The sequence below is a fragment of the Uloborus diversus genome, chromosome 1 (genome assembly GCF_026930045.1).
Source record: "Uloborus diversus isolate 005 chromosome 1, Udiv.v.3.1, whole genome shotgun sequence".
Taxonomy (NCBI): domain Eukaryota; kingdom Metazoa; phylum Arthropoda; class Arachnida; order Araneae; family Uloboridae; genus Uloborus; species Uloborus diversus.
Window position 1 is genome coordinate 261,015,807 of NC_072731.1, and position 144,179 is coordinate 261,159,985.

General features: G+C 32.4%; 5 protein-coding genes across 5 annotated transcripts in view; 3 read left to right on the forward strand and 2 right to left on the reverse strand.

The window, feature by feature from the left end:
• Nucleotides 1-3,473: 3,473 nt before the first annotated feature.
• Nucleotides 3,474-69,939, reverse strand: LOC129234249 (glycogen debranching enzyme-like). Its single transcript, XM_054868229.1, has 28 exons — nt 69,860-69,939; nt 64,889-65,034; nt 61,727-61,949; nt 59,978-60,317; nt 58,302-58,520; nt 57,133-57,241; nt 56,834-56,954; nt 55,563-55,766; nt 52,927-53,251; nt 51,223-51,346; nt 49,714-49,877; nt 46,781-46,882; nt 44,121-44,273; nt 39,945-40,095; nt 37,631-37,874; nt 34,677-34,939; nt 31,972-32,105; nt 30,017-30,150; nt 24,654-24,832; nt 22,791-22,893; nt 20,097-20,322; nt 17,980-18,091; nt 17,059-17,194; nt 15,707-15,819; nt 13,692-13,912; nt 9,487-9,584; nt 5,211-5,298; nt 3,474-3,984 (listed from the first exon to the last, which is right to left on the reverse strand). The coding sequence occupies exons 2-28, from the start codon at nt 64,980-64,982 to the stop codon at nt 3,694-3,696; spliced, it is 4,671 nt and encodes a 1,556-aa protein (XP_054724204.1). The 5' UTR covers nt 64,983-65,034; nt 69,860-69,939; the 3' UTR covers nt 3,474-3,693.
• A 255-nt stretch (nt 69,940-70,194) lies between these two features.
• On the forward strand, nt 70,195-76,344 carry LOC129234253 (STE20-related kinase adapter protein alpha-like). The gene is made up of 2 exons (XM_054868234.1): nt 70,195-70,350; nt 74,707-76,344. Exon 2 carries the CDS (start codon nt 74,804-74,806, stop codon nt 75,983-75,985), a length of 1,182 nt encoding a protein of 393 aa, XP_054724209.1. The 5' UTR covers nt 70,195-70,350; nt 74,707-74,803; the 3' UTR covers nt 75,986-76,344.
• Nucleotides 76,345-84,351: 8,007 nt separating this feature from the next.
• Nucleotides 84,352-95,790, reverse strand: LOC129227275 (nucleoredoxin-like protein 2). The gene is made up of 3 exons (XM_054861802.1): nt 95,654-95,790; nt 89,050-89,342; nt 84,352-84,692 (listed from the first exon to the last, which is right to left on the reverse strand). The coding sequence occupies exons 2-3, from the start codon at nt 89,340-89,342 to the stop codon at nt 84,554-84,556; spliced, it is 432 nt and encodes a 143-aa protein (XP_054717777.1). The 5' UTR covers nt 95,654-95,790; the 3' UTR covers nt 84,352-84,553.
• A 9,309-nt stretch (nt 95,791-105,099) lies between these two features.
• Nucleotides 105,100-129,105, forward strand: LOC129227280 (DDB1- and CUL4-associated factor 7). The gene is made up of 7 exons (XM_054861817.1): nt 105,100-105,246; nt 108,331-108,531; nt 113,650-113,763; nt 117,503-117,635; nt 123,295-123,446; nt 126,604-126,721; nt 128,933-129,105. Exons 1-7 carry the CDS (start codon nt 105,100-105,102, stop codon nt 129,103-129,105), a joined length of 1,038 nt encoding a protein of 345 aa, XP_054717792.1.
• Nucleotides 129,106-139,006: 9,901 nt separating this feature from the next.
• Nucleotides 139,007-144,179, forward strand: part of LOC129227289 (DDB1- and CUL4-associated factor 7-like) — a 30,336-nt gene continuing 25,163 nt past the window's right edge. The window contains exons 1-3 of the mRNA XM_054861828.1: nt 139,007-139,100; nt 142,335-142,496; nt 144,109-144,179. The exon at nt 144,109-144,179 is cut by the window's right edge and continues 130 nt beyond it. Coding sequence (XP_054717803.1) covers nt 142,350-142,496; nt 144,109-144,179 — 218 coding nt within the window. The 5' untranslated portion in view covers nt 139,007-139,100; nt 142,335-142,349. The remainder of the gene's footprint in view (nt 139,101-142,334; nt 142,497-144,108) is intronic.

Sequence of the window (144,179 nt, forward strand, 5' to 3'; positions counted from 1 at the left end):
AATTAATTTAAATACTTTTACAATTTAAACTTTTTTATTTCTTCTTCACAATAGGCAATGGACATTGAACTTTAATAGTATTTCTTAACTTAAGGGCATTAAAAAATGCTTCAAAGATTTTAAATAAATATATTTAACTTCCTTCCTTCAACTGGTCAATAAGGAACTCAAATTATCTTGACTAAGTCCTGTCACGTCAGATTTTCTCAATATTTGCAGATTGTACAAAGGATACTACTTTAGCTAAAAGGCTCTCATGTGAATTATTTTCTTCAAACCAACACGTCACAAAACTCGAATAAACGAGGTATATTTTTTAGAAATTAACAGGTTTTACAAATGGTCGGACAGAAAACGGAATAGGATGTACAGTATTTTCATTATCTTACGAAAAAGTTTAATATTTCTTACTCTGTACACAGAAATAGAAAAACAGGCAACATAAAATTCAAAGAAATGTCTTGATTAAGCTGGAATTCAGTAAATAGGGATTTAAACTACTTGAGGTTTTACAGTAGTTTTGCTTAACAAAATGAAATACAATAAAGTAAAATACAAAAAAAAAAAAAAAAGTCGAAATTAAAAACAAATAAACAATAGATTTTATCACTCAAGAAGTAACTTTGCCTTAACTGTTGGTAATCATGGAAACTAAAAAAATCTGAAACTTCACCATTCTTGGGTTTCGTTGTCTTTTATACCTTTCTTCAGAAAACGCTGAATTTTCCAGCTTTTTTTATCAAGACAATTTTTGTGCTTTGTCCATATACTTATGCTACAATATGCTACGAGTACCCCACCTTTCCCCTAAAAAAAGACAAAAACACCCACATTTCTTTTAAAAAAACCCAGCTTTAGTTGGGTTTTTTTGGGTTTTATTTAAAAAAACCCAAAAAACCCTGGGTCCATAGGCTTTTTTAAAAAAACCCGGGTTTTTGCCAACCCTGATCCCTTTGCTTCACACTACCTCATATGGTCTAACAAATCATTGTTTACTTTCTTTCCCACGAGACATGTGTTTGTCAGGCGAGCACTGACAGAAGCATATCAGAAGACTGATTGGTTCTTACGGTGAAACATAGAAAGGGTTCTGTGATTGTGTGGGGTGCAATATATTCACGTAGATTGGAACCTCTTGTTGTCCCGAGGGGGAGAATCACAGATGAACGCTATCGAAGCTTTCTCGACGATCATCTCCCAATGGTTCCAGAGGTGTGATGGGTCAAAAATTAATGAACTGGTTACTAATTAATGTCAGACTTGCCAACCTTATGAAAAGAAAAAACGGGAGATCCAGTCAAAGCTTTAGGGGAGAAAAAAAGAGATTTTAAATGATGCTATAATAAGTAAAAAACACTGTTATAACACGTATTTATTTCATTTTTTCATGAAAAAGAACTCACTCGTATAATCCCTCTTATAAGTTTGCAGATATTTCTTTTTTTCAGACATAGCTAAAGATGAATGTTAAACCACAACGCACGCTGTAGATCAAGGAACAAGATGAAAACATGCGGCGCAGTTAGCATGCGTCCAAAAACTGAACGATACCGGGAAAACCATAGACTAATAATAAGAGTAGACCGAGCTATGGCAACCCTTTTGCTGCTCATAAACCAAACCATGTGACTGGTGGATATCCTAGCAACAGCGGGCGTTGATCGTAGCAGACGATCAACGCCAGCGCGAAATAAAATAAATAGAATTGATGGAACACGGAAGAATGATCTTTTATGGAGTCCGATTTGTAAATTTGTTATTCTAAGTTGTAAATAGTTTGTTAATATAGTGAGTTTTTCGTTTAGATAGTATTGTGCATTTTCTTTAGTCAATTTCAATAACTCTCTAAGCAATAAAAGATGCAAGCGACCGAGAAGAATCGGCAAACGGTAAGATTTTTACCTACAGTTTCAATTTAAGATGCCGATTAGTACATTTTTGCGTTAACGCAAAGCGTTTACGCCATTTCGTTCACGCCAACGCTGACAGCTCCAAATGAAATAAAAGTTAACGAAAACTGATCAAAAACTATTACTAATGTCAAAATAATGCATAACTAAAAGAAAAACAGTTCAATCTCAGCACCTGGAAGTTTTTTTTTAAATGAAAACGCATTGTCTTAAAATACATGTCGAGTGCCAAACTATAGATAATGCTGCCATCTAGCAACCATGCTGCCAAAGTCTTCGCCAAGCCCTTCCACTAGTCACATGATACATCTATGAACCAATTTTCTTCATCAGCAAGAATGAGAAAGCTCGGTCTACTCTTATTATTAGTCTATGGGGAAAACGGCAACGGCGCATGCTCGAGATAGAAGTGGAAGTGCGAACGTAGAGTTAAACCAAAACACCATCTCCAGAAGCATTTCGGTCGACACTCCGAATGCACAATAGACTAATAATAAGAGTAGACCGAGCTTTTTCATTCTTGCTGATGAAGAAAATTGGTTCATAGATGTATCATGTGACTAGTGGAAGGGGCTTGGCGAAGACTTTGGCAGCATGGTTGCTAGATGGCAGCATTATCTATAGTTTGGCACTCGACATGTATTTTACGGCAATGTGTTTTCATTAAAAAAAACTTCCAGGTGCAGAGATTGAACTGTTTTTTTTTTTTAGTTATGCATTATTTTGACATTAGTAATTAGTTTTTGATCACAGTTTTCAGTAACTTTTATTTCATTCGGAACTGCTACGTCAGCGTTGGCGTGAACGAAATGGCGTAAACGTTTTGCGTTAACGCAAAAATGTACTAATCTTAAATTGAAATTGTAGGTAAAAATCTTACCGTTTGCCGATTCTTTTTGGGCGCTTGCATCTTTAATTGCTTAGAGAGTTATTGAAATTGAATAAAGAAAATGCACAATACTTTCTAAACGAAAAACTCACTATATTAACAAAATATTTACAACTTAGAATAACAAATTTACAAATCGGACTCCATAAAAGATCATTCTTCCGTATTCCATCAATTTTTATTTATTTTATTTCGATCGTCTGCTACGATCAACGCCCGCTGTTGCTAGGATATCCACCAGTCACATGGTTTGGTTTATGAGCAGCAAAAGGGTTGCCATAGCTCGGTCCACTCTTATTATCAGTCTATGGAACGCACCCATCGGATGTTTGCCGCTCACTGAGCAGTGCGGGTCTGCTCTGCTAGCCACGCCATCTATTAGGGCTGTGAGTAACTATTTTAAGAAAGAGAATAAAGTTTAATTTAAAACAAAAAGAAAAAAACTCCGAAAAGAATAAAAAAACGGGAGAAATGGATACTCAAACGTACAACCGGGAGAATGGAGTAAAAAACGGGAGAGTTGGCAGGTCTGTAATGTGCAGGCGCAGGCAGGTTTCATTAGCTGCCTTAGGCAGCTGACATAGCCGCCCTGGCAGCTAGTATCGTTTATTTGTGGTGGGTTTTTTATGGTTCACAAAAATACAAATATCACACTACCCAAATAATAAAATTCACAATGTTTTATTGTGTTAATGTATAAGCTACTAACCAAGATGGAAAATTTTAAAATATGTTAAAATATTTAAGTAAAAAGAAAAATAAATAAAAGCACATAACAATAATACACAACTTCAAAGAATAACAATAAAAATACATTCAATGTCATATAAATCTCTTGTAAACTTAAACATTCAGGCATAAAAAATAGTAGTTTTTCACATTCTGGACATTTATTTAAGAGTTTTGTGGCACGTCTTCATCTGAACACATAGAATCCATCTCATGCAGGACTTCCAGTAGAGTTGCATGGCTCCATGCCTGTACCACGCAACTGTCTCTGCAAAGAGCACCATCTTTGTTGGTCAGTTCGGGCAGACCTCTCCATTTACCACTCTGAATCTCGGAGAAATGGCGGGACATGACACGTTTGACGAAATCGACAGTTCGGAGAAATTCTTGCCTTCCCATCTTACGGGCAAATATTAGCTTGGCTCGTAGGAAGTAGCCAGTAGGCCACAGCCACTCCTGATTTCCAAAAGAGGAACATTTGGAATAAAAACAGAAATTCAGGAAAAAATAAATGCATAGTGAAGACTTGGAATTAATTTAAAGTAAACCTAACCCGACACTGCTAGGTTATATTTGCCCCAACTATAGTCCTTAAGGCTTTAAAGGAATTTAATGAAAATAGATTGAAATTTTAGGATTTACTATTAATGTGAAATACAATATCTTGAATAATTTCTGTTATTTATATGTATATATATGTATATATATATATATATATATATATATATATATATATATATATATATATAATATATATATATATATATATATATGTATATATATATATATATATATATATATATATATATATATATATATATATATATATATATATATATATATATTTCTTTTTAGCCAGCAAAATAAGAGGAAAATGAAACCATTAACACTTAAGCACCTCAACTAGCGCAACTTTGCTCACACTAGTTTGTGGGACTAGACAAGCGTAATTGTAAGTTGAAAAAAAAAAATTGTAATCTCATCAGTTTCTAGTTTGAACTTATGTGATATTTTCCACACAACTAAATAAGATGTAACACGAAAACAAATTCAAAATAACGGGATGTCAACTTAGGTACAACATGATTTTTTTTCAGAGAATATAAAAGAAAATAACATTATGCTATGTTTAGTTTTCAAAATTATGACAAGACAACTCTCGAAAAATGACGATACAGCACAAAATATTCTGTCCTATGCCTGTTTTTTCAACAAACATTGTTGCATTTATCAATACGTAAAGCTGGTAAAAAAAACACATTTCAGTTAATTATCGATTAATTCATAAAAAATTTCACATCACCAAAACTTACATTTAGATTTTCTGATTAGCTTGGTAATAAGTCATAAATGTCAGGAATCATACCATATGAAATAATTGTAAATAAAAATTATTTGGTCAACCAACTCTCTCAATTTCTATTTAAATAAATACTTCAAAAAGAAACTAACAAGCACTACAGTCAGGGGCATAGTGAGGGGTTTCAACAAACACCCATAAATTTTTGTTTTAATACAAATTGCCAATCCTAATATGGTATTTTAGAAGCGAGCAAAGACAGTTATGACCCCCCCCCCCCACCCTAGAAGGTAAGTTCTGGCTTGCTAGTGAGCTCACTTAATTGTTTAACTCTTTAGAAACGTCTTAATAGTAAACGCAGAAAAAACCATTGTTTACTTACAGGACCCTGGTGATAATTCCACCCTCTGGCTCTTTTTTGGTCAGTAGAATCATCACTGTTATCATAAAAACCATCGTACGCCCAATCACTGAAAATACATGACAAACGAAAATAAACATTTTTGTTGCTTTAAAGATTAATGAAAATATTATCAAAAAAAAAAAAAATCAAAGCATAGTTTTGGTCATTTTATGTTGCGAATTTCCCCCCACTAATGATTTTAAAATAAAAAGTAATTAATATAAAATTTCTGAAAATATTCCAATAGTTTTTCTAACACAAAATAGTTTAGAAAATTATGATTAAGACTAAAAATGGATCATTTGCATCAACAGAAATTACATGCAGAAAATAATTGTAGACCGTCGAAAAACAAATTTGCATTGGTGAAATTAATGATTAGCATGTTGATATTATTCTATTTATGTAGCTAACCTATTGCTGGCCATATTATCTGATCCATTTTTTGAAAATAGTTTAGCAACATACAAATTTAAAACAAGTCAAATGAAAAATGAATAAGAAATATTTTGCGGGGAAAAAAGGAAGAAACAAGTTTATTTCATTATTTTATATCGCAGCAAACAATTACTGTACCAAGTTCCTTCAGTTACCTGTTTAAGCGTTCTTCCATTCTCATGCAATGAACAATCATAGTCAATGTCTTTTTCTCAAGTATGAAAATGCAGTGACAATAATCACAACAAGCAAATACCAAAACGGTCAGTATGACATGGATTGAAATATCCCGATGGATTGAAAACCTCTTTCTTTTTACTTTCTTCTATATCTAATATATAGAAGAAAGTATTGGATTCGTGCAAATTTTCGAATTTCGAATTTTGACGGATTCGAACGTTTTGAGGTGTGCTGAGTTCATTTCGACTATTTTTGGAAAATGTCTGTCTGTCTGTGTGTGTGTGTATGTATGTGTGTCACGTCTGTGTGTGACCAGTTTTTTGTGGCCGCTCTACAGCAAAAACTACCGCATGAAATCGAACGAAATTTGGTACACATATGTGCCCGTATGTGAACTTGTGCCCATTGGTTTTTGGCGCGAATTCCTCCAAGGGGGGTGGAGCAATGGGACGTTTTTTGAGTTACGCGTGCTTGCTATTCCTCAGGAAGTAACTGGCGGAATCAAACAAAATTTGGTCCATATGTTGGTATTAACAGGAACAGGTGCTGATTCAATTTTGGTGTCAATAACTCAAACGGGGGTTGAGCTATAGAACGTTTTTTGTCGTCAATTGTGACTGCTGTATCTCAAGAAATAACGAACGGAATGAAAGAAAAATTTATCGGCAAGTAGCCCTTAGTGGGTATAAGAGCTGATTTTATTTTGGTGTCAACAGCTAAAAGGGGGGCAGCGCAATCACCCGTTCTTTTTTTCCATTTTGAGTGCCCTATCTCAAGAAGTAATGCTGCGTTCTGGTTGAAATTTGGAATATATGTGAATCCATATGTAAACAGGCTTTGGTTCAATTTTGACGCCAATCGCTCCAAGAGGTGTTGATTTTTTTTTTAGCGAATAAAAATAGCTTTATTAATGCAACAATAAGAAAGATAAATCGTAATAGAGTGTCGTCTGCGTATTTCTCGTGATTTTAATTGTATGGAAATGATCGGAAATATTATCTCAATGATTTAAAATGTTTAACTGTTGCCATCTTATGTTTGTTAACAAATAAAATACTTGTAATTAATTCAAGCAAGGCTTTAAAAATAACTTTCAATTTTCGCTCTTTGCTTTGCTTTTGCAATAATTCAGACATTGGGATGGTCGTCAAGTTTTTGCATGTGTCATTTTGTTTTTGTTGGGATCATTGCATATTGTCAAGCATGGGGAGGATCAGAAAAAAAAAAATATAGAAGAAAGTTTCGTGATGGCCACAACATACTAGTTAGAAATCGGTTTGAAAAAAATCACTTTGTAAATCTGCTGCAGCAGGAAAGAATTTACACTTCTTGAAATCAAATGAAAGTTCGGAAATTAAGTGTGGGGGAAAAATGAAAATGTCTGATAGCTTAAAATCTTACCACTTTTTTCCCCTACCAATGCATCATACACTATTATATCACAGCAAGGTATACTAACAAGGGCGCCCATATGCAAAACTGTACGGGGGGGGGGGGGCTCTGATATTTTCCCCACTGTTTAGCTGAGTATTTTTCCCATGGAACAGATTTCAGGACAGATTATAGTCATTAAAATTTGAAATTTTTAATAACTTATTCATTAATGACTGGAGAAGAAATGTTTTTACATTTTTAAAAAGAAAAAAAGTACTAAAAGCAAGGAAGTTCTAATTTCTAAGGGGGCTCGAGCCCCCGCTTTCCCCCCTACTTCAGCTCTGGTATTAGGGTTAGTTTAGGTAAAAGGAGACAGAATTTCAATGCTTCAACATTAGATCCCTCCCTTTCATTTGGAGGAATTGAGACATAAAATCTTCTGAATTCATTTACATGAAAGTTTAACCTTCCAAAGTGCTAAGAAGAATAAAATTTAAATGTTTCCATTTACGCCAGAGCATAGTATTTATGGGGTAAGTGTAAACACCTAAATTGATCATCAAAAATATCTTTGAAGGTGAATTTCATAAATAAATGCTTTTAGTAACCTTCCACTTGACAAGTAAAACTATTTAAAGCCAGTTATTTCACATTCCTAGACCTCTGGAGGGGAAAATGTAAGACCGACAAACTTTAAAAATGAATTTTTCAGTGTCATCCTCCTATATATAATAGCAAATTCACTGACCGAGTAAAGCTCCTGACGTCATCAACAATGAAACTCGCGCCACATCATGATAATTTGATAATATTTTTTGGTAATGTTTGACATGGCAGGGAAATGCTTAATTTTGACGAGGCTGAACTGGATCCGATAACTTAACTCTTTTAGTGGTAAGACTCATTTCAGGAGAATGAAGAAATTAAAAAGTGGTCAACAAGGAATGCTATCTACTGGAGTTTAGGGTTCATCCACTGGAGTCGGGGTTAAAATTTCAACCATCAAAATATCCCCAAACAGGCAATGGCTTCGTTTGAATGTAGAAGAAATTTTCACCCGTCATACCGTGAAGTCGCGATTTTCTAGTAAACCTAGTCTTCACTCGCCAACAGTTCAGCTTCAAAAAGTACCAAAAGCATCATAAGAGCTTGTTTGCATTCACCCAATGTTTCCTACCACAACAGATCCTACATTAGCAGTTAATTAATAATCTTATATAATTAAAAACTGAGCGTATGTATCTATGTATGTACCTATGTATCTATGTCCAAGTTTCTTCTCCCGTACGACAATGAACTGACCATCGAACTAAGTATCGATGGATTCGTAATCTTCCCGTCTTCATGTTTGCCTATTTAACATAATCTTCTGATAATGATTAGCGGAAATATCAATTAAAAACTATTAATTATGACTCATAGATTTCAACATAAAATTCCTATCATTCAAAGGCTTTCCCTCATTGAAATTATTATTCAGTGCTTCATCTCAACTTTCCGCAACAATGCTTTCATTAAAATTTATAGCGTGAAGAAAATCACTGAGACGAAAGACCTGTTGCCATTTTTGGTCTCGAATATGAGCAAATAAAATTCTGGGTTTTGTTTTAAAAGTTTTTCCTGTAATCAAAGGAGTTAAAATGTTTCCTTTTTGGTAATTTTTTCAAAATCTACCGCAAATTTTAGTTTTTTTTTTCAAGCCTGATTGTTAAACATGCGTCACTTGCCATAACTTTTATTTTCGAGGTGGACCATGCAAAGCCCGGCGACGTAGCTAGTCTTTACTAATAATAAAGCTGAAAGTCTCTCTGGATGTCTGTGACGCGCATAGCACCTAGACCGTTCGGCCGATTTTCAGGAAATTTGGCATACTTTGTAGCATGGGGGTGTGCACCTCAAAGAGATTTTTCGAAAATTCAATTTTGTTCTTTTTATATTATAATTTTAAGAACATTTTCCCAAGCCAAATTATCATAAGATGGACGAGTAAATTACCAAGTTATCATAATTTGGAATCTTAACATGGGCAAGCCAACTGGCGAGAAATTCACCATACATTATTTGTAAATATACAGGCGAACCAAAAGACCTTTTAATTTTCAATTACGGGCAAAGCTGTGCGGGTACCTCTAGTCAGAAATAAAAGGGACTACTTAAAATGGTGTATGCTTTCAAAATAAAAAGTATTGATATATTTTACCATACAGCAAAGAACATAACAGATTGCTAGCTTCTAATATTGCAAGAGATAAATGGTGCTTACTCAGGATCCAGGGTCTTCATGCCCAAAGGTCCAAGGAGATGCTTTTCGGCATTCTCTAAAGCAACCCAAGCATTTTTTGGTGTAAATAATTCAGGAGCCTAAAAATATAATATCAATGTTGATATTAGTGGATTATATATACAATTGAGGTAGTGAGAAGCAAAGGGATGTAAGTGGCAAAATTCAAAATTTGGAGATAACCAGTACACATGGTAGGTGAACCTCTCCTCTGTTATGGGGCAAGAGGTGGTACAAGTAACCCTGGTAGGTGATGTTATACAGCATAATTTATAAAAATGTTTCAATGAAAGCTTACTTAGGACTGCAACTTTTAATGAGTTTTAATCAAAACTTGAAAATGTCCACTTACACCCCTTTGCTTCTCACAGTCTCCACTGATGCTTGATTTTATGAACTCTAACTTGTGAACACTTATGATTCTAAAATGTATTTTGTTGAAACAATGATTTTAAAATTATTCGATTTTATGAACACTTTCCATGTTCCCAAACAAGTTCCTACAATCGAACATCAACTGAAAATACAGTGGTGGCTAAAATTGTGGACACTTTTGAAGATTAATAAATGTTGCTTGCTCATAGAAAACTTAATGTTTCAGAAAATACAAACTTGTATTTATCATTTTAAGGAAAAATTATTACTGAATTCAATACAGAAAAAATATTTGCGACACAAAAAAAAGCAATAATAATTAAAATTTAATTACATCAGAAAAACTTCTTTCAACAGGACAAGTTATGCAGTGACTTGTTCCAACTGTAAACATGTCTAATTCTGCTGGCAGTTCATAACATTTGATTAGTTCTGAGAACAAGAACTGTGATTTGCCAGGAAAGTTAGATATTACAAAAAACTCTATAACTGTGTTTGTTTAAGTACACATAACTCTTTTTGTGTTGTAAAAATCCCAGTTTTTTTTTTTTTTTTTTTCACTTTAAAATGTTCAATACCAGTTTGCAGCTACAGAGTGGCGACAGGAACTGTGATAAAAAGTTCCCTGACTTTTCCCTGATTAAGTTTACTAAATTTCCCTGATTTACGTTACTAATGATAATGGTTTCCTTTCTTTGCTCTACTTGAAATCCATTGTATCTTTGTATAAAATGCAATATTTTAAACGCTTTAAGCTGTGTAAAGTTTGTGAACTAAAGATATATTTTAAAAAGATGCTACTTTTTTCAATAAAATGGTTAAAAAAAAAACATATAAAGTCAATTTTTTTGGAAAAAAGAAAAAACCTACAAAACAGTATTTTAAATTTTTCTACATGGAAAGATTATAGAAAAATTTAAAAAAAAAAAAAACTTTACTTCCAGAAACCACATAGCATAAGAATTTTAAGCAACTATTAAAATCACTCTTAAGAACATATGTGTATTTATGATAGAACTAAAAAGTAATTGAAATTATTTTGAACTAAGTTTTCAAACAGTATAATAATTGTTGCAAGAATAACAAGTAATAGTGAAAGAATAGAAGTAATGTAGTTATTCTTATAGAACTAATCGACATATTTATGCAAAACAGATGAAACCATTTGACATCCATTCATAGGGAGCTTTTCTCTAATCAAGAACTTAGGTTTTAATGAATGAATGTTTACTTAAGTACACACGTTAACTCTATTTCAAATGATTTCAGTATGTACCGAAAAAAAAGCTTAGATTGCTTTTGTAACAAACAACTTTGAAATGCAAGGGGAAAAAAACAATTAGTTAATTTCAAAATATATATAAGAAGAATACAACTTGGTTATAAAATAAAAGAATTATTTAAGTCTGAAGAAAAGAAAACCTTTATAATCTGTGGCGGCAACAAATAATATAACGGCAAAAAACAAAGTTTTTTTTTGATTGAAAGTTCAATTTTAGCAATTAAATTAAAAAGGCAAAGAAGTAATAACTTTTAAGTTTTTATCAGTATTAATTCAAAAATTAAAGATATTTTCTTGAAATCATGATTACAGTACGCTAATTACTTCGAGACAATGGAATAAAGGCGAAGGAGCTAAGGCATTAATGAAGGCTTCCTCTTTGCCTGTATGGTTGTTTATTTTACGTAGCATTGAAAGCGTGAAAGGAAATTTCAAGCTAGGTAAATAAACAACCTAACAGACACAGAAGCAATCTTAGGAAGTTCATCCTGTGGAATACTTTGACATTGAGGAAAAAAGATGCACAAGTATGCGGCAGTGTATAATGGCACCTCATTAATTTTACTTTTTTTTTTTGAACAGATAATTGGCAGAAAATATGCAGGGAATTAGAGTACTTAATTTTGTAAAGCAAAAAAAAAAAAAAAAAAAAAAAATAATAATAAAAATTTTTTCCTTCATCGAATCAATTTTCCCTGATTTTTTATTATTTTTTCGAAATTCCCTGATATTTCCCTGATTTTTCCCTGATTAATAAAGTTCCCTGACTTTTCCCTGATCTCCCTGATTTCCCTGATCTGTCGCCACCCTGAGCTACATGAGCTACTATGATGTCCTTTTTTCTTTTTCATGTTTTATTGCATTATTTGTTTATTCATTAATATAAATACATATTTACAGTTTAAAGAGTCATGAGCCAAAAAATATTTGCTATGCATTCTTAGAGCTACTACACAAAACATTTTTAGAGCCACTATCACTAAAAAAGTGATCATATTTCATAGTTGCAATAGCGAAATAGGTTGATAAGATTTTTAAACACTAAAAATATTCCTTCCATTTGAGTTACTCAAATTTTAAAGAGTTCTGTCGATTTTTCCCCCAAGTAAAGTCCCTTGGCTTTATAAATATATTGCTATCCTAAACATTTTCAATAATTAGATAAAAATAATTACAATAAACTCTTCATTAACTATACTTAGGTAAGTCTGGTAAGCATTAAGGCTTAAATTTTTGTGAATGGTGTTCGTTTGAACTAACTCGCATGGAAATGGATAGAAATTTTTGAATGGGTGTAGCAAAACGATGAGTGTACAAGTTTTCAGCAAAAAATAATACATAAGATGGGAAGAAAATAATTATCAACAGAAAGTTTTTAATACTTAAGGAGCACAATCACATAGACGACGAAAACGAACAAATGTAATGGAAGCGTTTTACAATTTGATTTCAAAATGAGTAAAAATCGAAATTAGGGTGAACAAGCTTAATAATTATTAAAATGCCTAAATTTTAAGGTGGCTAGTATAAAAACTGGTTGCTTAGCAGAAAAAGAGAGGTATTTGGGTGAAGGGTTCGAAAACATATTTTCGAAGATATCCGATATTTTGATATATATCGGGATATTTTGATATATATCCAATATTTTCAATTAGCACAAACTAAAGTCTTCAAAATAGTAAATGCATCCTCAAATTGCTCTTTATCTTCTTATATTATAATCACAATATGTAGACTTAAAATTAAGACCTTTCATTATCTATATCTAATATTTCATTTTACACGTCTATCAATTTTAATGGAGTTCATTTAGCATTAGCTGTTTTACTCTGTTTTTTATGTCAGCTACTTTTACAGTTATAGGATTCTGACATAAATAATATGCATTAGTCGGTGGACAGTCATAAGACATTTATCTCTCTCTGAGCAATGTTTAATATTTAATTAGGCAATTTTAAAATGAATTAAAATTGTTACATTACTAATAATTTTATGAATATAAAATACAAGTATAAAAGGGATATTATATTACTTTGTTATATTAATGATTTATTACACATCATAAAAATATAGTACATAACTTTTTGGTTATTTTTAAGAATAAATGAACAATATTGTTATACTTTTTATATTGAAAATATCATAGTTGAAAAAATAAACATCGTAAATATCATGATATTTCAAAATAAATATCGGATATATATCGTGATATTTATCATGATATATATCGACTGATATATATCTCCGAACCCTGTTTGGGTAACTGCTTGAAAATGCTCATTCAACAAATTTTGGCAAGAAATGCAGAAAAAAAAAACCTTTCTTGTGAAATATTAGTTTTTGACGAGAAACTCTGCAAAATGTGGAGCAGTTTACAGCCAGTGCAAAAAGTACACATTTCTCTTTAAAGTACACATTTTCAATATTCAAAAATCAAGCAAAAATATATATTAAAAAGTTAAATAGGAAAAGTTCAAAATTTAAACATACTTTTTTAAAAATCACACTAGTAAAGACAAGTTCGACTTACCACAGACATGGCAATTGGAAAGTTAGGCCGAAGTTGAAAATCAGTCCAAGGATGAGAGGCGTTGACACTGTCTTTATAAATACCTCTCTTGTGGATATACTTTGATTCTCCAATTTCAGGTTCAGTAGTTACAAAAAAGTGTTTCTCAAAGTTGGCTTGTATCAAATTACCCCAATCCGTAAAAGACATCTGGATGGTTTTACCGATGCCTGTTGTATCAGCTGAAATGAAATTCGAACTTATAATGACAGTTGCAGGTTAGATCATGGGATGGGGACGGTTGTGGTGGGGGGAAGGGGGGAGAGAGAAAAAATCATTTGGGGTAACTTTAAATCTTGTGAATTAAGTTTGCAATCTATTTTTTAGTGTATTTGTTTTCAAAAGAAATTGTAAAATGCTACACTCTGCTTGCAAGATTTTAATACAGTAGACCCTTGTTTTACGCAGGGGTTATGTTCCACGGAAATGCCACGTAAATTGAGATCTAATAATAGTGTTAAAATAGGGATTTGGTTCCGTAGATAACAAAATACTTCTTTCTAGTGATGAGTAATTGTGTAATAAGTTTAATGTGTACTTATATCGACTTTTATCCACAACATGCATAAAAAAAAAATTAATTTTGTTTTCTGTTTATAAAGAGGAGCTGGCTATGATAGTCTTTTGGCAGTCATAAGGAATTTTTCTCTGTAACTCTTTGCAGAGCATTAACGCATCCATGATCACTTGCGTCATTTCCATGATAGAATCTTCCTTCTTTAATAAATCCGAAAGATCATTTCTGTTGTATAGGAATGGTTCAACATTTTCAATGTGAACGTTTTTGGTTGTGTGTCATCGATGTCGGTATCCTCGCTGGTTTTTTTCATCCTTTGTCACTCCTAAAAGCTCTTCTTCTAGTGAGTTCTGAACTGTGTGAGTTTAATAACTTTACTTCTGGAAAGAGCTCTGGAACCAATCACATAAAATGTCTGCAGTGGCCCAAGCTCGATGATTAGCACGCCAAAATGCAGTTGATTACGCGTAATCTGTAATCTTTAGGAGTTTGGATTTTGAAAGAGGGGAAAATTTTATCTGTTTGCATTGCTGCATCCGCGTATAATCGAAACCGCGTAAAATAAACCCGCGTAAAACAAGGGTCTACTGTTGGCTACACTGTACACAGCTCGTTGAACCATCTAATCATTCTGAAATGACTGTTTGGAAGCTACAAACAAGTTTTGATTTAAAGCTGGCAAAATTTCGAATCCAATATTGTACTATTTTATGCCAGAGTTTCCTAAACTGGGCCTCTGGTTTCACAGTGCATTATCTCATCTCTCCTTCATCTGTTTACTTTGGACACCAGAATTAAACACCACTTTCAGATACTTTTCACTATAAAAGCAAAGCATTACTTGACCAAAATTATAGACATTAATCTTTAAAAAGCACAAACTTGCAAAACATTGCAGGCATTCTACGGGGCTAAAAAGTATCCTTTTTCAGTGAAAAAAAAGGGGGGGGGGGGAAGAGGCGGGTGCTTTTAAGTTCAACAAAAGCTTTACATCTATAAGCTCACATGCTTTACATTGAAAAAAAAAAGTTCCTTGTAACCCCAAAACATGTCTCTGAAACTTTTTTGTCAATTTGTGCTTTGTCAATGTCATTGCTAATATTTTTACTTTTTTTTGATGAAAGGTATTTCCTTATTAACCAACTAGTTAAACAAAATCATATTTGACAATCATCAGAAACTAAGACCATTACTCACTTACACTTTAATTAGGGAACACTTTTCAGTTCGAAAAAAAATATTTACAGTTCCAAAAAAAAAAAAAAACCTCAACTCAGCATTAAAAAACGGTTCAAAGAACTGATTTAGTTTAGAATATTTAGATTACATGTAAACATAATATCATGTATATACAGACAAATTTTCAAGGAAACTCCTGGAGAATTTTATAAAAGAACTGCCTCACAGAAAAAAAAAAAACTCACAATTTATCAAATTAAAATCAAACACACACACATACCAGTTAAGCAACGTTCTACCATACAGTAAGGATAGTGCCCAGCTTGAAACATTTCATCCAACCATCTCAAAGCTGATTTGCTTAAACCAACAATTTCGACAGCAGATCCATCTCTTGAAAGAAAAGAAATGCAAAGATTAATCTCTTCACAGTAGGCAAAGCACTCGAAAATTCTTTCAACCGTTTAACAAATCGAACTTGGAGTTTGCTATTTTCTACAATTTGAACTGGAACGGTAGTAACAGCCTCTTTAAAAGTTAAAAAGGACATTCACACTTTTTCAAAAAGAAAAATGTGAAAATGGGGAAGGAAACTTTTCGTAAAGTATTCTTGATCAAGAAATATGATTAACTAATGTTAATGTTTTTTTATGTGAGCTACAATATTCATACACATGAATCAGGACTTAAGTTTTCACATGTGCCAGTTTTATGCAGTTTGTAACCAGGGTTAATCCGTCATGTCAAAAACCAGCTCGTCAAAAATGTTAAAACTTATTAAATCAATGTTGTCTGCTATTGCAATAAAATTAGGTGACGGCAAGTCATTCACTTTTAAACATTAATTTTTGTTAAAATATTCAATCATTTTTCTAACAATAATTTTACGATGAGCAACTTATTATTTAACTATTAAATTACAGTATCACTAATCAATTACAATTCATAGGCAGTTCAATGTCATTGAGCATGTATTTTCATTTATAATCTAAAAACATACTTCACTGAAAAAAAATTATTTCCATGTTAATATTTAATTTCATTAACTGGTTTTGAATAATAAACAGACATGAAAACCCATATTTGTAATAAACTATTTCATATTCAAACTATAACGAAAAATCAATAGTTTTCCAAGGTACATTACTATCTTTTATTTTTTAAAATCCAATTATTCATTATTTTGAAAACAGTTAAAATAAATGATCATTATTTTTTATTGCATAGTATATAGTTACATTATTAACATAGAATACAATTAAAAGTAATTAATTACTTTTAATTGTATTTTGAGTTGAAACTAGTGAACTTAAGATTTTGGGTCTTATGACGGTTTAATCCAAAAAAAATTTAGCTTAAACAAATGTGACATAAAATATTGGTAATAACATCAAAAACCCAACCTTGATTGTTCTTTTAATTTGGTAATTTCAAAGAAATTTCTTACATATTAAATTAATTTTGGTAAAATACTTTAGTAAAACTCAAGATTTGAATTTATGAAAGGATTTAACAACAATTCAATGGATGAATAAATTTATAAAAATTAATTTTTAAGATAACTACAATAAAAGTTATAAGCATTTTCTTCGAGTTATAAGCATTTTCTTCATTACATAAAGTTAAAACTACCTAGGTGTAGCAGGCTTGCCTCTGTTTCCAGCCTTATCAGAACTGCCCATTTTGTCCATCCAGGTGCCACAGTTTGCTTTATTTCCTCCAAAAACAAAGCCAGTTTCCAAGTCAACACCAATTTCATTATTGAATCCTGGAAAAAGCAAGGTTTTTCTTGAGCAAATACTTGCAGATAAATTGAAACGTACCATATTACCACGCATTATGCGGCATGCCGCAAAATTCGGGGTTTACAAGATTTTCAATAACACTTCCCTGGTTCTTTCCGGCATGCCGGAAAAATCGAGGTTAGGAAAAAAACATAAATACTAGAAAAAATATATGCTCAGCTTAAAAATGAATAAAAGTTTTACATATACCTTATTAGTATTAATAAACAGTTTAATTTTGTAAAAATATTTACTAACAATGACATTTTTTATTTTAACAAGAAAAATACTGTTTAATAACTAATAGCTCTGTAATTTGATAAAAATTAAATTAAAACTAAGTAAGCAAACACTTAAGCAGTAGGTTACCGTCCCTAAACTAGTGCTGAAGAATTTACCACAGCTGTTCAATAAATAAAAATTAAACTTAACTCTCTAAAAGGAACCTAAAATAATTTATTTAAAAAAAAAAAACAAATCACAGTAACAATGATTGTTTCTGAATTGATTACTTTATTGGAATTTAATTAAATCCATTAACAATGACCTAGAATAAATAATAAGCACACATTATATGCAATACGTATTTTTTTTGAAAGAAGGTTACTTTCGGGATTTATTAGTTTTTTTCCTTACAGTGGTTTGCTTTCTGATTGGAACTGAACGAGGAAATTTACTTTTGTTTTGTTGTGAAATAAACCTCGAATTATCCGGCATGCTGGAAAATTTCGGGTAATATGGTAAGTGTATAACTTCAAATGCATAATACCTTCATCGGACATATGTTCATCTAACTGACGCCCAGCATTCCTCTCGCGAAATTTCAAACCTTGAAAATGAGTTTGCAAAGCTTCTTGAATAACATCGTGCAACGGTTGATCCTATTTTTAAAGAAAAATATGGAAAATTTGAAATTCAAATAAATTAAAAATAAAACAATGCACATCAAATCAAAATTAGGAGCAAGTGAAGAGTATTAATTTGTTGCACGTTTGGTCTATTTTCACATGAAAATGAGAAACAAAATGAAATAATAATGTAATTTAATTAGTGAAAATAAGCTGAATTTCCTTTAAAAATATCAGTTGCAAAAACAAGTAAAATAAATGAAAAAAAATTAAAAAGAAGAACAGTCAAAGTATGCATTTAAGATTGGAGAAAGTTGACTAATAAAATTTAGCAACTCCATTTCTTATTTTGATTTTCAAGCAATGTGTTTCCCATATACAATGAAATTCTGCAACCACAAATTTCAAGGGGCCACAATTTTTTTTTCTCATCCTAACAGGAATTTTGTAGTAATGACAAGTAATTCAGGACTAAAAATTTATTTCGTTGAAATCAATATTTTGTTGCATAGTATTCATTGTTACCAAAGAAATTAATTGAATGAATGAATACACAAGCAATGGTTAGATTTAATGCAAAATTCGTACAAAATTGATTGCATTTCTTTCTGTTAAAACAATAAAGTCATTTAGAGTAATAAAGTTTGCAATCAATGAGAGGATAAATTGCTCTCTCTATGTTTACAATACAAGCCTCCTCCTCTCCTTCGATACAGGGGGACTGCAGCTGAAAATTTTATTTACATTCCTTTTTGGGCCTCTGCCAGTTTTTCTTGAATAAAATCTGCCATCTATTATAAAAGCACAGTGCAGCGTCCAGTTGTTTTCTTTTGTTTCTTAAAGGCTATGAATACCTCCTATGTTTTAGAAATATTTTTAATAAGTACATCTGGCTCAATCAATTTCCTGAAAGATTTTCCCCCCTCTTTTCTTCACTGATTTTTTCTTTTTTTAAATTTGTTTGCAAGTGAAAAAAACACTAGTTCTCTGGAGAACTTAAAAAAAAAAAAAAAATGCTCCCATCATTGATTATGTAACTTTTTTTCTCATTTTTCATTTTTTTTTTGAGTTGTAAGTAATTCCTTTGTATAACAAGGTAAAATCCCATATCCATGTAAAAAATTAAATTTTGTATCAATAATGCTTGCTTCAAATTTTATTTTGCAGTGTTAGAAGTTTGAAGGACACCACTTTTATGATTATTAAACCTTTTCGCTTCTTCTTTGTATTTTCTTTTATTTTTAAATGTTTGAAGCTGTTATCATTTGCTCAACATTTTATCTACAAGAGCTCAAGTAAGTTGGAATTCTTTTTGCCAATACCGAATTCTTCTAAATTGAATAAAGTGAAACTTCGGCAACTCCAAACGCAGATAACTCAACTACCCTGGTAACTCAATATTTATTTTTCTTATGAGAGACCTAATGCTAATTTCAAAGGGGGAAATCACCTCTAAATTGATACACATTTGCAGAAACCCCTATAATTTGACATCCAATCGCTATAGTAGTCTATAATTTTTGCTACCAATATTTTTTCACTTTGACCTTGTCTAAGAATTTTACACTATGGTTTCCGGAAAGCTTATTTAGAGAATTCCATCATTCATCCAGAGGATTCAGCCACCACACTGTGCTGTTACTGCAATTCTAAAAGGCTAGGAAAGGTTAGGATAAATCCACCCATGGAAGTCCTTAGAGAAAGAAGCTTTTTCACCTATTTTATAAAATTATGGATTTATTTCTTATGAGATATTTAAAAAAAATATAGTGATTTTATTATGTACTTTTCAAAAAAAAGAAAGAAAAAGAAAACAAAAAGAAAATTTATTTACTGGAATTAATTTTCATGATGTGAATGCGAATAGGTGACACATAAACTCTTTAAGAATTAAAATAATGGAACCTCAGTAAGTTGGCATTCGTTTAGGTCTACATGTTTTCATGTTCCCTTGGGGTGTCGAGTTTTGGAGGTTCCACTGTATTTTCAAATCAATCAATATTAACACTAATGACATGTGAAGAATCTTTGCACTTACATGCTTTCCAGCAGGTTGAGCAGGAGAATCATCAGTGGGAAAAATCCTGGAGACTTGATCTTTTAAAATTGCGTGTCCATCAGGAACAATTTTGACATATTCCTGAATAGATTGCAGCCACCACCAAACGGCATCCCTGCAATTGAACCTTGCACATTCACCTCTATCCAGGAGGTTAGGCATTAGCCCGTGGCGCAAGCAGGCGGCAAAAGCCAAAATAATGTATCTGTGGAAGAAATAAGATGAGTATTGTTTAGTTTCATAACAGCTACATACATAACCAGGGGCGGATACAGACTACCATTTTAGGGGGGGGGGTCACGCTGAAGAATGACCCTGAAGAAGAATGACTTAGTGTATTTCTTACTCTTAGCAATTACTTCTCATATAGTTTATTGTATTCATGTTTGGTCAAAGTTATTTAGCAACTCAGGGCCGGGTTTAGGGGAGGGCAGGCAGGGTTACTGCCCTGGGGCCTCCACAGCAAAGGGGCCTCCACAATAAAATTTTATAAAATATCCTAACTTTCACGGGTTAGCAAATTTTAAGTTTTTTCTCCCAGACATTTTTTTGTGTATTTCTACGAAGAATACTTGCACAAAAATAATATTATTATCGATATAACAGAAAGCCCTGATTGCAAGTATCCATTTACTATCAATTTTTTATTTGATTGAGCATTTCAGTAGCAATATATATTTTTTTTATCCATTTAATTTGTAATTTGTACCTATGAGTTAAAGAGAAATAAAGTAAGTGAAACAAAATCCGAGAAAAATGGTTAACTTTGAGGGTTACCCTTACAACTTCTTACTTCTTGAGCTCAAAAGTTTAAAAATTATTTGACGAAATGACTTGAATGGACATTTTTTAAATCGAAAATATTGGATATATACATACATATCAAAATATTTGGATATATATCAAAGTATCGGATATTTTCGAAAATATGATGATCTTTTCGAACCCTGACTAGGGCCCCCCACTCTTTCTTTGCCCCGGGGCCTCCACACTTCCAAATCCGGCCCTGTAACAACTACTTGTTTGGCAATAACACACATTATTTTGTCTTTTAAGGGATTTTTCTTAACATAACAAGACATTGGGCACGAGTAAAAGTGGAATTAGTCCTTAAAATGAAAAATAATAAAGTTCAAAAAATAATATTCTTTTGACATAAAAAGTTCCATAGAAATAAGCTAAGAACAAAAACAACAGTATTAAGTTCCATTAAACTGAAAAGTACTCAAATAAACAAAACAATATTCCTTTCAAATGAAAAGTGTCATTAACATAATCTGACAACTAAAAAAAAAACGAAATTAAAAGCTCCTTTAAGATTAAATAATCATAGAAATATATGAACTCATTAAAAAAATTCATCAAAATGTAAAATGAGAGCATAAAGCACAAAGATGGCGGTGACACCAATGATATCTTTCTGTTTTTGCCAATTTAGAAAGTTTCGTGCTTAAAGAAATTTTAATTACCCAGAAAACTTACTCAGTATGTACAGTTACATATTGTTACGGATCCGGTGCGACTTCCACTTTCTTGAAATGAAGACACAGTTCTTGAGAACACACAGGAAATTTATTTACACTATGTACAGGAAAGATCGTTAACAACTGCTAAATTAATCATCAGCAATTAAGCAAATACTAGCTGCGTCGCCCGGCTTTGCACGGTCCACCTCGAAAATAAAAGTTATGTCAAGTGACGCGAGTTCAACACTCAGGCTTGAACCAAAAAAAAAAAAGTCAGTGAAATTTTGCGGCAGATTGCGGAACCCCCCCCCCCAAAAAAAGTAAACATTTTAAATCCCCTGATTACACGAAAAGCCTCAAAACAAAAACAAGAATTTTACCTGTTCATATTCGAGAAAAAAAAATGGCAACAGATCTTTTATCTCAATGATTTTCTTCACGCTATACATTTTAATAAAAGCGTTGTTGCAGAAAGTTGAGATGAAGCACTGAATAATAATTTGAATGGAGGAAAGCCTTCGAAAAATATGGATTTTATTTTGAAATCTAAGAGTCATAATTAATAATTTTTAATTGATATCTCCGCTAATTATTATCGGAGGATTATGTTAAATAGCCAAACATGAAGACGGGAGGATTACGAATCCATCGATACCTGGTTCGATGGTCAGTTCACTGTCGTTCGGGAGAAGAAGCTTGGACATAGATAGATAGATACTCAGATTTTATATGTATAAGAAGATCAATCAACACTGTAAACTCAACGGTTACACACGTATTTACATACAAATACGCAAAACAAAACAGCGAAATGCCTCGCAATAAACAGAGCTAATACACAGAGCAAAATAAATGCTCTCAGCCCAATGGCTCAGTCGAGACTGACTTTTTATCATGCGGTACGGCTATTTATAGACATCGAAAGAGAACTCTCAAATTTTCCACAAGATTCCCAAAAAACGTAGACCATTATTTTATTTCTTTCCATTCACAAATTTTATCATTCAGAAATGAGGGGACTTCGGCCGAATGTACGGGGGCTGTATATTCATTACAAGTAACTATTTACAGGTTACGTTACTACAATAATTTTAGATGAAAGATAATTTAATAAACGCCAAATTTAGCTAGATTACGACAAATTAATCACAAAAATAATTACTAATTACAAAAATTGTAACAATATAACACTTGAAAAATTACACACCTTGCATCTTCATATCTTCCTGTGACCAGCAGAAGTCCTTTCAATGAAATGAAGGTATCTCTACCCCAGTTGCGCATGTAGCCAGTCGAGAAATGAGGCAAGCCTGTAGTTAAAAGAATGTTTAAGATGAAAAAAAAATTGGTTTAAAAAATTTACAACTGAAGAAAAATCACAGCCGTACTTTCTAGATGCAGCCATTTTGTTTCAATAATTAAAAATATATTCTTTCAAAAAGGGTACAAGGAAATAATGCGATGTCTACACCAAAAAATGTTTTTAACCCTCTATTGCCCAAATTATTTCTTGTAGAAAATATACTTATATGTACAGAATGTTAAAGAATAATGTATTAAACATATAAGGTGGATTTTTGCTTTAAAATTTTTTCATATTTTAAAAATAGGTTAAAGAGTCTGACTGAAATTGTAACTTGAGCCAGTAGCGACAATCTAAACGAATAGCAGTCATATGGCATCACTCAAGTCACACTAGTCAATAAATAAATAACCCTATAGGAAAATATAATGATAAAATTTGATATGACCTCAAAGACACGGCAAACTAAGAGAGGGTTAAGTTTCAAAATATTTGTAACAAGTATTAAAAAGACTTAACACAGTGGTGCCCACCCCCTCTAAGGGCAAGGGCACAGCATCCTCCTCAATACCACAGAGACCCCCGAAAACACCCCCCTAAAAGTTTCTATGCCGCAGTCTGCACCATGACCCCCCCCCCAGGTGGGCACCCCTGCTTAAGGAAAAAGCATGCTAAATACAGTAAACATCGTTGGTATTTATTAGTTTCCATTTGGTAATGATTGACGATAATGGTAAGTGCTCAATAAATGCATATACAGGTAGCTCTTGTATAGCATGGTTAATTCGTTCTGCGTAGTATCGAAACCGTGTTATATGAAATTTTTTTATAAATAGGTTTTCTACTAAATTTTTAACCTACTTAATCATGTACATATCATAAATCAATGTCAATGTGTACTGTGTTGTATCGAAACCGTGTTCCATATTATATTGAAACCGTGTTATACGAGACCTTGAAATAACGTAAATCAAGGAATGTGTAACGTGTTATATCGAAACCAAGTCATAAGGAGCAAATTTTATAACAGCTGAAATTTCGGCTCAATAGAACACATAAACAAAAACTGGCAACCAGAACATACACAGACCCACCGATTTAAAAATAAGAGTTGTTAAAAACGATAAAACTTAATTCTTTTACATATCTCAAACTGTTATACACAACAAGAAAAAACTTTATCCGCTTTTCTTTCTGTATTAAGAACAAAAAGCATTCTATAAGAAAAAAAAAATCTGAGCTTTTCTGTAGCAATAAAGTTCGTCTGAGCAACAAAAACAAAGTTCAAAATAAATAGAATTATTCAATTTATTTTATTTCATATTTTGTTTCGACTACATTTTTCATTTATCGTTTGCCAAATTCAGCTTATGCTTAAAATCCTAATGTTATTTTCTTACAATGCATTGGAAACAAAATAATATTCACCTTTTTGCTTTTAGAACACTGATGAGAAAAATCAAGTACTTATGTATTTAAAAGTTGAAAATTAGTGTCATACGGTGAAACCAAACTTTTGAGCTCAAGACAGACAATTTTTCGTAAAAGTTTCATAAAAACAAGGTAAAAACTTATTACAGTTGTTACTATACATTTTTTAACAGTGTATTGAACAAAATTAAATCCCTTTTTTAAAAATTCATTTTACATCAAAACCGTGTAGTTATTGATTTAAGTTTCGTACTCATATCGAAACCGTGTTGTAGAAGTACCGTGTTATACGAGGGACACCAGTATACAGTACTGAAATATACGTTTTCAAAATACCTGCAGATATCGTAACGCAGTTCTGGAGAACCTTTCCATTAGCATCTTTTGTTTCACTGGGCACTGGTGGTTGCAAGTTAGGGGAAAGGAGGGGCAACGGAGCACTTCGTACAATTCCGCATAAAATGACAGAACCCATGGCCAGCGCTTTTACAAAGGTAGAGCCTTCAGAAATAAAGCTAAAACATATTTCAGTGAGAAAATAAAGACATACAAAATATATTTACATTCATGATAAGAAATTCCACTGAGTAATAAAAGTTCATACTAATAAGATATTTCATACAGGCATTTTGAAGGCTAAAAACTACATAAGTAACCAGGGTTCGCCGATATATATCATGATATACTTCCGATATTTATTTTGAAAACATCATATTTTCGATTTTTTCTCCAACTATGGTATTTTTAATATCAAAATTATATCAATCATAGTAACATTGTTCATTTATTATTAAAAATAGTTAAAAATGTATGTAATATATTTTTATGATGTATTAATGCATCATTGATATAACAAAGTAATCTAATATTTTTTATAATATATTTTTATAAAATTTTGAGGAAGGTAACAATTTTAATAGTTCATATTAAAAGGGCTGCCTAATTGAATATTAAACGTTAGTCGAAAAAAAGGAAATGTCTAATGACTGTGTCTAATTCATATTATTTATTTCTGAATCATATAACTGTAAAAGTAGTTAACAGAAGAAAAATGAGTAAAACAGCTAATGATAAATTAACTCTATTAAAATTGATAAAAATGTAAAACAAAATATTAGTTATAAATAATGAAAGAAACCGTAATTTTAAATCTACATTTTGTAATTATAATATAAGAAAACAAATAGTGATTTTAGGACTTGATATTTTGAAGACTAGTTTGTGCTAACTGAAAATATTGGATAGATACCAAAATATAGGATATTTTCGAAAATATCATGATATTTTCGAACCCTGTAAGTAACTGTATAACTAGATAAAATTTAAAACAGTCTGCAATCTCAAATTATTTTGAAAAAAGGTTTCTGCAGAAAAAGCTATGCATTTTTTCCAAATCCTCTACTGCTGCTAACAGCATTGACTGTAAATTTACATGTGAGTGCAGTGCTGTAATGTGACCAGCATGGTTTTTCAATTATAATTACTTCATTTTGAGTGCTATTAATTCATGGTACCACAAAATTGGTGCAAAAAGTTTTAATAATACAAAAATTTGAAAAAAAAAAAAGAAAGAAACACAACTGTCTACAAGCTCGAAAAGTTTTCCGAGAGCCGTGTTCTAGTGTTCCTCTGTATTATCTAGGTCTGTGCACATAAATAATTTCAATGAAATGTACCAATTAATGAAAAAATCAGTCGATACTTCAAAAGATAAAACAATTCTTAACAAGTCCATAGCACCAAATACCATAAAAAATTTATTCTAACTTTGTCATCGGAACACTGAGTAAAAAAATACTAATAAAAAATAACACCTAATTCTATAAAATAACTGGCTCATGTGAAGTATTTGCATGGTATATGGTTAGAAATACTGGACTCCGTAACTTACAAGCTGATTGAGACGATGATTTAAAAATGCATACTATGAGTGCTTAATAGGCAACTATTGAAATATGAGTGAGGCAGTTAAATGAAGAGAAATCACAGATAAAAGTTACTATGAATGATTGTACAAGGTTGTGCAAAAAGTAACGTCATGATTTGAATTGGCTGCCATTTTATTCTAAACTAGTGGTACCCGCACGGCTTTGCCCGTAGTAGAAAAATTAAAAGGTCTTTTGGTTTGCCTGTATATTTACAAATAATGTATGGTGAATTTTCTCGCCAATTGGCTTGTACCCATGTTACGGTTCCACGTTATGATCATTTCGTATCTCGCCATTTGGCTTGTACCCATGTTACGGTTCCACGTTATGATAATTTCGTAATTTACTCGTCCATCTTATGATAGTTTTTTTCTTAAAATTGGAATAGAAAAAGAACCACATCGAATTTTCGAAACATCGCTTCGAGGTGCACGCCCCCATGCTACATACTAACTTTGTGCCAAATTTCATGAAAATCGGCCGAACGGTTTAGGCGCTATGCGCGTCACAGACATCCTACAGACATCCAGACATCTAGACATCCTCCGGACAGAGAGACTTTCAGCTTTATTATTAGTAAAGACTAGTGGTACCCGCACGGCTTTGCCCGTAGTAGAAAATTAAAAGGTCTTTTGGTTTGCCTGTATATTTACAAATAATGTATGGTGAATTTCTTGCCAATTTTCTTGCCCATGTTACGGTTCCATGCTATGATAACTTGGTCATTTACTTGTTCATCTTATGATAATTTTGCTCGGGAAAATGTTCTTAAAATTGGAATAGAAAAAGAACAAAATCGAATTTTCGAAAAATTTCACTTTGAGGTGCACACTTCCATGCTACAAACTAACTTTGTGCCGAATTTCATGAATATTGGCCGAACGCTCTAGGCGCTATGCATGTCACAGACATCCAGACATCCTGACAGAGAGACTTTCAGCTTTATTATTAGTAAAGATGGGGGAAAAAAGAGCTCTGTTTTCATCAAAACTTTATTTGAAAGTGTAAAATTGGTGACATTACTTGGAAAAAATCATATTATTCAAATGGCTGCCTCCCAAGTTCATGCATAATTGCGCTCGTTTCTTGGCATTTTTAATTGTTGCTCGCAAAACATCTGGATCCAAATTGGCAATTTCTTCTTCAATGTCAGCTTTCAAGACATGGTTAGTTGTGGTAAACCCTTTAATTGTTCGAGTACATGGAAAAATATTTGTTGAAATTCATGCTGTGTTAAAACAGTACTTAAAATTTGTCAAAAAAGCAGTAACAATAAATCCATTCTTGAGGCGTGTATCGCTCCATGGCTTGTTCACAACTAATTCAGTATCTATCCACATTATAAATATCAAAGCACAGTGACATTTGGTGCCATTTGCAACAAAGGAGGTCAGTGGAGGTAGTGAGAAGCAAAGGGATGTAAGTGGCAGAATTAAAAATTTTGAGATAACCAGTACACATGGTAGGTGAACCTCTCCTCTGTCTTGGGGCAAGAGATGGTACTAGTAGCCCTGGTAGTTGCTGTGATGGTGCACATCCTCTCAACGCTACAGCACCCCCCCCCCTCCGCCAAATAAAATAAATCCTCAACCCCCCCTTTTATTTCAAGTAGAAGTATTATTTCATGCAAATCTAAAATGAATTAAATCAGGACTGTCCACCCCATAAGAACAGTAGCTCACCCCCCAAAACAAAATTATATACTAAAATATTATCCTTCCCCTTCCCACCCCCTCTGATGGTGCACATTCAATGGCCAGAAAAATTACGCTGAACTGTTTTTTGCTTTCAAATGATTTCTCCTAAGCTTGCAACAAAAAGTCTTCGTTATCAAAATGTTTTTTGGAATCTAGATTCTCAGCAAAATCGTTATTGTTGCAGTTATGTCTAGCACAGTTTGTGCATATAGTTGCACACTACAGTCCACTTTCAGACTTTTCAAACACTCACTATATCCACTGAGCCCCTCAGAGCAAGCATAAGATTTGAGGCGCAGAAAGTCTTCTAGAGCTTGGCTGTTGTAATAAGACGCAGATTATATTTCTGTGGTGCTTTCTTTGCACCCATCAAAAATGGCACTAGCTTTCCCATACTTACAAGTGACCTATACACTGCATTGCTGGAATATTTCCTTGAAGCTTACAGAACCAAAAATATGATCAAGCAGGTTTCTTCCTTCTATTACATATGAGGCAGTGAGAAGCGAAGGGATGTCAGCGGCAAAATTAAAAATTTGGAGATAACCAGTACAAATGGTTGGTGAACCTCTCCTCTATCTTGGGGCAAGAGATAGTACTAGTAGACCTAGTAGTTGCTTCTATACAGCATGATTTAGAAAAAAATTCAATGAAAGCCTACCTAGAATGTTATCTTTTAACGCATTTTACTGAAAACTTAAAATAGTCCACTTGCATTCCTTTGCTTCTCACTGCCTCAATTAAAATTATGACATTACTTTTGCAGCACCCTGTATTACTCGGAAACTCTCGGAAGCCCTCTCTATCACAGGAAAATAGTATCGGCTATTCTTCACACATTTTCATTTCAATGCAATAAACATTGCGATTTATTTATTATATATGTTCTGATAAAATGCAAGTACTTTTCAAAAAAATTACTTTAATGTCGTAAATCTTGAGCATTTGGTTAAAAAAAAAAGGTGCTTGGCTCCAGGTTTTTAAGGGTAAAAAATGATTGCAGGCAGTTTGAACATTTTGCAGCAGATATTTTTACCAAACACTAAATGTTTAACACCTTTAACGTAAGACTGCAGTAGAGTCCAGATAATCCCAGTGGATCAGGATTGACATCAGCTTGGATTACTAAAAAGTTAGATTATGGGTATTACATAATAAAATTAAAGAGAAAATATCAGTGTTATACACAACAAATAACAGATTTTTTTAAAAAAATACCAAGCACTTTTCACAATGCACTCAAAAAGACAAAATAACTTTTCTGGGTCAGAAAGGACAATTTAAGAATTCTTGTAGTTTTTTGAAAATTCCAAGAAAATGACACCACAAACGAAGAAAAGTGAGGCTCAAGTCATGAAGAGAATTTATTATCATTATTTAGTTTCCAATCATAAATTTGAGTGTTGAAACATGCATATTTTTTCTTATTGGGAAAGTTTGGTTTGAAATGACTAGAACCACACTTTTCTTTGTTTGTGGTATCATTTTCTTGAAAGTTTCAAAAACTACAGGAATTCTTAAATTGTCCTTTCTGACCCAGAAAAGTTATTTTGTCCTTTTGAGTGCATTATGGAAAGTTCTTGGTATTTTTTAAAAAAAAATCCATTATTTTATTCTTTTTAGTGCAAATGTATTTCAGAAATAGAATAATTTTACCCTCATGAAACTTCACCTTATCCTTTCATAATAAATGCTCCCCACTAAAAGGGAGAAAATCTACATACGTGTCCAAAACTTTAAGCAGTTGGCACTAAAATTTAATCTTTGTTCCTCTCTAGGATTTATGCTTGCTAATTTCATGCTTGCTTCAGCGAAGCCATGATTCAAAATTTTCATTATGATTGCTTTTAACATAACTGTTACAAGGTAACAAAATTTGTAACAATGGGTTTTGGAACAGGAAAAAAAGCACTAGAGAAAAGAAAAAAAAAACGTTTACATAGTCTCACATTAACAGGAGCTCAGATTAGCAAGACTCTTATCTCATTGGAGCAAACATTAAATAAATTACAATATTCTTCATTTTAATTCAGTGAAAACACTATGTGGACAAAATAAAAGATAATAGACGTACTCTGACATCTTTCTCCACACAGCATTCAGCAGACTACTGTAAGCTCCGGTGATAATGGCATCAAAATAACAAGGAATCAAGTATCGAGGAATCTTTTTTAAACTCTCAAATGCTACTTGAAACCAAAGGCCCAACTAAAAAGAAATTGAAATTGCTTGGTGGATTTGAGTTACACAAAAGATGGAATCTCATGTATAAAATTAAATCATAAAATGATGGAGAGCAATACTGAAAATATTTTTTAAATATGACAAGAGAATTTCACAATAATTGAATTATTTTTTTCTTCTAACTATTGCTACAAAATTTACATAGCCATTATTTCAATTATCTAATACAATGAAAATTTTCTTTAAAAATATAATATGTTTACAAAGAAAGATATTATAATTAAAAGTAAAAGCAAAATGTTTTAAACATCAAACCACAAAAATGCTACTTAAAATATTTAAAAAAAAAGGGGGGGGGGCATCATAAGCATATTTAATTAAAATAAACTTATATAGGTGCTAATATTTTGCAACATTTTTTTTTCTTTTATTTTTTAAATTGCTTTGGCACTTCCTTATACATCACTAGCTACTATGCATCAAGGATACAAGAAATTGAAATTATAAAAAGCTAAAAGCAATAGTAATTACATTGACTTGAAAGTAAAACCTTCAATTTGTAAGAAAACAAATATATTTCTTTCATGAAATTTACACGATACTTTGGTTTTGTTCATGAATGTAAAAAAATAAACCACCTTTGAAAATAAGTTTTTAAAGAAAAATAATCGATCAATAAGCTGTTAAAAATATATAATGAAAATTAATATTTACTACATGAGTACAACATCTCTAGAGTTTCCATCCAAAACTAGTAATCCTCACTACCTTTATCTAAAATGTAATGAATTTTACGAGTGTGAATTTATACCATTTTTAACAATTCACAAAGTCTCCCCTCCTCTCCTACTGGGGAAAAAAATACACACACTAAGAGTATGCAAGAGAAGGGGAATAGAAGAAAAAAAAAGACAAAAAGATCTGTTAAAATGTCACAATGAATTTTATTTAAACATCTAAAAATTAGATCTAAATTATTAATCATTAACAACTAAGAACTATTCTGTTACATGCTATTCACTATATTTATACATTCTGATAACTACAGTCGAGCCTCCATATATCAAACTTCCACATATCGAAATTTTCTATATATCGAAGTCAAAGCAAATTTCCATGTCCATTACATAGAAAAATTGTTTCTATATATTGAAAAAACAACTATATACCCAATTTTTTTTCGAGACATTCGTAGATTTTTTTTCCCACTTTAGACTGTTTGTCTCATAAAAAATGAAGGTTAGGGGAGAAAATTATGTTCACTAAATGTTGCTATGAAACTCAAAAGGAATCTGATGTTGAATGGTGTGTAGGAAGGTCATTGTTCCATTCTGGAGTTCTTAAATTCACTCAAGTTTATTTCAAATCTTAGTTGCAACCAGTAATACAGCAAAACCATTTTCAAGTTATCCCTATTGTCTGTTGATTATAGTTCCTAGTCGTTTTAGCTTCAGTGAAAATCATTCAAGCTTAAACAGATTGATTTTTTTACTTTTCTCTCTATTATTGTCAAAACGAAATTCCCCTAATGTTTGGTAAATGTCGTCTTTCCGCAAGCAGTGTTCTTGCTATTATGCAAAATTGGAAAGCTGCAAGAAAAATTCTGAAACTTACATAAACTTTCACTCAAAAACATGAAACGGCATTATAGTTGGCGAAAATTACCTTTAATTTTAATGTTTTAGGAGATTTTTATGATAAACTAAGATTGTTTCTATACATCGAATTTCCCCCCCCGCAATTTGCTACTTCGATACATGGAGGTCCAACTGTATTTTTCTTCCAAATTTTAATGAAATCTCCAGTCAAAGAGATAATTCTAAAGAACATTTCAAAAGTACATACATCTTTCGTAGAAGGATTGTCTACTAATCGGCCACATATGTAATCTGACAACCAATCTCCGTCCCTCAGATTTTGGCACAGGGGATGTCCCAAATCATCATTTACATGTATATTCATCAATTCACTCATTACACCTGAAGCAAAGAAAAATATTTGTATGAAAGTGTTGTTTGAAAAATAAGAAATAAATGTCGAAACATTTTTTAATGATACACAGCAAAATTTTGATCATCCAAAATTATTTTGACTGGAACCTTGTTTAACCAATGTCAGTTTCTTTGATGGGGGTGGGCATCACTTCAAGGTTATTAAAGGCAATCATTTCTCATGCAAATACCCAGTTATCATCTGTGCATTTCTATTTAATCTAACCACCTGTAAACTTTGGGAAGGCTATAATTATTTCAAGTTTATGATGATGTCAAAGTTAAAATGCTCTTGAATTTGAAAGTGACCAGATCTAAAAGTAAATTGTTTTACTTTGTAATTATTTTTTAACTATGTACCTATGTTTGAAATTAAAGGGGGAAAAAAAGTAAACTGCATGAAATACACCACCAGCTCAGTCATTCCAGCCGAGGACTACAGTTTCATGCTTATTAGCATTCATCAACCCGGCATAGGAAGTGACTGAGCTGGAGATGGAAAACCTTCCACCTTCAATTTTCCGGTTGAACCGAACTATTGCTTTGGTCACTCGTCTGGTCAGTGCTAATTCGTATATTAGCTACCAGTTTGCTTGTCACTCTTGGCTTCCTTAAGAGGTTTTCCACCTCCAGCTCAGTCACTCCTATGCCGGGCTGATGAGTGCTAATAAGCACGAAAGTGCAGTCCTCGGCTGGAATTGACTGAGCTGGAGGTGTATTTCATGTATTTCTGCCTTAGCCCTGGCTATAGGGCGGTAATCTTAATATATAAAAATCTTCTGTGCGGACGTTTGTCACAATAAGGCTTTTAAAAGGTTGGACCGATTTTGATCAAATTTTTTGTGCGAAATTAAGCTGTGGCAAGCATGGTTTCGAAGCGCGATGGATCGAATCGGAAACGTTTTTGTTAATTAATTAAACTTTGGATGGTTATATTTCCCAAATGATTAATATTTATTTCAACCTATTGTTGAGCGTGAACTGAAATAAATATTTAACCCATTGCCAAAGGACAACAAGAAAGCCAGCTCTGCTTTTTGTAATGAAATTTCCAACGATTTTAAGTCCCGTGATATATTTTAAAGTAAAATACTGGAAGAAATCGGATTTCTTTCACTAGGTTCACGCAAAACTTCCGTCGTCGTCGTTGAACCATGTGACCGGATCGGTGCTTTAAGTTTTCCTAACCCAAATGATCAGAAACAGCTGAACCTAGCAACATTTGTTTCTCTGCTCAAATCTTTCGTCATTCAAACCCATCTGAGTTTTATTGGCACCAATGGCAAGCATACTTTAAGAATTATCAGTACATTATTAAAGGAAAAGATGGTGGAATTTAAAGACAAAACAAATTTTATTTTAGTCCAGATAAATTACAACAGAGGGTAGCTTTGAAAAGATCAGTGCAGTGGAAGATTTTTATCTTTGGTGGAAAGAGCAATTTAGGCAATGTATGAAGATCATTCAAGTACGCAAGGAAAAATAGTAAGTGAGACAAATGCTCAGCGAGAGAGCGGGTTTTAAAAGTTTTCGTTTAAAAGATAGGACTGCTAATCGGTCGGAATTGGCTTCGCTCACTGATCGGCTTGATTACAGTAACGTGGTGGCTTGGCGACTTTGACCATAAACAATAGAGTTGCGTGATCATTTGTTTACATTTTAAAGTTACTGTTATTGTAATTTATTTTATTTTTTGTTTATTTGGCGAAATATTTTAAATTGCAAATAATTGTTTTTGGTTTCTAAAGAGTGCTTAGTCATTTTAGTTAAATAATGTGTTTATTTTACATAGGGAAGGGGAGGGGGAGTGATTTCGCTTATTCAGGGAACTATTTATAACTTTATCATTTTTCTAAACGATAGCATTTCGATTGTTTTATTCTTTTTCATGTGGGGGATGTTGCAGCGGGATTTCCCGTTTGTTCTACATGGGTAGTTATTTTTTTACACATAATATCTGAGGACGGTTTTTATCCTCTGAGTATGGCTGAAGGAACAAACCATATGAAGATCTTTCAAGTACGCGAGAATAAATAGTTAATAAAGCAATTGCTCTTTGGGCATTAGATAAATCAAATTGTAATAAGTATACGCATTCTGACACCAAGCAGCTTAAATCATTTTTTCAACAAAACGGTTCAAACACTTGATTTTCCTTTGAAATGTTTCAACTTTTCAATTTACAAAGTTTGAACAGAACAATGTCTGTCGGGTCCTCTAGTTTACTGTAAAAAGTAAACTGCATTATTAATGGCACAAACATTAAAGTCTAGCATATTGTGTTCTATTAAATTGATATTTTATGTCTGCCTTGGGTGATTTATCAAGCAAATGTATTTTCTTCTTATAGTAACCTGACTATAAACATAACATTTAGAAGTTCCCTTGCAAATGAGCACGTGTTTTAAAGTTTTTGCTGTCTCCAAACTAGCAATTTTTGAACACCTTTTATACCTGGAATTTTTGATTTATTTGAAGGTGGTCCAATTTACGCCATTTCAATTAACCAAGCTTCTGCTGTTCAAAATAAAAAATTAAAAAATTCTTTAAGCAAACTACCTTGTAAGCCACAATAGACTAGATCTCCATATCCGGGGATAGAATAGGTACCACGCCCTTTCATGTCATCTCTTTCTTCAGCATCACACTTGTATAGAATTCTATTCAAGTCGCTCAAGGTCAAGTGTGAGAGGATGGATTCGAAGTCTTGTGTGCCTCTTTTGAGTGGAGTACCACTGTAGGATCGCATCCTGTACCCAAACTGAGAAACACATGTCCTGATCTTCAGTATTGATGAACGTGACTCACTGTCGAGAGATATTCTAAAAAAATACGAATGAAACAGTTCTTTTATGAAACTAGCAAATCTTAAACAGAACATACAATTGAGGCAGTGAGAAGCAAAGGGATGTAAGCAGCAAAATTGAAAATTTGGAGATAACCAGTACAAATGGTAGGTGAACCTCTCTTCTATCTTGGGACAAGAGATGGTACTAGTAGCCCTGGTAGGTGCTGCTGCACAGCATGATTTGGAAAAAAAATTCAATGAAAGCCTACCTAGTATGTTATTTTTAAACACATTTTACTCAAAACTTGAAATAGTCCACTTGCATCCCTTTGCTTTTCAATGCCCCTTAAAATTATGACATTACTTTTACACCACCCTGTATTACTTGGAAACTCTCGAAAGCCCTCTCTATCACAGGAAAATAGTATAGGCTATTCTTCACACATTTTCATTTCAGTGCAATAAATATTATGATTTATTTACTATAAATGTTTTGAGGAAATGCAAGTACTTTTCAAAAAAATTACTTTAGTGTGGTAAATATTGAGCATTTGGTCAAAAAAAGGTGCTTGGCTCGAGTTTTTCACGTGTAAAAAATGATTGCAGGCAGTTTGAATATTTTGCAGCAGATATTTTTACCAAACACTAAGTGTTTAACAGCACTAATGTAAGACTACAGTCGAGACCAGGTAATCCAAGTGGATCAGGATTGACATTAGCTTGGATTACTAAAAAGTTGGATTATGAGGATTACATAATAAAATTAAAGTCCACTTGCATCCCTTTGCATCTCACTGCCTCAGCTGTGAATGGCCCAAAGTTGTAGATAAAAAATCTAAATATAGTAGAACCTCTCAATAAGGTACACTAAGAGTACCAGACATCTTGTTCCTTAAATAGAGGTGTACCTTTTTCGAAGGTAGATGAATTGATGCATACCATGTACTTAATTCAGTATAACTTTATAATAAATATAAATTAATAGCATTTAAGATAAAAATATTGAAAGTGTTTCATACATGCTGAATAAAATTCAAAATTATTCAAACTGAAAATAAATAAATAAAATTTTAAACAACATTTTGTAGTGTCAAAGTTTTGTAACCGATTTTCATTTATTGAAATTTTTTATAAATGCATTGCATGAATTTCTTTGATGTAATATTACTTGCAATGCAAAAAACAGTGTGAACACATTTCAAGTTTTCTATAGAAAGCTTGTCATGGGACTAAGCCATGACTATATGCCAGGGAAAAATCCATATAAAGAAATTTATGAGAGGGGTTACACGCAATTTGTAACAGAGTTTTCAGGGGGAGATATTGGACCACCCTCCTGGCAGCCCCACCATAGCACTAAATGATTTCCATCTTTTTGGACTTTGCTTCCACGACGGTTTTGATGGCTTGGTGTGCGCTGGAACAATCTTATATAATTAAAATATGAGCGTATGTATCTATGTATGTAACGATGCAGTCAGTTACTTCTATGTCCGAGTTTCTTCTCCCGAACGACAGTGAACTGACCATCAAACCATGTACTGATGGACTCATAATCTTCCTGTCTTAATGTTTGGCTATTTAACATAATCCTCCAATAATAATTAGCGGAGACATCAATTAAAAACTATTCATTATGACACTTAGATTTTGATATTAAATCCATATTTTTCGAAGGCTTTCCTATATTCAAATTATTCAGTTCTTCACCTCAACTTTCTGCAACAATGCTTTTATTAAAATTTATAGCGTGAAGAAAATCATTGAGACGAAAAATCCGCTGCCATTTTTGTTTCTTGAATATGAACAAGTAAAATTCTTGCTTTTGTTTCAAAGGCTTTTTCTTTAATTAGAAAATTTAAAGGGCTTCCTTTTTGGTTATTTTTCCGCAATCTGCCGCAAAATTTCACTGACTTTTTTTCTTCAAGCCTGAGTGCTGAACATGCGTCACCTGACGTAACTTTTATTTTCGAGGTAGACCGTGCAACGCAGCTAGTTGTCTCAATAAATATGGTGCCTATGTACAGAAATAAGAAGCCCAGTGGCTGAGTGGTAGTGCTTTGCACTCCCACACAGCAGGTCCGGGTTCTATTTCCGGGTCGACTCAGCTGATCATCTCTTCAGTGGGTCGATTTAATGAGAACCAAGCGTGCTTGGGAACTAAACCCTGGGGGCTCGCCGTTCCGCTGACCACCTAAACGGAACATCTGCCTAGCACTTCAGAGCACTTGGTCAGGAAGACTGAGATGGCCCCCATTGTCTGTCCTGCCACTGGGTTTGGTTTGGCTTTTTATGTACAGAAATGATCTGTACCTTTGCATCCCTGCATTGCATATATTTTAGTAATTTCTGAACAAATTTTTAAGCTCCAAGGTCTTGTTACCTCATTTTTTGAAAGCCCCCTCATACAAAAAATAACAAAAATAAAATAAAAAGTTGCTTAAGTTTATATTTTAAATTTTCTTTTTTTTGTAATGAGAAATATGGAAAATAAAGTAATTTTATACATCATTTCATACATTAGAATTATTAACAGCTATATATAATTAAAGGACAATCTGATTTCGTGCATTAAAAAATACATAAAGCATATTTCAGAATGAAAGTTTCAAATAAAATTTTCGGATTTTATCTGAAATATTAGTATTCCTAACTTACAATGGTAATAAACGAATAACAATAAAAATAACAACAACAGTTTAAAAACGTTACAGAAAAATCTTACCTTAAAACAATAACAGATCCTGGAGGAAAGTGAATAAAATCAATTTCATTGTAACCATCGTCAGAAATACCAGAGCTTTCTATCATGTCACTTTCGTAAATCTGGATGTTTCGCTTCAAATTAAGTTTGAAATCCGTCACACCGTTGATAAAATTTTCATCTCTGTGAACATTAGAACCTAATGTTGTTCCGCTATGGTTCACAGGGACAAGTCCGCCTTCCAAGATTATTTCATCAATGACACCTATAAAACAAAATGTTTGAGTTAGTAAGCTGATGATTAAGAAGAAAATCACTGAAAAGAAATACATTAATATAATTTTACATTCCTCCTCGCATTTAGGCATGCATATTACATTTGGAGCTTTCCGTTGTTTTGTGGCACAGCTGAAGGCTATGCATATAAACAGAAATGCTAAGAAATTTTGAGAAAAGTAAAAGTTTTCCCCTTCCTTTTTTTTTCTTAACTGCAGTAGATCCTCGTTTTAAGCGGGGGTTACGTTCCACGGAAATGCCGCTTAAACTTAAACCTAATAGTAGTGTTAAAATAGGGTTTCATCCCTATTCCCAGTCTATTCTCCAGTCCATCCCGATTTTCATCCCTCATTCCAATAAGTTATGAACTGTGCAAGCCAACTTTACTTCTGGAAAGAGCTCTGGAACCAATCGCATAAAATGTCTCCAGTGGCCCAAAGCTGGATTATTAACTCGCCAAAATGCAGTTTATTATGTGTAATCTGAAATCTTTAGGAGTTTGGATTTTGAAAAGAGGAAAAAATTTATCCGTTTGCATTGCCGCATCTGCGTAAAACCAATACTCATCCGCGTAAAATAAAGTAAAAGTGTCAAATCTTAAATCACGTATAATCGAAACTGCGTTAAATAAAACCGCGTAAAACGAGGGTCTACTGTACTTAACTGTTTTGCCTGCCCACCACTTGCTTCTACCGAAAGGTCCTACGCCACTTGTTGATCAGCCAACAGTTGTCTATATTGTTAGCTCACAGCATTTTTAATTGATGACTACACTTTTCCTGTCATTGATTGGAAGCTACTATATACTAGTTTCACAGTTAGATAAACGAGGTTGAAATATTTTTGACTGCAGATTTGAGTTTAAGTAATTGATTTGAACACAAAATTATTTTTCAAAAATGTGCTTATTTTGAAACAAAACAGTTAATTAGTTGTTGAAGGAGTGACATTGCCAAAAAAGGCAAATCATGAAATAAAAACAAATTCTCATACATTAATGGCTATTCACTATTACTAACAATTAAGAAACTAAAGACTCAATTGAAGTCAAATTTTAAAATGAAATTTAAATTTAAGCAATTCACCAGGATAATAACAAACATATTTGCAGTTACTTGTCTCACACCTAATTGGTAAACTTGCATGATTTTACTTTGTGAATTTAAATTTCTAGTTGTCTATGGTACAGTCATACCTCCATATATAAAAGTAGCAAATTGCGGGGGAAAAATTCGATATATAGAAATTGATATATAGAAACAATCTTAGTTTATCATAAAAATCTCTTAAAACATAAAAAATTAAAGGTAATTTTTGCCAACTGTAATGCGATTTCATGTTTTTGAATGAAAGTTTATGTAAGTTTCAATATTTTTCTTGCGGCTTTCCGATTTCTCATAACAGCATACTCTCTGCTTGTGAAAATACTAAATTTACAGGAAATGACATTTTTTGCGCCTTCATACATCATTATTCTTTGGAAATTCAACTTGATCTGCGCCATTAGGGAATTTTCGTTTTGACAATGCTATCGAGAGAAAAGTAAAAAATCAATCTACTTAACTTGAATGATTTTCACTGAAGCTAAAAAGACAAAGAATGATAATAATCAACAGACAATAGGGATAGATTGAAATGGATTTTAACTGTAAGGTTGCCAGTTTGAAATAAACTAAAGGGAATTTAAGAACTCCAGAACGGAACAACGACATATCTACACACTCCTCAACCCCAGATTCCTTGTGAGTTTTGCAACAATTTTTAGTACACATAATTTTCTCCCCTAACCTTCATTTTCATGAGAAAAACAAAGTAAAGTGCGGAGGGGAGGGGGGGGGGGGTTCTACAAATGTCTCAATTTTTTTTTGATACATAGAGATTTTTTTGATATATAAAAAAAAAATTTCTTTGTAATGGACATGAAAATTTGTTACATAGAAAATTCAATATAAAGAAAATTTTGATAAGTGGAAGTTCGATATATGGAGGCTAGACTGTATATTCTGACGTAACATAGACCTGAAAATATTTAATAACGCAATAAATTGTCTTCACAAACCTTGAATGCGTAATGGTTTTGTGTAACTGGTTTCGTTAGGCTTAGCAGGCATATTGAATGATGTCCTGGCAATCATTAAAACAGACTGATGTGTAGCTGGACAATGACGAGTTATAGCAACAGTATTTTCATCTCTTTGATCAACAAAGACCTGAAAACAAATAATAATAAATAAACAGACCAAAAATAGAAATGTGCATACAGTAGACCCTTGTTTTACGCGGGTTTATTTTAGGCAGTTTTGATTTTACACCTTTATTTTATTTTACACCGGCGAGTTTCGGTTTTAAGCGGATGCGGCAATGCTAACAGATAAAATTATCCCCTCTTTGAAAATCCAAACTCCTAAAGATTGCAGATTACGCGTAATCAACTGCATTTTGGCGTGCTAATCATCGAGCTTGGACCACTGGAGACATTTTATGCGATTGGTTCCAGAGCTCTTTCCAGAAGTATAGTTATTAAACTCACACAGTTCAGAGCTCACTGGAAGGAGAGCTTTTAGGAGTGACAAAGGAGGCCAAAACCAACGAGGATACCGACGTCGGTGAAACACAACCAAAAACGTTCACATTGAAAACTTTGAGCCATTTCTAGATAATAGAAATGATTTTTCTGATTAGTTAGTGAAGGAAGGTTCTATCATGGATGCGTTGATGCTCTGCAAAGAGTTACAGAGAAAAATTCTTAATGACTGCCAAAAGGACTATCATTGCCAGCTCCTCTTTATAAACAGAACACAAAATTAGTTTATGTTTTCTTTATGCATGTTGTGCATAGAAGTCGATATAAGTACACCTTAAACTTATTACACACTTAGTCATCACTAGAATGAAGTACTTTGTTCTCTACGGAACCAAACCCCTATTTTAACACTAGTATTAGTTCTCAATTTACAAGATTTTGATTTACGCGGCATTTCCGTGGAACATAACCCTCGTGTAAAACAAGGGTCCACTGCATTATATTCAGCCTTCTCCCTTCAAAAACAAAAATATGCATATATGGCAGGCGCGGATCCACGGGAGGGGAACTGGGGGAACGTTCCCCCTCCAAAATCCCAAGTGTACCTAAAAATTTTCAAAAGAGAGTACGGGAAAATAATTCCGTTTTTCAAAACTTGAACTATAAGAAAGGCGCCAGAAAAAGTAAGGAGAGAATTTCAAAAGCGGATCAAAAAAGAGGAACTGCTGGAATGTCCCCCCCCCCCCCACACACACACTTTAGAACGTGAACTAAGGCACCAGGAAAAGCAATTAGGCAACAACAGAAACGGATCCATGGAGGGAACTGGGGGAACCTTCTCCTCCCCTCAAAACCCCCATATATACCTAAAAATTTTCACAATAAAGTAGAAAAAATCTTCTGTTTTATAGAACTTAAACTCGAGGAAAAGCTCCAGAAAATTCGATCAAACAATAGCAGAGGCGGATCCCTGGAAGGGAACTGGGGGAACGTTCCCCTTCCTCTAAATTCTCATGTGTACTTAAAAATTTTCACAATGTATTACAGCGAAGTTCTCCAATTATATAGAACTTTAGCTTGAAGAAAGGCGCAAGAAAAAGATAGGAGAGAATTGCAAAAGCAGATCTAAAGAGGAGAACTGGGGAATGTTCCCCTCTTCCCTGCATAAAAATAAATAAATAAATAAAGACAAACCTGTTTAAACTGTTTTTTGCATTAATTTGGTGAAGGATTGATCATTATATTTAAAGCTACTGCAATTCAGTGGCGCTATTAGAGGTGGAGGCTGGAGGGGGGGGGGACACAGGGCGACAGGATCCGTGATCCCCCAGAAGGCCGAGTAGAATGTTTTTGTAAAACATTTCCTATAATTAAAGAGAACAATAGAACGTACCTTGGAAACAGTCGCCTTTTTTAGTCGGTCTAAAAATAAGAAAGTCTTCATAATGTCGGAAGTCCGCTTCCTCTGCCAATACCTTTAAAGCGCGTCTCAAATCTTGTTTTCAGGACTTCAATTTTGAAAATTTTAAAGGGGAGAACTACCTAACACCTCGCATTCTAATAACATCGAGAATCGTTTAAAATTGCTTTTTTGGAGCTTCAATTTTTAAAAATTGCCAAACCCCTGACGTTACCAAATATGGTCTACAGTCATTTTTTTAAGATGTCGATAACGAAAAATTTCCGGACAAGGGTCCGAATGCTCCTGTAGAAAATCTGAACATTAAAAAATTAAGGTTTTGAAAAATTTAATGGGGAAAGTGTTTAAATCCTTTATCACAGAATATTGCTCAAAAACTTCGTTTTCTAGGACTTCAATTTCGAAACATTTTTTGGGAAAAGCCCCAGAACCGTACTGCTCGAAGTATTGTCAAAGTTAGTCTGTAACTGCGTTTTTGGAAATTCAATTTCAGAAAATTTAGCGGTGGGATTTTCGATTTAAATCTATTTTACAAAAAAACGGATGCAGCCTCCCAAAAAAATCCCATCTCTGACCCTATTGTCAATAAATATCGCCTATAATTGTGTTTTTAAAACTTTAATTTCCGCAGGCGGCCCCCAAACCTTTCTTTTTCGTAACATCACCAGAGGCCGTCTAAAACTGCGTCCTTAAGACTAGAATTTCAACTTTTTTTTTTCAACAACCGCCCTATCAGATGGTGAAAATTTTAAAAGTGCACCCTCTATAAAACTTTTGTGGTTGAACCACTGGTGCAAATATTATTTCCTTTAAGCACATACAAATAGAAAAATGAACAAACTTTTTAAACTAATTATTTAAGAATTGTACTTTTAGAATTTGTAATGAATACATTTTTTTCATAAGAGGCATTAAGAAGCAGTAGATACGTTGTAAAACTCAATATTTATGGTTATTTTTTAATGAGTAATTTCATATAACTCCCCCACCCCCATAAACATACTTGCTAGAAAAGTTCCCCTCCCAAATCCATAGTCTGGATCCGCCCCTGATATATGGTACTCAAATACACAGATAAGAAGTTACTTCTTGAAATTCTAGTCTTTACAATGATTCTGATTGGCTAGTTCAAGAAGCAAACAGGGCAATCCATGTCAAGTGCTACCAATATGAGGATAGCAAACTTTCAACAAATAATTCTAGAAATTTTATTAAATGAGTAAATATTAAATTAAACATATTGTTGCAGATTATGATTTAAATTTAAAAACTTGATTGTTTAATATTTACCCATGAATGACAGTTAAGACTGCTTAATGGAAGTTAATTTGCCACAAAAAAAGTATTTCTAAAAATTATTCTATTAAGTGGTACATTCCATTCTCCGAGATCAATATTACATGAATCAATGGTTTGGGTTTAACATCGAAAATTGATTACATTAAGCTTACTTTTAACACATAGAACTACAATAAGCAGATTCAACTGTATAACATCTATGAAACACGAAATACCTCTGGCGTGCAATTTTTACAGTAAAACAGATAAAGAATAAATTTACAGAGATTAGAAATCTTGACAATGTTTTAGTATGGAGTCGCATGAATCTTCTCAATGATCATCAAAAACGGACACTGAATTTGGCAACTTATTTTTAGAACACAAAAGTTGGGTATTGCTAGGTTTTTTCTAAGTGGATACCCATTTGGATGCATTACTTCCATTTTTCGATGACATTTTATTTTCATCTTGTAAAAAGAAATAAACTAAGAAAAAATATCTCGATAAAGTTGAATGTTTATATATATACAGGAATTCCTCGTATAACACTGTACTTCTACAACACGGTTTTGATATTACACAGTACCAAATTTGGGATTATTATAACACAATTTTGATATTACACGGTACGAAACTTGAATTTAATGCTTCATGGTTTTGATACAACACGAATATTACATTTATAAAAGATGGAATTTCATTTCTGTTTAATACATTCTGTTAATTTTGGCTAATAACTGTAATATTTTACTTTGTTTTTATGAAACTTGGTTCCGATACAACACGGTACATATTCATTGATTTACATTACTTCTAAGTCTCATATAACACGGTTTCGATATAACACAATACACCTGATTTTTCTTATGCACATACATACTTAATATTAAAAATAAGTAAAAATGTTGTTTTTTAAAAAAAGTCTTGTATAACATGGTTTTGATACTACATGGAACAAATTAATTGTGTTATACGAGGGACACCCCTGTAATTCACAAATTCCTACTAACTTGGGTGAAGCCGGATGATCCAAGTTCTGAATGCAATTTATTTAATGCCTTTTTTCCTGCAATAATTCCAGTTTTTTCATTAATATACTCCTTTTTTGAAACTTCTTCATGAGTCCAAGATGTGTACAAACGCTCTTCTGTGACTACATGGATCTGAAATGAAACAAATTCAAAATATGCATTATTGGACACGTTCTGCTATTTTGATCCATTCCCTGTTATACTTATTTTTAAAGCAATTTCAGCAAGATCTTATTTTCTATAACACACGTGTATAAACATATAAATGCAAAGAAAAATCACTTATTTTTGAAGAGGTTACAAAACAGTTTTGGAAAACACCATCAGCAGAAACAATAACAGAAATTGTTTATACATATAACAAATTGTACACAAAAATAAACAGATACAGTTGACGCTCATTATAACGACCACACATTATAAAGACCGTCCCATTATAACGACTAGTGGTAGAAGTCCCAACTTTGTTCCCATAAACTCTATGTTAATTTGCTTTCGTTATAACGAATGTTCTGTATCGTCTAATCCAATACAGTGACCGAATCAGCGGTTTCTTGTGTTCTTTCCAATAAAACAAATTTGTAGCTTAAAATGACATTGATTATTGTTTACGGACATCTGCCTGAAGTTTTCAATGGGGGGGGGGGGTTACTATTCACCACAGGTAGCACAGAAAAAATAATGGGAGGAAAAATCGAGAAAATTCCTTAAGAAAAGGGAGTTGACAGATGTATTGGTAGTTTGGTGTTTGAATCTAGTATTTTTAAAGATTTGGGGTTCTCGAGGGACTTTTAAATGTTTCTTTGGAAAGCAAGAGAAACACAATTTATCACCTATATCTGAAACAGAAGATAATGTTTTGCAAAAATCACGTCTGCTAAAAAGGCAGACCTCTGTTTCTGGTTTTATCTTCAGAAATTGTTGTGGTAGTAGTAGTAGTAGCAGATCTGAAAGTGTGTAACATTTTCCTCCCTATATTTTCTACTTTAAAACTTGTTTAATATACTATCATAATATTTTGCACACTACTTTTCTAAAAAGTCCTATGATAAAAAACATTTGGGCATTTACTTGGCCATGCATGATGACGGTGTACATTTTTTAAATTTATACCTCTTATAACGACCACTCGTTATAAAGACCTTTTTCTCTGGGACGGAGATGGTCGTTATATCAAGCGTGTATTTTGCAATACAATATTGAATTTTTGTATTACAAAAATTCAAAATATGGACAAAATTTATAATTAAAAAAGCATTTGAAACATTTAATATTTGACTGCTTTTTAATTTTTGCAAAGTATGATGGTATAATATTGACAAACTTAGTTTCATGGATTGCATAGTGCAATATCACTTTTGTTATACTTTAATGGGGTTGTTTCCTTCAGTCAAAAGTACTACTTTCAGTCACTGAAATTGATAGAATGAGTAAAAAAGAATAACATGGACTCAGAAAATACCTTCATTTTCCCAACACTTACTTTTCAATTAATTTTTTAAAATGTCCGATTTTGAAAACAAGGCGTGGTACAGATGACATCACAAATGATGCACTTTGGCGCTTATGCTTATCACATTTCCACGTCATGATAATCAAGAAGGGAAATAAATATTGCGCTCTACCCTTGCTATCAACCCTGTCGTTGCCAATACACGTGAGTAAAGATGAGAATCAAATATTTTTCTAGATGAACCGCAACACTGAATGGCATTTCATCATTTGTGATGTCACACAACAGAAACGTAAACAATGAAAGCGCACCGATTTAAGTAATTTTTTAAAATATTAAACTTGAACAAATTATTTAAAAGATGGTCAGATCCTATATTTTTAAGCATGCTCTTTCCAAAAAAATTATTTTTAAAATTTTGGAAACGACCCCATTCTATGTTTGATATAGTTGGCTTGTACAAATGCTATGCTCCAGTTTTTTTTTTAACCATAGCGACCCCATCTAGTTTTGTTCCTTAACTATACACTATTACATGTAACATTGTAGAGCTATTATAATAAAACAAGTAATCATAGGAGCATCTTAATTGCTTCCTCCATACAGCACAATTTTGATGATTTATGATCCCAATATATGAGCAGATTCTTTCTCTGTTTTCTCCAAAACATAAATTATAATTTTCATATGTATTAATAGTTTTTAAATAACAAATATTTTAATAGTGTTTTGCTTTTAAAAATTATACTGCATACGCAATCCCAACAGGTAGGATATTTGCAATGTCTATTCACACTAACCAAGATTATTTTAAATATTGAGATGTTTTTTGCTTATTATTTACAAGAATAACAACACTAGTATTTTTCTTAGGAATATATCAATCATAGAAGTTTATGGGACAAGGACAAAAGTAAGAAACAGAAAAATAGCATAAGCACAAAAAATATATCTTAAGTATTTTTACGTAAATTGATTTTAGTGGAATTTGCTTTTCAGTGCCATCTAGTGGCAAAGTAATGAAATCTTCTATGATCATTTACCATGTCCAAAGAAATAGTTTGCATTTGAAAAAGTGAAGAGAGTCTTTGCCCTCTTATTTTTTTTTTATCTTGAAAACAAATAAGTTTTAACACTGCAAATGCTTTAATTTTTAAATAAACTGAAATGTTCTTCTGTTACTCACATGATGTGGAACAAGTTGGTCATATCCCCAAGTACTACCAGTCGCACAACATGCCATCGATACCATTGCAGCGGTCGGAAAATAATCGTAGATACTTCTTTTCTGAAACAAATTTTAGTTGATCACTGTTAGTTTTAGTACTTATTTTTGTTAAAATACTGGGAGGTTGAAGCAAATGTATTATACACAGAGTCCGACAAAATTGAAAAATCTTAGGCGCCAGGAAAAATGTTTAGGATCCACCCACATTTTTCAGAGTTTATAGAAAAATTTAGTGATACATGTTTTGCATACACATCATTTTGCAATGAATAAGTAAACTCTAAAATTGAAAAAAAAAAAATCAGATAGCTAAAACTTAAAAAGAAAATAAAAGAAACTAAAAAAGTATTTCGAAAATAAAAGTTGTCAAGCAATGCGTGTTCAACAACCAGGCTTCAATTATAGGGGGGGAAATACTAAATTTCCCGTCAAAATAATCATTCTCAAAGAAAGAAAACGGCAAATCAAAAGTTCCCGCAAAAATTAAAGGTGATCCTCCATAAATACAAATAAAGTCCTAAAAAAGGAAAGAAGATAAGCCAAATAAAAATCAAAAGGGGAAATTTTTACCTCAAAACGAAAACAAAATTTTATTTAGTCACAGCCGAGAAAAAAAAAGGCAACCTTCTGAACGCTAATTTAAAATGAGATCGCGCAAACGATAATTTTCTGATTTAAAATTTCTGTTCCATTAGGCTTAGCAGTGCTATAATTTTTTCCCGGTGATTTTACAGCCTTTTTTTTTAATTCAGAGAAAATGAAGGAACTCTATGGGTGTTTTTCATGCCCTTTTGAATGGCGCCAAAATCAAACTGATCAGATAATTATTTCCGGTAGAAAGCCATTTAATACCATTTTTGTGTCCTAAAATTAAAATTCGAACGGTTTGGTTCTTTTTTGACGTTTGAACCCCCCCCCCCCCCTACGTTGATTCTTGGGTGCCCAAGTACCTCCCAGCCAAATTTAGTCCAGATCCGACGAAAACTGTGGATTTGTATAGAGAACATACATATATATATATATATATATATATATATATATATATATATATATATATATATATATATATATATATAATATATATATTGATGTATGTATATATATTTTATTTATGCAGACAAATCAATAAAAAAAAAAACCTCTTTACTTTAAAACTTAAAATAAATTTTCGGTTTTTAATGCTTTAAAAGATATAGATATACAGCAAAATACATTTAGGAAAACGATTAACATGACCAAACGAATTGATCAAAATGACATAGCCTTCTGGCAGAATATTATACAGTTTAATACAATTATTTTAACATGAAATTCTTTCAACACAACAATTTATTTTGGTCCTGTCAGTTTTGTGAGAAGTACTGTGTTTCAGATGTGTGCAAATAGGCATCATTTTGTTTTCTGGTAAATTGACAATTTTCTGAACTTTGCGACTAAATAACTAAATTTTTTAATTATATTCTTTAGAATTAAAGAGTAAAGTTTTGGAAAGGGTTCAAAGAAGGGCTGCTAGGCAAGTGAGAGGGTTTTCAGATTTCGATTATGATACTAGACTTAAAAAGGCTTAATGTGTATAGCCTGGAGCGGAGGAGAGTCAGAGAGGACATGATTCAGTTGTTTAAATTTATCAAAATGAAATATATTAATGGGTTAAATGTTAACACGGAAAGTAGGACGAGGGGTCCTTGCTTTAAGCTATTCAAGTCTTACGCTAATCTGGAAATTAGGAAAAATTACTATTTTAGTAGGGTTTTGGACATTTGGAACAGTTTACCGGAAGAAGCGGTAATGAGCAAGGGAGTGGATGGATTTAAGTACCTTCATCTTCATTGGGGGCTAATAAACTGACTAGGAGAAGCCTAGATGGGCTCAATAGTCTATTGCTGGTGTTCACATTTGTATTTATTTGTATTTTTAAAACAAATTTGAAACTACTTACTTATTTAATTGTATCGGTTTACCCATACTTTGGGCGTTCATATGTCTTCTTTGGAAGAAAACTAGAAACTGTTGATGCTTCAACATTTTTAATAAGTCCCAATATTATTTTACTCATAAAATATAGCCTCGCAATTGTTGGCACACAGAAAACTACAAAAATCAATTATTTTATGTACATGCCTCTCCCAAAATTGTATACAAACAAAGACGGGTCACAAAGAAAACTTGTTGCAACAATCCTGGCTTGTAGTTTTTAATTGCTTTTGAAGTAAATTCGTGCAAAGAAGAATGACAACAATGGGGTTGTTTCCTTCAGTCAAAAGTACTATTTTTAGTCACTGAAATTGATAGAATAAGCAAATAAAAATAGCCTGGAGCAGAAAATACTTTCATTTTCCAAACAGTGTTTTTTTAATTGATTTTTTAAAATGTCCGATTTTTCAAACAAGACGTGGTCTTGATGACGTCACAAATGATGCACTTTGGTGCATCTTTCTATTCCATGTTATGATAATCAAGAAGCGAATTAAATAATTGCTCTATGCTTGCTATCTACCATATCGTTGCCAGTAGACGTGAGTAAAGATGCGAATTAAATATTGCAGTCTATGAATGGAACACTGAATGGCATATTTCATCATTTGTGATGTCATCGGCAGACGCGTCAACAATGAAAGCGCACCGATTAAAGTAATTTTTCAAAAATATTAAACTTAATCAAATAATTTAAAAAATGGTGAGATCCTATGTTTTTAAGTATGCTCTTTCAGAAAAAAATACTTTTAAAATTTTGGAAACGACCCCAATTGTGAGATGGATTTGAAAAAATTAGTCCCCAACGCATTTCTTTAGTTACCCCGGCATGCTGAATTTGTCGGACCATGGCCATACACATAAAAAAAAAATCTAACAGTTATAAAGTATAACTATAATTAAAATAAAACAGTAACCTGCATTGGGCATTCGTTGTCGTGTGTGACGTCCATGAAAACTGCATGCGCAATACCTTTTGTGAGGGGACGAGTTACGGGATGAATGAATGCTCCGACAGAAGAACCGCCGTATCTATACACGAGCCGACCCTGTTCGTGACTGTTGGGAGCTTGCAATGACTCTATAATGCAATTACCCAATTAATATCAAACTTGCACTTTAAGTACAGTTGAGGCAGTGGGAAGCAAAGGGATGTAAGTGGACATTTTCAAGTTTTGAGTAAAACGCGTTTAAAGATCCGATCCCAGGTAGGCTTTCATTGAAATTTTTTTCCTAAATCATGCTGCACAGCAGCACCTACCAGGGCTACTAGTACCATCTCTTGCCCCAAGACTGGGGAGAGGTCCACTTACCATGTGTACTGGTTATTTCCAATTGTTTTTAATTTTGCCACTTGCATCTCTTTGCATCTCACTGCCTCAATTCAAGATAAAGAATCAAAAATTATGATTAATAATTCATTAGGACTAGTTTCTCAGCTTACACAGGTTTCCCCACTCGCTTTAAGAAATGAAATTTGCAGACTTTTCCAGGCTTTGCAAAAAAATTCAATGAAATTCCAGGCTGCATTTTTGAATTCGCTGCTTTCTTTTACCACCTCATCTCCAAAAACAGGTGCTTCTCTTGAATTTTGTAATAAAGTTTGAACTCTTTCTCATGACCATCGATAGTTTCTTTGACCATATTATTTAAATTAAATGCTTTGCAGACAAATAACAGCATGCTTTGTGCAGATCAAGGTTAAACCTATACCTATTTATTTATTTTATTATTATTTATTAAAAGTATTGCAAACAGAAAAAATCCAGTTACAGTGGCAACAACAATATAAAAATAGCAATTAAAACCAATTATACATTTAAACCATTAAAACATAAAGAATTAAAATTGTAAAATGACAAGTTAAAAATGTCTAAATAACAACAATAAATGTTAAAAAGTTTGTAAAATTTAAAAAGACAAAAATTATCAATATAGTTTTGTCTGGTAAAAAATTTTTTTTAAACAAGAATGACTCCCAAGAGTCCTCACCCAAAATTATAGACTCCCTTTAATGATAGAACAACCTTTTCCCAACTCTATTTCCATGATCCATTCCTTATACAGGTAAACCAAATGACCTTTTAATTTTCTACTACGAGAAAAGCTGTGCGGGTACCACTAGTAAAATAAATAAAACCATGATGATTTGAAAACAATACCATAAAATGTTCATACTAAATAACTACGATTCAAAGCTTCACCAGAGGAGCTTAGATTATGTTGAACTTCTTATCAATAGGTAAACTACCTTGAGAAAACATAAATTTAGAAAATGTATACTGAAGCATTTAATTGCTACAGTTAATTTCTATACACTAAGTAACATTACACCTATGATCACATAAGCTTATATTAAGCTGTTAAATGCTATTTTATCATATGGCTGAAATATCAATTATTGAATAATATTTATCAAAAAGTACCTCGAATAAGAGCAGTGATTCCTAATCTATTTACAAAAATATTATCAACAGCTTCACTTGAAGTAAATAACTCGGCTTCAACAAATAAGTCTGAACGTACTTCTCGTGCCTTGTCGATCAAATACTAGAAAGAAAAATGTAAATTTGTTTCAAATTGCTAAAGATAATCAAAGCATTCAATGACTATAAGTACATCACATGTATGACACTTCATTGTTCTAAGAAGGGAAAGAAACATCAATTATTGCTCAACATCTTTGATCAAACTTGAAAATTTCATTTTAAATTCATCATATCAAATTTGACAAAACCTTTGAAAATTTCACCTTTTGCTTCTTTCCAGATTACTAAGAAGTTTCCAGCCTTCAACATACCAAAACTTTAGCACCCATTTATTTCAAATAAAGACATAACTTTTCTGAAAGATTGTCCCACATCAGTAACTCAAGCTCAGAGCAGAGTGTTGGTATACATGCTTATCCAAGAAGTAACTTCAGAATTATTAGATTATACATGGCCAACTCATTTTGTAAAACAAAGAGCAAAAAATGTTCCGGCATCAATTAAGTTGCTTGTCCCACCAACTTCCAACCCATAGTCTGCTGGTGTAACAAAGAAGAGGTGGGGTGGGGGGGTCAAAGGAGGTGTGGAAGGGGGAGGGTGCAAGTTAGTTGGGTGGCACCCCCGAAGCAGACTCCATTTGTAAAAATTGGTAATTGAATTTTAATGTCATTATTGATTAAATGACCTTCTCAAAACATTTGGGACACAGACTCAAAATTTAAGACAGAAGGTTGGAATCAATTCCCTTATTCCAATTTAAAGCTTCATTTAAATTTTTATCAAATAATTAACATGAGAAAGATATAAAACACAGTTATTAAGACAATTCTTCCTTCTTCAAACCCGTGAATTAATCAATTTTATCATTTTTCGATCATTCATTAATTTTGAGCTTGGAAAAGTGGAGGGGCAAAGTTCCTTTATTTTTGAAAATGAGGGGGCAGTTGCCCCCATTGCCCCTTCATACCAACTCTACCCAAGACAGAACAAGTACAATAAAAGCTTTCATTAAAAAAAAAAAAAAAGTAGTGCAAAGATAAACCCACACAAGGGCGGATTCAGGGGAGGGTCAAAGGGTCAGCTGCCCCCCCCCCATGACAAAAATTTTATTATAATTTTTCAAAACTTTAAATTTTTAAATAAAACAAATAGCAATGGAATCCCTGTTAACATTTTTTTTTGCTTAGAGTTTTGTCTAATATTTCAACTTTCAAAAATGCTTTTTCAGACCACTCTTCCATCTAAAATCACATGTCGAATCGAGACCAGTCAGTTTGCCTAAAGAAAATGATTTTTGATGAAAATTTGAGAGAATATGATCCATGGCGCATGTTCGGAAATTGAAAAATTTAGAATAGGAATGTAATTTGAAAGGGTTTTGAACTCATTCAAGGGGGGGGGGGTCGGTGCTTCGTAATACATAGGGGGTGCCATGGGAGGATGAGCACCCCAGCTTAATTGATTCCTTTTTACGTAGTAGGTATAATGCTGGCCATTGAAACTTGACCCCCCTTACGAAAATTTTTGGATCTGCCCCTGAACCCACATGGTACAAAGTTACTCTAAATAACAAAAGTATTTCTGAGCAACAAGCTCTTTAGATTACTTTTAATGATCAAATCAATTAACACATTTACGTACCTCTGCTACATGTATAGGAGTACTGTGACAGTTATCAAGCCGTAATCCATGAAAAGCTCTTGCTAACTGCTGAACATACTCTGTCATATGCTTCCAAAGATAGGGCGAGTCTTCAGGTTTTTCCCCGTATCGCAACTTTACGCTGTCTCCCCAAGCCACGAGCTCTCTCCGCAAGTACACATTGGATCCTGGTTCTGCAAAGTTTTTAAGGGGATTGTCACCCATTACCCAGCCGTTGTGAGCCATTATGTAACAGCACTGAGGAGAGAACATCAATTTCTCGTCCTCCTCGAGGTTGGAGTCCTTACCATAATTACGAAAATATCTGCAAATCAGAACAAATTACTGTTTAAGGATTACAAAAATGTTATCATGGAAAAAAAATTACAATACAGAGGACGTTATTAATGCACAAGAGCAAAACATATAGCAGTGGCATCATTACAAGGCGGCGGGGGGGGGGGGGGGGGGGGGGGGGTCCGCCCCGGGTGTCACCAGTCTGGGGGTGAATCAAAGTAGAATTGCAAGTTTTTGAAAAATATGAAGCTAAAATGCATTTTTAAGACTGCAAATTTGAAAATTTTCCGGGAGAAACCCCTTAACCACATTTTTATTTTTAATTTTGTACATTAGCCCACTTAAAATTTTGTTATAACACAAATGTAGTTGTTTCTGAAAGCTGCATGATTTTCATGTTTACATAAAATTTGATTTTCTTTTGCGTTTATAGATGGGAGGGGGATGACACCCCAGATACTGCCCCGGGTGTCACCCATGCCAAGTATGCCACTGCATATAGCCATGGATAATTGCAGTAGTGCACTTAGATTTTTTGTTTTGAGGGAGGGGGGAAGATCAAGGGCAAAATGCTCAGAGACTCAAGTCTTAAAGGGCAAAATCACTACAAAATGACTACATTTAAAAAAAATGGCGATTAAAAAATCCCTTGTCAATTGCCACCTCAAAAAATAATTTAATGACATTAAAAGATATGAATGGCTCTACTAAGTAATTGGCAAACTCTTGCTCACCAAGATCAAGATGTAACTCCATGTACTAATTAAAGATATTGTATTAAATTATTTAAGATTATTAATTTCAACAAATTTAATAAATTATTTAGCACTTTGAGTAAAAATAGCGATTATTATTTCAAAAAAGGGACCACTAATAAAGTTTTTACAACTCACAACTAAAGAATTTCCCTAGTTTTGAACTTGAACCTGCAAAATCCATCAGAACTGCTCTCCCCTACATAGAAAACTCAAAAAAAAAAAAAAAAAAAGGCTCTGAAGCTGCATTCAGCCTTTATATATATATATATATATATATATATTTACAAAATTAATATATACAATTTTTTTGCTAATATTAAACATGAAATTTCTGGGTCCCTCAGGGGCCCTGAAGATAGTTTTATTTTTCAAATACAGACCAGGAGTCAAGCATCCTGATACAGCATCGATAGAGGTATTAACTTGGGATGGGAAATTGGGGAACTATGACAGATTTAACATGCAACAGCAATCATTAACGTACACGGAGGATCTTTGACCAGCAAACATTAACTGGCAAATCTCCAGTTATGAATGTTGCAGAAGAAAATGAATGCAGAAGAAAACTGACATTCAATTTGAAGGTCACAAATTCAAAATAAATGCATGCTCGCACACTACAGGGTAGCCACAAAAGATCAAGAATGAAATTCCCTGACATTTCCAGGTTTTCCAGACGCTTTTAGACAAAATTCTAGGTTAATGAATGCCGACCTACATTATTAAATATCAATATAGCTCATTTTTAATGTAAATAAACCTACTTTATGAGTCAAATTATGCTCAAAAAATTATCAATAATTTTAATCTATATATATATATTTGTGGGTTACATTAAGAGAGTTAAGACAACTTTAAAATTTAATTACATTGATTTCAAAAGGACTGAAATCTCAAACACACCAAGCACTTTTCGGCAAAGCCACAGTTTCAATGTTGGCATGTTTCCCAAAAACGTTTTAACCTAGAAAAGCAAAAACTTTGAGACTTGAAATTTTTATAAACATTATTCATTTCATAGGGAAAAAATGCAGAAATGAAGTCCTTTAAGACACCAATAAGGCCACAGATGCATTGCGCAGAATACTAGTAATTTCTAGCTAAGCATGGCTAGGATTTTTTTTTGAAAAGAAGCAAAATAAAATGTAAAGATATAAATCAGAACTTTATGATTTGCATATGGATTTTTTCTTTTGTAACCTTATTACATTCAGTCTTCAAAAATGGGCTTGAATTTTCTTTCTGTCACCTATGAGGAAAATTCGCCATATCTGGAACGGACATTTACCGTACTTCAGTATTTTTGCTTGAAAGGTGCAGCAGTTTCACGTATCAGATAGAAAAATTAAGAAGAAATTCCCTGACATTTCCAGAAATTTCAATAATTTGTGATTTTTCCTGACATTTCCCTGACCATTTTAGGTGATTTTCATTTTCCCTGACAATTCCAGATTTTCCATGTTTTCCAGGTGCATGGCAACCCTGCGACACAGTAAAACTTTTAAAATCAAGATAGTTGAAAACAAAATATGCATAATACCTAAACTAATAAAAATACATAAACTAATATTTTTTTCTTACTCTGGAACAAGAGGATGTTTGGAGGAAACTTCCTTAAGTTTTGGTCCACTAGGATTGAGACGTTCATAACGCACAGCAGAAAGAACATTCTCGACAGCACTATAGAAATGAGCATCGATTTCAGCTCTTTTGGCATTGTTGAGCTCTTCAAGTTTTTGTCTTAAATTTTCACAACTCTTTGAAACATCAGCATCACTTGCGTTTCTGAAAAAGAATTAAAAAAAAAAAAGAAGCCTTGTACAAATACTAATGTAGTGTCAATTTGAAAAGTCTAAAACCTTGCATAAGACCATATTATAAAAATTCTTTTGGTTCTTAGAAATATGTTGAATACTCTAGAAGATAATTAAACATTATTGTAAGTTAAACATACCCAACTACTTGTATTTAATGTACTTAAACGTAATAAAACAAATTGTTTAAAAATTAGTAAAAATGAACATGTTTATTAAAATACATAAACATACCAGGGCTGAATTTGTAAATTTTCTAGCACTAGTTGAATGCTACAGTAAAACGATGTTTCCAGTGTATGACTGTTTCCAGTGAAACAATCCAGATCGTTTTACTGTAAGAATTTTCCCCAAAATTCAAATCACTAAAAAATCCTTTTTTTTAAGGGATTTTCATTGTATGATGAAAACTTGGGAGATACAGGGGTGTCCCTTGTATAACAGGGTTAATTTGTTCAGTGAGGTATCAAATCCGTGTTACATGAGACTTTTTTAAATAGCTTTTTTAACTCATTTTTAAAGCTAATTATTCATGTACATACCATACACCATGTCAATATGTTTCGTGGTTTATCAAAATCGCGTTCCGTGTTATATTGAAACCAAGTTTCATAAAAACAAAGTAAAAACTTATTAGAGTTATCAAACATTAACAGGATGTATTAAACAAAAATGAAATTCCATCTTTTTTAAAGATAACTTTCGTGTTTTATCAAAACCGTGCAGTATTTATTTCAAGTTTCAAACTGTGTAATATCGAAACAGTGTAATAATGATCGCAAATTTGGTACCGTGTCATATCGAAACCGTGTTGTAGACTTACCATGTTATTCGAGGGACGCCTGTATTTTCTTCATTAACGACTTAGGGAAGAGGCATCAAAATTCAGGAATCTCCAAAGGAACCAGGAGAGTGCGCAACTATGCTTTATTTTTCAGACGTTTCTTGCATTTCCAGAAATTTTGTACAGGTGTGTGACGAATGATACTAAGAACATAGTGATCAAAAAATTGCCAACCAAGCAAAGCTAATACTTACGAACTGGGGGCATATAAACTTAGAGCCAATTCCATATCCACAGTGCTTTTAAATCTCCTATACTCACGGTCCTGCTGGATTTTCAATACACAAGAAAGCTTTGATACCTCTCGTTTACAATCTAAAATATCATATTTAAAAAAAAAATTAAATAAAACCAAAAACTACAGATAATAAATTTTACAATAATATTTATAAGTAAAAGTTTTATATAAAACTAATATAAATATACGGTTTTATTAGTCTGGTAGCAAAAATAATAGTAAAAAAGTATAGCTAAGAATGTGATATGTACTAACCTTTGATGCGACTACGAAAAACTTTAAGAATTTCTTCAACATCCAAAATATAGAACTCATACAATTTTAATTTATGCTTCCAATATCCATGCAAAGCACTCCGTATTGCCTAAAACAAAACAAAAACAAGCTAAAAAATATTGAATATAACAGAAAAACTTTTCAAAGCAATGAAAGGTTTGCCAAAGTGGGTGCCAGCCCAGAAAAACCTGGCTAGGTTTTTCGGGTGCATTTACTTGAAATTACCCCATTACCCTAGAAAAGTAGGGTTTTTTTTTCTCCAGATTTTACTGCATATTGAAAACATTTACTTCAGAAACAAACTAAGTATCACACTCTATTGATCAAACTAAGTCAAGAAATTGCTATATTCTTTTCTGGACAGTTTATTAAAAATTAGAAATTAAAATTGCATACATGGATTTCAAAGTTATTTATTTTTTTCAGATACTTCAATCAAATTATGCAATTAATACTTCAATCAGTTTTAAAGTTTTTTTTAATTTATTTTGTTGCATTGTTGAGAAAAATGCTTTTTAACAGGGGAAGCTCTTCAACAGCAGCTTAATGCAATGTTGCCAAGTGAAAAAGTGAGACTACAATAATCATATGAAATTAGCTAAAAGTAGCCAACATATTCCAAACTAACCATACCTGAATATTAATAACATGTTTCCATGTTATTATATGCAAGATTTATTTATGTCACTATTAAATAATTGTTAATTTTAAAACTGTTTAAATATTTATTTTCAACTTCACGAGTCAATGAATTTTAAAATACTTGATATTATTAATTATGTTTATAGTTGGTGCTGTCTAGTTTATCTTAAAATTCAGTCATAGATTGTGAGTGCAAAATGCAAAAAATATATTGCTACATTATGTATTTTTGAAAAAGTTTTTGAGCAACCTTTTTCATTTTTTAGGTATTTTGTGGCTTACTCGTGGTTATCGTACAGTGGTTGGGGGTGTTTATTTACTGTGTTGCAACATTTCTTTTTTCTCATTTCAACACTTCAAAAAATACGACACAGAACTTTTATTTATTTATTTTGGAGGGGGGGGGGGGAATGAAGCTGCGCTTCAGCGTTTATTCACTATTTGGTCTATCCTATGCAATAAATAAATATATTTCATATCTACAAGTATAACTAAAAGTATCTTACGTCAATGTGGCTTTCATCATTTACTGCAGACGGAATCCCACTTCCACTCCATTTTCCAGCAGCTATTTCTAAAGAAAAGTACCAAATGGCTCTGTCCAATAAATAAGCAGGCCTCAAATGGGGAGAGTTAACCAGATTGTACGTGGATTCGGGATGATCGAGAATCCATTCACTTTCGTTGGCAGTGTGGTTCAATACAATGTCAGTTATGGTTAGCACCTAGAATTTGAAGCATTAAACATTAAATTGGTGTATAGAGGGTCAAGCAACCTAAAAAATATGTATTTACAATACAAACAGCAGATGCTATACAATATGATCTTCATGCAATGCAATGACAACTGTCAGATTCCAGTGACTTATAACTATTTCGTATCATAAAAGCAATAATGATTGGTATCCAGAGACAGCAGTTTTGACCTTTTTTGAACTCCTCAGTCTGGAACAGCCATAAGCAAGTTGCAGGCAAATAACCTCATATAAATGCCATGTATATCTTTCTACTTGGAGGTAAAAATATTTTAATAAAAACCAGCCAGAGGTGTTCAGATTTGGTAGAGCTGTAGGTTTGAAAAAGTGAAGATAAAAGCTATGTTTTAGCTATAAATTACAAGCACATAGCCAGAGCTGAGGCTAAATTAATTATTACTATTTTTTTTAAATACGATCTCAGCTCCAGCTATGGGGGCGAAAATGTGTAGCTCTTTCCACACTATGTTTTGAATTAAAGATCATAAAAGACATGCTATAACTAAAGTGGCTATGTGCCTTATTTGAAAAAAATAAGGTAGTCTATGACATTTATAAGTCCAAACACTGAAAGAAGTAAAATTTCTGTTGTGCATATGATTTTCTGGAATGTCCTACCAAGAACATGACATTGATTGACAAAATGTTAAATAGAAAAACACAGGATCATTAAATATGCCTTAATCTCAAATTTACCAGATTTCTATACTGTCGTTGGTTAACTTAAAAACTCAAACTCTCTTTACAATAATTAATTTTAAATATTATGTTTGAATACCTTAATTGATGCAACCAAAAGTATATATTAGATCATGGAGGTTGAAAAGTCTCCATAAGAATTTTCATCCTGAGCTGCTAGAAATTTTTAGTTATTTGCATCTTTCAATATAAAAGCCATCAATAGCGAGTTGAAAAAGATGATACAGGCCTACTCGGAGTCTAAAATATTTAGAAACATTTTAACAATATCAATATGTATTGTCCTTTTTTTCTTTCTCCTTTGAAAGAATATTGATATATAACTCAAAAGTAGTCAAACTTTTCTAATTAGACAACTGAGTAGACTTTTGATTATCTAAACTGAAAATTTTGGGAGACAACTTTAAGGAAGTCAAGATTTTTTATTTGAAAATACTTTGATTTTCAGATCACGCACAACTGCATATGCTATTTTTTGTCACAAAAATGCCTTACAGAAAGTAAAATTATATTATCACAGAAGCAGGAACAAATTAGTACACTAGCAGCACACATAATTACCAGAGTTTGAATTTCAAAATATTACCTTCTACAGGTAATGCACAAAAGAGAAAATGAACTTGATTCAAGAGGTACTTTAATCATATAAGAGATTTTACTACATTTCTGGCTCAAGAAATAATTATTCAGAATATATTTTAATTAGAAAAAGCTTAAAAATAATTTACCTTCCACTCTCGTCTTATCTTTTCAATGAAAGCAGAAATGTCCGCTATAGAGCACTTTTTCCCTTTAGAATGAAAACTAGGATTCACAACTAATTGATTCTTCAGTGAATACGAAGAACGAGATGCTCCAAGCTCTTGAATGGGCGTAATGTGAATCATGTTGTATCCCACTTCTTTTGCCGTCACGAGTCTCTTTTCCCAATCTTCGAAGGCACCTAGACTCTTGGCCAAGTATGTGAGACATAAGATGCTGTCCAGAGGCAGTATTTCATCCTCTGGACCATATGTAAGTACTGGATCGACTAAAATGTATCCTGATCCACTAGGCCTGAGAACATCCCTAAAACAACAGAATGAGAATCATCGTTAAAAGATATACAGACAATAGAGTTACAATTTCCATACAGAATATGGTAAAAGTATAAGTACAATATGGGACTCAAGATTTCGATTTCTAGGGATCACAAACTTTCTGAATTTTTGGAATTTGAGCTCAAAAATATGGTTAAACTAATTTCATTTTGCTGGGAGCAAAAACTATTTGTAAAACAAATCTGCTGATATCTGGCTATCAATTTTAAATGCATAGAATTTTATCAGTTTTAGAATTCCTGAGTTTTTTTTTTTTTTGCCTTTTCTAGGCACAATTTTAAACAAAGTATTACATGTCATTTAGTTTTGCAATTATTTGATAAAATAAATATTTTCTTCATAAATATACCTTTAATTCAACCATTAAAAAAATACTAGGCCATGAATTTTTTATTTCTTTGTTCAGTACCTAGTTTTTACTTGAAAAATGATGCTAGAGTCAGCAGCTGATTTGATTATATTTCAAAGAGTTTTTTTTTAACAGCTCGAGTTCACCCAATATTTTTTGAAATGACATTAAGTGAAACATTACAAAAAACTATTGTGCTGCTAAAATAAAATTAGCTTGCAGCTGTAAACTTTAAAAACTGAATTTTTCATATCCTCTATTGAAATAATTTTTAACATAATTTTATTGTTAAGCTACAAGCCCTGTGGGTTAGGAATTCCGCTTAGAAGTTCAACTTGAATCATTTGGGAACATTCTGGTGGTTGTTCTTGTAAAGTAATTGTTTATTATGTCATTAGAATAAAAAAAAAGTTCTCTTTCATCCTCGAAATGTGCAAGGGAAAGAGCCATTAAGGGAAAAATAGGTTATAACGCATTGTTGCCAAAAACTGACATTGACACTTCTTGCACCAAGCCCGAGCTTAACATTTCTCCACCTCATGTTACCCAAGTTTTTTCACACTATAAATGTCATTGTTTAAAGAATTATTTTATGGTGCCGCATAGCAACTTGATGTGTTATTTAGTATAAATATGTTTGATATGACTAATCAAGGTTCCTTGCTGATTCTCTAACATAGAAATCCAATCTGCAAAATAAAAGGAAATAAGACTTAACTGTTTTTTTTAAATTAATTTTTTAAGTCCTTGTTTTTTAAAACCCAGTCAGATATTCCTGAAAATCACCAAAAGTTAATGAAAAATAGAAAGGTTCTTTTTTTTCTTTGATATTGAAAAAAAAAATTTTTTTTTATATTGAAAAAATGAAATTTTTTTATGGAAATTTCTCTGAAAGAGCACAAATTTCCCCCCAAAACAGATTGTGCATCCTGACATATTCTGCACCCCTGGAAAAAACACCATGCAAACTTAACACATCTTCCAAAAAAATAACTTTACATATTATTGCAGGATTTAAACAACCTTACCCTCCTTCTGGAATAAATAAGTAATGAAAACTTCCAGCTAGTTCGAAGCAAACTTCTGCATATAATGCAGTGTCGTCCCCTTGGTTCATACTTTCTGATTTCCATTTCAATTCTTGGTAAGTGTGCCTCTTGAATCCTTCAGACAGCTTCTCAGGGTAATTTGTAAAAAGTTTTACTCTTTGTCCAAAAAGGGTGGAGCCAAGTTTAAATTGCAAAATGGATCCTAAAATAGAAATAAAAAGGAATATTCAATATTTTACATTTTTTTTCCATCAATGAAATATTTATGGTACTCTTTACTAAAAACGTTTTTAGGAAATGACATAAGACAGTTTATTAAATTCAACAGAATGATTCATCAGATGTCAGATATAGTAAATATTAAGCATTCTAAGCCTGGAATCGTAATCTAAATTCAGGGGTGCCCACCTATGGGAGGGGTATATTCAGTAAGTTGCCGCCCTATAGCCAGGGCTAATACATGAAATACACCGCCAGCTGACAGCTCAGTCATTCCAGCTGAGGACAGCAGTTTCATGCTTATTAGCACTCATCAGTCCGGTCACTTGTCTGGTCAGAGCTAATTCTATATTGCTACCAGTTTGTTTGGCACTCTTGGCTTCCTTAAAAGGTTTTCCACCTCCAGCTCAGTCATTTCCTATGCTGGGCTGATGAGTGCTAATAAGCATGAAACTGCAGTCCTCGGATGGAATGACTGAGCTGGCGGTGTATTTCATCTATGGGAAGGGGTTGTGGAGCAGACTGTACCACTATAATTTTTAAGGGGTATTAGTTTCGAGGGTATATTTCTCATTTTGGAAGGGCTCTTGTTCTTGGGAGTGCCTTTGGTGGCATTTGGAAACGGGCGAGGTGCCATTGATCTTGGGGGGGGGGGGGGCACCCATGTTAAAAGTTCATTTATTAACCTTGTAACCCTCCTTTGAACCCTTTCCAATAAAATAATATCTTTCTTAAGATATGGATCCCAATTCTGAACAGCAGATTCTAAATAAGGTCTCACTAAAGTTCTGTACAAAGGTAAAGGAACTTATTTAGAATTTTTTGAAATAGATCAATTGATAAATCTATAGGAATTGTCAATTGGTCTGTGATACTGAACTGAAGATTAAACTAAAAGCTCGACTGATGAAGAAATCCAAATCTACAGCTCTTTCTTCTACACTTAAGATAGACCCCTGTGAATTATAGCTTGCATGCTTATTTCCATGATCTAAATGAAGCACTTGACATTTTCTAGCATTGCATGACATACCCTGATTAACTGCTCACTTAGAAATTCTATCTGAATCCTCTCGAAACTTTTTCACTTGTTCTTCACAGTCAACAAACCTCATAACTTTGACATCATCAGCAAAGATATTAATGCTGCCAGAAAGCCCTTCAGTAGTATCATTAATGAAAATAACAAACAACAATGGTCCTAAATCTGAACCTTGTGGATCTCCACTCAAAACATCAGACCGATGAGAAAAATGTCTCCAAACTACTCTTTGTTTTCTTCCAGTAAGCCAATTTCTAACCCAATTCAAAGTTTTCCATCCTATTCCAATACAGGCCAGTTTGATTAGTAGAGAGCAATGTGCGATATTTTATAGAAAGCTTTTTGAAAGTCAATATAAACAACACCTTTACACTTTCTGCTATTTGAAGCTGTGGTAACTTTGTTACAGAAGTGCAATAAATAAGTTACACAGGGATAAGTTACACATATCGGATATATACATATATCAAAATATTCGGATATATATCAAAGTATCGGATATTTTCGAAAATATGATGATCTTTTCGAACCCTGATTAGGGGCCTTCACACTTCCAAATCCGCCCCTGCCCCACACACACATAGAAATAAAAAATGGAGAAAAAATACTGCTCTCATTTGTTTTAACTACACAAAGAATCCATAAAATAAGAAAAAGTCAAATTTGTCTGAACACATTCCCGGGATTTTTCCGTTGTCAAAACTATATAATGACACTAAAGAAGTAAAGAAAGATAGAGTTGTGAGTACCACTCTCCAATACAAACAAAGCCTAGGTTTTCAGCCATATTTCCCAAAACTTCTCCCAAAAGGACATTTTGTCTCCCATGACCAAAAACCTATGGTACTAAAAAATTCTGGCTGTGAGGCGCTAGCAAACACTGAAAAGTATAAAATAATAAAATTAAGGAAAAAAGAGAAGTGCAACCACTTGAGACACTTCCTTCTAGGACATAGGCCTGGTGCTACTGCCCCTGTATACAGTTGGCTCTCTGTTTAACGACGCTCTATTTAACGACTTTCTCTGTTTAACGATGTCTTTTCCCAATCCCAGATGGTCCATTATAGTGTTAAAAGCATTCTATTTAAGGACGCTTTCTACTAAAGGACGATTTTTTGAGATCCCTTGAAAGTAGTTAGACAGAGAGCCAACTGTATATGGGGCATTCCACGGTATTTTTGACATTTATGTAGAGTCCGTAACGTGACCTTTTATGCCATAACTTTTTAATTTACTGTTTGATTAGCATATTATTTTATTTTGATCTTTTCCTACCAACACACCAGCTTAAATTAAAACAATTTGCAAATCAAACGGTAAATTAAAAAAGTTATGGCAAAAAAGGTCACGTTACAGACTCTACATAATGTCAAAAATACCGTGGAATGCCCCATATGCACATGTATTTTAACACACACAAAGTAGTTTCCTCCAAACATTTTTAGGGGTCACTGTGCCCCACATTTTTTTTTTTTTTTTAACATTTCTCAATGCGCTCTCCTTGTCCCTATGAAGTTTCAATGCATTTTTAACAGAACTTCATCACAAAAGCAAACTAAACATTCATGCTAGATAAAGTAAAGCAAAATTAAAAATTCACGACTTTGAAACTTAAACCTCATTTATTTCCTGTATCCCCTAGAATTGGATTTTTGAAAAATTAAATTTAAAATATACTCAAGTTTTAAGCAAGTAGCATACAAAAAAGTCAAAAAAAAAAAAACTTTTCTATTACAAAAGTCTTATTAAAAATTGTCATTTTAATTGAATTAAAAATGATCTTTTACCTGAAAGTATACTGCCCCCTTTTTGGTCTGGGGGAAACTCTACAAAGTGAGGAACAAAATTGATAATAAAAACATATATATACAGAAAGGTACCTTTTTTAAGGGTAAATAAAAGAGAATCCAAGTTTTCATTTTCATTAAGATGATGAACCCTGACTTGAGTACTTAAAGGATGAGGGCCTGCCATAATAGCAGCTCAAATTAATCTTGAAGCATTAAAATGTTCATGCAGCTTGCACCTGTGAAAGTATTTCAAATTCAACATTCAGAACAAACTGAACATTTAAAAATTCGAAAATGTTACCCTAAAAATTATACTTTGAATAAACTGATTGAAAACATAAAACAACCGACACCAATGCAGAACAGCAGCTCATTGTTTAACAAAAAATCATCAGTATAATAAAAGGAGGTAATTGTAAGAGAGTTCAATTTTTCAAGTAAAATAAAAATCATAGAAGTTTTCCTTTTTAATGGAGTTGCATGTTGGTTTCACACATGGGTGCAAGTTATCAAAGGGACGGAGTTCAAGAACTCTCCTTCGGCAATGTTTCGAAATTGAAGTTCCAAAAACGCAATTTTTGGCGATGTTGGACGATGTTAGGAGTAAAAGCAATCGGGGCTCCAAGCCATTAGTTTTTTTGCCAATCTTAAATCTTTTTTTTTTTTTTTGCAGCAATAAAATCGCATGGGACATAAGATCCACTTTTGCAACATAAACCAGTTTTGATCGGAAAGTCTCCCCAAGATAGCGCGAACAAACCAGAAAAGAAAGAAAGGTGGGGGAAGGGTATGGACGATTAATGAACTGGCAAATGAGAAAAAAAAAACGAAAGGACACACACCTCCAAAAGCACGTTGTAAACAAAACAAGCCCATGGCGGAAAATCAAGAGAATGTCCATGTAAATTCGTGGTTATGGAAAGGTCCTGCAATTAAAGCATATTTTTCGAATACTCAATTTTTCTTTTTTTAGTAAAAACTGAAAGAAAGTAATCGAATTTCTTTCCGTCCCGACCTCCGTCTCGGAAATTTTGTCCAAGACGGAAATCCGTCCTGAGACGGAAGGTCTTGCACCCATGGTTTCACACCATTAGCAGACCTTGTGTGTTCCCCCAAAAGTTGACACCCATTCTTTCACGTGACACCTTTATTGGTGGATGCCATATAGAACTTTGATGCTCAGTTTCTCCACCAGATGGAAGCACATGGGCTCCCTTTGATGTGCAATTGCACAAATAATTTAATTTTGACAAGAGTATTCAAAGCAAAAAAAAAAACATAAAAGCAAGAATCATATGATAATCAGGCATAGTTAAGTGCCACATGGTGTTTATTTTCTTCAATTGAATATTTTTGCCTATTTCTGGCCAAATTACGTAGGTGGAATGGAGATATATCTTTTAATTTAAAAACAAAATTTAGTGTTTTGCATTTTCATCGAACTATTGCAGAGTGCAGTAGTAGGATTTGTAACATTTTCAAAAGGCATAAAAAAGTAAAAAGGATATCAAGAAAAGTTTTTAAAAAATTTCTGAAAAGCATATTGCATAACAGTTTCATTTATTTAAAAATTCAGAAGGCTTACACACAATGCTGAAGATATTTTCACAAGTTCATAATATTCTTGGAAATTAGTGAAAAAATACTCCCCCTCCTGTGAGGCTTTAATAAATTTACATATGAATAGATTATTTCAGAAAGGGCATAGGTCCCATTTTTTGCAAAATTGATTTAGCTGTGGTTGTACCATATTCATATGCAGAGAAATCAACTAGTGTAGAAGGGAAGTCAATTCTTGTACAACAAAGTATTATCAAGGGGTTACATTTTTTTGTTTAGTGCAGAAAGAGCATAAGTCCCGGACACGCCTTTTCTGCACTAAACGCAAATGAAGGAATAGTAAGAACTCAATAGGAATGTATGACAAGATCATAGAAGAACTAGATTTTTTGGCATAATAAAGTAAAAACAAAAAGTCTTTAATCTTGCATTATTGGGCAGTTCTCAAAAGGTGGGAACAAAAAAGTTAACTTTGAGCAATTTCAAAAATTTTCGATTTTGATATCAATTTTGCTTTTATTCTATAGTATGCATACCTAGAACACAATATATGAACATGAAAAGACAGCAGGTATTTGTAAAAATTGTTAATTAGCAAATTAAATTAGCAGGCTGTAGGTAACAGAATTTGGACATTGTTGTCCTGTAGGTAACGGATTTTGGACATCATCATAATGCAAGTTTCACCATTTTTGACAACTGTTAATCTGATTTTTAACTTTTCCAATGAAAATTTTATTTACTACTTTTTGAATTTTGCAATTTAATGATAAAGAGGATAGCAATGAAGTACTTGAATGGCTATACATACTGCTCTTTACATATAATAAAGTTTTGGAATGATTTTGAAGAAGTTGATGAAAGGTAGAAAAAAGCTTCATGGAAATAATTATACAAACTTGTAGTTTGATTTTTTGGGACAAATAAGGAATAAAAATAGAGACAAATAAATACGACATATAAATTTTTAAAGGAAAAATAAACAAAATATGCTTTAAGAAAGAATGTAAAAAGTGACATCAGTTTTAATAATGAATATATTTTCTAATGTCATAAGAATTAAAACAATGTCTAAAAAAAATTTATTGAAAAAAGAAATTCGTATTTCTATTTGGAGATCGTTATATAAATTATGTTTCCAAAAGAAAGAATAGAAAAAAAAATTCTAAAATAATAAAAGCGGCGGGAAAAAAAAATTTGCTAGTGCAGGTGATAAAGTCGCCAAAGCTGGTGCAGCTGACGATTAACTACATTTGTCAAACTGGAATCCCCCTCTGGTAACCTTTAGCTTATCGTATACTGTGTTGTCGCTAACGGAGGTTTGCTTGGCGATTTTCGCGCAAAATGGCTTTCGTTCGATCATAAACAGCCATGTTTCTACTGTAATTTATGTATTGTTCAATGTGTAACGTATTAATTATGCAAAATACCTATGGATTAAAGAAGATAACATCATAATAATCTTTTTTATTGATGTTAGAAGACAGTGGATTATAAAAAAATTATAAATAAACGGACAGAATTATCGGCGTCAAGATCCTAACGCCATTTGGACATCTCACATGTATGTTTAAGAAAAATTATTTTTCTTCTAAGATACTGCATAAAAGCTTATGAAAACACTTTTAAACAATTAAAAACTGATTCTGAGGATCGATAAATACCTTTAAAACGAAAACATCATATACTTAGTTCTCAAATAATAGCATTGTAAAGATCGTAACTTTTGGACATGCATCAAATTTCAAACTTACTTTTTTCTAAAATCGTTTACAAAGTAAATAATCTGTCTTTACTTTTGTTATTTGTGTAAAATATTAACAAAAAATTATTCAGTGTAAGATTCATGCCTTTAATTTTTTTTTGAAACGTATGGAAATAATTAAAAAGAAATTTTTTTTAATGGTACATTTGCTCAGTTAACGTTTTGGTATGTCCAAAATTGTGCCATTTAGCAAAGAAAATATTTTTTAAGGGCATTTAAAGAGCTTTTTTTCCATAATTTATGTCAATTCTTGTCTCTATACAGCATTATAATTTACCTCAAAAATTTTAGAGTTAATTAAAATGAAAGTTATTTGGTGTTGAAGCTTCAAAGTTGAAGTCTGTGTTTGCTCCCACCTTTTGAGAACTACCCTATTATGATAATGGTAGGTCCGTCAGCTAGAGGGGTCAAGTGGGCAGATTCGAAATCATGACCTGAGTAGAGATAAGATGGGACTTATGACCTTTCTGAAATAAATGATTCACAAAAACATGGATACAGTAGAATAGCAAGAGTGGAGAACTACCCTACCAAAGATGCCCACAAAGGAAGGGAGGGGGATGCTGAACTAACAATCGAAATTTTTAGTGGGTGCTTTCTGAGATATTTTACTCTTCTTGTGAGGATTCTTGATGTTTGGGGGGAGAGGTGCACTGTTGCTTTTTGGAGGGTTAGGAACCCATGCCCAAAACCCAAGGCAAAAGTATTGATGAGTGAGGACCAACTCTCCCCAGAGTCATTAACAAAAGTACTGAAGCAAACACTGCATCCTTTTTTGCTTTTTCTCACTCATTATAACACTAACTTATTCTAAAAAAGGTACAAGCGAACCAATAGAATTACATTTGAGCTACATTGGTATTGTTCTTTGCTACAAAGGCCCTAAAATTGAGATGCACCAAATAATGTCATTTGATACTATTCTAGTAAGAATCATATAAAAATTATATAATGATTCTTTTTCACTGAATGGGCACCACATTCTATGCCATATTGTACCACTATTAAAAGCATGATTTTAATAAATCAGATAGCATGATCTTTTTTAGATCATGTTGATTGATTTGGAGCAGAATGCTATGTGGAATTATTTTGACAGAAAAGTAACTGAGGGATTCAAGCAATTAAGGAGTTTTTTTTATGCAAAAGACAGCAAATAATTCTGAAGTTTAAATGGCTGAATAGAATTTTAAGAAGATATCCGAAAATGAGTTTTTTTTTTTTTTCCATGAAGGTTCTGGAAAATGTTTCAACCTTTGTTCTTGAAACTAAAAAAAAAAAAAAAAAATATCACAAGAAAAAAGAGAATACAATAACAATGTTTAACCAAGCTGATTAAAAATTTGAATTAAATTTCGCCTACCACATTAATTTTCACACGGACATAGTTCGCACTAAATTTACTTTTGATTCACGATATCGGTTCCTATAATCTGTTCTATTAAGACATGAAATAAAGTTGAACTCTAAAAAAGGAGAGAATATTATGAGAGAAAAAATAAAAATGCCGTTATAACTCTAAAATACTTGATTGTTTCACCAGTATTCCAACTGACTTGAAGCTTTAGATGACACAGGGTGTAAAACCATGCACTGTCATCAACATCTTTCAAAAACTTAGTAATTAATAATAATGACACAAAGATATGAATAAAAAAGAAGTCGAGTAGTTTAGCAACTGAAAGTAAATCAAAGGAAATCCATGACAAATAAAGTAGGTTAGTTAGTATACAAACTTAGAAATTGTTATCACTTCCGAACTGTCAGATGATGTATCCGGTAATAGCAGAATTTTCAAACACAAGTCACCTTTCGCAGCAGCCGACACAAAATAAAGGTCAAACTAAAAGTTACAGTTTTTAAGCATTAAATAAAATATTTATCACTCAAATTTCAGGAAACTTTGCTGAAAATCACAGTTAAACGAAATTTATACCATTAAAGGTATTATACAAGAAATATTTACGTTTTATGGTTGTATTATTTTGATTATTAGAATACGCTGATCAACGTTTAAGTTTTATCTGTGACCGTAACTCAGTTTTCACTTCATAAACAAGATTCGTAAAATGACCGAAGTAGTGATGTACGAAATGTTGAAAAATTACTGCAGTGAAATTTATGGTGGCTTAAAAAGTATTATAATGTTGGAAAACAAAACATTGTACTGTATATCTCTTTGAAATAGACATTCATAAGAAACTTTCAAGATGTGTTTTAATTTAGTGTTAGTGAACTTTTAATTCCTAATTAAGTATTTTTTTGTTGTCTCCAAATTATCGTTTTTATCACACTAATATTTGAATATCGTAGCATTGTTGATGGTTCTTGTTCAAGTTCGGGTCTTTTCGCTTCTTTTTATGATACTGCTTGTATTGTCATCTGATACCTATTAAAGTTTCTAAAATTACATCACCTGACAGAAGATTTTTATACATGGTGTTTAATTTCTGGCGAAATTGAAAAGATGAAAATACTACAAGTTAACAAGCATTCTTTAACTTACAATATCTATATGCAGTAGAGTCTCGATAATACAAATACAAATACAAAAGTGACGACCAGCAACAGGCTCTGTGCCCAGCTAGACTGGTCCTAGTCCATTTACAATCCCCAGTGAAGATCAATGGCCCTCTTAAAACTATCTACACCCGTGCTCATTACCATCTCTTCCGGTAAGCTGTTCCAAGGTTCCACTACCCTGCTATAATAATAATTTTTCCTAATATCCATGTTAGCCTGAGATTTAAAAAGCTTAAAACAATGACCCCTTGTCCTGTTTTCAGTGCTAAACTTCAGCCCCATAACATCTTTCATTTTAATAAATTTAAACAACTGAATCATGTCCCCTCAGTCTCTTCTTTGCTCAAGACTGTACATTTTTAGCCTTCTAAGCCTGGAATCATAGTCTAAATGAGAAAGTCCGTTTATTAGCCTTGTAGCCCGCCTTTGAACCCTTTCCAATACATCAATATCTTTCTTAAGATAAGGAGACCAGAACTGAACAGCATACTCCAAATGGGGTCTTACCAAACTTCTATATAAGGGCAGAAGAGCTTCTTTAGATTTGTTTGAAATAGATCTATTGATAAACCCAAGCATCTTATTGGCTTTGTTGCTAGCTATGCTACACTGTTGGCTGAACTTTAAATCCTGACTTATTAAGACCCCCAGATCAGTAACTTTTTCAGCCGAGGCAATTGGGGCTCATGCCACCTCGGATTATTAAAAATTCGGATTATCCGGAAAATTCTTCCAGATTATTTTTTTACACTTTTCCGTTGACGTAAGGAGCAGCCCCTTTTAATTTCTTGTACAAAAAAAAGCAGTATTGTTGCCATGTAAAATTATCACTTAAACTTCAACATATAAAACTTGTTTTTAATTATCTCTACACAAATTTGGACTTTTTTCCACGAGGTCTGTATACGTATTAATGCGCAAATTTGTAGGCAACCAAACATTGACAGTGTCCAGTGGCGTAGCTAGACCCGACTTTCGGGGGGGGGTTACTTCTTTTATATATATATATATATATATATATATATATATATATATATATATATAATCGCTTGGAATTTTTTCCTTTTCTTCCTTTTTTTTTCTTTCTCTTCTCTCTTCTTTTTCTCTTTTTTTTTTTTTGAGACTAACTTTTCGGGGGGGGTTTTGTCCCCAAAACCCCCCCCTTAGCTACGCCCCTGGTGTCTGAATCCATTTCGATGAGTTTTGTCATAACGTTCTAGGAAGATTGGGCCCAATGTTCCCGGCACCCATAGTGCTTGGCGCCCAGAATGATTGGCGCCCAATCTTCCCATTTCGTGTCATAACGTCTGTGTGCTTTCAAACATATGTTATGTATCTTGCGTACCACAATAAGGGTTAGCTGTAGAAGGTTTATATTTCGTATACATGACTCATGAGGTGTCAAGTTTTGAACTTTCCTTTTTTACTATCATCAGGTATTCCAATATTCCAAAAGGCATGTTTACACGTTGTTTGAGGCAAATCAATGTTACTTTCATGCATTAAGATATCATCTCCTAGGCATTTCGTACTTCATATTGTGCAGTCGATGACTACATGTATTTTGTGCCACTTAAGGAGTGTTGTTGATAACAATCTGTTAATGCATTTTTTTATTATTTACTGTATCTTGTTAAATAAGTGTAACGGCAAGTGTAAAAAATGTTTTCAGATTTTAAAGAAAATTATTTTTTTGGAACTAAAAATGTTTATGAAAATATAAAGTAAGCACCTTGAATTAAGCGGAACCTCAAACTTTCGAGACTCTACTACAATTCTTTAATCTATAATATAGGATATTTTACTTTCAACAACTTCAACATTTACATTTGCAAGAGCTAAAATTTAAAAATTTTAGCCGGAGGGGAAACTGTCTTCCAAGATTTATATTTGAAGGGAGAGGATACAGTAATACTACAGTCGGTTCTCTATTTAACGACTTTCAAGGGACTACAAAAATTTGTCCTTAAGTACCTAGAATGTGTTAGTAAACAAATTTTTCTGTAACTACAGTGGAGTGTCTGGGACTGTGGAAAGTTGTCTTTAAATAGAGCGTTGTTTTAAACAGACAGCCGCTGTATTTGACTTTTAAGTTTGTTCTTATTCACATTGATTCAGTGCTCACACAGTTCATATACAGTTTTCTCTACACCTTTATTCAAATTTTTAAAGAAACTGCTCACTGAAATTTACTATGTTCTTCTTAATAACTTCAACAATTCGTTAACCTATTCAATATTAATGAAGTACAGGAGTGGAGCACGTTGATCTACTTGCCTTATGATTTTTTATCTCATTAAAAATTAAATAAGCAGTTTGATTTTCTACCCAGATTTTCATTAAATGTATCTCATCATCCCTGATGTTTCTGAAAATTTTCAATTCAGAACTGTAAAGGGGACCAATGTGCCCCAGACCCGTGGTAAGTTGGTTCACACTACAAAAACAACTTCTGTAACAATTTTAATGACAAATGTTTTCCAATATTGTAACTTTTGTACTATTTACTTTTGCTTGGTCAAGTACTACTTTTGTACTATTTATGCCAGAACCATCTACATTTACTCAAAAATCGGCACAACTTGGTTCTTTATCAACTTCACTGTTGTTATTACGAAAATTTTGCTTTTTAAATCCTTCTAGAAGTTTTCATTTTTTGTGGGTTTTCTAAAAGGGGACCAACGTACCTTTTGCTCTTGGTCTGAAAAAAAAAGCTGTCGTATTTTTTTTCTATTTATCACAAAAAATAAAGAAACTACTAATAATTATGAACAAAACAAACATAAGAAGAGTGATTCAATTTATTACTTCATTCTTCATGAAAACAATTTTTAAAAATGTTGCAGCCTTATAAAAATTACTGAAAATAAAATTTGTTCAATAACTGTACCATGTCCAGGACCAGTCTAATTAATTTATTTTCAACATTAATTATTCAGCTTAAGTTATGCATTTGTTTTCCTTTAAGGTTCAAGTAATAAATGGTTGAGGTTTTTTTTAAATTAAACAAATATATAAATCTTCAGTCACCATGCTATTATTTCAGTTTTAATAAATTCTTCTTTACTTTCCAGTATTTTTATTTTTCAATGTGATGAAACTTTCAGGATACTGATATTATTTTCTGAATATCAGTGTTTGCTGTTTTGTAATGCTACATACAGGAAAGACACAGGAAAATTTTTCCCCAGAATTGAGTGGCAAACTTGGCAATTTATTCTGTACATTGAAAACGCCAGCTATTTGTTATTTGCTAGTCATGCCCATGCTCCAGCTATCATGCAGTAACTTTTTGCTTATAGAAGCAAAATGAGCAATGTCTAAAACAATTTAAAAAGAACTTGGTTATTGGCAACTCTCGATTTGCCAATAACCAAGAAAATACTGTTAAATCAATTTTAAACTTGTAAATATGCCATTCTCATGGAAAACAAAAATAGATTTTTTTTTCAGCATTCACAAATACGTCTTTTTTATTTCTATTTTGTGTGGTTGAAAATGCCTACTTCATTTAATTCTATCAAGAATGAAATTTTTTAAATAGTGAGACATTTTACATTTTTTATCAATGTTTTGGGACATTCAATGGTAATTTTTTTAATTTTTCAGTTAACGCCCAAAGTAGCCGAGTGGTTGTTTAACCAATAAACCATCCCTAAATTAATTTATGAATTATTTTAAGTATTTTTCTTATGATTTGTACAGATGATTAAAACCTTAAAAATCATGCATTAACCTCCTCCTATTAAAGGAGGTTAAACTGGGTTATTTAACTACTGGGTAAACTTAAATGCATTAACCTCCTTCTATTAAAGGAGGTTAAACCTCCTTCTATTTCAAGTAGCTAAGTTGAGGTACAACCACTTGCCGACAGATACAAACTGTAAAATGGAACAGGAGTGATGTTTTTTGAGAAAGTAGCTACTTAACTATTAAATTACACAAAATCCTGTTTTTTCGACTAATAACTGTTTTGCTCTTAACGGCTCATATTTTGTTTACTAGCATTGTTTGTCTACTAAAATTTTATATTTATGTGCATGATCTTATTTCTTTCCAGGTACATCTCATATGACAAGATGAATCAAAATACTTGCCAATGGTAGGAGATCGAACCACTCTAAACCCACCTCCAATTAGATAGCTTTTCAAATTCGATGTCATGCTTGCCTGATTGTGGTTGTCCTAAAACTGCACAAGAAACCGCTGTCGAAGGTGACATCGCCCATGACGAATCTTCTTACAGACCATTATCGGAATCTATACCTCTTCTCCCCAAAGATACCACCATGATCACGTACGAAGCCGATGCATCCCAGTATGCCATTTTAGCTATCATAGGCAAGGGGTTGAAGGACACGGCTACGATTTCTGCCGCCAGACATATTCCCACGGGGCAGCAAGTGGCCATCCGTAGAACAAACCTGGATTCCTGCCCGGAAGACGTTACTTACATTCAGAGAGAAATTTTAGTCACTAGGCAATTGCGACACGAAAGTCTGTTGCCATATTATTGTTCGTTTGTCTTTCAGAATGAAGTGTGGGCAGTGATGCCACTGATGACGTATGGTTCAACGAAAGATATAATGTACTCCCATTTTTCAGAGGGATTGCCAGAAATAGCAATAGGTTTAATCATGCGAGATATCTTAGCTGCATTAGATTACGTACACAAGAGAGGATTTATTCACAGAAGCATAAAAGCAAGTCACATCCTAATTTCTTCAAGCGGAAGGGCTCTGTTGTCCGGTCTTAGGTACTCATGTAATGTAATAAACAATGGTAAATGGCAAAATATGATTCATTCTTTCCCACCCGATTCCGTTTCCAACTTAAACTGGTTGAGCCCGGAAATTTTGGAGCAGAATCTTATGGGATACAATGCTAAGTCAGATGTTTATAGTTTAGGTATAACTGCTTGTGAGTTGGCTAATGGAATTGTACCTTTTGCGGAAATGCCGCCTACTCAAATGTTGCTCGAGAAACTTCAAGGATATCATCCGAGGCCCCTCGATTCTCGAACTTATTACGACATTGACGATTCTCAATCTCAAGGTAATTTAGGCGATGTATATAGAATGAGAGAATTCTCGGATTCATTTCATAATTTTACAGAGCTGTGTCTACAAAGGGATCCTCTGAAGCGTCCTACCGCAGTCTACCTATTGAGGCATACATTTATTAAACAAACTAAGAAGTCAAATATTGCTCTACAAGATATTCTAGCAATGGTTACTCCAATTGCTGACCAAATACCTCCAAGTAAAGGCAATAGTAAAACTTATGAATTGGAGGAGAAGTTCCCAGGACTATCTCTAGGTGAATCATGGAATTTTTAGATTAACCAAAAATTAGGACTTACAAACGCCAAATTTAACGCTTTAACTAACAATGTTTACCAAATTTATCAGATGAATGCATCTGATTTATTGCTTGCTTCAAATAGTTTGAAATATCTTTTTTTTCCACACGTTAAGCTATAATTTTTCAAATGTTTCTAATGTTGTACCTTTTGTACAAGTTTATAAGATTTTGTTACATTTGTTTGCATAAACAAATATTTAGGTCTTTCATAAGTGTTGTTAAAGGATATTGTGTGTACATTGAATGAGTTTGCAATAAATTGTTTTCTTTTAAAATATAGTTTTTTTGAAATTCAAAAGTGTAAATGATTCTAGGAAGATATTTAATAAATGAAATTGACATCTATGGTTATTGATAATTTATATTTTGTTTTCATTCAAAATATTTCACCAAGTTTTTATGAATGCAAATTATTACACAACAATTTTAAAGCCACATTAATTACATGCAGGGCTCATAGTCCTCTTATATCTCCTACAATTTCACAATTTGTCAAATATTCTCCTATATTTTTTCCTTGAATGTTATATACCACCCAAAAATGCAAAAAGTTTTGATCCATTTTTTTCTTCTTTCTCCCCTGCACTGTGTAGTCTTACATCTTTAATGTTGGCAAATGTACTAAATTTATGTTTCATTATTTTTATGAAATATACAAAATATAAATGATTTTCCTTGCAACTTTTAACTTGTTTTCATTTTTTAAAAATGAGTTTACTTTGTAATTTTAATAGTATGGCATGTTAACTTTAAGTGTACTGCTGTAGGGATTTCGAAAGATTTTAATTTTGTTACATATATTCTTATATGCAGTTCGAATGACTGGTTGTAGCTCAAATGAAAATGGAAATGACGTGTACAGATTTTGGTACCAATTCAACTTTGAGTACTTCAAATGTTCCAAAGCTTGTAGCTCACTGAAAAATATAATTATCTTGATGAAAAAAATGTCATTTAATCGGATTTTGTCTGCTTTTTTCAAATATGTACTTATTTTGTGTGTAAATTTTCCATGAATTGCAAAATTGAATTGGACAGGATAATGCTCCCCTTGGACTCTTCTAACATCCCTTTCGTTTGGCAGATTAGGTCAAATTCACCCTTTATACATGTGTGTACATATAAAAACATACATTAACTGTGCAGTGCTTTTTGTAATGTTTTTCTGATATGTCCAACAAAACCAGTGAGATGAAAGAGACATGGAGTTGACAGGAGTTTTCATCGTTAGTGTTAGCATTGAAGAAATGAGGTATCGAGGACTATGAGTGAATTTATGACATTGAAAAAAGAATGTCAAATTAATTACGAGGGCTAATCAAAAAGTCTTTTTACCTATTTTTTATTCACCAAAAACAGGTACATACAGTTATTTACAAACATGGGTAGTGTACTATGCTGCCGTGCTAAGCACAGATGTGGTATCTGCAGTAGAGCTCAAAATGAGAAATTGATGATTAAAGTTTTACAACTCGTTTCTTTGATTTATGACTTAATTAAATGCTCAACTTGCGGTAGTTGTTTCGTAAATAACTTATCTAAAAACCGCAAGAGAGTATTTTTGTAAAAATCTTAATTTAAAATTAATAAATGTAGTTACGACAAATTTTCTTTTCAAAACCTTTTCATATACTAAGCTATTTTCACCGTAAGTGACAATTACTCGGCATTTTTAGGGGTATCTGCACAGATACGACAAAAGTAGCTTAGAAAAACGTGCTCAATTTATCATTAAATAATACTGAAAACATCTGCTTTCTTTGAACTTGGCTGGTTCGCTTTATTTTGTTAATACAAATCTAACAGATTCTACCTTCTGAACGATACCATTTTCAAAACTCCGGACAGTTAAAACTGTAATCCATAAGAATTTTCTGTTTTTTATATTCAAAGAATGTTCTTTTTACAATGTTTTATTTTCTAGATTCATTTTTACCGAGCATGAAGATAATTTTGGCGGCAGACGATACTTAAATAAAAATATTACTGACCGTAGAATGAAATGCGTTTTTTTTGCAGGAAAGAATTAGATATGAATATTTTACATGCATTTCGTTTTTAGAATTTGCATTTTAACTAAACATTTAAATAGAAAAAGGCTGAATATTTATTTTAACAATTATGCAAAGTTGTATTAGTTTTTATTATCAACCTGTATTCAACGGCAAACTAATTTTAATATTCTGTGTTACAATAAACTGCTACATTATTAAATTTGCTGCTTTACTAAGGTATAAAAGTCGTATCTACAAACTACTAAGGAAAAAAGTGGTAACTGCGCAGATACCACTTTAAAGATTTAGTATTTGTCACTTACGTTCAAATTGCCTTAGCAAACTAAGCAAATTTGCAGTTACGACTTTTTTCTTAGAGCTTTTTTTAATATTTCGCGTTCACAAATCGCCAAAAAACTTGACATTTAGGTAAATTAAATTACTAACGACCACCTTGTGACAATAACTCAATTTTGATAAAATGTGCAGATACCACATCTGTGCTTAGCATGGCAGTATGTACCTTACATTGCTTCACATAGTCACCACACCGGTTCAGACATTTGTCCCTTCGCAGCACTAAATTAGAGATCCCCCGCGGTAGAATTCATCCGGCTGCCTGTGGAACCCACCGTCGGACCACATTCTTGGTTTTTATGGCCCATGTGAATCTCTGTCCTGCCAAGAAACTTCTTCGGTGGAGTGAAAATCACTAGGGGCAAGGTCTGGACTGTAGGTGCATTTCTCTGTGAATTGCTATGGGCTTTTGTCCCTTGCTCCATACAAAGTGAATAACATTTCGCTGCTCATAAGCAGCAGACGTCTGAAGAACAACCGTCATCTTAAATGACTGATAGCAGCTCCACTCTTCAGAGCAAACGGCAGGTACGGTTCAAGGAACAGTCACTGCTGGGAATGTATATGTTCGCTTTGTCTTCACAGCCGTATTTTGGCTTAAAAAAAATAGGCACAAAGACATTTTGATTTGCCCTTGTATTACCTAGTTTTAGCAATCGATAAGAGATGCATTTTTCGAAACCCATAAGTTAAAATCTGAATTTTGAATTCGCTTTTTCATACTGTTTTGTGATAAAATTCTTTTAATAATCAGAGAATGCAAGTGCGCGGTATACTTCTAATGACATTTCGTTTGACCAAAATTTTTAAACGTTCTCTTTAATTGTATGTAGAATTCCAAGTATAAAAAAAAAAAAGAAAAACACGCACATACAATTTTGCTTAATTGAATCAAAATTTTCTTAAACAAACATGATTTCATACTCATGCGGGCGTGGGTACGAGAATTCATTTGCTCTCACATCTGTGACTCTTCACATTGCTATGACTTCATGCATTATAGAATTGTATTGATAATGACACTCTGTTTTTCTTTTATACAGTGGTTCAAAATACTGGATCCTATAACTTTTTAGAAATTCCTATACATTTTTCTACTCCACTCCTAAATTTTTCCGTTTAAACTCCTGTATATTTTGGATTTTGCTACCAAACTTCTATATATATTTTTCCTTTTAAACTCCTATATATTTTTTTTCCATTTGCTATGAGCCCTGTACATGTTAGCTGCAAAAATACTCCTTTTTTGGTGGAAGGGGGGATTATATTTGAATATCCCATACAGTATTTTTTTATCTCTCTCAGAAAAAATGTAATAACGTGTTTTAAAAAATTTAAATTTATTTCAAATTTAATTAAAAATGGCATCAGTTTGATTGCATTTTCTTTTGATCATAGGCGGATTTAGGACTGAGTTCCTGGGGGGGCAGGATTTTTTTTTTTTTTTGAGCAACATTTTAAATTCCCCCCCCCCCCCCCCATGTTTTGGTCTGTTTTCCTTTGATGCATAAGGCCATGCTTTACTTTTTCTTTGTTTCGTTTTCATTAATGTGTTTTCATGCTGTCCTATTTGCAGGGGTGTTTGTGTTCCGGTATTTTACCGAATTTCCGGTATTTTCGGACGTATTTCCGGTATTTTTATGTCCGAAAATACCGGAATTATGTTTTTTTTGTTATGCTTTTATCTCCCTACCTCCGCAATTTTTTTAAATTATATATAACTCATCAAATATACCTGCAAGAGCCTTAAGATGGACACCTATCCCTTAAGATGGACAAATAAATGTCAAGATAATTTGTATAACACCAGCTCAAAAGTAACTTTGTAACCCATTAAAAATTTAATCACATGTACACACAATATTTTGACTCAGAACTATTTAATACTATGGCAAAAATGCACTTTAGTAATAAGGGTCAAAGATTACCCCCCCCCCCCCCCCACTGGTCTCGCTTTGAAACTTTCAGGTATTTTTTGATGAACTCACAATCACCCCTGTATTTGAATTGACCTGAAGAGAGGTGACTGGTATCAAGAGAGTGACGCAGGGCTCCCTTTTAAGTAGGACATAGAATATTCCCTAATGTAGGGGGTCCGGGGGTTTGTCCCCCGGAGGAAATTTCGTAAAATGGATATAAAATTCTGCATTTCGGAGCCTTATAAGGGTTAATTGGATAGATAAAAATCTCTGGAAAAAAAAGACAAATATATATATTTAAGTTTTATGATTTAAATGTGCGTAAGTTAATACTTTAAAAGAAATGCTATACAGATTTAGAAAATATGTAACATGAGAGTAGCATACTACTTATTAGAACAATTCATAATTTATACACTTGATAAGAAATAAGATTGAAGCACACTTTGCTTAGGAGTTTCAAAGACTTGTCTAATTATTTTCAAGGTTTGGTTGGTTAGATTGGGTGTTTTGGCACAAGAGCCCTAGTAGGTTATAATGTGCCAATTCTTTTCAAGGATTTTAGAACATTTAATAATTTAAGGCACCTCATTTACACTTTCCAGTCTCTGAAATTGAGTTCTAGATTATACAATTATACAGTATTATTCAAACTTTGTAAAAAAAAAAAAAAACCCAGCTACTTTAAGTTTAAAAGAAAAAAATAAACTATAGAATTTTCTCATTACAATAACCTTGTTTTTAATTATAAGCAGTGCAGAAAACGAAAAGGAATAGAGGTAGAGTATCATTTTTTCCGGGCTAAACAGATTAACAATATGCAGTACAAAAGAATTTCCAAAATACTGCATTTGGGATTGAATAAATAGCAAGATATGAAACATCTGAGTCACAAAAATTTATTTCAAGTAATATGTTAAAAACGTAAGCACCATGATTTTTACACTTTTGATGCAGGATGTAGCAAGGAGCTGAATTTGACATGTTTTGGCATTCATCCCCCTAGCATTTGTTAGAAATTTTAAAATTTGAGGTTTGTAGCCACACGTTTTCCAAATATTCAAGGTTTTCAAGCACTTGAAAATAAAATTAGTTTTTTCAAGCACTTTTCATTTTTTAAGGAACAAATCATGCAATTTTTTTGCGAGTTACGGACCCACTTCAAAGCAGTAGCCCGAAGCTATGGCTTATTTATCTTATAGGCAAATCCGGCCCTATATGTAATTCACTCTTACCTGCAGATTTTTATAATTTTTAAGAAAATTGGTCAGTTTTTACGGTTAAAGGATTTTTACAATTTTACCAATCTGAACGTATGAATTCCAGAAGGTTCTTCAAAATGTTTTGTCTGTAAGAACACAAAATATCTCGTTTTTGAAGCCACGCAAATTGAAAATAAACATTCCGAGAAAGAAAACAAATCATAACGAGTAGATCGTTCTGTTAGCGCAAATGGGGGAGGGGGGTTCTCTTTGTTTTAGGTTCTAATTTAATACTTGTCAATTATTATAATAGTTGCAGCTGAGTGCATAGCTTGTTTAGCCTATATTTTCATTTATATACTTGCCCAAATGGTTTTCAGTCCAAAATAGTGAATATAGGCATGTATTTAGCACCCCAGTGACAGCTGTACTGTTTGTATTTAATGTTCTTTTTTTTTTCTTTTCTCCCATCAGAAAAGGACATTCGCTTTTCTCTTCATTTTCATTGAACTATCCAAAAAAGAAAAAAAAATAATGATTTTTTTGTTTTAAGATTTTGGAAGATGTGTTCTTACTATTTTAAGTCCTCCCAAAACTGGGGTGCATTGCCCCTCTATGCCCCCCTCAATAAATCCAAATATAAAAATTCTCCCTTCTGAACAAGTCAAAAAAGAAAAAAAAAGATTTAAAATTTTTTTGGAAGATGTGTTGTTACTATATAAAGTCCTCCCAAAACTGGGGGGGGGGGAATTGCCCCCCCATAAATCCGTCTGTGCTTTTGATAATGGCAATTCTACGAAAGTAGGTAAGTCCAATATTTTATTTTGTCAATATCCAAGTTTTTCAGTGCTGATCTTTCAGTATTTATTGGGAGAAGATAAGACTAATACTCATGATATTTTATTCAGTTTAAAGTCAACTAATCTACTACTATTCAAGAATGATTAAGGACCAATTTCATTCAGAAGACATGAAGTGATGTACGTTAGGGAAATCAGTTGGCAAATTGAATGGAAATGTCATTGTATTTCTCTTTTGGCCACTGAAGAGATAACATTTTTGCCGCATTTCCTTTCAGCAGTTAAAACAGGGGACAGTCATGCTGGTAATTCCAATAAATAAAACTAACTACACAGATGTGTATGAGAATATTTTATTTTGCATACATTAAGAAATATAAAGAAAAGACATTTAAAAGCCAATAAATAAGAAGAAAAAAACTTTAAGTAATAAACATGGTATAGTTCTATGTTTAATGCATTTAAAATATCAAGTTTGTAGTTATTTATTAAATATATTATTTAGTGTATAAGAATGTTTTATTTTGCATAGTTTAAGAAATATAATGAAAAGGCACATTTAAAAGCCAACAAACATTTTAAAATAAACCTGGTATAAATTCTATATTTTTACTGCATTTAATTAAACAGGGGTCTGTCCAGGATTTTTCACAGGGTCCGTTTTTTGTGAAAAATCAAATAATTTTGTGAAAAATGAATTAATTTTGTGAAAAATCAAAAAATTTCGCAAAAAAAAAAAAAAAAAAAAAAACACATTTTTTTTTTGTTAAAACGAAGTTTTAGAATTTAGAGATGGCACAAACTGCATCAATTAAACTTAAAGTTGAGTGTTTTCCTCTTCTACGTCGAGAAAATCATTCTGGATTTTTTTTCTGATATTTGGCGGGGGGGGGGGGCATCGCTCTTTCAAGTATCAATATTTATCTACCATTCTACATTATGTTAAATTATACTAGATATATTTCTCTACAGTACTTAAAATAATTGTAACAAAAATATAAATAAATAAAATAAAATTCAGAATAGGGTTCAGCATTCAACTTTTTGACCCAAGACACTCTTAATCTGTGGACACAGTTGACCCAAAAAATAAAATAAAATAAACCATCTATTTAGCATTTTAAGTTTTGACTCATAGCAGAAAATGGAATTTTGCTTTAAAAACTTGAAATGAGAGTTCTAACAGAAATAAAGAGACTTTTCATTTATTTGAATCCTAATAAAGCGAAGTTAGCTTGAAAAAAGAACAAAATGTGATTCTCATATCGGATGTTAAAAGATTGCATTTTTCAAAATGTAGACGTCTAAAGAAAAAAAAACGGTAATTAAAAGAGTTTATTTAAAGTTAATCATCCTTGTTAGCATCGAAAAATCAAAACCCATATAATTTTCTCCCAAAATAACAATTAAACATCGCACCGCACCGTAAAAACGCAAATATTGACAAGCTGGCAAAATGATGAGAATATTTTCTAATCAAGTCATTATAAAGGTTCAACGCCAGACGCTAAGTGGTTTTGAATTGAAGTTGGTAACACTATCTGAAGCGATCATATTTTTTCCTCACCCTTACTATCCCTTTGCAGTTCTAAGTTCATTTCGCAGATATATATTATTATTGTTTATTAAATCATGAGCGGAGAAAAGTGCTTACCAACGCCTTTTCAGAAAAGTTTACAAAAACACCGCTGCTAATTAGCTGTGATAAAACAAACAACCCTTATATTTATTTGGCAGTAGCCATTATTTATCGCTTGCAAGAGCATTCCAAGAGTGCCATTTTTTTTTTTTTTCAAAATTAGCCGATTTTGTATAAGCTGATCCCTCTAATTTGACTTAAAAAAAGGTTCCAAAAATTATCGGTTTATACACAGAAATATGCGTTATTTTGCTTTCAGATTTGCTCTTTCAATAAACAATTTGACAGATCCGATCTTGTTTATCAGAATTTTGTGAAGGGTCCGTTTTGTTTGATCGGGATTTTGTGAAAGGTCCGTTTTGGTTGATCGGATTTTTGTGAAGGGTCCGTTAACGGACCCAAATATCCTCTGGCCACATCCCTGTTAAAGTTTATTCAATATTTAGGTAGAATAATGTACTATTTAGTGTGAGATTTTTTATTTTTTTTGCATAATTTAAGAAATAAATGAAAAGTCACAGTTAAAAACCAACAAATATCTTTAAGTAAACATGGCATAAATTCAATGTTTAATGCATTTAAAATATAAAAACTTAATATTAATTTATTTAACAATTCATTTCAACTTAAACTCATTTCATCCACTCTTTGACAGCAGCTGCACCTTTTTTTTCTACATCGGATCTTCCATTACTAGTAACTACAGTTCCATCTTTTTTCACAATGACGAGTGACGGAATTCCTCTAATATCGAACTTCTTTTTAATTTGCCTATAAATTTCAAAACAAAAAAAAGTTACTTTTTATTTTACAATATTCTTAACATTATTTATTACATAACGAGAAAATAACCAAAAGATTACTGTGCAGTTGAGATTCCATTTTACAAATCTAATTCTTAGAGCACTTAGAGGATTTACAGGGCTGCACTAAGTTCCACCACTAAAAATAGTAACCTGCGATTGTGATTAAAAAAAAATAGTCTCCAGATGCAGAAAATTGCTTTCTAAAAGTCTCCTTAAAATAAAACCTTTTTATATTAACACTAGAATTATGGTGGTCTTCGATACCTAGAAATTCAGCACGGGTCATTTTGGCCCTCTGAGAAAAGAGCTGCGTAGTTCCCTACATAACGTTATATGTTTGGAAAAATAATCTAAAAAAAAAAGCATATTTAAAATAAATAGTTTATTTGAAAGATGCAGAGATTCATTATTTTTAAAAAGTTTAAAATAACCAGCGCTGTTTCAGTTGCATTTCAGACACTAGTGGTTAGTGCTCGCTTATACGTGCAAAAACATTATGAATGCTTCCAAGTTCTTGCAATATGTTCCAAGAGGTTCGACTTTCTGCTCAGGTTTCAGTATCGGTAAATGTATTTGCATTTCTTTTTTTCTTAAAAGGATCAAAATGACATCTGCCCACACTTCTAGGAATAACCTTTTAGTTGGGGCTGAAAAAAATACAATTTTCTCGAAAGCTTTATATTATTACACAGCACTATGATTTAGGAGAAGTCGTGGAAGGATTTTATGAAAATACAGAGAAGCAGTTGGCAAAAATTGCTTGTGGTCAAAATGACACCTCCCGTAATTCTGATATACGTAGGTTGATCCAAAAAAAAGTTTACAAGCATTTGAAACGTAACAACATTTACAAGCAAAGCGTAACAACGTTACAACATTTACAAGCATTTGAAACGTAAGCATTGTGGAGTGAATATTTCCACCCAGGGTGGTTGACAGGTGGCGCTAGTTGTCCTACAGCGGTTCGACAAGTAAGTAGCATCAGTATGCAGAGACGTAAGAGCGAAAGTAATGGCAAGACGTCTAGAAAAATGGTCTTGCAAAGAGGTTCGAGCCATAATTCGATTCTTATGGAACAAGAATGTAGCCACATCTGAAAATTCACAGGCAAATCATTGAGGTATAGGGGGACAAAGCAATGAGTAGACACAGGTAGCGTATTGGTGTTATCCTTATCAAGCGGGCAGGGAGCAAGCGGAAAACCGCAATATGGAAAGTTCAAGTGGGAGCTCTCGAATCCCCCCCCTCCCCGACTTGGCTCAGAGTGACTATGTCCTTTTTCTGGACTTGAAGCGAAACTTATACGGAACACAATTCACCACAGACGATGCAGTGACAACAGCTGCCGAAAAATGGCTCAAGGAGCAGGGCCCTGATTACTATCAAGCCAGGATAAACAAGTTGGTCGAACGTTCTGACAAATGCCTAAACAGATTTGGCGATTATGTGGAAAAGTGAAGGTCAGATGTGTCTCTTGATTCCCTTTGTATCTTGTTTCTATTGTTAATAAATACATTTCACTCACTACACCTATGTGTGGGACATATTCCCTGAAATTTTTCCCTAACCATCCCTTGAAAAAAAAAGGAAGTAGTTTAACAAGACAAGTACGTTTTAATATAATACGTTTGGTATAATGTCTTATTGTCTGACTGTTAATGGATTAAATGGACTGACAGGGTCAATCCATCTCAATTCATCCAGGAAAAATGGATTTTGTAACCCAAATCCTCAGATTTTGATAAAATTTGGTTTATGCAATATCTCTATGGTGGTAAATAACTATATGATTTTTTTCTCCCATATGTGGTCTGGTTATTGTTTTATAGATCCTCAAACTTTTGCCTGGATTGTCCACACGAAGACAGGAGACTTCATTCTAAATCAGTACTATGCAAACTAATAATAAACTGCATGTAAATCACTCATTTACTTTTACTATGGGAAATAAAACTTAAATGGTTTATTTACTTTATCTGTGATGATGTCCTAAAAAAATTCCGTTTCCACTTTTGAAAAACTAATTAATTGACTTGAGAAAATACTCCAAAAATCATGTACGAAAAAAAGACAATTTCAAATGTAAAATTAACTATCGACAAAAAGTTGAGACCAATCACTGAATAATATTTTGAATGGAGGAAAGCCTTTGAAAAGTAGGGATTTGAAATCTAAGTATCATAATTTATAGTTATTAATTGATATCTCCACTAATTATAATAGGAGAATTATGTTAAGTAGCTAAACATAAAGACGGAAAAATTATGAATATACCGATACTTCCTTTGATGGTCAGTTCACTGGGCGTTCGGAAGAAGTAACTTGGACATAGATATGCTCAGTTTTTAACTATGTACAATTCACTCTCTGTCATTTACCAAGTCTAATCTACACGTGTACTAATTTTTTCAGTAAATTTTGTCAAATGGAAAAAACTCCCAATCTCTGAAGATTTTCAAACATATTGATGAAGGTAGAAAATTAAAAAAAAAAAAAAATACTTCAAATTTATGTAATGTAATTTTATTTAGATAAAAAATGAATAAAACTTAACTAGCATATTTTTCTGGTCAAAAACATGAGTTTACTTCAGCGAATTTTTCATTAAGAGGCAGAGGTTTTATTCAATAGTTTAAACGTTTGAAATAGACCTAAAGGTGTGTTCTATTCTATCAGTGCAAAGAACATTGGTAGCTTTTTTTGTTTTATTGTTGATATTACACAGTATACACGTATCAGCACTGTGATTTTTGAAAAATTGTTTCTAGACATGTTTCTATCAAATCTCACTTTAAGTCAAATACGGTCGAGTCTCCACATTAACAAACACTCTGTTTAGCAGTTTACAAAATAACAAAGTATATTTGTTCAGCAACACAGAAATTTTCAATAAAAAGACATACAATTCTGTCTCTCTTTAATGAAGATCAAATAGGAAAATCTCGATTGCGAAGTTTTTATTGAAAAAGTGTCAATGTGTTAAACAAAAAAAAAAAACTTTTTTCTATGGCTTTTTTTTTTTTTTTTTTGTGAGCTATTCATTCTTCAACTTCCTAATCTATATAGTCTTAGGTAGAGGCGGATCCAGAAATTTTTGTAAGGGGGGTCAAGTTTTAATGCCCAACGTTATACCTCCTACGTAAAAAGTATCAGTTTTGCAGGGGTTTTCCCCTCCTAGGGTGATGTGTCCTCCCACAATATGGAGCATCCCCCCCCCCCCCCAAATGAGAGCAAATTATTTCTAATCCCCCATGGATCACATTCCCTCAAATTTTCATCAAAACTGAACTGCTTATTTAGGCAGACAGGCTGGTCATATTACTGTAAGCTCTGAATATATGAGATTAAAGCAATAAACTAGTTGGAAAAAGCACACATGACGTGGTAAAAAAAGGTTAACATTGATTTCATGAACTATTTCTTCGTATTCAAGGTGATGAAATGGAGTTTTGTAACAGTCATAATAAAATTCTTATCATAGGGAGACCAGCTGACCCTTTGACCCCCCCCCCTCCTGAATCCTCCTTAGGTCTTAAGCACATGAGAGTCAGAGGAGACACGATCCAGTTATTTAAATTTATCAAAATGGAACAATTGTGATCAATTAAATTTCTGCACAGCATTTCGGCAAAACTGTGATCATTGTTTTTAACTTTTCAAATCCCAAGCAAATATATTCTAGAACAAAGAATTCTCAACCCGCGGATCGGCCAGCCATAGTTCATGGAAGATTTTGACCTGTTCTGAAATATGTTTGTTTGTGTTAAAAATGCTTTTCACTCAAAAATTAATTAATACTGATTAAAATAATTATAATAATTAAAAAGAATAAAATTAAAAATGATTTTAAAAATGTAAAAAAATAAAACACTCAATGCAATACTCATTTAGTTATGTTGAAAATTACGCGTCATTTATTTCAGGGAATTTTCCAAAGGTTTATGAACTTTTGTGCATACTAGTTAACAGTTACTTATCATTACATTTAAATTCATTATAAGTAAATTAAAACAAAAATTTTCAATTAACTCATGCAACCTTTTTAGTACGTAATAAAATATGGGGTTTTTTCCCCAAAAAAGTCACGGGTTCGCAAAATTTTTACCAGTGGATAAAAAAAAAGGTCGAGAGATGCTGTTCTGGAATGTTTTGCTGAATAATCACGTGTTTTAAATTTAGTGTTTTTTTTAAAATCTGCTATTAACAAAAAAAAAAAAAAAAAAAAACAATACAACTTTAACAAAAAAGGATAATATACAATAGATGCAAACTATTTCAACAAGCAAAAATATTAATAATAAAGTTATTAAGAATATACTTACTCGACAATGTTGGAGCCAAAAGGCACAGCTAGCCAATCTCCGTGAGCTTCGGCCATATAATCGAACAGAGCGTCTTCGGAACGATCAGAAGAGACAAAAATGACCTCCAAAGGAAGATCGTCATTCCTCACCTCTTCGTAGAAATCGGCAAGTATGGGAGTGAACATTCTGCATGGTGGACACCAGTGAGCAGAAAAGTAGAATGCTACAATTTCTTTGTCTTGCAAAGCCTCATCAGCCGAGACTTGAACCTTTTCTTTGTTCACAAGTTGCTGTCCTTTGAGGATTTCCATCTAATTGAAACAAGAAATCAATATGTTACATTTTCTGAAAATTGATATACAGTCCACGCTCATTATAACGACCACACATTATAAAGACCGTCCCATTATAACGACCAGGGGTAGAAGTCCCAACTTTGTTCCTATAAACTCTATGTTAATTTGCTTTCGTTATAACGACCGTTCTGTATCGTCTAATCCAATACAGCGACCGAATCAGCGGACGCTATTTCTTGTGTTCTTTCCAATAAAACAAATTTGTAGCTTAAAATGACATTGATTATTGTTTACGGACATCTGTCTGAAGTTTTCAATGTCAAATCCAACTTTAAGAGGGGGTGGGGGGAGGGGATTACCATTCACCACAGCTAGTACAGAAAAAATAATGGGAGGAAAAATCGAGAACATTCCAGATTCCTAAGAAAAGGGTGTTGACAGATGTATTGGTAGTTTGGTGTTTGAATTTAGTATTTTTAAAGATTTGGGGTTCTCGAGGGACTTTTAAATGTTTCTTTGGAAAGCAAGAGAAACACAATTTATTACCTATATCTGAAACAGAAAATAATGTTTTGCAAAAATCACGTCTGCTAAAAAGGCTGACCTCTGTTTCTGGTTTTATCTTCAGAAAATGTTGTGATAGTAGTAGCAGATTTGCAAGTGTGTAACATTTTCCTCCCTATATTTTCTACTTTAAAATTTGTTTAATATTCTGTCATAATATTTTTCACACTACTTTTCTAAAAATTCCTATGATGGAAAACATTTGGACATTTACTTGAGCATGCATGATGACGGTATATATTTTTTAAATTTATACCTCTTATAACGACCACTCGTTATAAAGACCTTTTTCTCTGGGACGGAGATGGTCGTTATATCGAGCGTCGACTGTATTACAACCAGGCACTATGAATAAGGCTGAACAGATACCAGCTTCATTAAGCTCCCCTAATGACAAAAAAAAGGAAACTGCTCTGGACAGGAAGCTGCACCCATGCAGGAAGTTTCTTTCCTGTTGGTGACATGCTTCAAAAACATAAAAGTAACAAATTTTTGTATTTTACTTAGTTTATCTACATTTTAGGGGCAGCTCACGATATTTTTGGCATTTATGTAGAGTCCGTAACGTGACCTTTTTTTGCCATAACTTTTTAATTTACCGTTTGATTTTCAAATTATTTTAATTTGAATTGGTGTGTTAGTAGGAAAAGCCCAAAATAAAATAATATGCTAATCAAACAGTAAATTAAAAAGTTATTTTAAAAAAAAGTCATGTTACGGACTCTACATAAATGTCTAAATTACCGTGAAATAACTGTTTAAAAACATTGAAAATAATGTTTTCTACAGTGTAATAATTATTACTGCACTTTATTATTTCATTTTATCACTGGTATTAAAATAAAATTGTACAACATGCTCAACTCAATGGAAATCTAGCTTCAATTTAAACTAGCATTGGTGAAATGGTATTTTTTAAATTTTTTGTTACATGTTGCAGTATGTTTTTAATTAATAAAAATTAACCATTCAAGTCAGTTATTGGATATAGCAAGATACTCTTTTCTTTATTCTTATTTATATTGCATATTTTAATTATCCATTCAAAATTAAATATCAGTCAAAGACTAAATAGTGACCATTAACATCTGACAATTCTTTTCTGTAACATAAGTATAATGAAATATTACTTGAAAAGAAGCGGTTTTGTCTTTTTTTGAAAGTTAAAATTAAAAAATAAGTAAGCCCCCCCCCCCCTCCCCCCAAAGAGGACTCTTGTGAAAAAAAGGCTTGTGCAAATCCCTTTCGAGTTTGTCTTCAACTACAAATGATGTCACAGACTGAAGGGTGCTTGTAAAATTTTAAGTTTGTGCCAAGGGAGAGGGTAACAAGAAGTGTGACATGAACATTTTTTTTTATTTGTTTTTTGTTCAGCAAGTTTTGGAGCACTTTTAAAAGCAGAAAAAGTGCCATTTTGAACATCTGAGAGTCTATGCTCTTCATAAGGATTCAAGGAAGTATTTAGGATGGGACACCAAAGCACAACCCTTTAGGATGGACGGCCCCTAAAAATACAGTGAAATCCTGTTACAACAAACTCCAAGGGACCGATAACAAAATTCGTAGCAATGGAATCATCTTAAAACTTTCTGTATTTTTATAAAAGTATTAATTTTGCAAATATACATTCTAGTATAATTAAATCTGCAACATTTACCATTACTAATGATCTAAACTAAAATTAAATTCACTATTTTTTCTGTAAAAACAAAGAGAAAAATATTGAACACTGACCAATATTTGTTATTTTATGACCAACAAATAGCACCTATGGTCCTACAAATCCTATAATGAAATCACATGGTACAGTTATATTGAACAAATTTTATTCCAGAAAGTGTTATTTCAGTAGTCCTGAGTAATTTTCAGAAAACTGTAACTTGATTTTTTTAATGGTTTTCATCAAGATTGCAGGAAAACAATTTAACACCTTTAATCAAGTTAGTTTTTTTAGTTCACAATAGTTGGCGATTTTTTTCATTTTTTGTCAAGAAAAAAAATATAGCATCACTTTTTCAGACCAAGAACGTGGGATAGGTTGGTCCACTCTTTGTGGAGCACGTTGGACCAGACGCACCTACCTCACATAATTTAAAAACATTTTTTTTTCCTGAAATCTCAATAATTATAACAATATTCTAAGTGTTTGTATATTATATCTTCATTTTATGTTTTACACATGTTTCAAAATAATAATAATGAAAACTTAGGGCAAAAAAAGCAAAGATATTTTTGATAATTATTTAACAAAAACTATATACTAAATTAATTTTACCAAAAGATTTATTTCATATCTGCACTTTTTTACTATTTGTATTTTCAAATATACTTCTAAAATTTTGCAGACAATTGTTTTCTAAGAATAAAATATGCAATACATGCTAAAATCAATTTCCTGTATTAAACAAAATATTGTTGCTAAATAAGCATTCTACATTGTAACAAAATAAAACTAATAATTGATTTAAGGAATAAAAAAGTATACTTTTACTTAAAATTATCTAATTTCATTTTTTATATTTGCTTTTAGAACACAAAAATATGCTAAAACTCAAAGCTGTCCATTTTATTTCACTTTTTCTTTGAAACATAGGGTAGGATTCATTTCTTTTAGGAATTGTTTCATGCAATGCAATAAAGAAAAAAAAGAGCTTTTCCCCCCTACCAAATATTGATGTAACTTAGCATAAAAATTTATCAATTCAACATTTTCAAAAAAAAAAAAAACTTTGGTGTTGAGGTATTTAGTGAAACTTACTGCAGAAAATCGAACTGCTCATTAAATTTTTTGATGAGATAAAAAATGTAAGTAAAAGAGCGGACCCCAACATGCCCCACCTCCCCTTAAACTCTAAAGATGTTCTTCTGCCCTTATATAGAAGTTTGGTAAGATCCCATTTGGAGTATGCTGTTCAGTTTTGGTCTCCTTATCTTAAGAAAGATATTAATGTATTGGAAAGGGTTCAAAGGCGAGCTACAAGGCTAATAAGTGGACTTTCCCACTTAGATTATGATTCCAGGCTTAGAAGGCTAAAAATGTACAGTCTTGAGCAAAGAAGAGACCAAGGGGACATGATTCAGTTGTTTAAATTTATTAAAATGAAAGATGTTACGGGGCTGAAGTTTATCACTGAAAACAGGACAAGGGGTTATTGTTTTAAGCTGTTTAAATCTCAGGTTAACATGGATATTAGGAAAAATTATTATTTTAGCAGGGTAGTGGAACCTTGGAACAGCTTACCGGAAGAGGTGGTAATGAGCGAGGGAGTAGATAGTTTTAAGAAGGCCATTGATCTTCACTGGGGATTGTAAATTGACTAGGACCAGTCTTACGGGCCCAGAGTCTGTTGCTGGTCGTCACTTTTGTATTTGTATTTGTATTTAATTATACTGACCACAGGAAAAGTTGAAATTTTGCTGACCCACTTTGCAAATTCGCAGGGTGCCTCATGTTTGGTGCACAGAAATTGACTACACATGACTAGACCTGGTTTTTGTTGTAACACATCAGCTTAGTTTCTGCATGAGGGGCATTCCACGGTATTTTTGACATTCTGTAGAGTCCGTAACGTGACATTTTTTGGCCATAACTTTTTAATTTACCGTTTGATTTGCAAATTATTTTATTTTGAGCTGGTGTGTTGGTACGAAAAGATCAAAATAAAATAATGTGCTAATCAAACAGTAAATTAAAAAGTTATTGCAAAAAAGGTCACGTTACGGACTCTACATAAATGTCAAAAATACCGTGGAATGCCCCATGAGCGGATTTCCACATTGAATGGCCCTAGTTTCGAAAATATAAAAGGAGGGAACAAATCTGATATACCCCCCTCTTGGCGACTTTTTCCTGTTGGCGCCAAAAAAGCGTCGCCAAGAAAACTATGTATGACGTCATATGTCATACATCGTTCTTAGCGATGCTTTTTTAGCGCCAACAGGAAAAATTCAAATTATGTCATTAATTATTTAATGAAATTAATGCATTAATTTTTTTCCGTTGTTTCTCTGGGATACGAGCCCTCGGTCTCATAGTACTTTCGTAATGAGACCCCTGCCTCGGTCTCATTATGAAAGTACTATGAGACCTCGGGCTCGCCAGTTATCCCTCCGACTGTTAATATACATCACAGTCGGATATAAGTCACAGATCTCCTCCGTTCAGTATACAATAAAGTCACAGATTTTATGTGAAATTAACACCATTTTTGTGCTACAAAAATGCCAACCAGACCAAAATACAAACTACCAGAAACACACTAAAAACACAATAATTCAAAATATGTTCACTTACCTTTTTTACTTTTCTTTTACTTCCTCACGTGAGGCAGTGCACATATGTTCCGCTCTTAGGGAAATTATCCCATTTTTTATTATCATTACTTTACAAAAATATTTAAATTATGTTTGTTTTGACAAAAAAAATTCCAAAAAAAACAACCTTATTTTACTTGTATTTTGTACTCCACCCAATTAATTTCGCGAATTATTTCCAAAAACTTTACAAACATATCCTCATTTTTGTATTCACAATTTTTCATTCAAAAATTTCAATTGATACATTTGGACAACATCACAAACCGAACTCATAATTAAAATAGAAAACTCAACTAAATTAACATTAAAAAACAACAAGAAAAAGAATACTCTAAAATAAAGTTTGAATTGAAACTTTATTTTAGAGTATTCAACTTAAAATCTCCCTAAGAGCGGAACATATGAGCACCTACCTCCTACCACACAGACACGTACAAAAAGACAGACTTCGAGAAACTACTTTTCAGCGTTCAAGTTGCAAAACCAGGGTTGCCAAGTTATCGCCTTATTGGCGATTTTCGTATCGAGCGAAAAATTAAAATCTCGCCAAGAGGGGGGCATATCAGAGGAGAGCCAAAAGGAGTTTTCACGTTACGACTTGTGAAAGTCGTTTTTTGTTTTCAGAAAACAGCATTAAGTAAAAATTATTCAAACTGACGTTGAGAAAAACATTTTGTTGTAATAAATATTTAAAGAAATTTGTTTCTTTAAAATGAGATTCTGTTATACATTATCTTAATGGGTTTTAATACGGGAACCAACGTTTCGTTCATTGTAACGGATATTTCATGGCATTAGTATTCACTGTATCTGGATTTCACTGTCTATGTATAAAAAAGTGCCTAAAAACTAGATCTTTTCCACAAAAAGAAGCAAGTTTACAATTTTTTTTTCAAAGTGCAGAACCAAAAATAAAAACCAGGATCGACCACTGCACATTGAATCAAGCTTTTTTTTTTAATGCTCAAGGTAACATTACGAAAAATGATTGAAATTCCAAACAGATGAAAGAATGTATTACACATGTATGAATAGGTGTAAAAACTTAAACTGAAAAATATAAGATCCAGTTTACAGTACATAAGATGAGAAACATTAATAGTTCCCATATTTAAATGCAGAAGATAGGAAGATGAGCAGATAAGAAAAAATCCAAAGCAGAATTTGCAGACTAATAAGTCAGTAAAATAAGACAGCGTAAAGATTTCTATTTAAAGTTTAATGACAAACATATGCAGCTTTGGAATTCTCATTTAAAAAATTAGAAATGCAAACAAAAATTTAAAAAAAAAAGTTCTGCCAGTTCCAACAGACTGGCACAAAACACCGATAACACTGACTATCATAAAAAAACGATCTATTCAAAAATCAAGCAATAACTAATTTGACAGTTGTTTGATAAATTAATTACTGAACAGACATAAAATTTAATAAAAATTGCTCACTTTCCAAATGAAGCTTTTGGTGACAAATATATAATCTGGGCTGAGCCTAGCTTGACAGTTGTTCAACTTATTAGATGTGTCACTTTTATTTTTGTTCTAATAATTCTATTACACACATTACACACCTATTGCACATTTCGCGTCAATTCAAAGAAAATAGTAGTTGGATGATTTTTATTGGACGATCATCCTATTGGACAGTCTATAGTTACGTCATTAGTTCGCGGAACTTCTTTTGAAACAAACATTGTCAATCGAATAAGTTTTCATAACTGTCTTTAAAAAAAATACATTTCTTGAATTTTTTTTATGATTCCTATGTAGAAAATTTCAATAGCTTAAAAGATTAAGACTAGAGATGTTCAAGTTAATAAGCATCTGACATTTCACGGAAAATGGCAGCACTCTGTTTGTTTACAATTCGGAGAAATTTTCTTCTGACAATGGTTAAGAAGTAAAAGATGTTCACATGATGAACATTTTAAAAAGGGATTCATTTATTATGGTTTTTAATAACTTTTCTTCAATGTGAATCAAAGCTGAAAAATAGAATATCCTTATTTGATTAATGTAAGTTGTTTAAAAGAAAACATACGAGATGGGAGTCTGGTATTAACGTACAAAATTATAGAAACAGGTTCATGTGTTTTAAACATGCTGTTAACTGCACCCCAAATTACAATCGTGCTGTTTCATAGTGAAAAGATATTTTCTTTTTCTTTATATTTTAGTCTAACATTATTTATTTATTTTTTAAATTATTTTGTTGATTCTCATTAAAATCTGCTGTTTTATATTTCCTTTAAAAGAATTTATAACCAAATAAAATCCTGTTTTATGAATAAAAAAAAAACAAAGCAAGGCCTCGATGTTGTGACAAATTTTATAGTCGTTAAGTTAATGTAATTTTTAGCTTTTAAATATGTTTTATTGGTTAAAAGATTAGTTTACTAAGTAGGGGAGATTGGTAATGAATGGGCCAATTTTTGAGCAATCACGATTGCTTATTGCTTTTACTTGACTGTTTTGATGTGCTATCATTTTATTTTACTGCCAGCACCCTCTGCAGCATCACCGTCGACCGGCTCCTCATGATCTCTGGCAAAAGCCATCTCCAGGTTGCGTCACTATCCTACACTTACACGCATACATACACACACGTACAAACAAACACATACACACACGTACAAACAAACACATACACACACATACATACACCTACACACAAACACATACACACCCGCATACATAGACACCTACACATACACACACCTACACACAACTACCCACACACTCATGCCTGCACACAGACACAAACACATATGCCTACACACATACACATTTTCCCCATCCCCCACCACAAACACTCATACACACAACTACCCACACACTCATACCTGCACACAGACACAAACACACACGCCTGCATACACACACACACACTCGTGATTGCGAAAAACATAATTTGAATTCCAGATGTCAAAATTCAAATTATTTTTTAATTTTTTGGTTTTTAATTTTTGTAATTTTTTCTAATACTTTGTTTTAGCTAAGAATTGGCTCTTTAGTTACTTTACTTATTTGATTAAATAAAAAAGTCATACAAGTTCGATTAGAAAATGTCTATAATGAATGATAATAGAAAATAAAAATATAGAAATTTGGCCCAGTCATACTCACCTAAGGGACTGAATGGGCCACTGAAGGCGATGAATGGGCCACTAAATGAATTCAATGAAAACAAATTTAATTGATCTCTTAAAAAATTCTCTTAAATAAATAAAAATACAAGCAAAAATGTTCATTAATTTTATTAAAATTACTTTTAAATTTTATGTATTTTTTAATAACTAAAATTTTAATTGCTTTTGGAAAACTCAATATCATCAGTGACAAAATGTTAATAATAATTTACAATTATTATTTAGATTTTCAAATAGACAGGTGATTTTTTTTAAAGTATTATTTAGATATACATCAGCCTACAAAAGCAAACAATAGGACATTTTCAAAAAATCATATGAAACCAACAAAGTAAAAGCACACAATTCCACTCTAATCTATCAAATACTGGATTTAATCACTCGTATCAAATCCAAACGGTGAAATACTGGTAGGTGTGGTCAATAACTGGAAAGTTCAGCTTAATCATTTATAGAATTTTACTTATGTTTCTAATAAATAGCTAATATTTCTTAGGATTAAAATGTGCAAATTTTATAAATTGCTATAAATGTATTCTAACACAGTAATCTAAATCTAAGACAGCCAGTAATGTCTAATATTAAACAGAAAATTAGAAAAAATGAAGAAAAACCATATTTTGGTGGCCCATTCATAACCATGCTGTAGTGGCCCATTCAGCCCCATCTATACTTTTGGAATATATTCAAGTTTTTTTAATACATGAAATTGCAAATAACATCAAAATGCATCTTAAAATTAGTTTACAGATGAGGAAAGACTTGCTAACACACATATTTGCAGTGAAATAACAGATATGTTTAGCTAGTAAGTATTAATATTCAGTAAATTACCGCCCATTAGCCAGGGCTAAAGCAGAAATACATGAAATACACTGCCAGCTCAGTCATATCTAGCCGAGGATTGCAGTTTCGTGCTTATTAGCACTCATCAGCTCGGCATTGGAAAGTGACTGAGCCGGAGATGGAAAACCTCTTAAGGAAGCCAAGAGTGCCAAACAAACTGGTAGCTAATATAGAATTAGCACAGACCAGACGAGTGACCGAAGTGGCCCATTCATAACCATGCTGTAGTGGCCCATTCAGCCCCATCTATACTTTTGGAATATATTCAAGTTTTTTTAATACATGAAATTGCAAATAACATCAAAATGCATCTTAAAATTAGTTTACAGATGAGGAAAGACTTGCTAACACACATATTTGCAGTGAAATAACAGATATGTTTAGCTAGTAAGTATTAATATTCAGTAAATTACCGCCCATTAGCCAGGGCTAAAGCAGAAATACATGAAATACACTGCCAGCTCAGTCATATCTAGCCGAGGATTGCAGTTTCGTGCTTATTAGCACTCATCAGCCCGGCATTGGAAAGTGACTGAGCCGGAGATGGAAAACCTCTTAAGGAAGCCAAGAGTGCCAAACAAACTGGTAGCTAATATAGAATTAGCACAGACCAGACGAGTGACCGAAGCAATGGTTCGGTTCAACTCGAAGATTGAAGGCAAGGCATGGTATATTCAGTAAATTACCGCCCATTAGCCAGGGCTAAAGCAGAAATACATGAAATACACTGCCAGCTCAATCATTTCCAGCCGAGGACTGCAGTCCTCGGCTGGAAATGACTGAGGTTTCGGTGTATTTCATGTAGTAAGTATTTATTTTACTGAAAAGGGAAAAAATTACTTTTGAATCAGATTCTTGACCATCCTACTTTCATGGGAAAATGGCTTCCCTCAAACAATTGAAAATTGCATGAGTTTAGTAGAACAAATAGCTCCATCTATTACTGGCATCTAAAATAATTTTATGCAAATACTTTTTCAATTTTGTTCGTGGCCCATTCATCCCCTAAATACTACTCTCCCCTACATACTTAGGGTCTTTCAGGGCCGGATTTGGAAGTGTGGAGGCCCCGGGGCAACGAAGGAGTGGAGGCCCCTAATCAGAGTTCGAAAAGATCATCATATTTTCGAAAATATTAGATGCTTTCATATATATCCGAATATTTTGATATATATGTATGTATCCGATATTTTCTATCAGCACTTTAATAGTAAATTCATCCCCTGACCTGTGAAAGTTAGGATATTTTGTAAAAATTTTATTGTGGGGGGCCCCTTTGTTGTGGAGGCCCTGGGCCAGTAGCCCCGCCTGCCCTCCCCTAAATCCGGCCCTGGGGTCTTTTGAAATACAACTGAGAGATGACCAACTACATGTTATGAACTTGACTAGAATCCTTATTTATCAGCCAAACCTAATGAGGATTATTTATTATTTGAAACTTCAATCTTTCTATAAGTACCCATGTTTAATAGGATATCTCCCCAGTTTCATTGACCTTTCATTTTTTGCACTCTGTTTTTCAGTTTTAAGGGGGTATTCTAGTCTAGAAATTCAAAAAAATCGAATTTTTTCCTTCATATTCTCAGAGTTTAGACCTTTAAGAATAAGTTTAGGATTTATGGAAATTCAAATTATTTTTGAAGTTACAGTTAATTTTGTTAAAATAAACTCTTTTGCTGAAATGAGACTGCAAACTTTAAAAGCGTTTTTCTCGAAACTAGTTTTTCCGATACGGTTGACAAGATATCTCAAGTTCTAATACACCGATTTATTTGAAATTTGGTACAGACTTTCTTAGTACTATCAAAATTGTCTTCACGTAGGGGTTTTTAAAATTTTTGATTTTTATTATTTTTTAAAAAATACCAAAGTTCAAAGAAGGAGCCAAAAAATGAACTTTTTTTTTCAAAAAGACGCCATTTTGTGAAGAAAAAAAAAATTCAAATCGGCTACGTCCAGACAGTTCTACGTTCTTGTTTAAAAAGAATTAACCTTGACTTTATGTTTCAAATCACCTGGAGGATAGGAATCACATCAACCAGGAGCCCCCCCCCCCTTTTTTTTGCCAGCCTCCTCCAACTACAATTTTGAATTTTTTTTCAACTATTATGCATTTTTATACTTTTAAAGTATTAATAAAAAACTGATAAAAATGGATGGTGAAATTAGCTGCTGTTTTTTTTTTCCTATTACGCCTGTAAAATCACCTTGAAATTAAGCCTCTAGACTAGAACGCCCCCTTAATCATACCTTTTGATACATAAAAGGAGGGGGGGGGATTTGAAATGTCGACAAACCTAGTGTTAAACCATTTATAGAATTGTGAATATTTTCAACATCTGATTAATAAAATTTTTTCTAATATGAATACTAGCCTGGGGTTGAAATAGCGGAAAACAATAATATCCGGTTCTGTTGTCTGGCCAAAACTTATACCATCAACATCATTCATTCTGATAAACTTAAGCAGCTGAATGAAATCATTCTGACTCTTTGAATGTTTTAACAAATCTCTTGGGAGTTCGAGTTATCGAGAGTTGACTGTATATCTACTTCAGATCTATCAAATGAGTTGCTAATTTTGGTTGTATTCATTCTAAGAGTCTACGCACCATCATTGTTCGTAATTAAAAGCAGGGTTCGTTGATTTAAATCAGCTTGATTTAAATCGTGATTAAAACCATGATTCAAATCAAGTGATTTTTTTAAAAAAATCATTGATTTGAATTAAGTGATTTTTTAAACAAAATCATTAATTAAAATCAGTTGATTTTACTTTTATAAATCAATTTTGCATTTTTAGAACACTGCATTATACTATCTTAACATCAACTGGCAAAACTACATAGATCTCTCTTTCTGTGTGTGTCACAGATTTTCACTCTACATTGTTTTTACTCCAAAATTACAGTTTAGAACAAAATAAAAATTTGGAGTTTTTCCTATGCACCATGACTAATATAGTTCAGAAAAATAATTGTTCGAAACATATTATTTTACACTTTAAACATACATGATAGTGGAAACCTTATCTTTAAGCAAAGCATAAAACAAAATCACATCTTATCTAAACATTGTAATGTATTTTATAAATCTTTAAAATGTATTGAATAGTTAGAGAATTTATCTTAATTTTAAAAGTAAGTTGAATGGGTTCATCTATTGTATGAAATATATTATGTTTATAAATGTAAAGTAATTAATATCTACAAATGTTTGAACATTTAAAAAAAAAAAAAAATTCTAGTTTAAATATTAAAAAAAATCCGTTTTTTTTTTATTTTTTAAAAACAAGATAAAAAAAATCACGAACCTTGATTAAAAGTCAACATTCTATAAAGGATGAAGCTAGTGGCATGTCACCAGCTCATCTTGGTACTTGCCTATGAAGTAGTGTGATGTAATGAAACGAGTCATATCTCCCGACACTTACTTTGCTGCTTCAGAAAGTCTTCTTTAAGACTTGTTAACTGACAAGAGATGCCATATTAGAACTCTTGCAGTTCGACCGATTATCAAAGCAAGGAAAATTAGCTCAAAGGGAATCTGTTCATGGATTCGTTATTCCTGCTACAGTGCAGAACCTTCTATCCAGGAACCAAAAAACCAGCAAATTTTTGCCAATTTTCCCGTCATTTAAAAGATACGTATTTTCGGCAATTTTTGAAAAGCTAAGCATTTTTTTGAAATATCTAAAAGAATCTGAACAGTTTTGTAATAAATACCATATTACTCACATATAACTCAGGAAAATATTTACAAAAACGAACTTCAAAGGGTTATCCTTTCTGCGGGACAAAATTTCCGAAATATATTCTTGAATTAAAAAGTACTTCACTCATAAGTCTGAAATTTTCGTGTTTTATTCCAACTGAAAACTAAAGAAATAAATATCGTCGCCTCAGAGCAGCAGAAGTTTATCTTAGTGTTATTCCTGGGATTAGATTTCTTAGTGTTGCTCTGAGGTGACGATATTGTCACATTCTAATACAATATTTTATTGAATGGCCTTTAATTAAAGCCGTTTAGAGCTAAAGTGATGTTGCAAAAGTAGGGGAGATGCTGTAAACCAGATTCGCGAACTTTCAAGATAGTTGATCATAGAATCTAGAAATCGCTCTATGCAAGGCTGCAAGAACTCATAAATCAAACTTCTATTGATAATAACTTATTGCAAAAGCAATAGTTATCAATAACTATCAAAATCGCAAACACAAAACATGTACAAAGAATTGAAGAAAAAAAAACGCATTCATAAAAGCAAATTCGTTTACACACTATAGTAGAAAAATGGCACATTTACGTTCAAAAACTTGTTTCTTGCCCTTCCGTTCATTTTCTTTCGTTATTAAACCCCAAAAAGTTTTTTTTTCTTTTTCAAACTGAATGTGAGGGCCTCAGGTCTTTTTGATAGCTTCAGTTTTTTTGGTGTTTAAATTATTCTCTTACTAGTAGTTTTTAATATTTCGATATTTAAAAGCATTTCTGAACTGTTTTCTTCTTATTTTAATGTATATTACTATTTATTAAACTAATTTAAGTTTAATAAACAATCGGCGACTATAGCGCTTTTTGGCAATTCAGAAAACCGGGAAATTCAGATATCCGTGATAGCAATGGTCCCAAACTTCCCCTATAATTGGTTCTCTACTGTATTAGCTTTGGAGCTACAGACCATGTAGATCTCATTGACTGGGAAGCTTGTTATGTGACATCACCTTCAGTTCTCAAAGAGATCAGTTCTCAAGAACCTCCAGGTATAACAGTTGAGTCACAAAACAGAGATAGATTTATTAAAACCACACTAGAATCCAGAAAATACATGCCGTCATTTGAGAACAAAAATGATGACAAGTAGTAATGCTTTTGTTATTTTTATGTTTGAAAGGTAAAATAAAATTTATGGTCTTATTAAAACGAGATAAGTGAGATTTATTTTTGTTTAAAATTTTGTATTTCCCATTGTGCAAGTAGTTAACAGTTACGAAACAAAGTATAGTAAAAATCGGACGCTTATGGGACAATTTTTTTTTGTCTGCAATAGAGGGGTGTCCTCCGGACAGGGGTTTGATAATGTTATTTGCCTTGGAATCAGTTGAATTAAAAATTGGCCGCATAAGAGGGGTGTCCGTTTGGAGGGGTTTTACTGTATCAAAATATGTCAAAATTTCCCAAAATTTGATGCTAATCATGAGGCGGTAGAAAATATTAACCTATTATTCTAAATTTATTTATGTTTAAAGTTATTATTTCATAAACAACTTTTAAGCACTACCCCAAACTGATCGACAATCTCTGCTATCATTTATTAATTTTTGTAATTTGATCATTTTTAGCTCAATTTTCGAAACTTTCACCCCACTGAGGCGACAGAAGATATCAACCTGGAGTTTTAATGATGGCAGTTCACAGCTTTTCCGCACTACCGCTAAAAGATCTAGAAAATTTCTATTTTTCCGATATGTCCTAATGGTCATCACTGCCTATATGCACAATCCTAAAAACTGCTGCTCGCTTACATAATTTGCACTGTCACATTTTTCAAGAAATTTTCTTTTGAAATGTAATTACAGTGAAGCACCGTTGATACGTTTCTCTTTTATATGTTTTTATCAATTATGCGTTTTTTAAATTGGTCCCTGTAGAGTCTAATACGCATTAACCTATGAGGGAGGGACCCAAAAGTAACCGGATTTTTGTTCTAAAACATTTATACATTAGTTTATTGACAAAATTTCTTTTGTCTCTTTCAAAGTGTTCACCCTTAGATGAAATACTCTTGTTAATTCTTTTTTTCCACTGTTAGAAGCTCCCCTGGAACTCTTTAGCTTTGACCATGTTCAATGCCCGTTGCGAAGCAGTTTTTACAGCCTCTACAGCATCAAAACGCTTCGATTTCAGAATTTTTTTCATCCTCGGGAACAGAAAAAGATCGCAGGGGGCTAGGTCTGGCGAATACGGGGGTCGAGGAACGACTGGCCACCCCTGAGAGGCCAAGTAGCGATTAATAGTGAAGGTTAAGTGTACGGGAGCATTATCATGGTGATGGAACCATTCTTCTGATCGTCCACGCGAGCACCAACTCACTCTTGTTTCTTCTAAAGTTTCGTCGATCGTAAAACAATGACTCTCGTTGATTTTTTGGCGGATTTTTTCAACGTTTTCATCATTTGGAGACGTTGAAGGGCGCTCAGAACGAGCATGATCTTCAACACTCGTGCTACCACATTTAAAGCGCCCAAACCACTCGAAAACTTGTGTCCTGCTCACAGCATTCTCCTTGAAAGCTTGTTAAAGCATTTGGTAAGCTATTCCATTGCCGACTATTCAAGCAGGAAGAGAAATTTTAAGCTTACAGTTTGTTCTTTCAAAATTGCTGTAATGAATTTGCAGGCGGAAAGCAACAACACTTGAGAAAACCAACACTACAATCAGGCGTTATCAACTACACTGATGCCACTTGCACAGCTGGTTTGTGAAGGTCTCTACTTGAGCCGTCTAGCTGGAGAACACTCTACTACATTTAGGATTGGCATCGCACCATTAGTCCGGTTTCTTTTGGGTCCCCCCTCGTATACCTATTATACGTTTTTTCATTTGAACTCTTTTTAATTCGGTCCCTTCAAAAACGTATAAACGGTCCTTCACTGTATTATTTCAATGAGATATTTTATAATGCTGTTGCTCATTATGCATAGTTTTTGTAATTAAAAATTTTCTTTGAACGGAATTTTCTCCATCTGATTTTCAGGCGTTTTTTCTTACCTCTTTGAAAACTTTTAATGTTTTTTTTCCCTGCACATTATTTACTTATTAGTTCATTTATTTTGATTAAACGTAATGAAGAAGTTAAAATTTCCTTTTGTTTTTCAGATTTATCATTTTGTTGGAAAAACAATGGCTGTTCATTCAGCTCCTCCCAAGAGAAAAGAAATTTATAAATATGAAGCACCTTGGACGGTATATAGTATGAACTGGAGTGTTCGCCCAGACAAACGCTTCAGATTAGCCCTTGGGAGCTTTATTGAAGAATATAATAATAAAGTATGTTAATTTAACAGCTTTGGTGGAAGTGCATTTTGTGATTCAATTAGATACTTTTTGACAATTATTAATTGATCAGTATTATTTAAATAGAACTTTTATGTATGGAGTCCAGGGTTCATCGATATATATCAGTTGATACATATCATGATATATATCACGATATATATCCAATATTTATTTTGAAAATATCATGATATTTTCGATATTTATTTTTTCAACTATGGTATTTTCAAAACAAAAAGGACATTAATCACAATAATTTTGTTCATTTATTATTAAACATAACCAAAAAGTTATGTACTATATTTTTATGATGTATTATTCATCATTAATGTAACAATCCTTTTTTACTTGCATTTTATACTCATAAAATTATTAGGAATGTAGCAATTTTAGTTCATATCAAAAATGCCTAATTAAATATTAAACATTGCTCAGAAAAAATGAAAATGTCTTATGACAGCGACAGCACTGACTAATGTATGCAAGGGCGGATCCAGAAATATTTGTAAGGGGTATCAAGTTTCAATGGCCGCGTTATATCTCCTACGTAAAAAAAAGCTTCTCTTAAGCAGGGCTGCTTCCCACCCCAATGAGATGAAAACCCATTCAAATACCCCCTTCCTAAAATTTTTCAGTGGTTAAGCTCATTAAAGATGATTATGCTTTTGAAAATGAACAAAAAAAAAAACTGAAAATAGCAGTAGCCCATTCAAACAAACCCAGTCAACCCTTTGAACTGTGACGCGCTGAGAAGAAATACCTTACGAGGCGAAGCAAAAAAGTTGGATAACATTGATTCCATGTACTATTTTTTCCAATTTAAAAATTTAAAGATTGGTAATAACTATAATAAAATTATTGTCGCAGGGGGGTCATCTGACCCTTTGACCCTCTCCTGAATCCGCTCCTGAATGTATGATATTTATTTCTGAGTCATATAACTAAAAGAAAAGTCATAAGACTAAGTCATATAACAGAAGAATAATGAGTAAAATAGAGAATGCTAAATTAACTCCATTAAAATGAATAGAAATGTAAAATGAAATATTCGATATAAATAATAAAAAAAAAAACGTAATTTTAAATCTACATATCATAATTATAATATAAGAAAATAAAGAGTGATTTGAGAATGCATTTACTATTTTGAAGACTTTAGTTTGTGCTAATTGAAAATATTGATTATATATATCCAAATATCGGGTATTTTCGATATTTTCAAAAAAATATATTTTCGAACCCTGATGAAGTCGTCCTCAAATGATATCGCAATTTGAGGGAGGTGGGGCTGTGAAATTGACACAAGTGGAGGGGAGTAGGTAACAAGAAACTTGACACCACACAGTTTTAAATTACAATGTGCTTATGAAAAACAGCATGACATACAGTATAATCCTGATTTAACGATTGTCAAGGGACCGAAAAAAGTTATTGTTAAATCGAGGAGCAATAGACAATCAATGCAGCAAAATCCGGACCAGTGAAATCTGTCATTATATGGAGGAAGTCCTTAAATCGGGTGTCGGGGTTAAATCAAAGTTTTATTGTAGAACAAAAGGGGGGGGGGGTCAAAAATATTTTTAAATATGACATTTACTGTCTGACCACGGATTGTATGGAAAGACAAACATCCGTTTTACAGCCGGAAATGGACGAATCTATTATTTTTTACCGATGTCAACTTTTGCAGAAGCAGAGTCTCATTCAAATGAGCGGAATATGCGCATCAAATTTTGTCTTTTCCCCCTCATTCACATAGATTCGTCTTATCTGGACGTTTGAAAATTCCATGCAATCCGTGGTTGGACAGTATGGACACGCTATATGTAGTATGCTTATATAAGTATGATAAGGCTGAAGAAATTTTGTCTAACATTCACTTAAATTGCTCAAAAACAGCAATATATTAATTAATGTAAATAGCTGAAACAAATTGAACAGTATCAAGTTGGGCCCATTTATAACAAAGCTCTATAGCAAGTTTATGGCTGTAACATAATAGCTTCAATTTCCCTTCATATCTATTGTGCATTTTTTAACTTTTTTGAAGCAATATTACAGCTGTAACGAAAGACGTAGATGGCCGCCGACTGTTGTTCACAAAATTATCCAATGAAAACCTTCAATTAAAAAAAAATTGATTTTCAACCTCTGAGTCCTAAGCTAGTCTAATTTTAGGACTATCTTAATATTAGTCCGTTGTCTATGTAGATTATATGCTTAGAGAGCCATATGTCTGTTTGTGTTTTGCTTAATGCAAATTATACGAGGTTGTAATTGAAAAAAAGAAAAAAAACGTTTCATGTTATTTTACACACTAACACACACATCTCTCTCTCTCTCTCTATATATATATATATATACATTTATATATATATATATATATAAAATAAGCAAGCCAAATTCCAAATATTAAACAAATGATATAAAAATAATGATGATAAAAAGGAAAATTGCAAATAGCTATTAAATAGGAAAAGATAAAGTATAAATCCAGAGCTCATCAGCCGTGGAGGATTCGTTAAATATGGTCAAAAGACCAAAAAATTTTAACTATGAACTAAAAGGGAATGTTTAAGCTCCAGTACATGCAATGTAGAGTAACATTGGGCAAATGCGCCACATGCTAAACTATAAACAATAAACAAGAGCTCAAACCTAAAACTAAAAGCAGGGGGTTTCGCCTCGACTATTTAGGAAAACAAGTTCCGATAATTGGCTATCCACGGGACAGTACCTGCCAATAACAAAATTATTTTACCTTGAGAACCATTATTTAAAAAAACCATTCCGATGTTCAACTGATAGAATTCTTTCCAGTTGTCAACGTAAAAGTAATAGGTAAGGATTCATACTTTGTCTTTTCCTATTTAATAGCTATTTGGAATTTTCCTTTTTATCATCATTATTTTTATATAATTTGTTTAATATTTGGAATTTGGCTTGCTTATTTTACATTTACTTGGCTTTTTAGTTTTGCTGCGTTGCGCATCTATGGGCTTTTGGTGTGGTCTTTTCAATATTTTTCACTTTTATTATCTATATATATATCATAATCTTGAAAATAAATATTTTCAGGTTCAATTAGTATCCCTTGATGAAGAAACGTCTGAATTCACAGCCAAAAGTACTTTTGATCATCCTTATCCTACTACAAAAATCATGTGGATTCCTGACACAAAAGGAATTTATCCTGATTTACTGGCTACCAGTGGAGATTATCTCAGAGTGTGGAGAGCCGGCGACTCGGACACGAGATTAGAATGCTTATTAAATAATGTAAGTTCAGGGTTTGTACACTCCTTATAAACTCCTGCTTTTTAAGAAAATAAAATAAGGGCCCTTAAAAGGGCCTGCTGAATTTTGCAATTATCTCCGTACAAACTCCTTATTTTTTTATTCTACATGACCTTAAAGATTTTCTGCTGTCACCAATCTGATACGAGTGATTAGTGATTGCGTTGTACCGAATTTTACTGGAAATCTGATTTTTTTCGTTAGGCTATTTTCACTCCCACATTCGAATTTTTTTCCAAATTTCTGACGATTATGTCGATAATTATTAATAATATAACATCTTGCAGGCTTGTTAAAGTACCATTCTATTTTTTTTTCTTTAAAAAATTCTTTTATTTGCCTTTTTTAGACTTTTGACGCTTTCATTTTGATTAAAGCAATCATTTTGCATCTGATATGAGAATTGAATTTTTCTGATTTTTGATGCTTGTTATGCTTTTTCGGAGGGCAAATAAATGAAATTTCTTTTTATTTTTATAAAAATCACAAAGTCAAAATTTTAAAGCTAAATTCTGCATCTTTTATGAGGGTCAATCTGTTAAAATCTAAATTGCTGGTTTAATTTGATTTTTGCTTCAATTACGTCGATTGTTATTACGTTTATTGTAGAGCTCTAAAATGCAATCCTAAAATAGTTTACTTAAATAAATTCTTTTATGTGCCGTTCTTTATACCTTTAACACGCTCACTTTGAAAATCGAAATCTCTGTGCATCGCCACAGGTATAAGATTCTTTGCATTTATGATGCTCACTATGCCTAGAAGAGGCAAAGATATTAGGTTAATTTATATTTTTATCAAAATCATTAAATTGAAAATTTTTTAACTAATGTCATGCTTTTTAAGTTTGCCAAATGTCAGAAAGTTAATTACGGAATTGCTGGCTGAAATTAATTTTTGTTTCAACTTCTTTAAGTGTTTTAATACATGCGTAACATTTGTAGTTGGCAGAGTTTGTGATTTTTTTTATTAAAAAAATTGTACTTTTTAAAAAAATTAAATCAGTCTTTTTTTTAGTTTTACTCCTGTTACTTAACAGGAGGAAACATAACATATTTTACGCAATAGTTGAAAGAGAATCTTAATAGCTAAACAGTGGTACCACTATTTCCTAAAATTATAATTTTCATACTTTTCAGAAGAAAAATTCTTAAAATTTGTCCGTTTTACTATGTTTATCAGCCTGGAGTCACACAAAAGTTTTGAAATGATCTACAAAATTTTTTTCTATTTTGAAAATTAAAATAATTTGTACAATTTTTTTAAAAGGTCCTCCCCCTCCCAATATTTAAATTGATTTTTCTGTATTTCAATCTCGTATGTGTAACCTTATGTTTCTATGCCAAAATCAAACACATGCTTCGCCGAAAATTGTTTGTTGTGTTTGAAGTTTGCCCTTTTATATCCTGTAAATGTTTCAATTATTTTGATAGTTTAAAGTTATTTCGGCCTCTACTACTTTCATTCGGCTTATTATAGTTCTTATTTTAGCAGTTATATTATTTTGAAATTGTTAGTACCTGTTTTGTTTTTCTGAAAATACTAATTTTCAATCATTATCACTTATTTTTTATTCCTTTTCAAAGTAAAACATCTTTCAATGGTTAATGTAATGGTTCCCACTGTATTTGAATTTGATTCTGAGATGGCTCAAGTCTAAGAAGCCATAAATGCATATTTTACTATAAATTTAGTATGTTTGTGCATTCAATGTATTATATGAAAGAAAAAATAAATAATATTAGAGTTGACATATTGTTTTTGAAATACTTTGAAAAAATACATTGTCAAACAAGAAACTAGTCCTTAAAAAATAAAACAAATTCCTGCAAAACTCTGTAAAAACTCCTTACTTTTAATTTTCAAAGTTGAGTATAAACCCTGAAGTTAATGTAACATTGTAAGAGCTCGAACTTTTGAATTTTGGAAAGTTCCATTCTTGCCTCTCATCTTTATAGTTGACCCAGGTCGATCCAGACACGATTTTTTTCCACTCCCTTCACAAGATTCTACAGTGCTGATAAAAAAAATTGCATCCCCCTCACATTTTCACAACAATGGGATTATGTGAGAAGTTTTGGTCGCCGATTAATGATGAATGTATGTGAAATTCTGCAAAACCTACGAACTAAACATTTAACAGCAGGAATCCGATCATTGTTCACGTAGATCGGGGCTGTTTCCGGGCCAAGGCAAACTGCTGACCCCATGCTCGTTTTTCCATTTCTGAACTTGCATGTGAGTTTAGAGAAAGAAAATTACTTAACCCCATGTCAGTTTAAGTCTAATAGCAGGATAAAGGTTTTTGAATCGTTACTTACCAGTTTTGCCCTATGGCACGAAGCAGAATCATACTGGAAAACGACGTTTGGAACTAAAGTAAAGTGATCCCGGATATTAGGAAGCACTTTCTCCTCCAAAATGCCAGTATACACCTGAGCGTTTGCACAAAGTGAAGCTCACCAACTCCTTGATCAGAAATACATCCCCAAATCATCTGGGATACGGATTGCTTGACTGTGTGTTGAATGCAATCGGGATGATATTCCTTTCCTTTGCGGCGCGGGTGATGCAATTTTTTTTACCACCCCTGAACATCCTAAGAATGGCATCTTCACAAAATTTCATAGCCCAAAATTAGTCCCTTCACAAAACTTCAATTTGTGAAAGCAGCTCTTTCATAGCTTAGTATCAGTCAACACACTTAGAAGCAAAACATTGATTCAGAAAATCCTCCAGCTTCAAAGTCTTCCTCAGCAAAATACTTTGGGCCACACAGGAATTCCAGATTAAAATTGTGACAGCTAAAACGCTCTTTATTATGTGACAAAATATTTTTTCCAAGAATCAAAATACAGTCGATCTTGCTTATAATGAGCGCATAGAGATAACTATATTGCTCATTATAACTCAGGGTTGCCAACCTTGGAGAAACTATTTGAGGAGCATCTGTGGTGATTTTGAGGAGCATTTTAAAATTTTGCAGAGCAACTCGGTATTTTGTATAGAAATCAGTATAAAAAATTTTAAATCTTATCTAAAATTCTTTTTAAGCTTTCATAATCATTTTATACACTAGATTAAAAATAATTATTTTTAAAATTAATAAAACAACTTTAAGCATTATGTCATGCTTTGAGAATAAGCATCTTTAATTTCCCATATTTACATGCTTGTAATAATAAACTAGCAAAATATAATAGAAGTAATTTTTATTTAATAAAATCTTTGGTAAGCCTGGTCAGAATTAAGACCAAAAGGGAAATGCGGATCAAAATAACTTCTTTGCGGAGCTGCGTAGTTTCGCTATTTTTGCGGAGCAATTCCGCAAATGCGGAGCAGTTGGCAACCCTGTTATAACCCTTAAAAAATGAGTTCATGAAAAAATCATAAGAATTCATCATAGAAGCTTTATTTTTTTTCTTTTTAAATACTATGCATTACCAAAGAAGTCGGTTACTTTGCTTTGAAATGTTTGAAGGTCTCTTGTGTTATTGTTCTTGAGGCATGTATATTTTTTAAAAAATTTTCTGTACTCCACAAATTAAAAAAAGGTGCTGTCATCTCTTTTTGATTTCTGATTTGTTACCAACTTCAGTTGACTTAGGAATGTTACCAAAAAAAGGGTAAGCTAAGCTGAAAAACAATTGAAATTTTATGAATCAAAAAGATATTGCTGGTTTTAAGCGGGGTTTGCTTGTTAAAAACGAGTTTTTCTTCTATAGACTTAACATTGTACCAACTTAGTATTTCCGATTTCCTCGCTAAATAAGGTTCTCGTTAAATCAGGACTCGTTATAAACGAGTTCGATTGTAAAGGAGAATGAACAAAAATATTTCTTTTTCATAAAGATATATAACGTTTACAAACATTTTTCTTCCACAAAATGAAAACTCGAAAATAAAAACCTAGATCCTACATAAAACGTATTGTAATTATGTATTTTTGTATGTGTGTTGAGAGAGAGAGAAATATGTTTTATTCCTATTGAATGCATTGTGCCCCCTCCCCCCCTCCAGAAAACTTTGAAATGATGGGCTTGCTAGGATCACTTAGCAACCACTGCTTTAAACAAATCTTGCAATCCAAAAAAACAGCCAAGAGTTCGTGGTCAATTACATATCAGTATATTTGAAACGTCTTGGGGATCCCATTTAGCTCAGTCTTACTTTCCCAAGACTTAGAGATATTGATTAAAAAGGCTGATAAAAACATACTTGCACCTTTCAATTTTTGAAACCAATTGAAGAAGCAGTTTTCTCTGCCTAAAATGGAAATTTGAACTATTGTTATAACTTTTTAGTACAGAATCTGAGGCCTTGTTGCTAGAACAAAATCTATTTCTTCACCCTTAATATCTGTCATTTCTTTTTCTGAGGCGATTGATACCACTCAGTAATTAAATTTTATGTTACCATTCTGCGTATGTGTTTGCAAGTAAACTTCTAATTGCTTTTAGCACTTACCCTGACTCTGATGCAGGTTTTACAGTATTATGGCAAAAATATTCAGTTTAATGTGTTTAGAAGATTTTTAATTTCATTTTGTATGCTTGAAAAAAATTACTTTTTTAAACAAATGTTTATTTTCTTTACTATTACAACTATGCTCATCTATGCGTTCAGAGATACAGTGAAGCACTGTTTATACGTTTCTCTTTTATGCATTTTTATCAATTATACGTTTTTTAAATTGGTCTGCAGAGTCTAACATACATTAACCCATACCAATTATACGTTTTTTCATTTGTACGCCTTTTTCATACAGTCCCTTCAAAAATATATAAACGGTGCTTCACTGTAATTTATTATTTATTTATTTATTTAATTGGTGATTGTTTAATATATTATGAAATAACTTTTAAAGGGTTTTAAAAAAAATCTAAGATAGATTGAAAGCTATGCAAAATTTTTACTTTTAAAAACATGGACTATTGAGTACATAGAAATTATAAAAGAGAAATGAAGAACATTTAAAACATTAAGCAAGGACTTCAATTGATTGCATAAATTTAATCTGTCAGAAACATTCATTTTCCAATGTGTTAACTTTCATGACAATGCTTCAGCTATATGATGTTTGGTTTTATGTGTTTTCAGAATAAGAATTCTGATTTTTGTGCTCCTTTAACTTCCTTTGACTGGAATGAAATTGAACCAAATTTGCTCGGCACTTCAAGTATTGATACCACCTGTACCATATGGGGATTAGAGGTAAAAACTTACGAAATCATTTTTTCCATATTAGTTCTCAATGTTAGTTTAGAAAAATATGCCCTCTTTGTGAAAATATACAGTTTTTTTAATAAGTTTAGTTGTCCTGTTCATTTGAAAGTTTTAAAAGCTCTGTATACATGTTTATACAAAAAGAATTAGCCTATATATGTAACAGGAAATAACCAGCTTAATTTCTAATCTGATTCCCGTATTATGTATATTTATGCTACAAAACATTTGTTATTTCCTGTTACTTCTTGGCACAAAGGTATTTATTTATTTCTTAGTCTTCAATGTCTCTCATTTATGCTACATTTTCATGTATGCACCTTTTCATCACATCAGTGACATGTACTTGGTTCGCATCAGTCAGAGATAAAATTGGTATTTTTTTGGTGGCAAAATGAATCATGCTGTTTTTGTACATTTAAATATTTTAAGAGAATTTAAAACTATATCAAAAATTTGGGTATTAGAAGCTTGGGCTGGGCAATGCATCAATGTATCGCAAAACATCAGTGTATTCTTCACTCAGGGCTGTATTTAGCGTTCAAACACCCTCCAAAAAATACTTCTCATTATGCTTATTTTGCTGAAAAAAATTATCATTACTATTTTATTATTATTATAATTACTATTTTTATTTTTATTTTATTATTTTTTTTTTCATTTGGAAAAAAAAATATTATCAACAAATTTTTACTAACTCAGTGCATTACATACAGTATTTATTTTTATTGAAGCTATTGTGAACTTCATTTCTTACAAAACAATACAGCATTTTTCTTCAAGTTTTGATTACCGGACACTAAAATAAGAACAGCAAAATTCTTTAAATTTGAAAGTACTAAATCTATATTTAACATTTTTTATATAAGGCCAGTGGTCTCAGTGCTTGCGCTTGTTTCAAGCACCCCCTTTTTCACTTCATACTTCAACATATTTTATACCTCTCAAAAATATGAATTTAAGAAGTGTTACTTTGAATGCAAGTATATGAGTACAAACATCTATACTTTTGAGTTGTTAAAGAAGACATGAAATATTTAACAAGAGGGAATATGTGTGTAGTGCACTCATCATATTTTTTAACTCATTCAGTAGTCATGTCTTTTACATTTGCTCATGTTAATGTCCTTACAGTCACATCCTCTCATTTAAATAACCTATTGTCAATAGAAATAATATCAAAAAAAAAAAAAAATCAATAGAATATACAAATGAATTCAAATTTGATTGATCATACAGATTTCACGTGCAATGTATTTTGTAAAAGCCTCCCCAAATCAAAAGTCTGGTTACAACCCTGATTTCACGTCATTAAATTGTTTTACAATCCTTCTTTAATCTAATGTATCAATATTGCACCGACATAGGCAACACTGGTTCATGGTCTTTTTCTCTTTTTAATCTTTATCACACCAGTGTTGAATTCACAACGTGCCAAACTCCCATAAAGAAGCTGAAAAGATTCTACACGATTATTTGTCAATGCCTCAAATTTCGTTTGATTATAAAATTATAGTTCACTTGAACGATTGGAAGTCCATCATAAATAATTTTCATCGTTGTTCTCAACAAGGTTTGCCAATATATATCAGTCAATGTGTATCATGATATACATCTCGATATATATCCGATATTTATTTTGAAAATATCATGACATTTTGATATTTTCAATATTTATTTTTTCAACTACGGTATTTTCAATATAAAAATTATATTAATTACAGTAATTATTCATTTTATTATTAAAAATAACTAAAAAGTTATATAGTATATTTTTATGATGTATTAATACATCATTAATGTAACAAAGCTTTAAAATATTCCTTTTTTATTTTATATTCAAGAAATTATTAGTAATGTAACTATTTTAATTCATATTTAAAGTGCCTAGTTAAATAGTAAGTGGTCAGAAAAAAAGAAAATGTCTTATGACTATGCACTGACTAATGCATTTTTTTTCTTCTGAATCATATAATTGTGTAAACTCAGCTAACAGAAGAAAAATGAATAAAACAGCAATTGCTAAATTAACTTCATTAAAATTGATAAAAATGTAAAATGAAATATTAGATATAAATAATGAAAGAAACCTCAATTTTAAGTCTATATATTGTAGTAATACTATAAGGATATAAAGAGTGATTTGAGGATGCATTTACGATTTTAAAGAATTTTTTTTTTTTTTTTTTGTGCTGATTGAAAATTAAAGATAGATATCAAAATATCCGATATATATCAAAATATCATGATATTTTCGAACCCTAGTTCTCGAGCATTAAGTGTACCTTCAGCAAGATTGTTTAGCACTGATGGAAGCATTATAAGCAAACATAGATCTTCACTTCCCCAAAAACATCCAGAAATGTATTTTTTAAAAGTTCATAACAAAAAATATAATATTTTAGAGTAATTGAGAGTATCATTAAGTGCTTTTAAAATAATTCCTTGCATTGAAGCAACAGCTTTTTTTTCTTTTGTTTGCCAAAACATAAAGTTTAAAAGAGCAAAATGTATATTTAAAAAGGTAGACATTATTTTGGGGTTACTAGGAGACTCCTTTTTCAATGCAAAAGATGAAAGCTTGTGGTGACAAGGTTATGCATTCCATCTAAAAACTCAAATATTTTTGCATTGAATAATGGGTTCCTTGTTACACCAAAATACATGTCTGCAACATTTATTGATACAGTGAAGTACTGTTTATACGTTTTTGAAGGCACTGTATGAAGAAAGCGTATAAAAAAAAAACCATATGCTAGGTATACGTTAATGTGTATTGAACTCTGCAGGGACAGACAAACGTATAAATGATAAAAACGTATAAAAGTGAAACGTATAAGCGGTGCTCCACTGTATTTTGTATTTTTGAAGCTGATTTTTTGTTGGTAATTTCTTGTTAGTGCTACAGTATCTGTGTGTTAAATATTTTGTATGCGTCTTATATTTATTTTTGTAAAATGTAAACAAGCCATTTTCAAGTACAGCTACAATTTATAAAAGCCAGTTAGAGTTTTTGTACTGTAAATAATGATCATTAAAATGAATAGAAATATTTTAATTACAGTTGGCTCTCCGTTTAACGACTTTCAAGGAACCACAAAAAATTGTCCTTAAGTAGAAAGCGTCCTTAAATAGAAGGCTTTTAACACTATAGTGGACCATCTGGGACCGTGAAAAGCTGTCGTTAAATGGAGAAAGTCGTTAAATAGAACGTCGTTAAACAGAAAGCCAACTGTATTTCTTTATTTTTTTATCATTTAAATTTGAAATTATACTTTTAGCTTTGTTATATTAATGAGTTAGTATATCGTAATATAATTATAATTTAAAGAGCTTGAAACACATCGCAGTGTAATATTGCCAATACATAACGATGTAGAAATTCCTACATCTGCCAGTCCTATTAGAAGCAACATTTTTTAAATTATAAAAAAATCCCATTACTCACACACAGCATTTGCATCTGGTGTCTAAAAATCTATAATTGTCCTCAAATTTTGAAAACACCATGTCAACCACCTGGTTAAAACTCAATAAAACATAGTTGGAGTGAACTGGATGTTAGGTATATAGATCTTGTTATTGGGGGGTGCATTCTGAAATATTAATTTTAATTAATGGATTGAGCCCTACTTCATTGAAAATCGTTAGTGTTTGAACATGCTTGGTAGCTACTGTAGTTATATTTATGGACACATACATATGAAATGCATTATTCTCTTTTCAGACTGGACAAGTTCTTGGGCGTGTGAATTTAGTTTCTGGACATGTGAAAACCCAACTTATTGCTCACGATAAAGAAGTATATGACATAGCTTTCAGCAAAGCTGGTGGTGGAAAAGATATGTTTGCTAGCGTGGGTATGAATAATTATTTCATTCAATATTCATTAAACTTGATTTTTTAATTTTATTTTCATATCATTTGAACTCTTGTTTGGTCGATGCTTGTGATACAGAGAGATCGAGAGTTCAAAAAACACTTCTAACGTTGTTTGTCTTACTTTAATAGTTATCTTGAGAAGTGAGCATAGACTCTGAACAGGATCAATTTATCAGATTTTTTTCTGACTATTATTTTCTATTAGCCCAGAGGTTCCCAAACTTCAGACCTCTGCGGACCCCCCTCCAGAAAAATTACGAACTTTGCAACCCCCCCCTCCCCCCACGAGAAAAAAAAAGATTTGACGCATTTAAATCTATTTTTTTCCTAATATATTTTTATGCTTTTTTTTTTCATTTAAATTTATTTATTCATTGTTCAGTATATTTTTCAGAGTTCTTGTCTGGTTTTAATTTCTTACATTATTATTTTGAGTTATGGAAGTAAAATTCTATTTGAAATTCAAAATGAAATAAAAATATTATCACCAAATTTCTACAACAAGTTTACTAATGAAAAGGAACTTTTGAAGTTAATGAACAAAACACTGTTAGCTTGGTTTAAGTGTGTTAAGTCATGCACACCAAACTAATTAATGTGTAGTAGTAGTGTGTTTACTTCCGAGAGTTCCGAGGAGGGGGACTGCTTTGTCCTGCATGTACTTAAGCAAGAACTTCGTTATTCCTCATAAATGTGCTTTCTTTTTGCATTATAATATTGTTACTCGTTCTTCAATATCAATTATATTTTAAGTTTTAGCTGAATAGCACTGCGAACCCCCTGGCATGGACCACAGTATGGGAACTGTGTATTAGCCTTGTGCAAGGATGGATCCAGAAAATATTCAAGGAGAGGGCGATTGACTTCAGATTCTTACTCTTTTATAAATTCCCAAGCCTACATCCCTAGCATCACGAAAGATTGGTTCAAATTATTATAATTATTTTAAAAAAATTTCGGAAAAAAAATTCTGCAAGAATGTACTGAACTCTGTCCCTCATCTTAACGCCATCGAAAGTGTCTTATGATTGTGTTTTTTTTTTTTTTTTGATAACATGTGATACATAGGAAAAAAAGTTAATCACAGTTACTAAAATTAGCTAGTCATAAAATGAGAATCAAGAAAGAAAATTTAAAATCCTCCTAAAACCTTATATACTAAAATGAATTACAAGTATTTTATTTGTTAACAAACAGAAACTCATAGTCCCATAAAATTTTAAATCATTGAGTCAGGGTTCGTACGCTCCTTCAAAACTCCTCCAATACTCCTTCATTTAGAAAAATGTTTTGAAGGGCCCTTCAAACTCCTTCATTTTGGTTTTAACTCCTTCAAAACTCCTTCTTTTTTGGTTCAAGACTTCATAATCTTCCGCTATGACAGTAACTTAAAATATTTCCGTCAACAACTAACTTTGTTACGAGGATGATTTTGATGTAGTTATTTCATGTATTTAATTTTTTTATAAAGGTGTGATTTACAAATTGAGCATAGAAGTCATAAAAGTTGAAGGTGAAAATATTATTAGATGACTAAGACATTTCATAAATGAAGTAAAACATGCTTAAATGGTGCTTGGCTATTTTTTCAAGTTTTATTATTATTGTTTTTTCCTCCACCACACCAGGGGCGTAGCTAAGGGGGGGGGTTGGGGACAACCCCCCCCCCCCCCCGAAAGGTTAGTCTCAAAAAAAAAGAGAAAAAGAAGAGAGAAGAGAAAGAAAAAAAAAGAAGAAAAGGAAAAAATTCCAAGCGATTATATATATATATATATATATATATATTAAATATATATATATATATTTATATATATATATATATATACATTATATATATATATATATATATATATATATATATATATATATATATAAAAGGAGTAACCCCCCCCCCCCCCCCCCGAAAGTCGGGTCTAGCTACGCCACTGCACCACACTCTCAACAGCAAAAGTCAGTTTGTCTAATAATGTGTTTATATATTTAAAAATACATTTAAATAGATATACTATAGTAAGTGATTATGTTGAAAAAAACAGTTGTTTTGTAGGTTGCAGTTATGATATTGTAAAAAGGGTCATCCAATACTGGTGCCATGCCTTGAGGGGGATACAGGTTCATGAAATTGTGACAAGGGGAAGAGAGAGGGTGACAAAAAGTGACATTACACAGTTATTGTAACAATATGTTTATAAAAAATATGACATGTGGCAAGAGGAGGAGTTACATGAAGTGTGACACTTTGGGATAAAGGGGAAAGGGGTCAAATAAAAAAAGGGCGACATCATTTAATGACGCCCATTAGCACTCCTTCAAAATCTCATTTTACTCCTTCAAAACTCCTTCATTCTATTTCTGAAATTGAGTACGAACCCTGTGAGTTTTTCTTTCCTCGTCAGCCGACAAAGAATTTTTTCTAATTGCGTGAATAAAATCTTAGAATTGTGTTTAAAAGCTAGGTTTAAAGAAGTGTATAATTTAAGTTCTATATAAACTGGAATTTAAAAACCAATTCAATCAGACACAAAAAAAAAATCTTTAGATTGCTACTAAAATTGTGTAAAGGTGCTAATTTTCACGGTTTTATTAATATTATGGGTAGTAAAAGTTCCAGGAAGACAAGCCCTAGCTAAGAGCACTCTCAATCTAGTCTCCTTTTGAACAAAAAAGTCTACAATAATAAGTTGTAAATTTTGAATTAAATGGGGGACGTGACATCTAGAGTTTGAAACTATTGATTAGGCGTGATAAGTTGATTCAGCATAGCTTCTTGTTCCAAGTAAAAGTTTTTTTTTAATATAAAAAAAATATAAATAATAAGAAATTTAAAAGTCGCCGATTATCATCCTTTACTGTTGATTAATCAGTTCATCCCTAATTTTAACCTTTAAAAATTAAAATTGGGGTCGCATTCTGGTCCTCTTTTTTTTTTCTTCTTCTTCTTCAGAATTTAGGTCCCTTTTTCCCTGCTGACAAACTAAAACACTATTAGGAGCCCTGAGTTTTTTGGAGCTGTTTTGAAAGTTATATTGTTGTCAGTTCAATTTTTTAACACAATTTTATTCAATATAATGTAACAAATACCCAACTAATCAAAAACAAAATTTACTCGGAGTGTTTTTATAGGTCTGCGCAATCAGTCATGGACTCTCTGAAATGACTTTCTCATTATTTCTGCTATAATTGTGAAATCCTCTAATTTACAGATTTCTGTTTGATTTTAAATTGTTGCTTTTGTTGTATGTTCAATTGTTTATTGTAATTTTTTTTCCTGTTCTTGGCTGCTTGTAAATGGATTAATATCTTCTTTACTAATAATAAAGCTGAAAGTCTCTCTGTCCGGATCTCCCTCTGCCTGTGACGTACATAGTGCCTAGACCATTCGGCCGATTTTCATAAAATTTGGCACAGAATCATGGTGGTGTGCACCTCGAAGCAATTTTTCAAAAATTCGATTTTGTTCTTTTTCTATTCCAATTTTAAGAAAATTTTCCCGAGCAAAATTATCATAAGATGACGAGTAAATTACAAAGTTATCATAACGTGGAACCGTAACATGGGCAAGCCAATTGGCGAGAAATTCACCATACATTATTTGTAAATATACAGGCGAACCAAAAGACCTTTTAATTTTCTACTACGGGCAAAGCCGTGCGGGTGCCACTAGCATACTTGCCAACTCTACTGTTTTTAACAGGAGACTCCCGTTTTTTGCTTCCATCTTCCGATTTCCCATTTTTTAAGGGTTTCTCCCGTTTTTCTTCCCACTTTCTTCTCAATAAATGGTGCCCTTTTCCAGTTGACCAATGTCAGGGAGCAAGAATTTTTCCAGTTAATACCTCATTAAGTAAAAATTAATTTTTTGGAAGCTTTCCACATTGTATGTTCAACGAAGCACGTGCTTTGCCGAAAATTGCAGTAGATTTCAATCCTTTTGCATCTTGAAAATATTTCAGTTATTTTGAAAGTTTGAGGTTATTTTAACATGTGTTACCCTATACCTACTTATTTTATGTTTTATTTTCATAAAGTATTGATTTTTTTTTCAGATTTTAGTAATTAAATTTTTGTAGCTACTTTTTTGGTAGAGACTGGGGAATATACGAAATTTTAAGCAAATTCATCCCTTATCATTTGGGTTTTCCTTTGCACTATATTTTTCTTGCTGCTACCAAATTGCTTACATCTGCAAAAACAATCCTTGTTTCACTTTAAATTTAGTATTCATGTTATTTAAAAGCATAATTTAATAATTCTATTGTGAAGATGTGTCGCTGGTGAATCACCTATATACAGTAAAACCTGTCTACAACGATACTGTTGGGACCTAAAAAATATATTGTAATAGACAGGTTATCATTATAGACAGTTTGATTATTCCTGCTGACATTTTGCTGGGGCCAAAAAAAATATATAATAGACAGGTTATCGTTATAGACAGTTTTATTGTTCATGCTGACATTTTGCTGGGGCCAAAACAAGGAAATCGTTATAGACAGGTTATTGTTATAGACAGTTTGATTATTCCTGCTGACATTTTGCTGGGGCTAAAAAAATATCATAATAGACAGGTTATCGTTATAGACAGTTTGATTGTTCATGCTGACATTTTGCTGATGCCAAAAAAAATATCGTTATAGACAGGTTATCATTATAGACAGTATCGTTATACACAGGTTTCACTGTACCTCTAGTGGAACCTCCTGTTTTTTCCTTCGGAGGTTGGCAAGTATGCACTAGCAGGGTTGCCAACTGCTCCGCATTATGCGGAGTTGCTCCACAAGAACAGCAAAACTCTGCGGCTCCACAAAATGTTATTTTGCTCTGCATTTCCTGGCCAAAGCTTATATTTTGCTATTTAATCATGACAAACATGTAAAAATGGGAAATTAAAATGCTTATGCTAAAAGATAGAAATAATATTTATAAAGCTGTTTTATCTTTACTAATAATAAAGCAGAAAGTCTCTCTGTCCGGAGGATGTCTGGATGTCTGAATGTCTGTAGGATGTCTGTGACGCGCATAGCGCCTAGACCGTTCGGCCGATTTTCATGAAATTTGGCACAAAGTTAGTATGTAGCATAGGGGTGTGCACCTCGAAGCGATTTTTCGAAAATTCGATGTGGTTCTTTTTTTATTCCAATTTTAAGAACAAAAAAACTATCATAAATTACGAAATTATCATAACGTGGAACCGTAACATGGGCACAAGCCAATTGGCGAGATACGAAATTATCATAACGTGTAACTGTAACGTCGGTGCAAGCCAATTGGCGAGAAAATTCACCATTTCGTAAATATACAGGCGAACCAAAAGACCTTTAATTTTTCTATTACGGGCGAAGCCGTGCGGGTGCCACTAGTTAATTAATAAAAATAGTTCCATGCTTGTGCTTAAAATGATTGTTAGAGCTCTAAAACAATTTTAGATAATTGGTTTCAGTTATTTTTATTGATTTTTATACAAAATACCGAACTGCTCCGCAAAACTTCAAATTGCTCCTCAAAATCACCACAGATGCTCCTCAAATTGTTCCTCCAAGGTTGGCAACCCTGCACTAGTTCTGAATAAAGCCATATGGCACAACATAATGTAACAAATTTCAATGTAATATCATAATGTTGGTAATTTTTATTAAGGTGCTGATGGATCGGTGAGGATGTTTGACCTTAGGCATTTAGAACATTCAACTATAATATATGAAGATCCACAACATCATCCATTATTACGTTTGGCGTGGAATAAGCAGGATCATAATTATTTAGCTACATTTGCAATGGATGCATCAGAGGTTGGTCTTTTTTCTTTGTTTCCTATAGAAGGTTACTCCGTTGCTGTTTTTACTATGCTTTTTTAAACTTTGATTTTTTAGCTGCATTTTGAAATTGCATTTTTATGATTGGTCATGGTCATTAGAACATTAATTATCACTACAAAAAGGTAATACATTTACCGCATTACCTCGCATTATCCGGCATGCCGCAAAATTCGGGGGTCATCAGATTTTCAATAACACTTGACTGGTCCTTTCTGGCATGCCGGAAAAATCGTGGTTAAGAAAAAAATCAATACTATAAAAACTATATGTTCAGCTTAAAAAAGAATATAAGGCCTATACATATCTTATTAGTCTTAGTAAACAGTTTAATTTTGTAAAAGTATTATCTAACAATGTCATTTGTTATTCTAGCAAGAAATATATTGTTTAATAACAAAAATTTTTATAAAAATTAAATTAACGTTAAGCAAACATTTAAGCAGTAAGTTACCGCCATTAAACCAGTGCTAAAGCATTTACCATAGCTATTTGATAAATAAAAATCAAACTTAACTCTCTAAAAGAAACATAAAAAAAAAATTGTTACAAAAATTATGAGCAATTTGCAGAGACAATGATTGCTTCTGAATTGATTACTTTATTGGCATTTAATTAAATGCATTAATAATGACATATCATAAAAACCAAGCACGTATTATGTGCAATACACCTTTTCTTTTTTGAAAGAAGGTTACTTTCTGGACAAATTTATTATTTTTTTTCTTACAGTGGTTTGCCTTGTGATTGGAACTGAATGGGGAAATTTACTTTTGTTTTGTTGCAAAATAAACCCCGCATTATCTGGCATGCCAGAAAATTCGAATTTCCCAGCATGCTGGTCAACCTCCCCTTTTTCCGGCATGCTGGTTAATGTGGGGTAATACAGTAGCTGTTTTCTTTTATTCCTCTTCTTTGGAATTTTTAAATAAATAACTGATGTTTCTTAGCAAATTAAATCAGAGTTCTGAATTTTTATTCAGGAAGTTGTTTTATTACATGTTTACAAAAAATATAAAATATTATTCTGCACCAACAATGGTTGACAAAAACGACCTTCAGATTCCATCAAACCATTCTTCTCTTCTATCACTTTTTAAAAATAGTTACTGTTTTGAAAAAACTAACTAGCTCAGATGATGAGAAACGTTGAGGAATATGAAACATTGTCTGCAATAATACATTGATAGAAAATAAATGTACAGCACTTCAGACAGTAAATGCAAATAACTAACCAACTCATGTATTGTTCAGTAAGTTGCCGCCCTATAGCCAGGGCTAAGGCTCAAATACATAAAATACACCGCCAGCTCAGTCAATTCCTGCCGCGGACTGCAGTTTCGTACTTATTAGCACTCATCAGCCCGGCATAGGATTGACTGAGCTGGAGGTGGAAAACCTCTAAAGGAAGCCTAGAGTGCCAAACAAACTGGTAGCTAATACAAAATTAGCCCTGACCAGACGAGTGACCGAAACAATGGTTCGGTTCAAATCGAATATTGAAGGCAAGGCAGGTATATTCAGTAAGTTACCGCCCTATAGCCAGGGGTAAGGCTGAAATACATGAAACACACCACCAGCTCAGTCAATTCCAGCCAAGGACTGCAGTTTTGTGCTTATTAGCACTCATCAGCCCGGCCGGCATGTATTGGTCAAACTTGGTGTTGTAACACCAGTTATTAGCCACCTTCCCTATTTTTTGGCAGAGTCCAGCAGGTGAAGTTAAGAGTGTAATGCAGATGGAAAGTAAAGTGAAGTAAGGAATGCAGTCCTAGTGAAAAAGAGTTTTTGTGGCATGCAGTCAGAGAGCACATAACTCAACATTTCCCCTTTAGCCTTGAAGTCCTTTTTGCTCAGCAGTAAAGCAATAGGATATCATCACAAAAAGGTACATGGATCAAAAAACTCCACACACAATCACGCATTCTTCACTCCCATCTCCTCAACAGCCAGATCACCAACATGTGGCACGTGGATGTGATGGGATGAGCGATTATTGGCGGCAAAATTTGATCCACGAACCTTAGTGATGGCAACCCAGTGCTTCACCGCTGAGGCAAAAAGACCTCATGATTAGGGAGAAATATTGAGTTATGTGCTATCTGAGTGTCTGCCACAGTGTATTCAATGTTTTATTGTCTGATGTAGAAATTGGTCTTGCCCTTTGTGTAAAGCTTAGGGTTGTTCCACTGTTTAAAATATGTTTTTAATTATGCTTTATGTGGATCCTCAATTACAGTACAGGCATCCCTCATATAACATGGTACTTGTACAACTTGGTTTCGATATTACACAGCACCAAATTTACAGTTATTATAACACGGTTTCGATATTACATGGTACAAAACTTACTTCATGGTAGTATTTATACTTCATTTTAATACTTCATGTTTAGATATAACATGAATGTTATCTTTAAAAAAGATGGAATTTCATTTTTGTTTAATACATTCTTTTAATGTTTGATAACTCTAATAAGTTTTTACTTTGTTTTATGAAACTTGGTTTCGACATAACACAGTACACATCCCTTGATTTACATTATTTCTAAGTCTCTTATAACTTGGTTATGATATTACACAAAACGCGGTACATATTGACATAATTTTTACTATGGACATGATTAAGTAGTGTAAAAAAAAGTCAAAAAGTTATTTTAAAAAAAGTCTCGTATAACATAATTTCGATACTACACGGAACGAATTAACCGTGTTATACGAGGGATGCCCCTGTATATGGCAAAATTTTATAGACCAAGATTTTTTTTTTTTGTACTGAGGCTGTATTTTCCTAATGAGACCACTTTTCCATACTACTATCTTTTCTGTTTCCTCTTTCTTTTCCCGTGTTTTCTTCAGGATTTTCTATCTATAAATTATTTTTCACTATCTTAGCAATGAAAATAATACTTTTTTTTTCACAACTACTACAAAAAACATTGCTCGGAAGATTTTCTTAAACAAACACTTTTTTTTATGTATTCATCATATTTTAAATCCCCTTTATTTGATTATTTTCCCTTTACAATGTTTTGTTTCATGAAATGTTGACAAAGAAAATGTTTTATGCTCTAACATGAATAAATTATCTTTTTTTTTTCTTTTCATGTACGTGTAATTTAATTGTTAAATAGGTCATCATTTTGGATGTGCGCTCACCGTGTGCGCCTGTTGCTAGGCTCAATAATCATCGAGCTTGTGTAAATGGTATTGCCTGGGCACCTCACTCTTCATGTCATATATGTACGGCTGGTGAGTTATGTATTCATACTAATCCTAATCTCTCTTTCTGGAGCATAGCACCCTAGTATGTATCTTCAGATATCAATGAGCTTTGTCTTGTACTGTATTTCCTTTTTTTAAAGAGATTTCTCCGACTGAAGAGTCCAGTAGTCATTTAAACTTTTAAAAACCTTCTTTTGTGTTTCTTTAATTTCTGTTTTTTATTCTTTTCCCCTTCTTACAGTTTGACAGAATGAAAGAATGTTAAGACAGCCAAATTTTTAGCAATGAAATTTCTACTGAAAAAATTAGTTTGGGATTTTTTAAAAAGCATTTATTCATCATTGGAATCAATCAAAGTAGGTTGTTGCAACTCTACTACGGTCAAGTTCTGCTTTAAGAAGTTCTGGTAAAGTACATATATGAATAGCATGCTGGACAATAGTATTAAAATTAGAATATTTTTTAACTCTGCAAATGAGATAAGTCTTTGAGGAAGTAAAGAACCAGCAAAAAAGTTGCGGTATACAGTAGTTCAAAAACCAGACTGAATTTGATAAAAGGGAGCATCGAAGAAAGGAAGACAGTTGTTCTTTTTTTTTTTTTTTTCACAAAATAAATGAATGGTAGGATCAATGGAGTTTGAAATAGATAGAGCCTCATCAACACTGAGCTGATTATTTTTTGTAAGAACAAAGGTCATCAACATAACCAACATAAAATTGAAACTGAGAAATGCAATGTATATAAACTTAGCTGCTACAGCTACAAAAAAATTGTAGTTTCTACAAACTGCAGTCTTTAATTACAAGTTTTTTCATCCATAAGCTCACTTATTTTGCATTAAAAAGGGGGTCCTTTGTAACCTCAAAACATGTGAATGCAGTAATCTGCAATTTGTTGTTAGTTCTTATTTTTACTAATTTTTAGATTTTCAGAAGTTGGCAGCTCTGCATATAAATTTTTCTTGTTCTTAGTGATATTAATGTGCCTAACATTGCGGTTAAGATGTTCCAAAAATTGCTTTCAGTAAAGGTAATCAGCTTTTTTCACCAATATCCCCTAAACCTGGGCTCAGTGGTCGGAAAACTGCATTTTTTTGTAGCTAACTACGAGTATCCAAACCCTGTGGCCGATAGCCCGTGAGAGCCAATGTCCAACTCGATTTTGTTGACTTGGGCTCTGGAGTGCAGTGTTTAATTCCCAAGTACGCTTGGTACTCATTTTATCAACCCACTGAAGGGATGAATGGCTGAGTCAACCATGCCCAACCCGGGAATAGAACCCGGGCCTGTGGCGTGGGAGCGTAAAGCGCTACCACTGAGCCACACAGCTAACTACAACTACTTTATGATAAATGTAGTTAAAACTACAATTATTTTTTTATTCAATGACTGCAAACTATTTACAAAGTTTAATCACTACTTGACTACTTTTAGGACATGAATTTAGCTGGAATATTGAATTTGTGCTCATGTTGGGAAAAAAAATAAATAATTTTGTTTAAAATACAAAAATAGCAAAAAAAAAAGGTTGAGAATAATGAATTTAGCACAGAAATTGTTCCAATTTTGTATGTTTAAATGAACAGTGAACTAATTTATTATATTATTTTAGAATTATTAATTGATAGTATTATTATTATTTTTTTTTTTTCAAACTTCAACTTTTTAATCTTTTCTCAACAACAAATATGTATTTTAAGAAATGCTAAAAAATTATCAAACACTTGTAATTTTGTTTAGTATTTAAAGCTCTTCAATTTCCTCTTAAATGTAATATATTGATGATAGTTACAGAGCAGAGTATATTCTTCTTCATTGAAATAACGGGTTCATTTTTTTTACTGGTTTAGATCATGAGCATACATTTATATTTTAAGATATGATTATTTACAACCAGAGAAAGACGTGATAAATTAGCAGGTATTCACAATGGTGAGATTGAATATTGTTTGAAACTTATTTATTTACTAAACTAACATTAAAAGTAATTTTTTAATTGCACTACTTTTTTTTAAAAGTTGAGCATTAAGCTTTAAACTAAAAATATACAGTTGTTTCACTACTTGTAGTACAACTCTGCCTTGACTTAAATATAGCTTTTCATTTGTTTTTGTATTTTTAATTAAAAAAACTTTAAAAACGTACTTTATAAAAATATGAATTTTGTGCTTGACATGTATTAAAAACCTACCAACATATTAATACTGTTTTTTTCCTTTGTTATTGAAAATTTTAGCTGATGATCATCAGGCTCTTATATGGGACATTCAGCAAATGCCAAGGGCGATTGAAGATCCTATTTTGGCTTACACTGCGGAAGGTGAAATTAATCAAATTCAGTGGGCTAGTACACAGCCTGATTGGATTGCTATCTGTTATAACAGCTCTTTGGAGATATTAAGAGTTTAAAAGACTTTATGTGCAAGAAAAAAATGTCAGGAACATCGGTGATTGAACGGTTTGACTTTATAAAAGTTACTATTTATTTTCAGCCAAGAAAAAGGTGTCATTTTTAAGTGTTGCTGTTTTGTATAAATTTTAATTTTTTTTATTCATACCTTTCTATTAAAAATAAATAGTTTTAATTTCTTGGGGGGGGGGGGGCTGTGAAAATTCAAGTTAATGAATTAAAATATAACAACTATGTTTTTTAAATGCATATATTTTTTTGATGTGTTAGGCATTTTGAGACTGAAAGAAGTATGAGAGATTTAGGATATAGCAAGCTATAAAAATTAGTTTTGTTTTTATTTGCAATATACAGACTTTCCAGTGCTGATATCCAGAGACAAATTATGTCTTTTTTATGAACTCACCAGTCTGGAATAGTCAATAACTGAGCTGGAGGCTGATTTTTGTTTTGTTCTAAAATTATAAATAAGATTTAACTTGGTGCATGAGAGTTCTTATTTAATTATTTTGTATTATGCAGGGCTACTCATAATGCTGTTCAGTATTTCAGACACTTATATATAAAACATTAAGATTCCCTGAAAAAAAGTCATACTAAATACATAAGGTTACCATATTCCAAAATACTAAAATGAGGACACCTCCATTTACTGCTCTCAGTCGCCTTTTTCAAGGCTTGAACATTAAACAGGGCCGCCGAGAGAGTATGTCAGTCAAGCTAGAAACTAGAGCCTTGGAGATGGGCCTGGCTCGGTATTGAAACAGTGTAGACCAGGGATCTCCAACCTATTTATTCTATGGACCACATTGTAAATTTTTGGAGACGAAGTGAGTCAACAATCACCCAATGTTTCCATTCATATGATCTAGATTGCGCTAGTCCCCATACACCCAGTTTTTTTTTTTTTTTTTTTTTTAATTAAGCATTCAGGTATGGTTATTAAGGTTTTCTGTGTTTATAGTTTTCTTTAAAGATGCTCAAAAGGAAATATATGATCAAGTAAAAAAAAAAAATCAATTTGAGAGTTTCCCTCTGGCCAAATCATAGCCCAGTATTTAGCATTTATTTTTTGAAATACAACATTTACTAAACTTTGTCATGAACAATCGAAAAAATCAATTTGATGTTTAACTAACAGGAATAACACTACAAACTTTTGAGAAGGACAAGAAATGAGTTTTTATGAAATATTGCCATGATGAAATTGAATTAAAATATCCAGTATTCATAGATTTTATTGTGTATTTTGCAAAGTTGATTTGAGTATTTAAAAATGATTTTCATCAATACAAGCCCAAAAAATATATTTCTTTTCATTTTTTGCTTAATTTAAATTTTTCATAATCATGATTTGCATTATGTACTTTATGACACATGCCGAACAAGTGTTATAATTTTTCTAATGATGTGAATTTTTAACATTAAAAAAACACTTTTCATAGTATCATAATTCATTCGGGATTTCAAATTGAATAATGTAAAAGTTTTAAATCTTAAAGTTCATACAGAAAACACTTTGTATTTATCCGTTAACCAAATATTATGTCATAACACCGTGGCAGCTAAAATTTATCACCTCATCTTTTACTGATTATTTTGACTCTGAGCTACAAACTCTTCAATTACAAAAAGAAACAGCCAATCATCTACATTCAGCATTAAGAATGTTAGATAAAACTTTGGAGCCAAATAGTCAAGAAATTTGTTTCTATAAGCAGATAGATTAATAAAATAAGCATGTGTTAATGTTAACAGCAATTTTTGGCTTCTTTCTTTTTTTTTTTTTCATATTTTCATGTACAATATAGTCAAAATTTAAATAGTATATGTAAATTTGATATGCTTTAACTCCGGATTTTCATTCTAATGCGAAACCCCCAGGGAAAGAAAAAAATTGAACACCACTGATTTTAACTAAAATGATCCCTTTTTTCTTCTGTGCATTAATATTCTGTTAAAATTAAGTAAAAATCAACGGTGCTAATTTCTAAAAGCCTTGCATGTGAGTATTATGGAAGTAATGGACTTATTGAGCTTTACTGCAATAATTGCATAAAATATAATAACACTGTGTTGGTTTTTAAAGAAATCTAAAAACTTATATTTGAAGATATTTTATTGGTTATTTGTTGTTGTTTTTTTTCACAATTTCACTCTTTGTAAAATACATAATACATGACATTTATAAAGTCTGTCATTCATGAAGAAAATTTATTTAAGGAAACTATTTGAGATTTTACACAGTTCTTTTTTTATTTTGATCCTTATCACGATTAATTTTTTTCCTCATTGCTACAATTTTAGCTGATGGCGCTAACATTGAAAATTTGAAATGGTATCTATGAAAGAAAATCTCTTAGGGGCACAGTAAGAGGATTTTAACGGTCAACCCCCGGAAAATTTTGTTTTGACGCATATTTCTAATACCAATATGACAGTTTATATCTGTTGGGGAGAATTTCTAATCTAATAATATCTCCCCAATATTTCCTTTGATACTAGCAGAGTGAGTTCTGAAATAAGACTAACTAACTATTTCTGACTTCCATGACGTTTATTTAAGCAATAATGTAAATAGTTAAAACATGCTGTAAATGATAAAAATAAATATTAAGAACATAATCTCTCCACATGCTACTTTTGCATGAGATAACTAATACTGCAATGCAAACTGCATGACTATCGACTAAAAACTTTGATGAAGAAACCCATTTGGAAATAAGCTAACTCCAGCTCATCATCTTCTTTACTAATAATAAAGCTGAATGTCTCTCTGTCCGGAGGATGTCTGGATGTCTGTAGGATGTCTGTGACGCGCATAGCGCCTAAACCGTTCGGCTGATTTTCATGAAATTTGGCACAAAGTTAGTATGTAGCATGGGGGTGTGCACCTCGAAGTGATTTTTCGAAAATTCGATTTTGTTCTTTTTCTATTCCAATTTTAAGAAAAAAAATATCATAAGATGGATGAGTCAATTACGAAAATATCATAACGTGGAACCGTAACATGGACACAAGCCAGTTGGCGAGATACGAAATTATCATAACGTGGAACCGTAACGTGGGCACAAGCCAATTGGCGAGAAAATTCACTACACATCATTTGTAAATATACAGGCGAACCAAAAGACCTTTTGATTTGCTATTACGGGCGAAGCCGTGCGGGTGCCACTAGTTACTAATAATAAAGCTGAAAATCTCTCTGTCCGGAGGATGTCTGGATATCTGTAGGATGTCTGTAGGATGCCTGTGACGCGCATAGCGCCTAAACCGTTCGCCCGATTTTCATGAAATTTGGCACAAAGTTAGTTTGTAGCATGGGGGTGTGCACCTGGAAACGATTTTTCGAAAATTCGATGTGGTTCTTTTTTTATTCCAATTTTAAGAAAAAAAACTATCATAAATTACGAAATTATCATAACGTGGAACCGTAACATGGGCACAAGCCAATTGGCGAGATACGAAATTATCATAACGTGGAACCGTAACGTCGGTACAAGCCAATTGGCGAGAACATTCACCATACATTATTTGTAAATATACAGGCGAACCAAAAGACCTTTAATTTTTCTATTACGGGCGAAGCCGTGCGGGTGCCACTAGTAGAAAATAAAGGGCGAGCGGCATGAACAAGCAAGTTCGAATACCGATCTAGCGACCGCCTACAACGACGAGAGATGATCAAAGAGAAAGAACATAAGCCGTGAGCAGTTTAAATATCCCCCGAGTCAGGTGAACGGACACTCGTCACTGCTATTGTTAGGCGCACGTGCCATCAGATTCGTCCTAGAAGCTTCTATGTGACGTCTATGTGACATTAGTCAGGCAGACAAAGTTACTGATCTGGGGGGTCTTAATAAGTCAGGATTTAAAGTTTAGCCAACAGTGCAGCATTGCTAGTAACAAGGCCAATAAGATGCTTGGGTTTATTAATAGATCTATTTCAAACAAATCTACAGAAGTTCTTCTGCCCTTATATAGAAGTTTGGTAAGACCCCATTTGGAGTATGCTGTTCAGTTTTGGTCTCCTTATCTTAAGAAAGACATTAATGTATTGGAAAGGGTTCAAAGGCGAGCCACAAGGCTAATAAATGGACTTTCTCACTTAGACTATGATTCCAGGCTTAGAAGGCTAAAAATGTACAGTCTTGAGCAAAGAAGAGACCGAGGGGACATGATTCAGTTGTTTAAATTTATTAAAATGGAAGATGTTACGGGGCTGAAGTTTAGCACTGAAAACAGGACAAGGGGTCATTGTTTTAAGCTATTTAAATCTCAGGCTAACATGGATATTAGGAAAAATTGTTATTATAGCAGGGTAGTGGAACCTTGGAACAGTTTACCGGAAGAGGTGGTAATGAGCAAGGGAGTAGATAGTTTTAAGAGGGCCATTGATCTTCACTGGGGATTGTAAATTGATTAGGACCAGTCTAGCTGGGCCCAGAGCCTGTTGCTGGTCGCCACTTTTGTATTTGTATTTGTCATCCACTACGGAGTTCCCGCCAAAGGTGGACGAAAATGAAACCAGACATTCGGTCGATTCGACCAATGTGAATGAGTGCTGATAAGAATCTTTTACCCCAGTCATGCAGAATGATTGGTAATACGTTATAAGTAAGGAAAAACATTCATTTACTATTGGTGTTGTGAGTGTGAGGTGATGAGATAGGATTATTTACTGTTGTTATTAACAGGCATTTATGCCTAACAATATCCGTATTATAACCCAATCCCCCCAATAGTTGAAAATTGTCTAATCTCCTTAGAGCTACAAAAGGTGCACATGTCGCAGCATCTTCATGTTATAAAGCAATACTTTTTGAGATAAGGATCAAAATAGAAAAAAAAAAACATGATTTATATAAGCGGCTATGGGTACGAAAATTCATTTTCTTTCACATCTGTTACTCTTCACATTGCTATGCTTTCATGCATTATAGAATTGTATTGATAATGGCGCTCAGTTTTTTTTTTTTTTTTTTGGTACCGTGCTTTAAACATACTATATCCCATACCTTTTTGAAATTCCTATATATTTTTCTACCAATCTCCTATATTTTTCTTTTTAAACTCTTATGGGTTTTTTTTTCCACTTGCTATGAGCCTGTAGTTTTTATTTATTTTTCTAAAGAATTTTCTTTATCAGTACACGACTTTATAAACACCCTGTATTTTAAAAAAAGAAAAATTTAGAGAAAACCAATAGTAAATGTATTTTATGTTATTTGTTCATTTTGTTTATTTAAAAATGTTCCAGTATGCATAAAAAATCACTCCATTGTTTTAAAAAGTTAACAAACATATCATTCCATTCATTGAAATTTTCCATTACGCATCTATTTGATTTTATTTTCTAATTCATGGAATTTTAAATCTCAACTTTGAATTGTTCATATGTTTTTACAAAAATCTTCATTTTTTACATTGTAAATATTCAATCACAGAATGTGTATGAAGAAATCATTAAATGTGAAACATGCTATATATGTTATTGATTTGTAGTTAACTGCATTATTTATGAGCTTCTGCTCACTAAAAATAGTTGAAATAAAATATTATCAAAATTATACTGTCTTTCTGTAATTTTGTGCAAAATTGTATCACATATTGTTTAAAGTTATGAAACATGTTGGTTGCATAGTGTACGGAGACACGTCAATGGATAGGTCTAGATCTACTTGTGTATGCTTGTAAGAAATAATGCTTCATAAATGCATAATTTTTAGACATTTACCTACAGTGCTGGTAAAAAAAAGCATCGCCCTCGCATTTTCGCAACAATGGGATTATGTCAGAAGTTTTGGCTGACCAATTAACCATGAATAGATGTGAAATTCTGCAAAACTTATGAAATAAACATATAACAGCAGGAATCTGATCATTGTTTATGTAGATCGAGGCTGTTTCCGGGCCAAGGCAAACTGCTGACCCCATGCTCATTTTTTCCTTTCTGAACCTGCGTGTGAGTTGAGAGAAAGAAAATTACTTAACCCCATGTCAATTAAAGTCTAATGGCAGGATAAAGGTTTTTAAATTGTTACTTACCAGTTTTGCCCTATGGCACGGAGCAGAATCATCCTGGAAAATGACGTTTGGAACGGAAGTTAAGTGATCCCGGATAGTAGGAAGCAATTTCTCCTCCAAAATGCGAATATACACCTGAGCGTTTACTGTTCCTTGCACAAAGTGAAGCCCACCCACTCCTTGATCAGAAATACATCCCCAAATCATCTGGGATACGGGATGCTTGACTGTGTGTTGAATGCAGTCGGGATGATATTCCTCTCCTTTGAGACGCAGGTGATGCAATTTTTTTTACCACCACTGTACTTTTTTAAAAGTATGGTAAATGTAGAGAGAGAGACTTTCAAATTTTTAATGAAATTTATGCTTTTGTTGCCATCTAGAAACTATAACTGTGAAGGACGACATTAAGTAAAATGTGTAAAAGAGATAACACAATGTACAGTACAGTCAACGAGCGACACCCCAAAGTCTAATAACTCGAACATCCCTGTATCTCAAAGTTTGCATTGGGTCCCAAACTCTTGAGAAGGCTGTGGAAACTTATCATAAATCAACCTACGAATAACTCGAAGGTTTTAGCCAGTCCGTTGGTATTTCGAGTTATTGACAGTTGACTGTGGTGCCTTAAGCAAATAGAACATCTTAAATACTTTCATGCCTATTTTGCTGTAAATCGTTGCATAAAAGACTTTAACATATTCATTTTAGAAATATCCTCGATTTTTAAGGTTGGCTCTATATGAGAGTCTCAATAAATATCGCCAAACTGACACTGAATTCTTCGTCTCATGTTTGTCTTCAATTTATGACCTTAATGATGAATTAATGATATTCATAAAGTCTATAAATAATTTTTGAACCTTCTTACTTTATGAGCACTTTTAATTTAAATTATTTTTTAATTATTAGTAACCATTTAATCTAAGACTTATTATTTATACAAAGTTATAAAGGTATCTAAAAGCACTATTCTAAAGAGGAAAAGAATTGACGCATGAAAAATGTTACAACATTGTATATATAATATGTGTATAGTATTTGTTTAAAATAGAAAAAATTTAAAAAGTCACATTATTTCAACCATCAGTTTCTAATGATAATAATAATAATATGTACATTTTTTAACAAATGATTTTTAATAATAAATTTTTTGTTGAATCAAAAATTAATAATTTGAAGAGTAAGTTGTAAAATGTATGATGTAACCATATGTGTAGTTTCAAAGAAAAAAATAACTTGAAAAAAAAAACTGGAAAACAAATAAACAAATGTTGTGTCATCAAAAGCTGGGGGTGAGGATATCCTAACTTAAGCTTAGGAAATGATCCTAATTTTCTTTCAGAAATAAAACGAAAGTTTTTTTTTAGTTGGAGGGAGTTGAGGTTGGATTATAGTGGCATCGTATACACTTTTGTTTATATTTCCGTTCTATTTGTGCCAAAAACTATAACATAAAATAAAAAGTAGCTTCAAGGCAGGGGATGTGACGAGCGTAGGAGTGGGAGGTCAGGGTAGGGAAAATATTGACTTTATATAGATTGAAAGTTCTTTTGGTTATTGCAAATATGTGGTTGGAGAAGGGGAGGAGGGAATTTCCTTACTCATGTTTTTTGCATTCCAATACAAAAATCTTGAGGGTTATTCTTTAATATTTCATTCAGTTTTATGCTCTTTCAAAACTATTTGTTTTGTTTTTACTCTGCACTCTTTTGTACTACATTTAATGATTGCAAAAAATTATATTTATTTATTATTAATAAATGTATTCAAATTCATTATGATTCTTGTTGGAGGTATACTAAAAGAAATTATTTTGAAAAATATTTTTCCACCGTTTAATTGGCAAAATTTGGCTGATTTTAAATTATCGGCCAAGTGATCGATATAATGGCCGATTGATTGGCGCATCCCTAGGTGATATAAAAACATAATAAAAGTAAATTATTAAATATTTTCGTGATTATTCAGATGGATTGAAAGAAATAGCATAGAAAAGGAGATGGTGTCTAGGTCCAGGTCCCTTCCTTAAAGCTCAGAATGAAATTCCTATTATGAAAATTAAAATTTTTGACTAGTGTAATGTCTAAATCTAGCATTTATGAATAATAGCTAATTTTGAGCCCCGCCATTTTGGTCATAGCATAACCATATCCTCAAAGGCGACACTTGAATTTAATATTTCCTGGCAAGAAAGGACTAAAAATTTGAAGAATAAATTCTTTTTACTGAGAACTTTTGGATCTTTTCTTACAGCAAATATTCGTAAAAATCATTAAAAAATGGTTTGGAGCAGTGGTTCCCCCCAAACTGGGGGGCGATCGCCCCCTACGTTTTCATTTAAGGGATCACAGTACCTTTCAAGCAATTTTTTTTTAAATTTAAATAAATTCTATTTTTTGTTGAAACCATAACATGCTTACTTATACTTTGTAATCAATAATTTTTTTTACAAAATTTTTAAATATTGCTTACTTTTTTAAAAATTTAAAATATTTAAGAAAATTTCAATTTTTTAAAATCCCTAAGGCTTTTTTGTTTTTAAACTAATATAAAAAAAATCTTTTTGCTAACGATCACAATCATCATCTCCAAAAATCTGTGCATTCATTTGCTTTTGTGTTTACTAGAAAATTTTCTGTGATCAATTACGGAAAAAATCGTAATTTTTTTCAAAAAAAAAATTTTTTGGTTTTTAAAGGTATAACATGCTCTAAACATTCGAATAATTTATAAAATGCTTATCCAATGCACAGTTTTGTTAAATATATTATCTTAATTGCAAAAAGTATTACTTTAAAGCTGTATCTTTAATAGAAAAAATCCTTAGGGATTCGTATGACACGAAAACACAAAAAAAAAAACGATCATCGAGAAAAATCAATTTAAAGTTTTCTTTTTGCATAAGAACACTAGCGAGCACGACCTAAAACCATTCATAACTTTTCAAACATTTGAACTAAAGCAATGAAACTTTTCCCCTGTGTTTGGACTAGTGTTTAGTTTCGAAATAAGCAATATTTTTTTTTTTTTTTTGATCGTTTGGTCATTTTTGAGGTACTGTACCCCTTAAGGGTTCGATTTTGTGTTTTTAGGGGCGATAAATTTTGGAGGGGCGATGAGTATTTAAAAGATACTAATAAAGAGCCAGCGACTATCGAAATTGAAAACGTAAATGAAACCTGTTGTTCAGAGCTCAGACAAGGAATCGCAAGTTAAAAACGAAACAAATTAGAGTTCAGGAGCTTTCAACTCACACCTTAGTTTTGAACCCTATGAAAGTACTTCATCATTCATCTCCAACTTTATGAATTTTCAAAGTGCTATTGTTATTATTATTATTTTTTTTTAAATTCAAGAGTCGGTGTTTTTAATTCCTCCAGATTACAGTATAAAAAAATATTTTATAAAAAGTGCATTTCTGTTTTTGAGTTATAGGGATTGAATAAAAATGCTTTATATATAGTATATTTTGCTGCAAATGAAAATTAGCATTTTATATTTTCAATACTATCTTTATCTATGCTCACAAGCGTCAAGTTATGGTTTTTTCTCGAAGTAAGAAACGGAGGTGGGGCGATAAGTGGTTCGGAGCATATGGAGCTACTCTTAGCTCCATGGTTCGGAGAAAGTAGCGAGGCGAGGGGGTTAAAAAGTTTTTCGCGCAGATCGGTTCATTTGATGACGGCAGTTATTTGCGAAGAGTATCCATAGACTGTCTTCATCAGTAGAGTCCCTGACTCTAATTTTTATTAACCGGTAGCTGCCTGGTAAATTACCCAGGGTTAACCAGCTACTCTATTCGAACATACCCAAAGTCACCCAGTTAAGAAAGTTTGTTGGCAAGAACTGGCAGCAGATCAACGTCGTCTTAACTACGATCCATAAAAGAAGCGACGCTTAATGTTTATGAAAAATGTGATTGATATAGTTTTTGCAGTTTGATTTTATCACTCGGAAAGCCAAAGTAAGCAATAATTTATGATTTTTAAGAAATTTAAAATGAAACCAGAATGAAAGTTATTTCTCACTTAATTGTTGTAAGGATTGAAGAGTGTTATACTTGTGCTATAAATATATAAACAAACATTTCGAATTTAAAAGTGTAACTTGTAGGCTCTTAAAATGTATCCCTTCTCACATTAAATTATATTAAAGAATGCATAATGCTATTGACTTTTCTAGTTGAATGAATTCCCAACTCATTAGAGAGAATGGGTTTTATTTAGCCGTACACAAAACCGATATTTTGATGTTGTAAATTGTGTAATTAAAATCTCTTTTCAGTTTCACTATAACATAGACTGTTGTTACAAGACTATCACCTTATGGTTTATTTTATTCCGCCTTATAATTTTGCCGTCATGTTATGTAATATAAAAGGTTTTAATTTCAGTTATTCCATAAAAAATATTTGAGTGGTAGTTATTAGTAGTGGTAGACAAAAAATTTATCGTTACTTAAATCGCTAGTGAGCACTAAAAAGGTGTAAAAGTGGTAACTTAAAATTCTCAATAAAGTTAAGGATTTATAAAAATAAAAAGCAACAGTATTTAAAATTGGTTTATAATTCAAACAAATTGGAAATATAGTTTAAGGTTCTCCCCCCCCCCCCCCTGTTTCAACTTTTTACATTGTTTCATCTGTAACATGAAATACATAAGAACTTTTTGTGTAATTTCATTGACTTTTTCTGTTTTCGATACTTTTGTTTCAGATGCTTTTATTTTTTTCAAGTAATTTAAAGATAACAATGCTAATAACAGTAGTGCTTGAAATTTTACTATTTCAATTTTTTAAGTTAAACATTTAAATAAAATGATTATTTATTTATATTATAACTTTAAAAAATTTAGTAGTCTTAAAATTGAACAAGATTGTTGAATATAAAAGAATGAAAGCGGGGGAAAAACTGGAATATGATATTTAAATTACTTAGATATTTAATTTTACAGTTGGCTATTTGGTATGTTGTGTTATTGTCCTTATAAAACTAGTTTATGATTTTTTTTTTTTTTTTGATATAAATGACCTACAATAATTGATCAGTCATTGAAAGGGATACCCTTAATCATGGTGCAAGCTACACCAACATTTTTTTTTGGAAGGGGGGGGGGGGTTGCATGAAATTGGTGGAGACAAACAGTTAAATTTGTTCAAAAAAGAAATATAGATGCATAATGTTCACATTTGGCCAGTAGCAGATTTGGGGGGGGGGGGGGAGGATTTATTAATTTAACTATTTCATTTATTATTTTAAATTGGCCTCTCTAGAACATATTTTTTTTACTGTAGTTTGAAAAGAACAACACACAGACATATTTTTGAATAAAAGTATTTTTGTTCCCTAAAGAAGTAATACTGGAGTCAGAGGCCAGAGCTGCAAAATTCATTTAACTTACTGGTTTCAAATTTAAGGGAACATAATATTGCGATTTGTCCATTAATTTTTGGCGGAGTCAATAATTAACAGTTTTTAAGAAAATGTGTAGACGTGATATAAAAGTCATTTCGATCCAGGAAGCTCTTTGAGAAAGAATAGCTTTCTTTTTCAACTTAAAAAAAATGCAAACTGAAAGAAATTACATGACAGTTTCTTCGCAAAACCATAGTACAGTCGACGCTCATTATAACGACCACACATTATAAAGACCGTCCCATTATAACGACCAGTGGTAAAAGTCCCAACTTTGTTCCTATGAACTCTATGTTAATTTGCTTTCATTATAACGACCTTTTTGTATCGTCTAATCCAATACAGCGACCGAATTCAGCGGACGCTATTTCTGGTGTTCTTCAATCCAATAAACAAATTTGTAGCTTGAAATGACTTTGATTATTGTTTACGGACATCTGCCTGAAGTTTTCAATGTCAAATCGAACTTTGAGAGGGGTGGAGGGATTACCATTCACCACTGCTAGCACAGAAAAAATAATGGGAGGAAAAATCGAGACATTTCCAGATTCCTAAGAAAAGGGAGTTGACAGATGTGTTGGTAGTTTGGTGTTTGAATCTAGTGGTTTTAAAGATTTGGGGTTCTCGAAGGACTTTTAAATGTTTCTTTGTAAAGCAAGAGAAACACAATTTATCACCTATATCTGAAACAGAAAATAATGTTTTGCAAAAATCACTTCTGTCAAAAAGGCAAACATCTGTCTGGTTTTATCTTCAGAAAATGTTGTGGTAGTAGTAGTAGTAGCAGATTTGCAAGTGTGTAACATTTTCCTCCCAATATTTTCTACTTTAAAATTTGTTTAATATTCTGTCATAATATTTTGCACACGATTTTTCTAAAAAATTCCTATGATAAAAATAATTTGGGCATTTAACTGGAATGTTTGAAAAAGTACCATTTTTTTCAGAACAGCGGGGCATGCATGATGACCGTGTATATTTTTTTTAATTATACCTCTTATAACGACCACGCGTTATAAAGACCTTTTTCTCTGGGACGGAGATGGTCGTTATATCGAGCGTCGACTGTATTATTGGAAATGGCATGTAATATCAAAATGTCACCTCAACTGTATCATGGTTGTACGAAGAAATCAGTAACGGCATTGAAATTAGCAAAGAAATGGTTTTTAAATTCTTCATTAGAACTTATGTGTTATAAAGCTATGATTTTCCTAATTACATACTATTTTATAATTAAAATTTAAATTAGTTTATAAAAACTCAAATGAGGTATAGATTTATGTAATAATATTTATGTACTTAAAAGTAGATCAATTGGCCATAAGTGATCCAAAAAAAAAAAAAAAAATTAAAAAATAAAGTTGTGAAAACTTTGGAATGAAATACTGTTTTTGTAAGGGAGGGGGGGGGGGTCTTTGCTGTTCCGGGCCCCCTCCAAAAGTTATTTCTGTATCCGCCCCCGCATTTGGCTTTCATCAAACCTTAAAACAGCATTACTTGTTGTGAAGCAAAGAACTAAACTAGCAACAGTAAAGCAGAATTCACGTGTGTTGCAGTGCTGTAGTTGGTGTGGGGGGGGGGGGGGGTAAAATAATTGTTTACTTTTCAAATTTAAGCTGGTATAAGCGGTCCTTTTTTTTTGCTGTGAAGAAAATTCCTCAATGATGATAACCTATAACAAGGTGTCTCCCCCAACTATTTGATTAGTGTGTTGGAATTATTTTTATTTTATGATATGGTTTTGCAAATTTAAACTATGCAATAAATTCTTTTTCCTTGTAGTTTTGAGAAATCAAAATGGCTGTCCATTCTGCTCCTCCGAAAAGGAAGGAAATCTACAAATATGAAGCTCCCTGGACTGTGTACAGCATGAATTGGAGTGTTCGTCCAGACAAGCGATTTCGTTTAGCATTGGGAAGTTTCATCGAAGAATACAATAATAAGGTTTCAATCTACATTTGTGTAACATTGTTCACAAATTCTCTTGATTTTGTACAGATCTCTTGTACATTGTTTTATAATCATTTTTTGAAAAATTACTTGTACAGTTTCTTATAAAATTGAATTATAAATTTTATGAATAATGAATAAGTATTATTTACTGCTAAAGAAGCACTTTGGAAAAGTAAATATCCTTAGACATTTCTTTATTCATCTAATTTTTGAAATACTAATACAAAAGTGTGAACCAGAATAGGCTCCGAGCCCTGCTAAGCTGATCCTTGTCAATTTATCATTCTCAATGGGGTCATTTCCAAAATTTTAAAAGGATTTTCTTCTGGAAGAGCATGCTTAAAAATATAGAATCTGACCATTTTTTAAATAATTTCTTTAAGTTTAATATTTTTTAAAAATTACCTAAATCGGTGCTCTTTCATCATTTAACGCTTCTGCCGATTTTGTGCATAAAAAGTAAAATAAGAACATACAACGTGAAAATGCACAATTGTAGATTACTGCAGACACGTGTTTCGGCGTTACAAGGAACGCCTTTTTCAATGCGAAAGAACTGAAAAATTTGATGCCTTTCAATGAAAAATTGAAAATTTTGTTCCTTGTAACGCCGAAACACGTGTCTGCAATAACCTGCAGTGGGATCGTTTCTAAAATTTTAAAAGTATTTTTTTCTGAAAGAGCATGCTTAAAAACATAGGATCTGACCCTTTTTTAAATAATTTGTTTAAAAAGTGTAATATTTTTAAGAAATTATTTAAATCGGTGCGCTTTCACTGTTTACGTTTCTGTCCGATGACATCACAAATGATGAAATGCCATTCAGTGTTGCCATTCACGGTCCAAAATTTTAAATTTACATCTTTACTCACGTGTATTGGCAACGATAGGGTTGATAGCAAGCGTTAGAGCGCAGTTGTAATTCGCTTCTTGATTATCATAACGTGGAAATGCAGTAGAAAGATGGGCCATAGTTCATCATTTGTGACGTCATCAAGACCACCCTTTGTTTGAAGAATCAGACATTTAAAAAAAATAATTAAAAAATAACTGTTGGGAAAATGAAAGTATTTTCCGAGTCCATGCTATTTTTTTTGCTTATTCTATCAATTTCAGTGACAAAAAGTACTACTTTTGACTCAAGGAAACAACCCCATTGAAGAAGAAGAGCCCTCTAAAACCTGTTCATGTATTTCAAATGTAATATTCTCTTCATTTTAATAAAACTTAATAGCTAAAAAATTTTTAGCTTTTGGCATTCATTTATTTTTTTAACGGAACTCTTTGATCTCCGTTGACTTCATAACCATTAGTAATTTTCCATGTATACCTAAATGTGAGTTGTAAATTGATATTGACTACATGTTGGAGTGAAGAAAAAAGTTAATTTTTAATGTTGTATTTATATAATTATTTGTATGCATTCAATTCTCACAATCTAATTGAATTTTTGAACATGTTTATGCACCTTGCTTTTGTTTTTACCAACAACATTTAAATGGGGGGGGGGGGTTGAGGGTGGAGTTTTTAGTTCGTTTTAGTTGAAAGTCTTAGTAATGTCCAAATTAAAGCAAATTATATTTTATTTTGTCCATTTCTTTAGGTTCAGATTGTATCATTAGATGAGGAAACATCAGAATTTACTGCTAAAAGTACCTTCGACCATCCTTATCC

What these genes read in the sequence shown, in the direction of transcription:
- LOC129234249 (XM_054868229.1), bottom strand. Translation starts at nt 64,982, where the DNA reads ATGGCAGGCCCTCATCCTTTAAGTACTCAAGTCAGGGTTCATCATCTT. An exon ending in TTATTTATTCCAGAAGGAGG is followed by an intron (nt 60,318 to 61,726) that starts GTAAGGTTGTTT and finishes CTGTTGTTTTAG; the next exon opens with GGATGTTCTCAGGCCTAGTG. An exon ending in ATGATGAAAGCCACATTGAC is followed by an intron (nt 57,242 to 58,301) that starts GTAAGATACTTT and finishes GTTTTGTTTTAG; the next exon opens with GCAATACGGAGTGCTTTGCA.
- LOC129234253 (XM_054868234.1), top strand. Translation starts at nt 74,804, where the DNA reads ATGTCATGCTTGCCTGATTGTGGTTGTCCTAAAACTGCACAAGAAACC.
- LOC129227275 (XM_054861802.1), bottom strand. Translation starts at nt 89,342, where the DNA reads ATGGAAATCCTCAAAGGACAGCAACTTGTGAACAAAGAAAAGGTTCAA. An exon ending in TTTGGCTCCAACATTGTCGA is followed by an intron (nt 84,693 to 89,049) that starts GTAAGTATATTC and finishes TGAAATTTATAG; the next exon opens with GCAAATTAAAAAGAAGTTCG.
- LOC129227280 (XM_054861817.1), top strand. Translation starts at nt 105,100, where the DNA reads ATGGCTGTTCATTCAGCTCCTCCCAAGAGAAAAGAAATTTATAAATAT. An exon ending in TTGAAGAATATAATAATAAA is followed by an intron (nt 105,247 to 108,330) that starts GTATGTTAATTT and finishes AAATATTTTCAG; the next exon opens with GTTCAATTAGTATCCCTTGA. An exon ending in AGATATGTTTGCTAGCGTGG is followed by an intron (nt 117,636 to 123,294) that starts GTATGAATAATT and finishes ATTTTTATTAAG; the next exon opens with GTGCTGATGGATCGGTGAGG.